At 58.3% G+C, this 123,103-nt stretch overlaps 2 protein-coding genes across 3 annotated transcripts; one reads left to right on the top strand and one right to left on the bottom strand.

Moving 5' to 3' along the window:
* The first annotated feature begins 10,120 nt into the window (after positions 1-10,120).
* On the top strand, positions 10,121-82,006 carry AP2A2 (adaptor related protein complex 2 subunit alpha 2). Of its 2 annotated transcripts, none has more exons than XM_036281128.1 (22): positions 10,121-10,330; positions 40,750-40,818; positions 51,737-51,879; positions 53,073-53,266; positions 55,284-55,413; positions 60,371-60,472; positions 61,545-61,653; positions 63,744-63,891; positions 64,941-65,109; positions 66,477-66,614; positions 69,724-69,906; positions 70,374-70,471; positions 70,763-70,994; positions 71,064-71,231; positions 73,679-73,839; positions 76,900-76,982; positions 78,608-78,697; positions 79,390-79,513; positions 80,642-80,758; positions 80,845-80,914; positions 80,999-81,133; positions 81,657-82,006. In XM_036281128.1, exons 1-22 carry the CDS (start codon positions 10,264-10,266, stop codon positions 81,732-81,734), a joined length of 2,808 nt encoding a protein of 935 aa, XP_036137021.1. In that variant the 5' UTR covers positions 10,121-10,263; the 3' UTR covers positions 81,735-82,006. The 2 variants fall into 2 exon arrangements, with proteins under 2 accessions (XP_036137021.1, XP_036137020.1); XM_036281127.1 differs by having other exon boundaries at positions 10,230-10,330; positions 63,741-63,891.
* A 2,304-nt stretch (positions 82,007-84,310) lies between these two features.
* MUC6 (mucin 6, oligomeric mucus/gel-forming) lies at positions 84,311-111,312 on the bottom strand. The gene is made up of 36 exons (XM_036281045.1): positions 111,255-111,312; positions 108,401-108,463; positions 107,892-108,135; positions 107,685-107,811; positions 107,350-107,440; positions 107,163-107,272; positions 106,849-107,056; positions 106,605-106,727; positions 106,103-106,223; positions 105,783-105,921; positions 105,559-105,663; positions 105,377-105,449; positions 105,162-105,299; positions 104,741-104,902; positions 104,570-104,664; positions 104,347-104,479; positions 103,997-104,246; positions 103,865-103,917; positions 103,669-103,778; positions 103,108-103,259; positions 102,835-102,976; positions 102,625-102,732; positions 102,031-102,216; positions 101,719-101,958; positions 100,839-100,995; positions 100,547-100,690; positions 100,360-100,422; positions 99,307-99,402; positions 99,048-99,168; positions 98,611-98,832; positions 94,379-96,315; positions 86,983-87,222; positions 86,851-86,868; positions 85,300-85,335; positions 84,773-84,875; positions 84,311-84,488 (listed from the first exon to the last, which is right to left on the bottom strand). The coding sequence occupies exons 1-36, from the start codon at positions 111,310-111,312 to the stop codon at positions 84,311-84,313; spliced, it is 6,546 nt and encodes a 2,181-aa protein (XP_036136938.1).
* Positions 111,313-123,103: the final 11,791 nt, after the last annotated feature.

Genomic DNA, 123,103 nt, shown 5'->3' with positions numbered 1-123,103 from the left:
TGGCACATGGGGTCAGGGTTCCCAGCGTCTCGCGGGTCCCTCGTGGGCATCGCGGCGTGTCCGGGAGGCGGTCCCTTCGCCCTTCCGGCGCACGCGCTCCCTGGAAGCCCGTGCTCCTTGGGCGACGCCAGCGCTGCCGCCGCCTGTGACCGCCAGGGGGCGCCTGAGGCTGCAGAGCCTCAGCCTGGCGTGGGCGCGGGGCCGAGGGGACCGCGCAGGACCGACCTCACCGGCTTCCACGTTTTTCCCCAGGCTTCCCTCCTACCCCTTTGGTGACCTCCCCCAAGCCTAGCCCACCTCCGTCCTCCCCCACATCTCCCGGAGTGAGTGCATCTCAGCCCTCGGCTTCGGTCCCCTTCGTGGGCTAGTGGTGCCCACACGCTGTCTGGAGCAGAGACACGAAAAGCCCGTGTACCCGAGACCCAGGCTGCATCCGTGCTCGCCTCCAGGAACAGAGGCACCATCTTGCAGATGCAAACAGAACCTCTCCATCCCAGCCCCCAGCAAGAGGAGTCGTGGCCGCTGGGATGGTCTGAATGCATGCGTGGCCAGCAGTTTTAACCACTTCATGCGAGCGGGCAGATACCCCACCCATCCCTGGCCATTCCCAGCAGCTTCCTGCAGAAAACCGCACAGCTGGACCCCACCCTGGCCCTGCCCCACCAGCCCCAGGACCTCTGCTCTGCAGTTTCCCCATTTCTGCTGCTTGGGAGGCTTCTCCTTGAACTGAACTTTGTTCTCTCCCTCCCTCCTCATGTTTTCTTCTTCCTCTTCCCCATATTTCCTGCCAGTCTTCCCAGAGTGGTTGGGGCTGGTGTGTGTGCTGATGCATGTCATGTACCAACTGTCAGATGTCACTGGGCAGCTCTGTGTTCCTGGCACCCAGCTCCGCCCTGAGGCCTGACCATTGGGGTATTGACCCCAAGTCAGGCAGAGCTCTGGAGAGGGGCCTCAATAAGCTGTCAGATGCCCTGCCAGTTTTGCAGTCCTAGGAATGCCAAAGAGACCCTAGCAAAGTCACACACAGGTTTCTCATTGAGAAAGGCATTTAGTCACCTTAGGGTCCCATTGACTTCAGGGGTCTTTGGAGCTGAAGACCACTCAGGGTTCACTCTGGATCAGCACTGCAGACCCCAGCGCAGTGGGAAGGAGGGGCAGGGGGCCCGGTACCGGCTCCCTCGGCAGAGCCCCCGCTGGGCAGAATTCTGGGGGTCTTGACAAAGTTGTCAGCCTCCCAGGTGCCATGGCTGCCTCCAAGGGGCCCCCGCTTGAAAGATGACTTCTTCAAGTGGGTACACATCTTTCAACCACAGGAAGATTTAGGATGAGGCATAGAAAGGTCGAAGAAAACTAGAATCAAAGTGTTAGCATTGACCTGTTAAGTGGAACCTGAACACACTGTCATTTTATGTTTCTGGAACATTTAAGACAACTTGGAGTCACACTTAAACATGTAATCTACTGCCCTGGCGGGTTTGGCTCAGGGGTTGGAGTGTCAGCTCTAGGACCAAGGAGTCGTGGATTAGATTCTGGTCAAAGGCCCATATTCGGTTGCAGTTCATTCCCCGGCCCTGGTCGGGGTCGTTTGGGAGGCAACCAATCAATGTGTTTCTCTCACATGGATGTTTCTCTCTTTCTCTCTTCCTCCCTCCCACTCTATCTGAAGATAATTGGAAAAATATTCTCAGGTGAGGATTAAAAAAAGTAATCTACTGCGTGTGTGAGTTCCTCAAGCTCAGAAGGAAGTAAAAGATACCTAATTTATAAATTCAGTTTGAAATGTCGAAAATGCTTAATTTACTGAGTTTATAGATGGGACCAAATATTATGCAGAGGCCCCTTAAAAATTACTTTAAAGTCTGCTAGGTTTTTTTTTTTTTAAATCCTCACGCGAGGACATTTTTTCATTTTTTGTTCAGACAGAGTGGGAGGGAGAGAGAGGAAGAGAGAAACATCGACGTGAAAGGGACACATTGAGTGGCTGCCTCCCGCATGAACCAAGCAGGGCCGGGGACAAACTGCAACCAAGGTATGTGCCCTCAGCGAGAACCGAACCTGGGTCTCTCTGGGCCACAGGCCGATGCTCTAACCGCTGAGCCAAACTGGCCAGGGCTCTGCTTGGCTTTTATTATTATTATTTTTCTTTATTGATTTTAGAGGGAGAGAGAGATAGAAACATCGATGAGAGAGAACATCGACTGGCCGCCTCCTGCATGCCCCCCAATGGGCATTGGGCCTACAACCTGGGCATATGCCCTGACCAGGAATTGAACTAGTGCATGGGTCAATGCTCAACCACTGAGCCATACCTGCTGAGCTCTGCTAGGCTTTTAAAGGGAATGTCAGGGTTTGTAAAATTGAATTTAACAGGTTAAAAAATTAGGTTTTGAGTGTATAGCAGCAATAAGTCCTCGTTATTTAAATTTAACTTAAATCTGAGTATAAGGCCCCTGTTCAGGCCCTCTTGCTTGTGTGGGGTGCCCAGGCAGAGGTCCAGGCTCTGAGCTGTGAGCCCCAGTGTCGCCCCCCCCCCACACGGCTCTCCTTGTCCCTGCTTGTCTGCAGAGGGCACTAGAGGACAGACCAGGGCAGGGACAGGTCCCATGGAGCTATGGGGCTTGCAGAGACCAGCCCACCTGCTGCCAACTGAGCCCTCTGTGGTCTGAGGATACTGGCAGGGCTGGAGGGCCTCGCCCCAGGTGCACCTGGCCAGCCAAGGGTCCCCAGACTGAGGTTGCCTCTCCAAGACGGCCCCTGTGGTGTCCTTGAATTACTGTGGGGAGCCCATTATGCGGCTGACCCTGCAAGAGCAGTGGGGCTTCTATGGGCTGAACTTGGGGTTCCCTCCAGCTAGCTAGTGCTCCTGGCCTGGGGCGATGGTGGGGTCCCTGGCCTCGAAGGCCAGCCTGGGCCCTTCCTCATTTGCTGAGTTAGCATGAAGCAAGGCCCTTCCCGGCAGGGGAAACCATGACTTGTCCTGTTTTAACAGGGAGGCCTTGGCTGGGGGTTGCCCAAGGGCAGGGCCCAGGCCACTATCACTGATCATGTTCTATCACTGCTGGGCCCTGAAACATTCCCGTTTTGAGGCCGGAAGCCCAGGAAGAGAAACGCACAATCAGGATTTCCTGCTGCCGCTGAGCGCCCCCCGCCCGTGGATGGAGACGTCCTCCCTGGGTGCTGGGATAAGCAAAATCCAGAGCAAGGAGAGAGACACGTTCACACGCAGCGGAAGCTTCTGGATAGAGCTCCAGAGCCAGCACAGCGGACTTTCTGTCTGTGTGCCATGTGTGGTCCCCACCAGCCCATCTGGCCTTGGCTTCGTGTGCTATGGGTGGATGTCCGGTGGGCCGCCGGCAGGTGCTGAGTGCCAAGATGGACATCTGTGACAGGCAGCTGGCCATGCACAAGGCTGTGTGCTTCTTGGTATCAGTCCTGGGTCTTACACTTCTCATCATCCCACAACCAACCTTAAAACACCCTGTCTCAAGGGGGCGAGGTGGTATGTGTGTCCATGGGGTCAGACGGGCAGCAGTTCTCGGTGGTTGTTGTGGGGCGAAAGGTTGTCCGGGTCCTGAACCGCCAGCACCTGTGAAGGCCACCTTACGTGGCAACAGAGTCTCTGCAGATGTCATTAGGGACCCAGGGATGAGGTCACCTTGCATTTAGGGTGACTGAATCCAGTGACTGGAATCTTTTTTTTTTTTAATATATATTTTTATTGATTTTTTTTAGGGAGAGAGGGAAACATTGATATGAGAGAGAAACATCGATCAGCTGCCTCCTGCATACCCCGCAGTAGGGATCGAGTCCTCAATCCAAGCATGTGCTCTGACCGGGAATCCAACAGGGACCTGTCAGTCCATGGGAGGATGCTCAATCCACTGAGCCACACGGCCGGGCGTGACTGGACTCTTCGTAAGAGAAAAGAGATGGAGAGCTTCGGCAAGCAGACATGGGGCAGGGGTGCGGGCACGAGCTGGGGGGGGCAGAACTGGGGTCACGCAACCACCAGAAGCTAGAAGACAGGCGAGGAGCAGTTTCCCTCAGAGCCTCCAGGGAAATCAGCCTGGCAGCACCTTGACCTTGGACTGCTGGCCTCCAGAAGGGGGAGAGAGCCAATTTCTGTCATCGTTAGGACACCGGTTTGCAGTCATTGTTACGGCGGCCCCAGGAAGGTACGACAGTGGTGCCGAAGGGCCAGCAGGGGTATCCTCAGGCGTGTTTTCTCTCCGAAAGCGGTTTTTCTCAGGCGCGTGCTCTGTCCTGGCCAGGTGGCTCGGATGGTAGGAGTGTTGTCCTGAACGCCAGAAGGTGGCAGGCTGGATCCCCGGTCCGAGTGCATGCAGGAGGCAACCAATCTATGTTTCTCTCGCATCGATGTTTCCCTCTCTCTAAAAAATCAGTAAAAACATATCTCCGGGTGAGGATTAAAAAAAAAAAAAAAAAAAAAAAAGGTGCCTGCCTTGTGTATCTCAGTGGATAGAGCATCAGCCCATACACCAAAGGGTCACAGGTTTGATTCCTGATCAAGGACACGTACCTGGGCTGCAGGTTCAATCCCTGGCCCCAGTCGGGGCACAAGGAGGCAACCAGTCAATGTGTCTCTCTCACATGGATGTTTCTCTCTCTCTCTCTCTCTCCCCCTCCTTTCCTCCCTTCCACTCTCTCTAAAAGTCAGCAGGAAAGATATCGTCGGATGAGGATTAACAACAAAAGGCATTCGGTCCATCAGCTCACCCGGGCGGGCCTCGAGAGGGAGGGGCTGCGGAGGGTGGATATTGGCCGGTGATGGAAGCCCTTGCCAGAAGACACCCCAAACCACCAGGCCCATTTGGTGATGGCCTGCTGGCTGGCTGCCAGCATGGCTGGTCTGGCCTCTAAGGTCAAAGGGTATATCTTTCTTTTTTTTTTTTTTATCCTCACCCGAGGATATTTTTCCATTTTTTGTACAGATAGAGTGGGAGGGAGAGAGAGGAAGGGAAAGAGAGAGAGAAACATCGACGTGAAGGGACACATCGAGTGGCTGCCACCCGCATGACCAACCAGGGCCAGGGACAAACTGCAACCGAAGTACGTGCCCTTAGCGGGAACCGAACCCGGGTCTCTCCGGACCGCAGGCCGACGCTCTAACCGCTGAGCCAAACTGGCCAGGGCCAAAGGGTATATTTTTCAACAGGCGCTCAGGGAGCCCGGAGGTCCTGGTTCCTGCTCCGGGGTGACCAGGACGCCTGACCTGGCGTGTCCTGGGCGTTGGTAGAGCTCATAGCTGCTCTGCACCTCTCCCCCGGTTGTGGTCACCAGCTGCACTGTCCTGTGGCGGTTTGCTGATGACTGCAGTGCTTGCTAACCCCTTGACCCTCCCGGCGTGGATGGATGTGAAGTGGTCCTTCCACAGGGCAGGATGGGGGCATCCCGAAGGGCCCCAGACCCCCAGAGTCCCAGGAACTTCCATGACACAGCACCCCCGGGTATGGCGAGAGGTACCAACTAGGACCCAGGCGGACAGAGTGAAGCAGAGTTGCCAACCACCATGGCAGAAACAAGGGCGGCTTGAGGGCTGGCGAGTGGAGGGTGTGGGGTTCGCCCTCATGGTTGCAAGTGAAACCCTGTCCCAAGTACGTGGGATGGAAAGGGGCAGGCACTCAAACGCATGTCCCCAACTGCGCTCACAGCATCGATTAGGGGTTGGACTGTATCCCCTAAAAGCTCATGTGTTGAAGTCCTTACCCCCAGCACCTCAGAATGGGACCTTATTTGGAAATAGGTTGGTTGCAGATTGGATTAAGATGCGTTCGTGCTGGGGCAGGGCGGGCCCTTAATCTACTGTGACTCGTGTGCGTAGAAAAAGGGGAAATTGGGTCAGAGAGATGAGCACAGAGGGAAGCCGCCTGTCTCCGAGCCCAGGAGAGGCCCAGACAGACCCTCACTCACAGCTCAGAGGGGCCAGCCCTGCGGACACCTTGATCGCACCCTTCCTGTCTCCGGCAGACAGTACATCTCTGAGTTCCTCGCTCTGCATTATATCCAGGAACGTCTGGCATCTCAATCCTGTTTTAACCTGGGCCACCCCGACTCCAGCCTGCAGGCAGCCAGCTTGGCTGCCAAGCTGGCTCAGCTGCCCCAGGCGGCTGGCTGTCCAGGGCCTGCTCACTGGGAACGGGCTCCACACATGTTCTGCAGGACACAAACCCCACTTCCTGCAGTCCCAGGGGCTCAGCCTTCCCAGTCTGGGTGCGACTTTGTGTTGGGACCTGACTCCCAGGTGTCAAAGGACGGGGCTGGCCGGGGGGCTTTGAGGGCAACTGAGTTTTCTCTGACAAACTAACTCCTTCACTGGATGTCAATGCAGGGTCTTCAGGTGCGGGGACAACGTCATCCAGTGGGAGGAGGCTGGTGAGGGGCTCTGGGAAGTAGATGTTGGGGTCTTCCGCTGGGGATCCTCAAGTTGCCCCATTTACGGCATTGCAGTTCCCTGGGCCCCACACGTGCCCCACCAGTGCACCAGCTTTCCTGTGGGGAGGCCACAGGTTCGACTTCTGTGGCTGTTTTGCAACAATCCGAATGCAGCTGTGTGCGGCTTTGGGCTCCGTTCTGTGGCTGCGAGATGACATCTGCAGTCCCGGGCAGCTCTTGCAGCTGTCACGTGGGCAGTTAGGGACCTGAGCTCCTCACTCTCCTTCTCCAGGTCCAGCCCTGCTTAAAGCACCCACCAGCCCCCCCAGAATTCTTGAATTCCTCCTGCTGCATGTGGTTCACTGGCCTTGCCCAAGCATGTCATTTCTGGTGACCACGGGTAGCCACCAGGTGCCAAGTACTGCCACCTCCCTGTCCCTGAAAAGGCATGGGTGCTAGGGCCTCTAGCCATGCCTGGACCAGGCGAACCCCTCTTTCTTTCTTTTTTTCCTTCTTTCCCTTCCCTTCCTGTCTTTCTCTCTTTCTTTCTTTCTCTTTCTTTCTTTCTTTCTTTCTTTCTTTCTTTCTTTCTTCCTTCCTTTCTTTCTTTCTCTCTCTCTCCTTCCTTCCTTCCTTCCTTCCTTCCTTCCTTCCTTCCTTCCTTCCTTCCTTCCTTCTTCTTTCTCTTTCTTTCTGTGTGGTAACATGGTCTTCGATAGAAACCAGGTCTGGGTACACCGTGGGTGCAGCTGCCAGCGTGAGAAGCTCTTGGGGTACAGCTGGAAGAGTTTGCCATCCCGCGTGGGCTCGAAGCCGCACTTCTCCAGGTGCTCGGGGCCGAGGGTGCCGTCCCCGAAGTCCTTCTGGACGGCAAACACCACCACCTCCCTGAAGAGCGGATGTGAGCAGCGGGCGCGATAGTTCACGTAGGGCTTGAGCCTGAAGCCAACCAGCTCAGGCACCACCAGCTCGGGCACCATCTCCTTGATCTGCACGAACTTCCCGTCGTGGGCGTGGGAGCCAGCACCTTCGTGCCATGGCTCTTGTAGAAGGGGCACGAGCCTCGCTTGCGCGTCCACTTGCTCATCCAGTGGGCGCCGCGCACCACGCAGTGGCCCGCTGTGCTCAGGAGCCCCATGCTGCCGCGGCGCCGGGTGTGGGCCCCGGCCCTCCCCATCCCCAGATTTCTGGGAGGGTCACTGTCTGAAACCCATTTCAGAGGTTATGGAAAGGAAGCTGGATCACTCATAGACCGCAGAGGGGCTCTGAGCAGGCTCAGGTCCTGGTAGGAGCCAGACATGTCCAGCTAACGCCGCAGGATGCCCCCGCACCCTTTGGCCATGCTGCAGGCTCGGGGCTCCCCAGCCTTCATTTCCTCCTTCTCCATGCAAGTGTTGGGCATGCATCTGTGGGGCCCTCGCTTTGCAGTGGGAAGAGATTTTGGCTCCACCCCTGCCCTTGGGAACGGAGCTGTAACTAAAAGTGGCTAACATGTAACATGTCCAATTCACACAGTTAAGAAATGGAACTTTCTGAGGTTGCTGGAGTCCCAGATATGGCGGCCGTCTGCTGCCCTCAGGGAAGGGCTCACCAAAGGAACATCAGCCTCTCGCCAGCCAGAGCGTCTGTCCAGGAAAAAGCCACTGCTCCAGCCCTCATCCTGAGGCCAAACAGCTCAGTGTTTCCCTGTATGTCTCTGGCACCGCGCAAGCTGCCTCCCCTCCGAGCTTAGAGGCAGCTAGTTCAAGTCACTGATTTGAAACCACCTTTGATGATCTGCGTGCATGCCTGGCCCCCGCAGGAAAGAGCATGCGGACGGATATCCCAGGAGCCGACGCTGTGATGATCCTGCCACACGTGAAGAGAAACCTCAGTGGGACACAGTGATCTTACAACCTACTCTTTAAATAGCGCATAAATACAGCCGCTTACGTGATTTCACTGTTTAATCACTGAGGGCTGCATTTCATCACTTCTCTAACACATTTAAATCCATCCTCTGTCCACGTCACAGGAGACCTTCTCTCTGGATCTGTGTGTTCAAGATGGTAGCCACTCGCCACAGGCGGTTATATAAGTTAAAATGACAATAAACTAATTTAGTTGTTTAAAAAAAAAAAAAGAAATGGGCCCTGGCCGGTTTGGCTCAGCGGTTAGAGCGTCGGCCTGCGGTCCAGAGAGACCCGGGTTCGGTTCCCGCTAAGGGCACATACCTCGGTTGCAGTTTGTCCCCGGCCCTGGTTGGTCATGCGGGTGGCAGCCACTCGACGTGTCCCTTTCACGTCGATGTTTCTCTCTTTCTCTCTCTTCCTCTCTCCCTCCCACTCTACCTGAACAAAAAATGGAAAAAATGTCCTCGGGTGAGGATAAAAAAAAAAAAAAAAAATTAAAAAAAAAGAAATGGAACTTTCCAAGCACTGCACCAAAGGTGGCCTGTTCTTGCTGAGCAGTGACCAGCCGTGGTCTGGGAGGGCCTCTTGGACCACCCGTAGCTGGATGGTGATAAGCAATCTTGATGCATCAGCACCAGGCAGGAGGTGTGGGGCTTTCTTATGGCCTGGCCTACCTGGGGGTCTCCTCAGGCCCTGAGACATCCCCCTCCCCTTCTCAGGAGGCTTGGGAAGCCTACAGTCTCCACTGATAGGAGGCGGAAGCCTGCCCAGCCCCAAGCCCCAAGCCCCAAGCCCCAAGCCCCAAGCCCCTCCTCGGAAAAGCCCTCCACCTCAGGCGGGGCTGGCACTCCATCCCTGGCTGCTGGGGTGGGGGTGGGGGTAGGGCTCTGCTTGTTGAGTCCCTGGCCTGGCCATGGTGTTAATTTCCTACTGTGGTGATGCAGAACCTGGGAGTGTCCCCTCCCCCAGGAAGCCTTCGCTGGCCCAGCTCTTTGGGAGGTCCTGGAAGGTGGTGAAATTGCTGTCATAGAAGGATTTGAGTCTCCACAGGTTCGGGTGTTCTCCAGGGGTTCTGGAGGCCCGCCCAGAGCCTGGGTGGAGTGCCTGGTCTGTGGGAGGGGCCTGCCCCTTCCTCCTCCTGGCCAGGGTCCACCCAGGCCTAACCTCTCACCGAGAACTGAGGAAGTGAGCCAGGGTGGGACAGAGGTCTCCCCGGTGGGTTTGGGTCACTTCCAGGTGCAGGGCCCAGATAAGTTCTGAGAAGAGCGAGCTTCCTCTTCAAAGCCATCCGGCTTCTCAAAGGAGGGCTCGGCAGGGCCACCGGCTCTCCAAACAGACTCCCGGGTGTCCATGCCCGCCAAGGCCCCTGCATGCAGGGTGTGGGGCTGTCCTGCACCTCCCTGGGGCGAAGAGGCCATTGGTGGCCTCAGTGGCCAAGGGCCCTGACTGGGCATTGAGGGATCGGACTGTAGGCTGTGCCCTGCGTCCACCAGGTGCTGCCATGGGGTGGGGGTGAGCAATCCTTCCACCTTAGGTGGGGGCTGGCTCTGGCCGTCGAGGGCGACGTGCATCGGGACCTGAGCCCCGCATGCACAGCGGCGCAGGAGCTGGGCTGGGCAGGGCGGCGGGCAGCGTCCGGCGCGGGGAGCCGGGAACCCGGCCCGGTGGCTCCCAGCGCGGCCCCTCCCGAGGCGTCGGCCTGCAGGGGGCGCCCCCGCGCCTAGCACCACACGCCCGCCCTCCACGTGCTCGCCCCCGCGCGCGCGAGCGTGCGCGTCCCCGAGAGCGTGCGTGCGTGCGCGCGCGCGGCGGCGGCGCCCGAAAGCTGCGCTGGGAGCCTGAGGTGGCTGGGCTGAGGCGGCTCCTCGGGCGGCGGCGCTCCCGCTCCGCTCCCCGCGCCCCGCGCCCCGCGCCGCGCTCCGCCCGCTCCCCGCTCCCCCGCAGGCCTGTCAGCGCCGGCCGCTCCCGGGGCCCGAAGATGCCGGCCGTGTCCAAGGGGGACGGGATGCGGGGCCTGGCGGTCTTCATCTCCGACATCCGCAACTGTGAGTGGCCGCGGCGGACCCGGCCTGCGGGGGGCGGGGGTCCCGGGGGGCGGACCGAGAGGGCGGGGGTCCCGGGGCGCGGGGGGCGGACCGAGAGGGCGGGAGTCCCGGGGTGCGGGGGGCGGACCGAGAGGGCGGGAGTCCTGGGGTGCGGGGGTGCCGACCGAGAGGGCGGGGGGTCGGGGAGTGCAGGTTAGAGGTCCGGGGTGCAGACAGAGCGGGCGGGGGTTGGGGGGCGCAGGTCAGGGGTCCGGGGTTGCGGACTTAGAGGGCGGAGGGTGGGGTGCGCAGGTCAGAGGTTCGGGGGTGCAGACAGAGAGGGCGGTGGTCGGGGGGCGCAGGTCAGAGGTCCAGGGATGCGGACCGAGAGCGTGGGGGTGCGGGGGTCCTGGGGTGCAGACTTAGAGGGAGGGGAGTCTGCGGGCGCAGGTCAGGGTTCGGGGGTGCGGACTTAGAGGGCGGCGGGTCGGGGGCGCAGGTCAGAGGTTTGGGGGTGCAGACAGAGAGGGCGGTGGTCGGGGGGCGCAGGTCAGAGGTCCAGGGATGCGGACCGAGAGCGTGGGGGTGCGGGGGTCCTGGGGTGCAGACTTAGAGGGAGGGGAGTCTGCGGGCGCAGGTCAGGGTTCGGGGGTGCGGACTTAGAGGGCGGGGGGTCGGGGGCGCAGGTCAGAGGTTTGGGGGTGCCGACCTAGAGGGCGGGGGTCGGGGGGCAGCGGGGGTCGCGGGCGCAGGTCCGGGATTTGGGGCGGGGGTCCGGGGATGCCGGGACTGGGGTGCGGTGGGGAGCCAGGTGAGGACCCGGCAGTGGGGCAGGGTGTGGGGCTGTGGCACCGCCGGGGTTCCTGCGAGGGCGCCCTCCCAGCATGAGGTCATAAGCGGTCTCCTCTTTCTAGTAACGGAGCACGGAGCACGTAACCCGGCCTTTTCCGAAATCGTGTGGTTTTCTCTGCGGGAGTGGGAGCAGCTCTGTGACCCCGGTCTGTGCCGGTCACCCCTGATGACAATGGCTCACTTTCCAGGGGGTCCTGGCAGCAGTGCGGGGCCGTGTGGGGGGTGAGATGGCTTTGGGGCACCGCTCTGCCTGCTGCCTCCAGTCAGGGACATCAGGGACCTGTGTGTCCCCTCCGAGTGGAAGACCCACACCCAAAGAGGGTGCAGGCCAGGAGGCTGGTGGGTGCAGTCTGTGCCCCCACTTTGCTGCTGGTGTGCAGAACGTCCCTTTCACTTAACTGAAGAAAACAAACACCAAGCCAGCTTCTGTCTGGCGGGTTTATCACCCAGCATGCTGTCCACTGTGACTTTGTATTGCCGGGGGCCGGGGGCTGAGACTGGGGAAGGCAAAGACCCCCGTCCTCCCTCATTCTGCCACAAGTTGCTGTGGAAACCGCCCCAGTGCTTCTGCAAGGAGGGCATCCTTCTCCTATTCCTCCTCCTCTGCCGTAGACGGTGATTTCCACGGCAGTGATAGTCATGACCCTAACGCGTCTGGCCAAGCTAAGTGTGTGTGCGCACTTCCTTCAGGGGACCCCTCCGGGCAAGGCTTGGCAGCCTTAAATTAGCCGAGATGGCTGTCCTTCATTTTGGGAGGAAATTGCATTGGGCCCTGCGTGGAGATGGAAACCCAACTGCTCCCTCAACTGACCACCCACAGACCGGCGCCCTGTGCGAGGCCTGCGTTTGACTAGAGGTGCCTGCACCTGGTGAGGACAGTGCCGTGCTTCTTGGCTGACTTGTACCAGACCTGCTCCGCGGCCGCACCGCGGACGGTTGGGCCGATGGTTTGCTGTGTGGAGCTGTCCTGTGGCTGCTACGTCCCGGCCTCTACACTGGGTGCCTCGGTGTGCCAACCAGAACTGCTTCCAGACAGGGCCTGCGGGGCAGCGTTGCCCTGGTGTAGACCAGGGAGGAAGACAGTCTCTCCCCTGGTGGAGCTTATCTAAGAAGGGGTGCCTAGTCCCTCGTGGGGGGCCAGGGCCAGGTCTCTTCCCAAGAAGCACCTGTCAGTTGGCGCTGTCCGGGCACCCTCCCATCACTGACAGCGCTGTGCCTCTCCTTCAGAGCAGCGCCCTTCAGCTGGCGGTGCTGGGCCCCGTCCACTCAGCTGCACAGGTGCGCCCACGTCCATCTTGCTCAGGACCCCTCCCCTGCTCGCACAGCGTGTGGCTGCAGATATGTGCCGAGTAGATGGACGGACGGGTGAGCCCGAGATCTCACTGAGGAGATGACTCTCGGGCAGATTCTGTCCAAGGGGCAGGTGGGAGGCCAAGATGTGCACGGACTGCAGGGGATCAGTGTCTAGGTGAGTGTGGGCAGGTGGCTGGAGGTGGGATTGGAAAGCGAGCCCCTATCAGAGCTGGTCTGAGAGTGGCCGGAGCTTGGCCCCTGTGTGGCAGGGAGAGGGTCCCTGCCTCCCTGCTCCCTTGCCGGTCTCTGTGTGTGTGCTTACTGTGTCCCTGTGCGGGGATAGTGTGGCTTGGCTTTGGAGAGAGGGCACCGACCTGGTAGCAAGGGGCTGGGCTTCGACTGCCTCTCACCAGCTCCGTGACTGCAGCCACCGGCCACTGAGCCTCAGTTTCCTCAGCTGACGGGGGTGGATGCTGAACTGAAGCATCACTCAGGTCTGTTTCAGCTCTAAGATTGCAGCTCCCTTCTGTCTTTCTGAACTGGTTTCTGAAACTCCCCTGTGAGACCCTTTGGAGCAGCCCTGACCTGTGCACTTCGTGCTAGTAGTCTGCTTCTGACCGGCTGCCGGGCACATTGCCTCTCTTAGCGTGCATGGGCAGCAGGGACTGGGCCGCAGCTCTGGTGGCACAGGCAGCGAACTAGCTCAGCGCCTCAGCATTACTGAGATCCTTTCTGACCGACTTCAACCCAGGAGCCACGGAACCCATCCAGCTCATGTGGGTTCAGTGTGTGGGAGCTAGTGAACTGTTTCTCTCTTTGATTGACATTAACAAACACTGCTTCTTTTATTTAGTCTCGGTTTTCAAATATGTTTTTTTTTATTGATTTTTTTTTCTTTTTTAGAGGGAGGAAGGGAGAGAGAGATTGAAACATTAATGTGAGAGAGAAACATCCATTGGCTGTCCCCTGTACGCCCCCTACTGGGGATCGAGCTCGAACCCAGGCATGTGCCCTGACAGGAAATGGAACTGGGACCTCTCAGTCCATGGGACGATGCTTAATCCACTGAGCCACACCAGCCAGACAAGTCCCAATTTTTAAATAAATCTTTTTTTTTTTTAAATCTTCACCCAAGGATATTTTTATTTTATTTTATTTTATTTTTATGCTCACCCAAGGACATTTTTTCCATTTTTTGTTCAGATAGAGTGGGAAGGAGAGAGAGGAAGAGAGAGAGAAACATCAATGTGAAAGGGACACATCGAGTGGCTGCCTCCTGCAGGGCCCAACCAGGGCCAGGGACAAACTGCAACCAAGGTACGCGCCCTTAGCGGGAACTGAACCCAGGTCTCTCTGGACCGCAGACTGACGCTCTAACCGCTGAACCAAACCGGCCAGGGCAACCCAAGGATATTTTTCCATATAATTTTGTTTTAGATAGAGTAGAAGGGAAGGAGAGGAGAAGGAGAGAAAAATGTCAATGTGAGAGAGACACATCGATTGGCTGCCTCCCCCATGACCCAGCCGGGGCCAGGGATTGAACCTACAACCCCAGTATGTGCCCTTGACCAGAATCGAACCAGAGACCCCACTGCCTGTGGGCCAACACTCTAACCACTGAGCCAAACTGGCCAGGGCAATCATTTTTTATTTTAAAACAAATATAGATTCATAGGATGTTGCAAAGAAGTGGATAGGAAGGTCCCTTCATTCTGCCTCACCTAACAGCACTGTTTCGACGCCAGGAAACGGACATTGGTGCAGCCACCAGGCATAGTCTCCCACATCACTAGTATTGCTGCACTGATGTGTGTATGTAGGTCCATGCTTTTATCACGTGTAGCTTCGTGTAATCCTCGCTCCGTCAAGATATAGAGCTGTTGCTGGCCTGTGTGAAAAGGGAAAAAAATAAATAAAAAGACAGAACCGTTTCCTTGTTACAAAGCCTCTTTGCTGCCCCTTGTAGCCAGACCTGCCCCGACCACTCCTCTGTTCTCCATCCTGTCTCAGGGGTGCTGTGGGAGGGGCTTGTGTGGGATGTGTCCTGTCGAGATGGGCTTTTCTCATGTGGCACGGCACCCTTGAGGTCACCCAGGCTGTCGCATTGACTGACATTCTAGTCAGGCAGTCTCAACGTGGAAGAACTGCTGATTGGGAAAGTACTAGTTATTTTGCTACTTATTCAGTTACTTTGCAACTTTTGTTTGCTTTTACACATGTGATATATTGGTGAAGGAGAATCATATACATTTGACCATGAACAATGTAGGAGGTTGGGACAACGACCCCATGCAGTTAAAAATCTGCGTGCATAGCTTTAAGAAACAATGTTTTTGTTGTTGTTGTTGTTGTTAAGAGAGAGAGGAAAGGAGAGGGAGAGAGAGAGAGAAACATCCCTCAGTTGCATTCATATGCACCCTGACCAGGGATCTAACCTGAAACCTGGGCATGTGCCCTGACCCGGAATTGAACCTGTGACTTTTTGATGCATGGGACGATGCTCCAACCAACTGAGCCACACCAGCCAGGGCTCTGCACAAAATTTTTGATTCTCCAGAAACTTAACTACAGCCATCCCTTAGTATCTGATGGGGATTGGTTCCAGGACCCCGTGGATACCAGAATCCTCAGGTGTTCAAGTCCTTCATGTAAAACCCTGTCGATCAGTGTCCTCCACATCCATGGATTCCCAGTGGTGGATGGAGCCCAGGGATACGCGGGCCGACTGTCTACGTATTAGAAAGAGTCTGTGAAGAAGTGGACCAGCGCAGCTCAAACCGTGTTGTCGAGGGGCAATGCCGTAACTTAACAAACGCTTGTCTTTACACATCGCCACTGACGTGTTGACAACGGAACAGCGTCAGAAACAGCACTGCTGGGAGTGTCAGACTCAGGGTCGCCTGCGAAACGGAACCATCGGGACCGCTGTGAAGGAGGGTGATGGGTGTTGATTCTTGTGAGACAAGTCAAGGCGCCATTTGTCCCTCCGAGCTGGGGTGGTGGGGCTGGGCTGCACAGATGACCCGTGCTTGGAGGCATTTTACTTAATGCCCCAGGCACTCACGCAGATGAAGGGGAACAAGTGGAGAGATCTGATTAGCCATTTGGCAAAAACCTGAATTTCCCCGTTCTTGGAGAAAGCACGCGGTTTTGCTGTAGCGCCCTGATGAATGGGGGGAAGAATCCTCAGTGGTGCTCACGGAACGTGCCCCTTTCCTGTTTGTGCTCTGTTGGAATTTGGCAACACTTTGCATTATGTTTTCACATGACTAAAGTTTAAAAAATGTTATTTGTTCATAAAATCCATTTCTCATGAGTCAGAAATTGGACATGGAGAAACCGGACATAAAAATTTAAATTCAGCTTAAGCTTCGGCGTAAAAATCAAACCTGGCACCCGACCTTCCCGTGTAGTACTGCAGGTCGGAATCAGAGTTCTCAGTCTGCTTTGTAACTTAAAGTCTAAAAAGCATGTAAGGTTCATTTTAGTCTTGACTCTACAGTTTAAAAACGCTGACCTTTTGAAAAAGAATGCTCTCCTGGCATATTTTCTTTTGCACGCTCATGCATAATCTGTATTTCTTAGAAACTGACTAAGGAAGTCTGTGACAGAGCGCGAGGCGGGACCGGCCGCCAGGCTGAGGAGGAAGCGGACGGGCTTGGCCCAGGTTGAATTTTTCTTCCAAGGCTGGTGGCTGTGGCTTCTAGGAGCTATCCACGTCTCCTTCCCATGTCCCTCCGGCTCCTCTGAAGGGAGATTGCTCTTTTGTGACAAGTTGACATGTCCTAGTGATAAGTGTGTTTTCATACTGCAGACCTAGAATTGCTTTTCTTTCCTCTTAAAATGACTTTCACTGTTTTTTTTTTTTTGGCAGCCACATGTGTCAAGATTTCGTGGCTGCAGGGCTATTGGGAAGGTTGTCTTTGTGGGATCAAGTGGCATTTCCTTGGCTTTTAAAATATTAAATAGAGTCAGACCTGGGGGAAACTCAAGGGGTCTGCACCAACACGAGTGGAGAGGGTGGCTCTGGTGTGAGCTCCCGGGTGGGATGGGCTCTGAGCTCCTCGGATTTCACCTGCTCCTTCCTGCAGGTTCTTGGGATGAGGCCGTCCTCCCATAGCTCAAATTTCAAAACTTAGAAGGCTCCAAAAACTAAACGTCTTTTTTTGTGAGTCTCTGGTGAACTCATTTGGCAAAAATGCTGGCTCTGCGTGGCCCTGAAGCTCTGTGTGGCCTCCCAGCCACGCGGGTGTTCACGACGGTGCTCCCAGGACGTGCTCCCAGGACGCAGCCGTGGGACCAACAAGTAATGGCCATGCACTGTGCTCCCTCTCAAAGTCCGAGCGTGTCTGAGTTCTGAGACAAATTGGTCCTTAGGTTTTGGATCCAGAATGCATCTGGGCCTGTTATGTGACCTGCTGTGAGGGGTTCAGAGAAATGGCCCCCTGAGGAGCTCAGACACATGCATTCAGAGTCCACACAAGGGAACACGACGACATCAGGTGAACGGGGTAGGCTCTTGCAGGGGGGGGGTCCTCTAACGTGGAGGTGAGCAGGTCCTAGAGGAGGGCAGAGGGAGTGAGAGAGGTGGTTCCATGTCACACTTTGCAGGGCTCCCTGTTTGCCTGTGGCCCTGCCACGCCTTCCTTTTCTGTGGAAGTGTGTCTGCCCCTCCAGTGTGAACGCAGGCACACAGGTGCGGGCCCTCAGTTCCTGACTCTCCTGGTCCGCACCGTCGGCTTGGTGGGAGAGCGCTGAGGCTCGACCCTGAGAGCCCAGGTGTGGGAACTCTGTTATGGAGGGTGGAGCGTGGGGTAAGCTAGTTCCCCCTCCCAGCTTGGCAAGTAAGTGGGGTGTTGCTAGCAGGCAAACAGAGGTCACCTGGTGACTGCGGCCCGGGGACAGAACTGCATGCACCTGCTGACCCTGGCGCTCGCTCTCCCCCAGATCGTCCTGGCTTTGGTGTGAGAGCTGACCTGGTTGAAATGTCCTAAGAAGCAATGTGTGCCATTGAATTGAGAAGGATTTCCAGCAGAGGTTCAGGCTGGCACTCCCAAGGAGGTGGTGCTGAGGCTGAGATAGGACTAGCTGCCCTGCTCCGGCCGAGGCGCAGAGGATGAAGAGCATAAGAGCAGGAAGCAGCTTGTTCTTCACCCCGAGACTGTTCCGGGAAGAGAACCCAGAGTGTGGGGACAGTGCCGGGAGGGAGGGCAGTCCCAGCCTTGCCCAGTGTGCTGCCGTGGCCACAGAACTCTGGTCCCTGCTTTCACCACTTCCTGCCAACTCCTCACACGCTTTCCTTTAGCACTGTGGGCAGAGGGGCGAGGTGGGCACTGCCACCCAACAATGAGTGTGTGGGCAGTGGGGTCAGAATGCTTCTGGGGTGGGTCCAGTTTGTCTTTGTGGGGTTGGGTGCTGCAGATTTAAGAAGGGCAGGGAGGCCCTGGCTGGGTAGCTCAGTTGGTGAGAGTATTGTCTCCCTATGCCAAGGTAGTAGGTTCGATCCCTGGTCAGGGGACATATAAGAATCAACCAACTTCCCGGCCGGTGTGGTTCAGTGGTTGAGCATGTACCCATGCACCAGGAGGTCACCAGTTCGGTTCCTGGTCAGGGCACATGCCCGGGTTGTGGGCCAAATCCCCAGTTGAGAGTGTGCAGGAGGCAGACAATCTATGTTCTTTCTCATCAGTGTTTGTATCTCTCTTTCTCAAATCAATAAAGAAAAAATTAAAAAAAAAATCAACCAATGAATGCATCAATAAGTGGAACAACAAATTGGTGTTTCTCGTTCTCTCTCCCCGTTTCTCTCACTAAAAACAACAACAACAACAACAAAAAATAGGGCAGGGATGTGCCCACACCTGCCCTGGGCCCCAGAAGGAGGGGATCACCTGTGTGGCAAGGCTGAGACCCTCTTCCTGGTGCCGTTCTGGTGCATGGAGCTCCCTCAGCCTCCCAGCGCCTTAGTGGCTGGGGCTGTGCTGGATGTGGTCCCTTAGGGCCAGCGCTTCCCCAGGGGTCCAGGCAGGGCCTGATTCTGTTCCTTTTCTTCTCACCTTGCTCACTGGTGCCTGCGGAGCCCGGGGTTTAAACCCAGGGAGAGTTGTGGCACTGCCCATTCTTGGGGTTGCGATGCTGACCTTTCTTCCCACCTGCTCCAGGCATGGTGGTTGCTACGGGTTGCTGAAACTAGAAATAAGCATCCAAGTTGGTCGCCTGGTTTTTGGTTTGCATTGCAAGGTGTTTTTCTTACCTTTAAAATCCCGTGGTGGCAGCACAAGGGTGTCATGAGGACGGTTACTCAATGTGACCTGCCTGAAGCACTGTGCACACCTGAGGCCGCGCCCTGCTGGGATTTATGTTTTGCAGTTTCTTTTTTCTTTTTTTTTTTTTTGTAATCCTCACTCAAGGATATCCTTTTTCCATTTATCTTCAGATAGAGTGGAAGGGAAGGGGGGAGGGGGGGGAGAGAGAGAAACCTTGATATTGAAAGAGACACATCGACTGGTTGCCTTCCTCACGACCCCAACCGGGGCCAGGGACAAACTGCAACTGAGGGCAAGAGGTATGTGCCCTTGACCGGAATTGAACCTGCGACTCCTTCGTCCGCGGGGCAGCACTCTAACCACTGGGAAAAACTGGCCAGGGCTGTTTTGCACCTTCTGTGGTCACTTTCCCTCATGTGATGTGGTTGAGAGAGCAGTTATGTGTTCCTGTCACAGCTTACAAAGCATTACACACCACACTAAGTTGATGTGAACTTGTTGACTGTCTTTTAAGACAGCCCGGCCGGTGTGTCAGCGGTTGAGCATCAGCCCATGCACCAAGAGGTTGCCATTTCAATTCCCGGTCAGGGCACATGACCAGATTGATGGCCCAGTCCCCAGTGGGGGACAGGCAGGAGGCGGCCAGTTGATGATCTCTCTCATCGATGTTTCTCTCTCTCCCCCTCTTCCTTCCTTTCTCTGAAATCAATCAAGAAAAAGAAAATCCAAGAAAAAAATGGCCGATAAAAACTATAGCAAAAATATGAGTATTTTGGAAGCCTTTTAGAATGCATTTATTGCTATTGTAAAACACAGCTCTGTAGCTTATTTGTCATGTGCCGTGCGGCCAGGTCAGAACCTGACCGGAACCTCCTGTGCCCGTGAGCACATCCTCCGGGGCTGAGTGCGGCCAGCGCGGGAGGAGCGTGGCGGCCTCCCCGTCTCACTGCTCCTCCTGCCCACGAGCTGCTCAGACTCTGCAGGCCTGGAACCGCCACTAGGAGCTGCCCATTGAGTTGATAGAGTTGTCCTTGGCTCGAGCATCACCTCCAGCCTCCCCAGGCGCCGAGATCGTGGAGGAGCCGGTGCATCCCTCGCCTGGGGGCGTGGTCCCTGTGTGGATGCTGGTGGCAGAGGGCGGAGATGTGTGCTCTCCCAGGCCACATGTGTGAGTGAAGTCTGCTCCTTGCATGTGGTCCAGAGGACATGGTGGTTCACATCACATTCTCAATGTTGTGCTGTAGCTTTGATACAACCCCAGGAGAGAACAGTGTTTTGGAGGCGTGGGTGTATCTCAAAATTTATTTTTGTTTTTCTGACACGTGTTCAGTTACATCTGACATTTTCTGACATAGTTGTTCAATTTGTTCACTTGAGAAGTCTGTCGAGTGCCTGCTGTGGGCCAGGATTACTGCCGGCTCTGGAGTGTCAAGGTCCCTGTGCCTTTAGAACTAAGTTCATGTGGTAATATACACGTAAGAGAGAAGCACACATGTCTCTGTGTCTCCCTGCCCTCGCCCGTCTGTTGTGCAGATCAAGTAGGGAAGAGCATGGGAGGGCTCTCAGCTTCGCAGCAGGGGTCAGGGAGGCAGCCTGCAGAAGGGAAGCTTTGGAAAGCTTTAAGGTGTGGCAGTGACCCTGGAGAAGGTTCAGCAGGTAGAGATGCCAGCCCTCGGGGAGAGCTGCTGGCAGGTGCCGGTCAGAGCGAGCGGGGCTGCAGGCAGGGGGCTCCTTGGAGACTCTCAGCATAGGGATGGTCATTCTGGCTTCTGTATTGACGGTGAACCGCAGGGGTGAGGCTTGAAGCAGGGAGTGGATTTGGGTGCCTATTGTTTTGAGCACTGGAAGATGCTGCTGCCCAGACCACAGGAAGACAAGTCCACCTCCATGTTCTGTTCCAGGATGTTCAAGGTGCTGCCCTGGGTCTCGGGCGAAGGTCTGTCCAGATGGGCCTGCTGCTGTGCTCGCATCGTCTGTTCGTCTGCATGTGCGGTGGCTCTTCCTCTGGCTGCTTTTAACGTCTTTACAGTTTTTAAAAAATATTTTAAAATTGATTTTTAGAGAGAGGAAGGAAGGGAGAGGGAGAGAGACATCGATGTGAGAGGGAGACATCGATTGGCTGCCTCCTGCACACCCCCTATTGGGGATTGAGCCGCACCTGGGCATGTGCCCTAACCTGTAATCGAACCTGCAACCTATTGGTGCACACAACACCCAGCCACTGAGCCACACCGGCCAGGGCCAGCGTCTTTCCTTCTAACTGGCATTCGTTTTATCTATGACTTTCCTCGGGACTTTCTTCAGGTTTCTTGTGCTTGGGGTTTGGCCTTCTGAGCTCAGTGGGTTCACAGCTTTCATCAAATTTGAAAAATTTGGCCATTATCCCTTTACATACTTTTTCAGATATTTTTCTGTCCCTTCCCACAACTGGGGCTCCGAGCACGGGCCGTGCGGGGCCCATGCCCACGGCTGCCTGCTCTCCGTGCGCTTCATCTCGGATGGTTGTGGCTGTGTCTGCCGTGCCCTGTCTCCTGCTGGCCTCTGCACGTTTCTCACCTCGGACCTTGCACTTCCCGTCCCGTGACCCTCTTCTGTGTCTGTGTCTGAACAGGCCGTCACCTCCTCCACCTCGTGGGCACACGGAGCAGGGCCACAGTGCCTGCTGCTGTCCTTCCCTCCTGGGGCTGCCGTCCCTGCCACTTCTGGGCCTGTATCTGTGGCTTGAGTTTCTCCCTGCTCATTATGGGTTGTATTTTCCTATTTCTTCACATGCCTGGTAGCATTTTACGGGACGTTGGACACACTGATTTCACCTTGTTGGTCCTGAATAGTTTTGTATTTCTTTCAGTATTCTAGAGCGTTGTTCTTGGATGAAGCAGTCTGACCCTTGTGAGGAGGGACCAGACCAGCCTTGAGTTGGGGGCTCATTTTACCCCATTCTTGAGGGGTAGCACTTCTTGGAACTCTGCTCCATGCCCTGTGGTTTGAGGCTTCCCCTTGGGCTTGCTGGCCCCTGGCCCCTGGTTTTCTCTCTGCTCCTTTCCGGTGGAGCCCTCCTGCTGGTGCGCTTGGGCAGGTCAGTAGCCACAGACGCCGGGGGCCCATCCGCAGCTTCCTGGCACTCTGCTCCCTGCAGCAGGCGCCACTCCCCACTCTGCCCGTACACTCTAGACCTTTGGGCTGTTGGGGTTCCCCTCCCCAGCTCGAAAGGCTCACCTTGTTTGTCTTCTGTCTGTCAGTGACACTGTCTTCCATAGTTAGTTGTCCAGGATCGGAAAACCACTGTTTTGTCTCGTTGGTCCAGGTCTGTGGTGGCTGAAGGTGGGAGGGTAAACCATGCGGTTAAATAGCCAAGCCTGGCTTTCAGAGGGGAGTCTGGGCTGGAGGGGAGGACCCGGGCCTTGTTTGTGGCTGGCGTTGACACCAGGAGACAGGAAGTCATCACCAGGCCGCTCACCTCCACAGCTGTCCTGCGTGAGGGCAGGTGTGCTCCCGGACCGGCCCCTCATGGTCACATCTAATCTGCATGGCGGTACTTGACATTAGTACTGAGTCTCCTCTTTATGGATGGGGAAACTGAGGTGCAGGAGCCCAAGGCCACATGACTGCCTAGCAAGTGGTAGAGCCCATGGAGACCCAAGTCTCTCCAAACCCCAGTGCTGGGCCAGCTTTGCCAGGGAGGGGGGTCCAGCAGATGGGCCAGGGGAGAGGACTGAGCAGGCGAACCTGGCGAGGTGGGTTAAGGGAGAGTGATTGGGAAATGTGAGTCTCAGTTCTGAGGAAAGAAAGGAGCCAGTGGTCCCTGAGGGCGCAGGTGTGGCTCTCTGTGGTGCGAACCAGCAAGCCAGCACTCACTCCGCCTTGTGCAGGGGGAAGCACACAGCCTGGCTCAGGGGGCCTGCCTGCGGTTTCACCAGGTGTCTGCAGAGCCAGAGCCCTCTGGACACGGGGGTGCAGCTGCTTCTGCTCAGTCCCTGCTCCCTGAGAAGAGCAGCCTCAGTGCCCAGGGCGAGCCTGCCCACACTCCTTGTGTTTTCTGGGAGGCTCCTCCAGCGAATCCTCTTCGAGATTTGGACTTCTAACTTCATTGGCCACATCTCCTGCCTCTGCTCAGAGAGTTATCTGCGGTTAAGGATACATCTGATTAGACCTGGCCTACCAGGGACCCAGGATAACACCCCTGTTTTAATCTCATCTGCAGGATTTTTGCCACGGCAGGTCACTCACAGGATCCTCCTCCTAAGGTGTGGGCGTACTAAAAATGTTTTTTTTTTTTTAAATCCTCACCCAAGGATATTTTCTCAAATATCTTCAGATAGAGTGTGTGGGGCGGGAGAGAAACATGATATGAGAGGGACACATTGACCAGCTGCCTCCCGCACGACCCTACCAGGGCCGGGGATGAACCGCAACCAAGGTATGTGCCCTTGGCTGGAATCAAACCCGCAAGTCTTTGGTCCTCGGCCTGGCACTAACCGCTGAGCCAAACTGGCCAGGGCCTAAGAATGTTTTAAAGTTAATTCATTTGTTCAATAAATTTACTGAGTGCTCATTTTACACAGTGAACAAAACAGACAAGAATAACAGTGTGTCTCACATTCTGGTGAGGTAACTGAAATAAGTGTAACAGAGTGCCTTACAGACTGTCCTGAGGAAAACAGAGCAGGGAGAGGGGTTGCAATCAGATAGTGTGGCTGGGCTCAGGTGTGCCGTGTCCGCGTGTGGCTGGTGGGCGGGGAGGCCTGTGCGGCTGGACTAGGAGCTGGGTGGAGGGAGAGGCAGCTGGCGGGGAGCTTGCAGGCCTGTGTGAAACTGACTCCCCTCCCAGTGGCTGTGGAGCCAGCCGGGGGTGAGCAGGAGAGACTCACCTTTGGGCAGGGTTCCTCTGACGGCTGTGAGGAGGGAGCAGGAGACCAGTTGGAGGCTCTGAACCAGGTGAGAATGGGGAGGACTCCTGGGAAGTGGACGTTGAGCAGTTCGCAGGCTGATGGGAGAGGAAGGGCCAGGGAGGAAGGGGAGGGTGTGAAGGGAGGCAGAGGGGCAGGTGGAGCTGGTGGAGGGAGCAGGCTCCCCAGCTGCCCGTGCGGGGTGGCGAGGTGCTGGAGGTGGAGAAGCGAGCAGTGAGAAGAGCTGGTGGGCCTCCCTGGGCTTTGGGCGGGAGGCTAGCCCAGCGGCTGCTGCGAGGTCTCACAGGACCCTTGCTGGCCAGGCTCAGGTGCCTGTGCCATGAGTTGGGTTCAGCAGGGAGGGTTCGCTGAGCAAGTGCACAGATGGAGGGTCAGGGCTTGGTTTGCGTGATGGGACTGCAGCTGGCTGAGAGGGTGAGGGCAGGGAGGGGGGAGACATGGTAGGTCGTAGGTCCTGGGGGTGGGGGTGTTCAGAGTTGGCTTACCTGGTGGAGCAAGCTGAGAGGGTGGGGCTGGTGGGACACCTGCACTGGAGCGTGGGCAGGGTGACTGTTGGCGGGGTGGCAGTGGTGGGGACCAGATCACCTGAGGAGCCGAGGCCAGGGCCATGGTTGGCGGTGGGGGGTGGTCATGTGCTGGTGGAATATTTATCATGAAGGGTGACGATCCTAGTCGGGCAGGGGGAAGGGTCTGTATTGAGTCACTGGGTGGGTCTTCCCAATTGCATTCATTTTTGTCATTTTATTGTTCTAGTCTTGTCCTTGGTTAAATGTTTTAGAGTCAAGAATGTGGTTTAAATAGTTGATTATAAAACACGCGACCCCCTCTTCATCCCATTCCTAAACCTGAGTCAGTCATTTTCATTTTACAGCCATTTCTTCCCATGTTTGCTTTAACAAACGTGATTACTTATTAATTCTAAATTACATGTTTATACAGTTTATAGGTGTTTTTCCCCTTAGTCATTCATTACTTATTGGCTTCTCACTGTGGACGTTGAAGATGTAACTCACCTAAACTCTCCTTCTCCCATTCGCTAGTATGTTGCAGTGTTTGATCTCCTTAATGTATCGCATTTAATTCATGTCTGAAAATAACCTCAGTGGAGCAGAATGGTTCAACTTTTCATTCCTCTGGCGTTAGCTGCTGCCTTTGGGTCGCTGCTGTTTAACACAGCGGCTGCTCTTCAGCTGTGGCTGTGCCTGTGAGAGCCTCTGCCAGGGGACAGCGCAGTGCCGCCCAGTGCCCGCCCCGTTGGGTGCCCTTCCTGGAGTGGGCAGGTCTGGGGGTGCACATCTGAGGGGCTGCCACTACCCGAGGGTCTGTGTTCTGGGCCTGGGCTTGTCTGCTCTCAGTGTGGGGGTGCATGTCTTTCGTGTAGCTGAGAAAGACTGTAGGGGGTGAACTTTTTTTGAGATTTTCATTTCTGAAAAAGAATGTATTTGTCACCTTCATACTTAATCGACAATTTGGGTAGAAGCCTGGGCTGGAACGACCCTCTCTCAGCTTGGAAGGTGTGTTGTTTCTAGTGGTCTGAAATGTGGTGTCACTGTCCAGGTGTGGCAGCGGCGGCCTCACTCCCGTGGGGACTCCTGCCCTTCGGGTTTGGGAAATAGTCTTGTTTTCTTGATCATTTCCTGTCACCTTCTCTTCTTCAGTAATCTGATAGTAGCTGAAATTCGGACCCCTTGCCTTACATTTCCTTTTTATCTTTCCTTTTCCATTTCTTTGTCCTTGGGGTGTTCTTTTCCCGAGGTTTTCAACTGGGTCCTCCAGCCCCCTTTTTTAAAAAAAAAAAAATTAATTAATTTACTTTTGTTACAGATGTTTCTTCTCCCCCCGCCCCCCACTGATTTCCCCCTCTCTCCCTCCCAACCCCAGCTTTGTTGTCCATGTCCATTGTTCATGCATACAGGCATATAAGTTCTGTGGTTTATCTCCCCCCCCACCACCACCTGTTCTGGGGATTGTCAGTCTGTACCCCACTTCCACGTCTCTGGGACAGCCTCATTCCTCAGACTGTTATGTTCATTATATTCCACAAATAAGTGAGATCATATGATACTTGTCTTTCTCTGGCTTGTTTCACTTAGGATGATACTTTCTAGGTCCCTCCATGTCGTCTCAAAGGATAAGAGATCTTTCTTTCTTACAGCTGCATAGTACTCTATTGTGTGTATGTACCACGGCTTTTTTATCCATTCGTCAACTGATGGACACTTGGGCTGTTTCCAGATCTTAGCTGTTGTAAATAGTGCTGCTATGAACATGGGGGGGTACATATATTCTTTCTGATCGGTGTTCTAGGGTATATTCCTAGAAGTGGGATCAGTGGGTCAAATGGCAGTTCAATTTTTAATTTCTTTCTTTTTTTTTTATCCTCCCCGAGGACATTTTTTCCATTTTTTTGTTCAGGTAGAGTGGGAGGGAGAAAGAGAGAGAGAGAGAGAGAGAAACATCGATGTGAAACATCGAGTGGCTGCCACCTGCACGACCAACCAGGGCCGGGGACAAACTGCAACCGAGGTATGCGCCCTTAGCGGGAACCGAACCCGGGTCTCTCGGGACCGCAGGCCGATGCTCTAACTGCTGAGCCAAACCGGCCAGGGCCAATTTTTAATTTCTTGAGGTAACACCATATTGTTTTCCATAGTGTCCAGCCCTTCTTTTGAATTGCTGCTCTCACATAATTTGAGGACTTTCTTATTATCTGAGTGCGGCTTCTTTGGTGGCATTGGGCCCTTGAAGCTGTTTTCTCTTGTTTATATGTAAGAATATTCGCTGTTTAGGAGTTTCCTTCTCTGCATAGCCTCTGGGCTCAAGTTTTTTTTTTCTGCAGGTTTGCTGTGGTCTCTGGCTCATGCTGTGGTCCTTTCTGGACACCTGGTGGTTGGTGTCTGTCCACTAACGTGCACCAGCATTGGCCAGCATGGGCCATGCTTCAGTGGGGGTCTCTTTCGTCGGGGTTCGACATATCAGCCATCTTTCTAGCCTTTCTCAGAATAGTTCTCCAGTCTCTGGATTGGTGGGAAGATGGTGTTGTGCACCTGCTGCTATTCTGGCGAGGGTGTCCTCCCACCCCCGTGAGGCCGGCAGGCAGTGTCCCCCACCCAGCCCTCCAGTGTCGCCAGGCCCACTTCGGTGTTCCCGCCAGGGTGGATCAGTGCCTGGCTGCAGGGTCTGGTGCTGGGCCTGCTGCTCCTTATGTGGACTCCAGTCCGTGCTCCTGGTGTTGGCCTCCTCGGGCACCTGGCACCTTCAGGCCCTGAGCCTTTCCCTTCTCTGTCTGAGCAGGCTTGCTCTGGACAGACCCCTCCCCCTCCCCCAGGCGAATGGCTCCCGGGTGCTCTTAGGCTGAGTCTGTCACCACAAGGCCATCTCCAGTGTGTAGCATGTGGATGCAATCGTCTCCTTTTAATTTTTTCTTTTTATCCTCACCCGAGGACTTCTTTACATTTATCTTCAGATCGGGAGGGAGAGAGGGAGGAAGAGGAGAGAGAAACATCGATGTGAGAGAGACACATCGACTGGTTGCCACCTGCACAACCCCAACCAGGTCTGGGGACAAACTGCAACCGAGGTACGTGCCCTTAGCGGGAACCGAACCCGGGACTCTCCGGTTCGCGGGCCGACGCTCTGACCGCTGAGCCAAACGGGCCAGGGCCAGTCGCCTCTTTCCAATTTTATATATTACACACACACCCGCATGATAGTTATGGCCGTTGTTTATACTTTGGGTTAATCACTGCTTAAGAGGCGGCCTTGGGAAAGAATAATTTAACTTTTAGTACTTTCACTTTTTAATATTTTTTTTAAAGATTTATTTTATTTTATTTTTTTTATCCTCACCCGAGGACATTTTTGCATTTATCTTCAGATAGAGCGGGAAGGAGAGAGGGAGGAAGAGGGAGAGAAACATCGATGTGAGAGAGGCACACCGAGTGGCTGCCACCCACTCAACCCCATGGGGCTGGAGACAGACTGCAGCCGAGGTATGTGCCCTTAGTGGGAACTGAACCCGGAACTCTCTGGTCCGTGGGCTGATGCTCTAACTGCTGAGCCAAACCGGCCAGGGCTTACTTTTTAATTTTTAAAGGAAGTAATCACACCTCTCATTATTAAATCTGATTTGAACAGTTCTCGCTGCAGACCTGTTCTTCCTGTGTTTCTAAGTGTGACTGGAAGAGAACCCGGACCTCTGTGGCCTCGTCCTGGTCCTCACCTGAAGCCAGCAAGTAGGGAGGGCCTTGTGTCCGCTCTGCTGTGCGGAGGTCCGTTTCTATGGGGCTCGTCCGCAGTGCTCCGAAACCCAGAAGTCAGTCAAGGGAGGGCGGCGACTGACCGGCTTCGTCTCGCAGATGCCGTCTGTGCTGCCGGCCATTCTGGGCGGTAGCGGGATGTAGGAGATGGGGAACTCTCTCTGTGGTCAGCCAGTGTCACTTCACCACAGTTAATCGGTAATGGTCAGCCCGGAGGAGTTCGGATGTCTAAATTTCCAGGGAGTTACTTTCAACCTGAACTCTGCCCTGGGTCCTACAGCTGCCTGGGGCCCGCCTTCTGAGGGGAAGACTTGGGGTGTGAAAAGCTGGCTCGGCTCAGGACGTGGGGGGCACAGCAGAAACAGAGTCAGGTTGCTGGGCGCTCGGGCCTGGCAGCGAGTCTGTGTCTCAGAGTGTCAGGTCTGAAGCTGCTGAGGAAAACGGAGGGCAAAGCAGGTCTGGTTCTGTGGAGAGGTTGCTCCACTTCTCTGTGGGGACAGGTTGGGGGGAGGGGTTGGTGCAGTTCAGATGAGAGATGTCGTGGCAAGGAGATGGTGGGAATAGAACGTTCACTCGGAGGAAGGAGGAAGGAGGAAGGAGGAAGGAGGAAGGATGGGGAGGAAGCCCAGGAGGCGCTGTGCTGGAGGAAAGGCAGCCCCTGCCTGGTGGAGAGTGCGGTGCTTGTGGCTGTCAGCTGTGTCCTAGCTCAGCTGCTTCAGAGCCCTGGGATGTCTGTAGGCTGCGAATGTACTAGCTGTGTGCTGCCTTACTGAGCACAGACTGTGCTGGGCACTCACCCCTCACCAGGCGTCCGTGGAGCACCTGCTGCATGCCAGGCACTGTCCTGGGTCCTGGGCCACAGCAGTGAGTGAGCAGAACCCTGCTCACATGCAGCGTGTGTGCGTCTGGTGGATGGAGACACGAGATGCAGTCTTGTCATTTGCTAGAAGGTAACAGGTGCAGTAGAGCAGGTCAAGGGGGAGGTGATGGGGAGTAGGGGCTGGGGGCTCTCAGCTTCAGGCAGGGTGACCAGGACTGGGCTTGTGGTGAAGGTGCCAGCTGCTCTGACTGCAGGCCCTGGGCCACGTAGCAGTGAGGCAGAGGGCACTTTGGACAGGGAGCAGCAGTCCAAAGGCCCTCATGGGGAAGATAACCAGGACACAGGGTCCGCAGGCGGCCCAGGGGGTGGCAGAAGGAGCCAGGAGGAATTTCCGGCAGGGGAGGTTAGGTCAGCGGGGGAAGGGAGACAGGTGGGTGGGCCTTGTGTGGAGCTTTATAAACATTGGCTTTTTCCTTGCATACTAAACACTGAGGACCTTGAGATGTGGTCCCTGTCCTCGGAGCAGCTCGGCCCTTGGACTGCAGAGTGGTAGGGGGTGTGCGAGGAGTGTACGTGGTGGTCAGCTCAGGAGTTGGGGGCCCTGGTAAAGCAGGGGACCCTCAGGTCAGGCCTGGCTCAGCTGGCAGGTGTTGGGGATGATCTGGGAAAGGTGGTGGGGGTGGCGGGAGAAGGAGGTAAGGCAGAATCAGACCAGGGTCTCCCCTCTGTGGGTGTGGACCGTGGACACATTTCGAACAGGACGGCGGCACTGTCAGTTTGTCTGGAGGCAGAGGGTGGATTTCAGACTAGGCGCAGGCGGGAAAGCCAGTCGGGGAAAGGTCGGTGGCTCTGTCAAGACGGGGTGGACTTTGGAGGTTCAGAAACCGGAACTGAAGGAGGCACTGAGTTCTCTCTGTTCACAGTGGCTCTGACTCCGCAGTGGAAGTGCCCTCCAGGCCGCATGGCGGTGCCTTCGCCCTCCGTGAGAGCAGTGAAGACTCCGGTGCAGGTGGTCCACTCTGTCGAGCTCTGGAAATACCCGAGGTCGGCACAGCCTCAGGAGGACTTAGTTAGGAAAACTGCTGAACCGTCCGCTTGACCTGCTCTCACTCTCCTCCCGCTGGCTCAGAGCGAGCTGGCGGGAGCGCCCTGCCTCAGGTGCTGCGGGGGTAGTTGCTGGCATTGTTTGCTGCCACAGGGGGGCGCACCAGCCTGGCTGGACTCTGAAAAGGCAGGTGTGAGGAGGGACATGCCATCCCAGGGCTCTGAGACGTTCTGGTAGGCTCTGTGGCCTGGACACTGTACACGTGCGGGACGGGTGTGTCTGGGCAGGACTTGAGAGGGCCTCTGCCCGTCACCGCTGGCTCGTCTTGATCCCTGCTCAGGTGAGCAGTGAGGTTTGAGTGGCGCACATGTGCCCAGCGTGCACGGTCCCTGGGGACGTCTGGACACTCACTAGCTCAGGGAGGTTAAGGGAGTCCCTTCACCAAGCTAACCGAGTGTACTAGAGGGTTAGACTTCACAGACACGGTCAGGAAGGTCGCCAGACGAACAGGATGGGGCATTCCAACGTCCAGAGCTGCCTCGTTGCGTTGCCTGAAATGCCCAGTTTTCCATACGGCGTGAGATGTGCAGAGTACAGGAGCATGTGGCCTATGTACAGGGAAAACGTAGAGGAAAGTGTCTTGGAAAGGGTCCAGATGTTGAACTTACTAGATAAGGAATTGGTTATTATAAATATGTTCCAAGAACAAAAGAAACCATGTCTAAAGAATTAGCCCTAGCACTGGCTGGTTTGGCTCAGCGGTTAGAGTGTCGGCCTGTGGTCCAGAGAGACCTGGGTTCGGTTCTTGCTAAGGGCACGTACCTCGGTTGCAGTTTGTCCCCGGCCCTGGTTGGGTCGTGTGGGTGGCAACCACTCGATGTGTCCCTTTCACGTCGATGTTTCTCTCTCTCTCTTCCTCTCTCTCCCTCCCACTCTATGTGAGCAAAAAAATGGAAAAATTTTTTATCCTCGGGTGAGGATAAAAAAATTAAAAAAAAAAAAGAATTAGTCCTGGCTGGTTTTGCTCAGTGGTTAGAGCATTGGCCCATGGACTGAAGGGTCATGGGTTCGATTCCTGGTCAGGGGCATGTACCTGGGTTGCAGGTTCAATCCCTGGCCCTGGGTTGGAGTCGTGTAGGAGGCAAACAGTCGTGCATATCAAGCTCTCTTTCCCTCCCTCCCTCCCTTCACTCTATGTAAAAGTCAATCAAAGGAAAAATATCCTCAGGTGAGGATTAACAAACAAACAAACAAACAAAAAAATCAATTAAACATATCCTTGGGTGAGGATTAAAAAAAAAAGTTACACTTAAAGAAAAAAGAACTGGCCCTGGCCGGTTTGGCTCAGCGGTTGGAGAGTGGCCTGCGGACCAGACAGTCCCTGGTTTGGTTCCTACTAGGGGCATGTACCCAAAACAACAACAACAACAACAACAAAAACTGAAGGGAAACATGAGACTGATTGCTCACCACATAGAGAATATCAATACTTGAACCAGACATTGTTAAAAAAATAACCAAAACCCAGAAAGAAATTCTGGAGTTGAAAAGAAAATAATTAAAATGACAAGTTCTCCAGGGGCCTCAACAGTAGATTTGGCTGGAAAAAAAGAAAGAAGCAGTGCACCTGAGAATAGGGCTGTTAAGATGACTAAGTCCAGGTGTGTGTGAAGGGACACCTGGATCCAGTCTAAGAAGCAGGAGGTGAAGTAAGAAAGATGAACAGCGCCCCAAGACCGTGGGACGCCGTCGGGCACACCGAGGCACCCACAAGCCTCGCGAGGAAGATGCAGAGAGAGCGTGTGAGGGCAGACTCCCCACGTTTAGTTTTCCTCTCGACTTCCACCTTACAGCATTTGCCTTCCTCCAGCGACACGGACCTAGAGCTACAGCCTTTCCCACGTGTTCGCTTCATTTGAAAAGAGGCTTTTAAAATGTGCACACTTGCAAACAACTTTTCTTCATGGAAATCATGCACATTAGAAAATTGAAGTCAGAAATCTAGTTCACCCAAAACGTGCACCACTCTTACAACCTGGCACACGTGAATCTGCACATGCGATTTGCTCACATGTTCACACGTGTACATGTGACTTAGTCCCCTCCTGTCACCATTGTGGGAGTCTGGCAGGTCCCCGAGAGTGTGAAGGGCAGGGAGCTGGCCCGCAGGCAGGTGATCCCGCTGGAGCCTTCCCTGTGCCGTGCAGCGCTGCTGGTGGGGCCTGGAGTCTGCGGCCACGCCAGACCCGCGAGGTGTCTCCACTCTACCGTGGCGTTGGTGTGGGCCCGGCTCGATGCTGAAGGAACAAGGCTTTAGGTGGCAGATGACATACGTGCCCCAAAGCCCTGGGGTGGCTGTGCCACCGCCAGTGCTCAGAAGGCACCTGATTGTGGTCTCATGCCTGATTCGTCAAGCCTTCTGCAGTGGCTGTGTCTCCAGGTCTTTGCCAGGCCCTGAGAGACCCCTAGGGCCTCCGCGGGTTTGCAGTTTGTATCTCTGACGTCTTCTCCAGGCCCCGACAGGCTCCTAGGGACTCCGTGGGTTTGCAGTTCGTTTCGGTTTTGGACAGCCAGTGTTTTCCTAGTACTTTCATCAGATGCAGCCCCCACCACTCCCACTTGATGTGTTGCAGGTGCTGGGAATCGGCTGGGCCCCTGTCCCAGCCACAGGGGTAGCGCGGTGAGTCCTCTTTGCATGGGGACAGCAGAAGCCCAGCGCTGTGCTGGGGCGATCAGTCAGTCTGCAGGGCGGGATGTGCAGCCAGACCGCTACTCTGCCCTTTGATCCTGGCACTGTAGCAGTGCCAGGCGGTCCGGCTTGCCCAGCCGCTCCAAGATACCCTCGACTCTGTCCCACGTGCCCTGCAGCCAGCGGCTCCAGTGGGGGTGGGGTTCCTCATGCAATCTGGGCCACCCATGGTCCTGTGGGGCCCACTCAAGAGCCAGCGCCATGATTCCCGTCAGCACTGCGTGCAGGTGGTCCCCATGACAAACATTAATGGACACATCCGGGGGACCTCCATATAGGGTACACTCATGGAGATGAGTGTCTGACACATCACAGCCAGTCTGTCAAAGGGTGAAGATAATTATCTTGAAAGCAAGAGGAAAGTGACCCATGGTCTTTAAGAGAGCCTTTAGATGGGGTGACTTCTTGAGCCATGAGCCCCTGGGCTGGCATAGACCGAGTGCTGGGGGAGAGGCTGTCCACCCAGAGGTCTGCAGCCAGCCCGGCTGATGGGGCTCAGTGGCTGAGCCTTGACCCTGCACCAAAAGGTCACTGGTTCTAGTCCCAGTCAGGGCGCATGCCCAGGACGTGGGCCCAGTCCCCGGTGGGGGGCATGCAGGAGGCGGCCAGTTGATGTCCTCTCTCATCGGTATTTCTATCTCTCTCCCTCTCCCTTTCCCTCTCTCTAAGAAACAAAAAATATATATGTGTATGTGTGTGTATATATATAAAAGAATTCTGTAGCCAGTAAAACTATCCTTCAAAAACAGAGAAACTAGAGCATTGCTAAATAAACAGGAATGAGGGAATCTGTTGCTAGCAGACCTGCCCTGCAGTAAATGCAAAGGGATGCTTCGGGCGAAAAGGCAAGGACAGAAGATGGCGGGACGCGTGGGGTGAAGCGGCGGGTAGACAGCCCTGTCGGCGAATGTGACAGCATAAGTACATGTTTGTAACTTCTTCCCCATCTGATTTAAAAGACAGCTGCTTACAACTAATTTAAATTAATTTTAATAGAGTTCAAACAAAACTATAATGACGGGCTTATAACATATAAAGAGGTAATTTGTGTGATAATAGCACAAAGGAGGGGGGAGGGAACAGAGCTATGTTGGAGCAAAATTTATCCTATTAAAATTAAGTTTGTATTAACCCAAACTAGATTGGTTTAAGGTAAGGTGTTAATTATACTCCCCAGGTAACTATTAAGAAAGTCAGTAGCGCTGGCTGGTGTGGCTCAGTGGTTAGAGCATCGGTCTGTGCACCAAAGGGTCACGGGTCTGATTCCTGGTCAAGGGCATGTACCTGGGTTGCAGGTTTGTTCCTTGGCCCTGGTTGGGATCGACGTATCTCTCTCACATCGATGTTTCTCTCTTTCTCTCTTTCATTCTCACCCCCCCATCACTCTTTCTAAAAATCAATGAAAAATATCCTCTGGTGAGGATTAACAAAAAAATAAAAAATAAAAAGGAAGTAACTAAAAAATGTAGTAAAAGAAACATGGAAATTAATAGATGTACTAAAAATACCTGTTTAATACGAAAGAAGACAGTGATGGAAGAGTACAGGAACAAAGACAGGACACAGAAAGTACAGCAAAACTGCACATGTAAACTCTACTTTTAAGTCATTGTCTTAAATGTAAGTGGATTAAACACTTGAATTAAAAGGCAGAGATTGGTAGAATGAATTTAAAGAAACATGATACAACTATATACCATGTTCAAGAGACTAAAGGTTAACAGATAGAAATCCAAGATGCAGGTGAGAGGAAGAAAATGGTGTGCCTGTGAATAGTAGCCAGAATGGCTGTGTTAATATCAGACAAAATAGACTTGAAGACAGAGATCACTTTTAGGGACACAGAAGAACATGTTATAATGATGAAGGGTCGGTCCCTCGAGGACACATGTCAATCATAAGCACATCTGCACCTGGTAACAGGGCCCCAGTGTGCGTGAAGACGGGGAAGTGGACAGTTCGCAATAACAGCTGGAGACGCGAATACCCTGTTTTCAGAAATAGGCACAACACTAGACTGAAGATCAGAGTGAACGGAAGACTCGAGCCCTGGAACCAGCCAGGCCTCACACGCCACAGACTGCCCTGCCCAAGGGGAGAAGCGCTCCTCTCCTTTGCACAGGGAGCGTTCTTTGGGTAGAGCCTGCGTCGGGCCACAGGAGAGTCCCACCTCTCGCAGGACTGGACGCACACCACCTGTCTTCTGCAGCCACAGTGCAAGGAGTTAGAGGCCAGCAACCGGGAAATTCACAAACTTGTGGGAATTAAATACTCTCCTGTATAACCAGTAGGTCAAAGAAAAAAACACAAAGGAGATTAAACACTTTGAGAGAATGAAAACAAAGCACACTGAAGTGTGGGGGATGCACTAAAAGCAGTGCCGGGACTTCGAGCTCTGAGCACGGCCTCCAGGAAGATCTCAGACCCTCCCCTGACGGCACCGGACCAGGAAGAGAGGAGCGAACAAAGCCAGAGCCGGAAGAAAAGGGTAGAGGTTAGTTCAAAGGCTGGCTCTGTGAAAAGACCCACAAAGCTGAGAAGCTGCTAGACTGACCAAGGAAAAAAAGAGAAGACTTGCCCTGGCCAGTTTGTTTCAGTGGTTAGAGCGTCAGCCCGAGGACCAAAGAGTCACGGGTTCGAGTCTGGTCAAGGGCACATACCTTGGTTGCAGTTCAGTCCCCGGCCCTGTGTCTCCCTCTCCCTATCTGAAGATAAATGGGGAAAAAGAAAAAGAGAGAGAAGACTCAGATTACTAATATCAGGAATGAGTGAAGGGGCCTTACTACTGAATTTGCAGAAATAAAAAGGATTATAGTGGAGTACCATGAATAGTAATTGTATGCCAAAAACTAGTAACTTAGATAAGATGAAGAAATTCCTAGAAAGACATAACTGAACTGCCTCAAGAAGAAAAAATCTGAATAGGCTTATGACAAGCGAAGAGTTTGGATTAGCAATTGACAACCTTTCCACAAGGACAACCCTGGCCCAGATGGCTTCACTTGTGATCGCTAACAAACACCTCAGTAGTCAGCACTATCTTTACAAGTTCTTTGAAAAACAGAGGAGGAGAACACTTTGCAGCTTATCCTGTGAGGGTGGTCTCACCCTGACACCGCAGCCAGTGGAGACGGGACGGAAGGCGACAGCCCACTCCATTGTGGACGTGGACGCCAAGCCCAGTCTCTGTGAGGCACCGGGTGGTGCTGTCCTGGCCCTAGGACATGTGTGGTTGATGGGATAGAACTGAGAGTGTGGAGGTAAACCTTTCCATTCGGCCAGAGCGCCAAGGCAGTTCGGTGGGGAAAAGAACAGTCTTCTAAACAAGTGGTGCCTGGTCGACTGCGTGACCCATGTGCAAAAGGATGAACTGGACCCTGCCACACACCCGGCACATAGCTAACCTGGGATGTCGTACCCCACGTGCAGAAGCTGACGCTGTGGAACAAGAAAACGGGAAGTGGCTTCTCAGATACCGCGACGTACAAGTGGTAAGAAGGTAAACTGGAGCTCATCGGCATTGAAGACTTGTGCTGCACATGCTGTCGAGAAAGTGAGAAGTTCTCGGGTCGGTTGGCTCAGTGGTTGAGCGTCAACCCAGGCACCAAGAGGTCGCTGTTTCGATTCCCGGTCAGGGCACATGCCCAGGTTGTGGGCCCGATCCCCAGTGGGGGGCATGCAGGAGGCGGCCAGTCGATGTCCTCTCTCATCGATGTTTCCATCTCTCTCTCTCCCTTCCTCTCTCTCTAAAATCAATAAAGAAAAAAAAAACCCAATGGAAAAATATCCTTGGGTGAGGATGAACAAAAATAAAAATAAGAAAGCAAGTGAAAAGACAACCCAAGAATGAGAGAAAATATTTGAAAATCATGTCTGGTAAAGGGCTGTATCCAGAATATTAAATCAAAGATGGACAAAGTGTTTGAATTTGTTTCTCGAAAATAGATACACAAATATTCAACAGCACATTAAAACTATCAGGCAGCCCTGGCAGGTTTGGCTCAGTGGTTAGAGTGTTGGTCTGCGGACCAAAGAGTCACGGGTTCGATTCTGGTCAGGGCACGTACCTCGGCTGTGGTTTGGTTCCTGGCTCTGGTCAGGTCGTGCGGGAGGCATCCTGTTGATGTGTCTCTTTCACGTTGATGTTTCTCTCTCCCTCTCTTCCTCTCACTCTATCTGAAGATAAATGGAAAAATATCCTTGGTTGAGGATTAAAACAAAACAAAAAAGAAACTATCAGGCAATGCACATCCAAACCACAGTGAGACGCCACGGCACACCCACTGGGTTGGCTGTAATGGAGTGACGGCAGGAACGGTGGTGCAGTCGTGGGGAAGCTGGGACGCTCACTCTTTCCTGGTGGTGATACAGAATGTCGCTGCCCTTTGAGGGAACAGCTTGTCACTCCTCAAAACGTTCACGTGGAGTGACCATGTGGGCCAGTGATTCCGCTCCTGGGTGTCCACCCATGAGAAACAGAAGTGTGTTCACATGAACGTGCATAGCAACGTTATTCGTGAGAGCCAAAGGCAAGCTGACGGTGTGATGCGTCCATGTGGTGTGCCGCCATTCAGCAGTAAAGGGACGACGGACTGACTCTTGCGGCCATGAAAACATAGCGGAGTGAAAGGAGCCCATCAGAAAAGACCACATGAAGATTCTGTTTTTTAAAACAAAATTTTTCTTTATTAATTTTAGAGGAAGGGAGAGGGAGAGAGAGATAGAAACATTGATGAGTGAGTACATTGATTGGCTGCCTCCTGCACACCTTCCCACTGGGAATTTGGCCCACAACCCGGGCATGTGCCCTGACTGGGAATCGAACCAGTGACCTCTGGGTGCAAGGGTGACGCTTAACCACTGAACCACACCGGGCGGGCTGAAGAGTCCGTTTCTGTGAGGTGTTTAGAAAAGGTCACCGTGAGAGAGGGAGCAGATGGGCTGCTGAGTGACTGCTGATGGCGGTGGGGCTTCTTTCTGGGGTGATGGACATTTTAGGGAACTGGGTGGTGGTAGTGGACGTGTGGCTCCAAAGATGCTAAAGCCAGTGTATTAGGTCCTTCAGACGAGGGAATTGTGCGGGGTGCGGATTATAGCCCAACACAGCTGATGAAAGCGCCCTGGTGGGCCTCGGGCAGTGAGCGAGGCTTCACCCTCTGAGGCCTGACCACTCCCACCTCTGAGGCTACTCTTTCCAGTCAGGGGCCTGCTGAGGGCGGTGCTTCTAGCGCTGTCACGAGGAGGAAGGTGAGCGTGTCCCTTGCGATGTGCAGCCCCTCCCTGTGGCCACACTGCTTTGGGTGTGCATTCTGCCCCGTTCCTCACTACAGCCCACTGATGGAGAAGCTGAGGCACAGAGAGGTTAGGCTGACGGCCCAGGGCCCATGCAGCTCGTGAGACCTGGGCAGCCAGTTGTGTCCTGGCTGGATTTCAGAGTTTGCTCTGTTGACCGCTGTGCTGACCACCTCCACACCTTCAGTATAATTGTAGCAGTGGTATCTTCCTTCAGGAATAGGCTTTTTGGTCAGTTTTGGTCTTTGGACTTAGTGAACTTACTTTATACACAGAGTAAAAGTCTTTATTTAGACCCAATTTTACTGTACATTTCAGACTTCCTACCTTCACATGTGGGTGCTTGGGTGTTTAGTAATAAGCTGTGACCGGCTCCTGTGACTGTCTTCCCAGGGCACAAGGCCGCTGGGGGTTAGCTCAGCTCGCAAAAGAGGAGAAACCGTGGACCCCAGGGGTGCCCAGAGAGTGACGGGAGGTCCTTCTGGATGCCAGGAGCTCTGAGCAAAGCCTGTGCCCGGCTGCTCCTCGCTGCTTCCTGGGCAGAGGTCCGGGCTGTCCAGGCTACTCATCAGCCAGCAGAGCTCCTGAGTCCACTGTGGGACGTCTGTTACCAGCTCAGTGTCTTCAGCGGCTGACAGACCCACTGCGTCTGAGACAGAGGCTGCACGGGGTGGGACAGAAGTCCGACTGCAGGTGTGCTGAGGCTCGTCGCTGCAGCCAGACTTCTGCTGACACCTGACTGTTCAGACTGGTTTCTGAAGTCTGCAGGGCAGCCAGCCACTCCCTCCCCAAGGCAGTTCTTTATCTAAAAAGAGTTTTGCTAGATCTGCTCCTAGCAATGCGGGGTGGCCGAGTTGTGGGTGAGGCCCACCATCTGGGAGAAGCAGCTTGCGTGAGCAAGAACTCGTGTCTCCAGGGAGCCCTGCTGGCCCAGTGCACAGGCTGTCCTTGCCACGTGGGGGTGGTGGCATGGTGGCATGCAGTGGGAAGGCCTAAAGCTGTGACTCGATGTGTGGATCTGTGTGTGGGTCGCCAGTCACCACGTCACACTGCCTTCCTTTGAGACCTTCCTGTGGACAGGCACCTGTCTCCCAGTGTAGCACTTTGGTTCGAACGGAATGCCCCTGGGTGTCTGCAGGGTTTGACAGAAGCAAAACAGCCATCTAGTTGTGGGCTGGTGTTTGTGGCCTTGTACTCCTGAGCCTCTTGCTGGTACTGAGAAGAGGGCATGGAGGCGACAGCCCTACTGGTGTGTGTACCACAGAGAAGCACAGACCAGATTCCAGTGCACCTGTGAGAAGCACACACACACACGAGTGCACACACAAATAGACGTGCATGGGCATGCACACGGTATGCACACAGGCATGCACAGGCACACACACATAAAGGCACACACAGAGGCACACACACATAGGCACACAGAGGCACGCACACAGGCATACACACAGGTACACACAGGCACGCACGCAGAGCTACAGGCATGCACACAGGCACACGCACACAGGCACACACATGGACACACAGAGGCGCACACACACAGGTACACAGGCATACACACAGGCACGCACACACAGGCATGACCTCCTGTGCACAGTGTTCTGTCCATACCTCGTCCAGGCCTGTGAAACCTCATGCTGTCTTCCTGCTGGGATGGCAGAAGGCTCCCATACTGTCTCTGAGGGCCTTTTCTCCAGGTCCAAAAGCCTGCTTCAGCAGAGACACTACTTTTAAAGAAAAATTTAAGGAAAAGGTGGCCCTGACCTGTCCTCATTCCTCCAAGGAATTGGCAGGAGGGCAGTGCTGGGAGCGTGAGTGTGGCCAAGGAGGTTTGGGCACCCCAGTCCCCTCAGGCTGCACCCCTCCTTCCCCAGAGCTGACTGCTGTGCTTTCTTGGTAAAAGTCTGCAACCCCTCCCCACCCCCACTGGGCCGCAGCTCCCCCAGGGTGGGCAGTGGTTCTTACCTAAGTCCCTGCCCCTCAGACAGTGGCTGCTGAGTATACTTGCCCCGGGGCCCTGCCCTGACCTCCGCTCCTTCGGGGCCTTTCTAGGCAGGAGTGTTCTTGAAGTCCACAGATGTTAAGCCCCGTGTATTAGCAGGGCTAGTAGTAAAGACAGTGATGGTCCAGGAGGGGAGGGGCTGCCTGGCTGAGGGTGAGATCAGTCCTGGAAGGGGTGGCGATGAGGCCCAGCGGGTGGCAGGTGGGTGTCTGGAGGAGAGCGCTGGTGAACCCGGTGTCGGGTATCTGAGCACCCGAGCAGCTGTGCCCCAGGTGCTCAGAAACCTCTCCTCCCCTGGAAGTACAGCCACTGGACCAGGACGCACCTGGACAGGGTCGGCCACCGCCAACTGGACCCTGCTTTCAGAGAGCGGGGGGTTCACAGGCTGGTTCCCAAACACCTCACCTCCCTCGAGGTGAAGGGTGACGTGTATTTCCACAGGGCTTGTTAGGACATGGCCCCCTAGGGCTTTTTCCACACCAGTCAGGGTGGAGCAGAGCAGATGGGGTCTGAGCTGACACTGCGCCTCTGCTTTCCGTACGTGCAGTAGGCCCAGGACAGGGCCAGAGCTCTGCTGTCACTGTGCACGAGCACTCCCCCTCACGGAGCCACAGGGTGGAGTGGTCGGAGTCCGTGGGCGGTGGGCTTCGTCAGGAGAGAAATGAAATGATCCATGGCAGTCAGAGTCGACGTTAGGAGTAAGCTGTTAGCTGCAAACGTCCAGCAGGTACTTGAGTGCCTCTTGTTTCAAAACGGGGAAAAGGCGAATTGAAGATGGTGTCAGGGCTGGCCTGTGTGGACCGGAGGCCTGGCCCTGCCCCCTGCCGCCCTCCAGGCTCTGCTCCTCGGGCTTCTGAAAGCCGGGATTCTGCCTTCGATCTTCATGTTGGTCTCATCAGGGGACAGATGCGTGCGCAGGAATCAGCAAACGTGACGCGTGTGTGCTCTCTTTTAGGCAAAAGCAAAGAAGCAGAAATAAAGAGAATAAATAAGGAGCTGGCAAACATTCGATCAAAATTTAAAGGTGAGTAAATGTGTGTGACACGTTCTGTTGTAAATTTATGTAGGTGGGATTCAGTCTTTTAATCTTGCCTTTTTTTTTTTTTTACTTTAAACCAAAGATAGTACAGTTTACTGTCATGGCTGTTAGAATTTAAAAGTGTTTCAAGTCAAGCCGTTGGTTGTTCTCAAGCTGTGTGATGTTTGTGTAGAGTGATCAGATGGCGTGGCCCCTTCCCAGGACGCTGGCCCTTCCCCGAGCTGGGGGATACCCGTCTTGACCAGTGCCCTCCACACAGGCCGTGGCCCTGAGTGTGAGCCCGCAGATCCCGGTGTGGGCTCCATGCCTGAGGCCCCGGGCTGCTTGCTTGAAGCTTGTGAGGTGGTCTGAGCACATGCTGTGTCGGTGTTTCTGCCGTGTGGATGACATCCCCGGCCCACTCAGTTTGTGGGGAGACTAACCCCCACCTCAGTTTGAAGAATGGTGGAGTGTTGGTTTTCAGCTTTAGGACAGATTTGTGAGAGGCTGGTTAGCACTTTAAGCCTTAGTCTTTTTTTTTAATCCTTATCCGAGGACATTTTTGCATTTATCGTCAGATAGAGTGGGGGAGAGAGAGGAGGGAAGAGAGAGAGAAACATTGACGTGAGAGGGGCACATCGACTGGTTGCCACCCACATGACCCCAACTGGGGTCAGGGACAAACTGCAACTGAGGTACGTGCCCTTAGCGGAAACTGAACCCAGGACTCTCTGGTCTGCGGGCCGATGCTCTAACCGTGGAGCCAAACCGGCCAGGGCTAAGCCTTAGTTTTCAGTTAACTGTTATGGGTTTGAGGCCTGGTTTAAGTCTCTGCAGACCTTAGAGACTGGCTGAAGTCACCAGGAGTCGCGGGTGGGAGAGGGCTGAACCGTGGGACAGGAAGGCAGGGTCGCTTGCTGGTGTTCGTTCCCCTGTGTTGCCAGGTGATGGGAAAGCTAGTTGGGTTCAGGGAGTTACTGACTGGGGTGGCCCCGCTGACCCTGTCGTGATGCTCTCAGCCAGGCCCAAGGATGCTCTCAGGCCCGCAGAACTCCTGGAGTCGTGTGGAGTGGGCCTGGGCTTAGATGTGCATTTACGACGGAGATGTTTGTAACTTTCGTTGCTTTAAACATTTTTAATGTATCTCTTCTTATTAAGACCTTATTTTTCAAAGCAGCTTTATGCTTACAACAAAATTAAGAGGAAGGTACAGCGATTTCCCGTATCTGCCCTGCCTCCCCCACGCACAGACTCCTCATTGTGACGTCCCACCATACGCTGACTCCGTCACAGGAGTGAGCCTGCACGGACCATCGTCACCACATCATCAGTTTACCGAGTCCACAGTTTACATCAGGGTTCATCTCGCTGTTGTACGCTCTTTGGGTTTGGACAATCGTATAGTGAATGTGCCCACCAGCACAGTGCTACTGCCCTGAAAGCCCTGTGCCTGCCCTCCCCTCTCCACCCCTGGGCTCTTCCTGTCCCAGAGCTCTCCGTTTCCAGAGCATCACGCAGTTGGGGTCAGACCCTCCGGAGCCTGCTCACCCTGGCTGCCTCACTTGGTGACGTGCATTTACGTTTCCTCCGTGTCTTTTCATGACCCGATGGCTCATTTCTCTTTAGCACCGAGTAGCCCACGGTCTGGATGGGCCACAGTTTACTTATCTGTTCGCCTCCTGGGACATCTTGGTTGCTTCCAGGTCCTTGCAATTTTGAACTAAGCTGCTGTAAACACCCATGCGCAGGTTTTTTGTGGACGTACATTTTCTGCTCCTTTGGGTAAATACCAAGGAGCACAATTGCTGGATCGCACGGTGAGTGTGTTTGGTTTTGTAAGAATCCGCCAAACAGCCTTGCAGAGCTTCTGTCTGCACCATCTGCACCCCCGCCAGCAAGGGGAGCTGCCCGCTGCTCTCGTCCTCCCGGCAGTGGGGGTTGGCAGTGCTCTGGGGTCGGGCGTCCTCACAGGTGCGAGGTGTCCCGAGAGGTGTCCTGTTGCTTTAACGTGCACGTCCCCGATGACAGGCGCTGTGGAGCATCTTTGTGCTCACCTGCCATCTGTGTGTGTTCTCTGGTGAGGGGTCGATGGCTTTAGTGCTTCTTGAAGGGAGGGACTGTCACGTGGTGGTGAAGGTCCCTGCTCTGAGGCTTAGGAGCTGTCACCTTGTCAAGTCACTTAACCCTTCTGCGACTCTTTTCTGAGCTGTGAAACGGGTACTGCTGGTCCCTGGCGGGGCTGTCCGTGAAGCAGATCCTGAGGTGGGATCGGAGGACGCGGTTTAGCAGCGTCACAGCAGTGACAGGTGCAGAGAGGAGGCAGGTTGGATGGGGGCAGGGAGGCATCAGGGGCAGAGGTGGGTCTGCCCGAGTTGGCACTAGCCGACGGGCGCTTTGGAGTGCAGACTGCCCATTAGAGAGGTCTGGCGGTGGATGGGATATGGGGACAGCAGGGCCCTTGACCGTGCCATAGCTCCTCTGTGGCTGGAGAGCCTAGGAAGGCGGACCCTGACAGCGGACCCCATCCGCTAACCACTGGGCAGCCGCGGTTTTACAAAGGGAGGCCCTGTCTGCTGTATCGGCTGGCTGTGTGGCGACTCCTGGACAGAGAGCGAGTCCTTATACATGTTGCTCACGTTGCCATTATAAAAGTTCACGGCCCTTCAGATGGTGAGTCTTCTAGCCGTCCGTCCAAATGCTTTGGGACAGACGGAGACTGAGTTGTTTTCTCCACCTTCATGCCTGTCTAAGCTGTGCCCTTCTGTGTAGGGAGGAGGCTCCTCCTGTCAGTTAACCAGGGGCATGTGTGTCCTGCATAGCAGCAGGTACGAGAACACCCAGCCCTTGTCCACAGTGCGCTCTGGGGGCTCCCATTCCTCATGGTAGAGTAGATGGTGTAGGTCCGTGCCGTCCCCTAGAAATATTGTGCAGGTGACATGTAGCCACACACAATTCCAGATATTCTAGTGCTCACGTTAGAAAAGGAAAAGCAAGCAAAAGAAGTGAATTTTCACACATTTGATTTAATCCAATACACCTAGATGACCACTATAGTGTGCAACCAACAAAGAGAACGCTGAGTATTTCACACTGTTTGTGCTGAGTCTTGGCGCCTGGTGTGTGCTTTGTACTTGGAGCCCAGCTGCCCTGCAGCAGGAGCCATGGGGCTGAAGCCACCCCATTGGACCATGCGGAGTGAGACCAACCCTTTAACTGAAAACAGCTTGAAAAGAGCCCCAGTGAAAAAAGTCTCGACTGCATCATCGAGTAAGAGGAACAGAGCGTCCTGGGCCTCACCCAGGAGGAGGTCTGGGCTGCGCAGGGAGTGCTGCCCGCGGCCGTCTGTGCCTTGAGAGTGCTGCCCCTCTGGAGACACAGCCAGGAAGCAAAGCCCTGCTTCTGTTGACCTTGAGCTTCCAGGGTAGGTATCAGCCAGGTGACTTTGCCCTCCAGGGGCATTTGGCAGTCTGGAGACATTTTTGGTCGTCACATCTTGGGGTGGGAGGGTGCTACTGCCATCTAGTGGGTGGAGGCCAGGGAGATGGCTGAACACCTTCCAGTGCACAGGAACCCCTGATGTGAGCCCCCTGGCTAGCAGGGAAGTCAGAGCCCACCCAGAGTGGAGACCCCTCTGCTGCCATCTGAGTCCCCAAGGCAATGCCCCGGGGCAGCAGTGACTTGGATGAGAGCCAGCTCTCATGGCCAGCAGGGCTCCACACACCTGGAAGCTCTGCAGAACCTCAAATCTTTCTTTGTTTTTTGTTTTTCAGATACAGTGGGAGGGTAAAAGAGGAAGAGAGAGAGAGAGAGAGAGAGAAACATCGACGCGAAAGGGACACATCGAATGGCTGCCACCCACACAACCCAACCAGGGCCGGGGGCAAATTGCAACCAAGGTACATGCCCTAAGTGGGAACCGAACCCGGGTCTCTCTGGACCGCGGGCCGACGCTCTAACCGCTGAGCCAAACCGGCCAGGGCAGAACCTCAAATCTTAACTTGGGTGAAGGTAAGAGAAGCAGCCCTACGTGGGGAGATGCTTTACCAGGGCTGCAAAGCAGTCCTGCTGGGGGCTTTCCTATGTGGCACGGAGTATGGACCATCAAGCACATGCAGAATCCTGGTGCCATGGCCAAGCAGCAGAGACCTGGAGCCCCAGTCAGGGTGCCATAGAGAGCAGGGTCACTGCTATGAAGAAATAGTCAACAAATCTGAAAATCTCTGCAGTAAACGCGGAAAGTGTAAAAGGTGACAGCAGACTTTGTTTTTTGTGTTTTTTTAAAGAGATTTTATTTTCCTGAGGCATTCTGTAATTTTTTCAAATCCTCACCTGAGGACACATTTTTTTTTTTCAGTTTTTTTTTTAATTATTTTTTAAAATCTTTATTGTTGAATGTATTACAGATGTTACTCATTTTTCCCCCATTGATCCCCTCCTCCCTCCTCCCGCCCCCCTCCCGCCTTTTCCCACACTGTTGTCTGTGTCCATTGGTTATGCATATAAGTTCTTTGGTTCATTTCTTCCCAGCCCCCAAACCCCCCTTCTCTTTGAGGTTTGTCAGTCTAGCAACCAATTTGTTCTTCTTAATCCCTTCACCTTTTTCACCCATTCCTCCTACCGCCCTCCCATCTGGCAACCAACAAAATGTTCTCTGTATCTATGAGAATGTTTCTGCTCTGCCTGTTCATTTCGTTTGTAAATTCCATTGCCGATAGATATGTATTCATTGCCATTTTGTTTGTTCATATATTTTATCTTTTTCTTCAAAAAGACCCTTCAACATTTCATATAATACAGGTTTGGTGGTGATGAACTCCTTTAACTTTTTCTTGTCTGGGAAACTCTTTATATGGCCATCGATTCTAAATGACAGCTTTGCAGGATAGAGTAACCTTGGTTGTAGGTTCTTGCTTTTCATCACTCTGAATATTTCTTGCCATTCCCTTCTGGCCTGCAAAGTTTCTTTTGAGAAATCAGCTGACAGTCTTTTTTTTATCCTCGCCCAAGGACATTTTTCCATTTTTTGTACAGATAGAGTGGGAGGGAGAGAGAAGAAGAGAGAGAGAGGGAAACATCGATGTGAAAGGGACACATCGAGTGGCTGCCACCCGCACGACCAACCAGGGCCGGGGACAAACTGCAACCGAGGTACATGCCCTTAGCGGGAACCGAACCTGGGTCTCTCCGGACCACAGGCGGACACTCTAACCGCTGAGCCAAACCGGCCAGGGCTCAGCTGACAGTCTTATGGGAACTCGCTTCCTGGACTTGTATGTCTGTTTCCTTCACCAAGTTAGGGAAGTTTTCTGCCATTATTGTTTCAAATAGGTTTTTGATTTCTCATTCTCTCTCTTCTCCTTCTGGCACCCCCAAGATGCGAATGTTGGCCCGCTTGAAGTTGTCCCAGAGGCTCCTTACACTATCCTCATTTTTTTGGATTCTTTTTTCTTTCTGCTGTTCCGATTGGTGCTTTTTGCTTCCTTGTATTCCAAATCGATGGTTTGCTTCTTGGCTTTACCTACTCTACTACTGAATCTGTGTAAATTATTCTTTATTTCACTTAGTGCCTCCTTCATTTCCGACTGTGCATCCTTCATTTTTTTATTTTTTTTTATCCTCACCCGAGGATATTTTTCCATTTTTGTACAGATAGAGTGGAAGGGAGAGAGAGGAAGGGAGAGAGAGAGAGAGAGAAACATCGACGTGAAGGGACACATCGAGTGGCTGCCACCCGCACGACCAACCAGGGCCGCGGACAAACTGCAACCGAAGTACGTGCCCTTAGCGGGAACCGAACCCGGGTCTCTCTGGACCCCAGGCCGACGCTCTAACCGCTGAGCCAAACTGGCCAGGGCCATCCTTCATTTTTGACTGGTCCTTTTTAATGCTCTTGAGGCCCTCACTAAGTTCTTTGAGCATCCTTATAAGCAGTATTTTGAACTCAGCATCTGTTAGGTTGCTTATCTCCATTTTGCTTAGTTCTTTTCCTAGAGTTTTGTTTTGTTCTTTCATTTGGGACCTGTTTCTTTGTCTCCTCATTTTGGCTGCCTCCCTGTGTTTGTTTCTGTGTATTACTTAACGGGAGGTATGGGGCTAGCTGAGACCAGATGCTGCTAGTTTGAAAGAATTTAGGAAAACCTGAAGCAGGATTCAAGACAGGCTAATCCTATGGTTAAGCAACTGGCAACAGCTTGGGTGGGCCTGAAAGTTGGGTGGGGCGGGGCCTCAGAGAATCACCAGGGTGGGGCAACCAGTGTGAGCCAGGTTGCTGGAGTCCCAGATATGGCAGCTGTCTGCCGCCCCAGGGCAGGGCTCACCAAAGGAACAAAGGCCTCTGACAGCACTTTTGTCCTGGAGAAAGCCCCCTCTCCAGCCCTCGCTCCAATGCCAAACAGCTCAGTGCTTCCCTGTATGTCTCTGGCACCCCTTGAGCTGCCTCCCCTCCGAGCTTAGAGGGAACAAGTCCGATAAGTCTGTGCGTGGGCCTTTTAAGAGGAGCTGCCTGGGGCTCCAGCCCCCTCAGCCTCCCTGAGCCTCAGTTCCTGCTGGTTTTTCCAGCCAGAAGCTAAGGGGACTCTCTTCCTGGCACTGGAACCCTGAGCTGGATGCCTGGTATGGGACGGGGACCCCTCAGTCTTCAGGGAGGACCTTCCCAGCCGAGGTGTCCTCCTGATTTTTATCCACCACACATGAGTGTGGGACCAGCCTGTCCCCTCCGCCCTCCTACCAGTCTCGATGCAGTTGCTTCTTTAATTCCGTAGTTGTAGGACTTCCATTCAGCTTGATTTCAGGCGGTTCTAAATGATGGTTGTTCTGTAGTTTAGTTGTAACTTTGATGTGGTTGTGGGAGGACGCGATACCGCGTTTACCTACCTGCCATCTTGACCGGAAGTTCCCACCCGAGGACATATTTGCATTTATCTTGAAATAGAACGGGAGGGAGAGACGGAGGAAGGGAGAGAGAGAAATATCGATGTGAGAGAGACAAATCGAGTGGTTGCCATCCACACGACCCCAACTGGGGCTGGGGACAAACTGCAACCGATGTACGTGCCCTTAGCAGGAACCGAACCTGGGTCTCTTTGGACCACAGGCTGATGCTCTAACCACTGAGCAAAACTGGCCAGGGCACAGCAGACTTTGAAATAAGACCAAGTGGGACTTCTAGAGCTGAGACCTGCAGAGACCCCGTGAAGGACTCCATGGGTCACGGTGTGACGGCAGACACGGTGGGAGAGAGAGTCAGCGCCAGGACAGTTGGAAAACCTGTCTGGACCCCGCGTGTTTCCTTGCTTGTCCTCATCAGCCTGTGCTGTGATCTTACTTTGTCTGAGTGCTGCTCAGCCGGCGGTGTCTGCTTTTGTAAGGGTTTCCTTCGAGAAGCGACAGACCCTGGGGCACAGACAGGATGCCTCTGTGGCTGTGGCCAGGTGTCTCTCCTAGTCTTTGCTTCAATCTGCACGGTCAGCCAGGGACATGGCTGTCATTGTTGTCACCCCTATTTACAAGTCTCGGTTTGATGTTGCTGGGATTAGAAACGATTCTAGCCCAATACTGAAACGAACATTTTGAGGACTGTCTCAGACTGGGCCAGCCAGGAGAGAAACCTCACCGTGGGGTACAGGGACATTTATTGTAAAGAATGTGGTGCTCTAACAAGGTGACAGTAAAACACAGGACACGCTGTGGCCTCTGGGGCTGAAGGAGAGCCCAGGAGGACAGGCTGGAGGTCCCTCCTTGGAGCATGGGGTAGCTCAGCCTGCTGGAGAGCAGTGGAGGTAGCTGGTTTCGCCAGGCCTGGGCACAGGCCACGGGGTGGGGGGTGCAGGGGGTCAGGGAGGCATGCAGAGGGTGGGGACCCTCCTCTGGGCAGCCAAGTTGCTAGTGTGAGCAGGAGCCCATCTGGGCGCTGGGGTCATGTTGAGAGGACCGTGGGAAGGTTATGGCTAGGGTGGGGTTGAGGGGTAGTTGTGGGACCACAGAGCCCCTGTCCTCCCTCCAGCTGCAACGGGGCTCCTTCCTCAGCTGTCTCTCCAGCACCACCTACCGGACAGCGACGGAGAGACGCTCAGGGGCTTTGCCCTGGCCTGCGCATCCAGGGTGTGTTTGGAGCTGACCAGGAGTTCTGCCGTGTCCTGGTCATGAGTTTTGCAGCTGGAAGCAGACTTAGGCTCCTGTAGAATGTGGAGCCAGGCCCAGCAGTGCCCGTGGGGCCGCCAGGATGCTCCCCTCCTCGTGCACACTGGCCTGGGCCTGCTCGTGGTCCGGCAGGTGGTGGGAGCGTGAGCAGCGCACACACTTTCTTGTTTTAAACTTATTTATTTTTAATCCTCACCTGAGGATATTTTTCTACTTATTATCAGATAGAGTTGGAGGGAGGGAGAGAGAGAGAAGCATGGATGTGATAGAGCCACCTCGACTGGTTGTCAACCTCATGACCCCACCAGGGCCGGGACTAACAGCAACTGAGGTGCCTACCCTTGACCGGAATCAAAGCCCAGGCTCATGGTCCATGGGCCGACGCTCTAACTGCTGAGCCAAACTGACCAGGGCCACTTTCTTTTTAATTTTTATTTTATTTTTACCTGAGGACATTTTTGCATTTATCTTCAGATAGAGTGGGGGGAAGAGAGAGAGAGAAACATTGATGTGAGAGACACATCGACTGGCTGCCACCCACACAACCCCAACCAGGGCCGGGGACAAACTGCAACTGAGGTACGTGCCCTTGGTGCAGCGGGTCATGACCCCTTTGGGAGTCAAACGACCCTTTCACAGGGGTCGCCTAAGGACATCAGAAAACACCTATTTCTGCCCTGGCCAGTTTGGCTCAGCGGTTAGAGCGTCGGCCTGCGGTCCAGAGAGACCTGGGTTAGGTTCCCTCTATGGGCACGGATCTCGGTTGCAGTTTGTCCCCGGCCCTGGTTGGGTTGTGCAGGTGGCAGCTACTTGATGTGTCCCTTTCACGTCGATGTTTCTCTCTCTCTCTCCCTCCCACTCTGAACAAAAAATGGAAAAATGTCCTCGGGTGAGGATAAAAAAAAAAAAGAAAACACATATTTCCGATGGTCTTAGGAACCGAGACCCCGCTCCTCTATCCGACTCCAGGCAGTTCTGCCCACATGCAGATACGCCCACATACAACATGAGGAACTATTAAAGGGTTGCGGCATTAGGAAGATTGAGAACCACTGCCTTAGTGGGAACTGAACCCCGGTTTCTCTGGTCTGTGGGCCGACACTAACTGCTGACCCAAACCGGCCAGGGCTTTTAAAAATTTATTTATTTTTCATCCTCACCCAAGGATATTTTTCTGTCATCAGATAGAGTGGGAGGGAGTGAGAGAGGAAGAGAGAGAGAAACATCGATGTGAGAGAGACACATTGACTGGCTGCCTCCCACAGGACCTGATCAGGGCCCGGGGACGAACTGCAACTGAGGTACGTGCCTTTGACCAGAATCGAACCCACGACTCATTGGTCCGTGGGCTGACGCTCTGACCACTGAGCAAACCGCCTGGGGCGTGCACACACTTTCTCGATGGAGACGAGCATGCAGGCCGCAGAGCTTGTGTTCCCAGGCCTGTCACTGCAGCAGTGGGCAGAGCCCCTGGTGTCCGGGAACACACGAGCGGTACTGAGGCAGGGTGTGTTGATGTCTCTCAAAGTGCAGAGGTGGCCCTGCCCCTTGGTCCACAGCCCTTGGAGCGGCTGCTGCAGGAGGCCAGGTCTTGGAGGGCTCATGGCTCAGAACTTGCTGGGGAAGCTCTGGGCTCCCTGGGAACCCGGCACAGGAAGGGCAGCCTGCAGCCAGCGCTCAGCGGACCGATCCCACGCTCTGTGGCCCTGGCCTAACTCCAGCACACGTCGGGGCAGTGCGTGGAGCTGCTCTGCAGGCCGTGGTGCCAAACCTGCTGTGGCCTCCCGACCTGCCAGAGGGGCGGCGGGGCAGGGCGGGGTGGGGCGTGCTTGGGGGCCGCTGATGGAGAGGAAGGGCTTCCTGCTGTGGCAGCCGCATCACCCCGAGCCCCCGCCTTTCTGGTTGTCACCTCTGCAGTCGGCTCGCGGTTGGCTCCAAGGAATATTTTACACTTTTAGAGTGATGCTAGAGCTTCTGTTTTTTTTATTTTTTAAATCCGTGCCCAAGGATGTTTTCCCATTGATTTTTAGAGAGAGTGGAAGGAAGAGAGGGAGGAAGAGAGAGAGAGAGAGAGAGAGAGAGAGAGAGAGAGAGAGAGAGAGAAAATCGGTGTGAGAAAGACACATCAATTGGCTGGCTCCTGCATGACCCTGACCGGGCTGGGGATTGAACTTGCAACCCAGGTGTGCGTGCCCTTGACTGGAATCAAACCTGTGACTCTTAGGTCTGAGGGCCGAAACTCTAGCCACTGAGTCACTCTGGCCAGAGCGAGCTTCTGGCATTTATGATGGCAATGCACAGTGGCCCTTTAAAAGGGGCATTTTATGTTCTGCCAGCAACAGGTTTGACTGTGCCATGGTGTCCAGTGAGGGTCAGCGGCGTGACCGGAGGATGGAGTCCTGTTGGTCCTTCTGTGTGGTTTTTGGGGGGATTTGTTCTAAAGCTGGTGTGAGACAGAAGAGTATGTAGACTGTGTTTATCTGCCTAAATGACTGAAGTTATGTAGGAGATTAATGTGCTGGTTTAAGGCAGGGCCGGCTCCAGGAGCCCTGGGGGATTGTGACAGATCAGAGGGTGTCCCCAACCGTGCCGGCCCAGGGCTGCCCTGTCCCGGGAGTCCACAACTCCTGCTTCAGGTATTCTGGTTTCTGTTTTTAGGGATCAAACATTTGGTTTCTGGTGTGCACTGCCCAGAGGCCATTCCTGGCTAGCACAGGCCTACTGTGTCTGGCGGGGCTGCTGCCTGTCTTGTTCCTGCTGTTGAGCTCTCGGCTTTCCTTCCTAGGTGACAAGGCGCTCGATGGCTACAGTAAAAAGAAGTACGTCTGCAAGTTGCTCTTCATCTTCCTCCTGGGCCACGACATAGACTTTGGGCACATGGAGGCCGTGAACCTGCTGAGTTCGAACAGATACACGGAGAAGCAGATCGTGAGTGTAGCTGCGGGGTGGGGGCGGGGCAGGATAGCATTGAGGAGGGGGGTCCAGATGTTGACACCTCCTGACCAGCGCAGCTCTGCAGGTACCAGGAGTGCCGTGCAGGGTCTTCTGATGAGGTGGCACTGCTCCCACGTGGGCCAGGCCCCAGCTTCTGGCATCTTCCTGGATGGCCCTGTCTCTTCTCAGAGTAACATTGTTTCTGTATGTCTGCTCCAGTGCTACAAAGTAACATTCCTTCTATTTGTCCTAAAACTTAACTTACGGAAAGTATAAAATAACCTAGATGCTCCAGGAATTTTATTGTGTTGGTATTTACTCAATAAGAATTTACTGAGCATTTGCCATGGACCAAGCAGTGTACTGAGGGGACTGCTGGGGGTACGGTGACCAAAAGCAGCTGTGGGCCCAGTGGGGAGATGGCATCAGATAGCCCCACAAATAGAGGATTACAGCTCTGGCCAGTGCCCAGTGAAGGAGGGGTGCCGAAGCTGCTGGGACCCTGAGAGACAGGTTCCGGGGGAGGGCACCCTGAGCCGGGACTGAAGGCTGAGTAGTAAGTGGGAGGTGAGGGGGCGAGCAGGGAGCCCAGCAGGAGCACACGAGGCTGGGGGTGCAGAGCTGGGAGGGCGGCAGGGGGTCATGTTGCCTTCTTGCGGAGACCAGGCGCATCTTGAGAAATCCCTGCGCCCCCTGCCTGGGCAGTGGGAGGAATGTGGGGTGACATGGGCTGGAGGTTGGCCTGGGTGGAGAAAGGAAGCTGGGGCACAGAGACAGATTCAAAAGAGAGGGGGACAGCAGTCAGCTGGGACTCTGGAAATCACCCTTGTGTTTTTAGTTCCAGTCAAGGCAGGCCCCTCCCTTCTGTTCAGGACAGTGGTGAGTCTGGGCGCCTCATAGCTCACGATGGAGAAGAGAAGTGAGTGGGACTGGGGAGAGGGCCACGGGTCTGATTCCCATGGAGCATCTGGCTGCCTCACAGGTCCATCAGCAGGACGTCCTCGTGGCAGAGGCTGAGCTTCCATAGCGGAAGTGGCGTTCCCATGTAGCTGAGCCCTTCGCGGCGTGGCCCAGCGGCAGGTTGTGGTCATGCTGCAGCCTGGCACGTCTGTGTGGGTCCTCTGGGGGCCTCGGCCCACATGGACCTGGATGGGTATGAACTTCCTCCTCTTGTCTTCTCGATCCAGGGCTATCTCTTCATCTCTGTGCTGGTGAACTCTAACAGTGAGCTGATCCGCTTGATCAACAACGCCATCAAGAATGACCTGGCCAGCCGGAACCCCACCTTCATGGGCTTGGCCCTGCACTGCGTCGCCAATGTGGGCAGCAGGGAGATGGCCGAGGCCTTCGCCGGGGAGATCCCCAAAATCCTCGTAGCTGGGTATGTGTCTTGTAATTTGTCGAAATATGTCTCTCAAAGATCAACTATGTTACTACTTAGAGAATTTATAGAATGAATTAATGTCTGCATTTTACATAGTGGGAGATGAGATACAGTTTAGACAACAGGAGAAGTCCAGTCTGCCTCCCAGCCCCCTCCCAACCAGGCACAACCAAACCGGGAGGTGGTTTCAGCCTCACACAGGGCCATGGAGGAAGGGGGAGGGGCACAGTGCCTCTTCTTACCCTTTCCCAAAGCATCACTGGGAAAAGGCCGCACTTCAAGTCCCGAGAATTCTTTGTCAACCACCCGCCTCCTTGAATTTGGTGACACCGTGTGGGGCTGAGCAGGCAGCTCTGGCAGAGGTCAGAGTAGTGCTGGGCCCTCCTGGGCCCGGGTCGTGGGAGGCAGGGTGCCCCTCGTGGGCCAGGACACTCTGCTGAGCTGGGAAACGAACTGGAGCCATCCCCATGGCATGCGCCTGGCTGACGAGGGCCCAGTCCAGGGTGCTTCCTTGGGACTCTGGGACTGGGTCCTCCAGGACGGTGCTGGGCGACATGGAGAAGGCCCTCGGCTGGCCCTGCAGAGAGGTGAGCAGCAGAGCAGGCGGGTCTGGACCTGGTCCTCAGAGGCTGGTCTGCCCCAGGGACCTTAGGCTGTCACAGCAGAGGGTGCTCTGCTGCATCTGCTGGGGGCGGCCAGGGAGCTGCTCCCCATCGCACAGTGCACCCAGCTGGCCGCACGGCCCTGTGGCTGTGTCACGGGAGTGTCTGTCACTCCGGGCAGGAGGAGGAGTCAGCTGGGTGAGAGACCACAGACAGCCTCATGGCAGTAGAAGTCTGGAAAGCACACACTCCGAGAAGGCAAGACCCCAGGGAGCCAGCAGTCCCCGTCCCACTGGAAGTCTGTGCCGTACTTCCCTCCCCTCCTCGGATGCATTGCTGACAGTGGCTGCTGAGTGACGCCTTGGAGCAGTGTGGGAGCTGGGCAGGTGGTCCGTGCATCAGTCAGACTCAGGGTTGGGAGCATAGAAACAAACCCCACTCCAGGCAAGAGCCATGTTCCACGCTGCACTGGTGGTGTGGACAGCAGACCCCCTACGGCCTTGTCAGCCACCGCCCAGACAGAAGCTTGGCGAGTAGGCCTGGCTTGGCCGCTCTTGGCGGATGGCAGGGGCCAGAGAGAGGGCCAGGCATCCATTCCTGCTCCCCAGGCTGTTTGCGTCCAAAGGTAGTTTCTTTCTAAAGTAGTTTTTTTTTTGTAAAAGAATAGGGGGTAGTTTGGGGGTTTCTCATGTTGGTTTAGACTCATTTTGAATAAAAAAGCCAAAAGAGAGGTAAGCGGTAAAGACAGCCCTCGAACCCTCTTTCCTGCAGATAAGCCGAGCCCCAGAGCTTTGCAGGCAGACTAGTGTTCTGACAGCCTGCCCTGGGCACTCTGAGGGGGGCTGGGGTGGAACTGGGCTGGGGTGGGGGGAGGTTGTCAACAGCGCTGGGAATGATCTATGCCTTCAGCCAGCATCCGGCTGGGACAGAACCCTTCCTGGCGTGCACAGGGTTCCCGCCTGGCCTCCCGGGGCTTCCCAGACGGAAGCTGTGCCTCTCACAACCGGCCACTCAAGGGCGCAGGCTCCTAGAGCCGCTACATTGGGCCGTCTGGAGGGCATCTGGTGGTGGTTTTGGAGATGGTCCTTGGGTTGACCAAAAAAATGTGCTTCAACAATGAAAAACATGGCTGCACCTCCAAGGTCACCTTCAGCAGTTGGGGAAGCATTAGAGCTGACCCTCTTTGAGAGGGGAGGGTAGCAGGGAGAGGGCTCTTTGCTGCGGTTGTGTTTGATGTGTAGTCCTGGAGGCAGCTCTTTAGAGCAGACCCCTTGCACAGGTGGCATGTGCTTGGTCACCCAAGAGGCTGAAGCGCCCTCACTCTGCGAGTCCTTCAGCCTGCCCACTGCCCCCCCCCCCCCCGTTTGGGTGTGTTGTCAAGTGGTCAAGTGACTGCTGTGGCTGTCTTTCAGAGACACCATGGATAGCGCGAAGCAGAGCGCCGCCCTGTGTCTGCTGCGTCTGTACCGGACGTCCCCCCACCTCGTCCCTGCAGGCGACTGGGCGTCCCGAGTGGTGCACCTCCTCAACGACCAGCACTTGGTAAGCACTCTGGACAAGGTCCACCCTTCCCCCTGAGCAGCCTTCGTGGGAATAGCCACTGTGATGGAGCTCCTTATGGTTTCTCTCAGTGTCAGGGCCACGCACACAGCGCCGTCCATGGAGCCTGTGAGCGCCCCTTTCCTGGGTGATGAGTCGGACATGGTCTCTGGCTCAGCTGGAACTCGGCGTTGGGGGACCTCCTGCAGGCCGAGCTGCACAGACACCTGCCAGAGGTCAGCGTCTCCGGGAAACCCCTGTGCAGTGAGGGAACCCCAGTGTGTGCATGAGGACAGGCATGGGTGGATCTAGTCAGTGGCTGAGGCTGGACGTCCTCACTGGAGGGCGCAGGTCAGCTAGGAGCAGGTGCTGGACAGGGCCTTGTTTTGCCTGAGTCCTGTTGCACAAACGACAGAATCAAACTGCAAGACAAACAGGACGATGTTCCTGCTGAGCAGAGGGTGTGAGTGTATTAGCTGGTTACTACAATTTTTCTCAGAAGAGAAATCTGGACTTCTGGTCAAGATGGTGGCACAGGTAAAAGCGGTATTGCATCCTCCCACAACCACGTCAAAATTACAACTAAACTACAGAACGATCATCATTCAAAACCACCTGAAATTGAGCTGAATGGACGTCCTACAGCTACGGAATTAAAGAAGCAACTGCATCGAGACTGGTAGGAGGGGCGGAGGCAGACGGGCTGGTCCCACACCCACGTGTGGTGGATAAAAATCAGGACGACATCTTGGCTGGGAAGGTCCTCCCTGAAGACTGAGGGGTCCCCGTCCCATACCAGGCGCCCTGCTCAGGGTTCCACTGCCAGGAAGAGAATCCCCTTAGCCTCTTGCTGGAAAAACCAGCAGGAACTGAGGCTCAGGAAGGCTGAGGGGGCTGGAGCCCCAGGCAGCTCCTCTTAAAGGGCCCACGCACAGACTTATCGGACTTGTTCCCTCTAAGCTCGGAGGGAAGGCAGCTCGAGGGGTGCCAGAGACATACAGGGAAGCACTGAGCTGTTTGGCACTGGAGCGAGGGCTGGAGAGGGGGCTTTCTCCAGGACAAAAGTGCTGTCAGAGGCCTTTGTTCCTTTGGTGAGCCCTGCCCTGGGGCGGCAGACAGCTGCCATATCTGGGACTCCAGCAACCTGGCTCACACTGGTTGCCCCACCCTGGTGATTCTCTGAGGCCCCGCCCCACCCAACTTTCAGGCCCACCCAAGCTGTTGCCAGTTGCTTAACCATAGGATTAGCCTGTCTTGAATCCTGCTTCAGGTTTTCCTAAATTCTTTCAAACTAGCAGCATCTGGTCTCAGCTAGCCCCATACCTCCCGTTAAGTAATACACAGAAACAAACACAGGGAGGCAGCCAAAATGAGGAGACAAAGAAACAGGTCCCAAATGAAAGAACAAAACAAAACTCTAGGAAAAGAACTAAGCAAAATGGAGATAAGCAACCTAACAGATGCTGAGTTCAAAATACTGCTTATAAGGATGCTCAAAGAACTTAGTGAGGGCCTCAAGAGCATTAAAAAGGACCAGTCAAAAATGAAGGATGCACAGTCAGAAATAAAGGAGGCACCAAGTGAGATAAAGAATAATTTACACAGATTCAGTAGTAGAGTAGGTAAAGCCAAGAAGCAAACCATCGATTTGGAATACAAGGAAGCAAAAAGCACCCAATCGGAACAGCAGAAAGAAAAAAGAATCCAAAAACATGAGGATAGTGTAAGGAGCCTCTGGGACAACTTCAAGCGGGCCAACATTCGCATCTTGGGGGTGCCAGAAGGAGAAGAGAGAGAATGAGAAATCAAAAACCTATTTGAAACAATAATGGCAGAAAACTTCCCTAACTTGGTGAAGGAAACAGACATACAAGTCCAGGAAGCACAGAGAGTCCCAAACAAGATGAACCCCAAGAGGCCCACACCAAGACACATCATCATCATCAAAATGCAAAAGGTTCAAGACAGAGAGAATGTTAAAAGCAGCAAGAAAAAAGCAGTTAGTTACCTACAAGGGAGTTCCCATAAGACTGTCAGCTGATTTCTCAAAAGAAACTTTGCAGGCCAGAAGGGAATGGCAAGAAATATTCAGAGTGATGAAAAGCAAGAACCTACAACCAAGGTTACTCTATCCTGCAAAGCTGTCATTTAGAATCGATGGCCATATAAAGAGTTTCCCAGACAAGAAAAAGTTAAAGGAGTTCATCACCACCAAACCTGTAATATATGAAATGTTGAAGGGTCTTTTTGAAGAAAAAGATAAAATATATGAACAAACAAAATGGCAATGAATACATATCTATCGGCAATGGAATTTGCCAACGAAATGTACAGGCAGAACAGAAACATTCTCATAGATACAGAGAACATTTTGTTGGTTGCCAGATGGGAGGGGGGTAGGAGGAATGGGTGAAAAAGGTGAAGGGATTAAGAAGAACAAATTGGTTGCTAGACTGACAAACCTCAAAGAGAAGGGTGTTGGGGGGTGGGATGAAATAAACCAAAGAACTTATATGCATAACCAATGGACACAGACAACAGTGTGGGAAAAGGCGGGAGGGGGGAGGGAGTGGGGAGGAGGGGATCAATGGGGGAAAAATGAGGAACATCTGTAATACATTCAACAATAAAGGTAAAAGAAAAAAAGAGAAGAGAAATATGCCTTAAAAATCAAATTAAAAATGAATGATCAAGCCTGTAGGTGTGGCCCATGGACTGAGAGGTCCGGTTCAATTTCCAGGCACTTGCCTGGGTTGCAGGCTTGATCCTCAGTAGGGGGTGTGTAGGAGGCAGCCGATTGATGTTTCTTTCTCACTTCGATGTTTCTATCTCTCTCTCTCTCTCCCTTTCTCTCTCTCAAAAAAAATCAATAAAAACGTATTTTAAGAAAATGATCACTACATGGAGATTCAGAGATGACAGCTTGCGGTGGTGTAAAAGTTCGTGAGCTGTCCCTATGCCAGGTCCATGGTCACTGGGCAGGTGTGTCTGAGCACAGCTCTTCCTCAGAATGGAGCTGGGCATCTGCTGGCAGACTTGTCAGGTGAAGGGAAGGGCCCGGGCAGGAGGTCTGGGAATCCAGCTTTATGTGCCAGCCACACACAACGGGTCTCATTGGGTCACACCTGGTCACCTGTGGACTTGGGAAGCAGTGCTGGAGGCCCAGAAGCCTTCGGTCGCTCCTTAGGCGGACCCCATGAGGCAGTGGGACTTTTCCCAATCTTGCAGATGAGGCTCAGAGAGATTCACCAGTTTCATGTGGATCCGAGCTTGAACCAGGAGTTACGAAGGCTCAGAGCTGGGCTCTGGGGCCTCTGCTAGCCCATAACCCAGCTGTTGATGAAGGAGGCAGAGGGCAGGTGGGGCCTGGGGCAGGCACCACATCTTCCTCTGGACTCTATCTCTGTACAGACACTGTCGATGACGTCTGTGGGTTTCTGGGCCATCACTGCTGCCTCAGCAGGGGAGCTCCTGCAGCCACATGGCTGGCGGATGCCCAGGCCCTCTCGTGGACACCCCCGCCCGGCTGCAGGAGCCAGGGCCTGTGCAGCAGGAAGGGCACCCCCTGAGCCTGCGCCCGTCACAGCAAGTCACTACCATGGAGCAGGCAGGTTGGCACGTGTCGCAGGCTCCAGTCCCTACACTGCCCTCCCCACAGGGATGCTGCAGGGTCGCAGGGAGACCCAGGCCTGTGCCCAGTGGCCCAGAAGCCCAACCAGCTCTTGTTCATCTAGTTCTGTGGAACTTGCTGGTGAGCCAGGCCAGGCCTCAGACACGTGGGAGCCATGGTGAGCAGCTCTCTGCCCCGGTGGAACCTGCATGTTTCAAATGCTGTGGTTAGAGTGCAGTTTGGCCTGGGGAGTCTCTGGCTCTTACTTTGCCCACCAGGGTGGACAGTGAAGCCAGTGAGGGCTGTCTTCTGTGCGGCTCTCACTCCTCTGCAGAGCCAAGGGACCAGTGGGAGGGGGGGGGGGGCTGTGAGTTGAGGTGGGAGCGGGAAGTGCCTGACTCCACAGGAATGTCCTGAGCTCACTCTTCTGCGTCTTCACTGTGAAGGAGGGTCATTCACTTTGTCTTGTCTTTTCTGCATGTGGGAACCAACTTCTTTTTTAAAAAATTCTCACCTGAGGATATTTTTACATTAATCTTCAGATAGAGCGGGAGGGAGGGAGAGAGAGAGAGAAACATCGATGTGAGGGAGACACATTGACTGGTTGCCACCCACACAACCCCAATTGGGGCTGGGCATGAACTGCAACCGAGGTACGTGGGGACAACCAGAGGTGGGCTGGGACGCAGCAGAGGCTGCCTGTGCTGCCTGGAAGGTCCCAGCAGGGAGTGAGGGGCCGGCGGGGCCTGGTGGTGCTTTAGGGGCTGACCCAGTGGCAGAGACGAAGCCTGGGCCATTTTCAAAAAGGGGCAGAATGGGCTTTTTCAGTTGCTTTCTCACACCTCACTTTTGGGTCGTAAAGATTCAAGTGAGTCTACAGATAATGCCTTGTTGCACAGTCCACGTGGGCTGTCCGTGGGCCAGGCAGGCAGCTGGGCGGACCAGGGCGGCGGGGCTGGTGGGGACGGGGCGCGGAGCTGCCTGCGCCGTGGGCGGGGTAGGCGGGCCTTCGGGACTGTGCGGTTTGCATTCAGAGAAACTGCTTGCGGTGCCAGCTCCGTCTTCCAAGCACCCGGGGCCGGGCGGGTGGCCCGAGCGGCCTGCGGTGCCAGCTCCATCTTCCAAGCACCCAGGGCGGGGCGGGTGGCCCGAGTGGCCTCGGCTGCCAGCTTATTGCTCTTAGTTGAAAGTATTATTAAAAAAATGGGTTTACAAGGAGGGGTCAGCTTCAGGTATTTTGATGGAATCAAGATGCATATCGTGGGGAAAGGAGAAACATCTGTAACAAAAATAAATTAGTAAAAATTGAAAAAAAAAGAGATGCACATCGCATGTGCATTTTCCTTTCAGGGCGTGGTCACTGCCGCCACGAGCCTCATCACCACCTTGGCCCAGAAGAGCCCGGAGGAATTCAAGACCTCTGTCTCCCTGGCCGTCTCCAGACTGAGCAGGGTGAGTCTGTGGGTGGGCATTGGGATTCGGGGTCGGTTTCGATCTCAGTTCTTTCATGCAGTTGATAGATTAGCGTACCCTTTAGAAGGCAGGATATTTGGCACAGTGTGTGAATTCAAGAGCAAAAGCCTGGGTGGTGACCAGTGAACCTTCCTCTTGACCTTGAGCCAGCTGAGTCCTGTTGTGTGAGGAGGTGCCCCGAGCAGAGCACTCCAGCTCTGCTCACCCCTGGCAGGCGGGGCTTGCGGGTCCGGAGGGCTGCTCCGGGTCCTCCCTGTCCTCACCGCTGTGGCCTCAGCCCTTGCTCTCCCTCCCTTCGCTGCCTGAGCGCTTCGAACCTGTCAGCCCTGCGTGTTCGAGCGCCATGGAAACGGGCCGCACAGCACGCGTTCTTTTGTTTTGTGCTTTTCATTCATTTTTGATGCCAGGTAAGATTTTTGTGAATCCACAGCTGCCTTTCTTTGTGACTTAAAGTGCCACACCTGGGAGCTCTGTGGAGCGAGGCTACTCTGACCTCCGACACAGGAGATGGGGAAGCGCAGGGCTGTGGGGTAGTGGAAGTGTAATGTCTTGGGGCCAGTCGTGTGTTTGGAAGGTTGATGGAGTGTCTGCCCTGCTGGGGGCCGTGTTGGAACTGCAAGGGAAGGAAGCGGTTCACTTCTGGCCTTCCGGCCTTGGTGAGCTCATGGCAGGGATGTATGCTTGGGGGCCATGGGGGTCTGGGCTGGGGTCAGGACACCAGCTTCTCCCTTTTGTGTCTCACTCACTTTCTGGTCCACAAAGACTGAGTCCATAGGCTCTGTAGTATTCTGTGCCGAGAATCAGCAGCATCGTAGGTATGTGTCCTGCAGATGGGATCACAGCTGCCCCCAGTGATGACGGGCGGCTCCACGCGTGAACTTGGAGCAGCTGTGCCCTTGCCGCTAAAGTACAGAGGAGTGTCATAAACATTCTCAGCACGTGGACTGAAACCACGGCCTATGGAACCAGAACCAGCATGGCCTTGGGGTCTCTGCAGGGGGTCTCCTCCTGGGACACCTGTCCGAAGTGCCTCACCTGTGCTGTTTTCCAGATTGTCACGTCCGCATCGACAGACCTGCAGGACTACACTTACTACTTTGTCCCGGCTCCATGGCTGTCAGTCAAACTTCTGAGGCTGCTGCAGTGCTACCCACCCCCAGGTATGACTGGGAGCACAGACTGCTCGGACAGGATCACCTTGGCCTCTTGGGGTCAGGCCTTCTGTTTGTTCTCTTTATTTTTTAAAAAAATATTTTTATTTATTATTTTAGAGAGAGAGGAAGGGAGAGAGAGGTAGAAACATCAATGTGAGAGAGAAGCATCAATCGGCTGCCTCCTGCACGCTCCCTACTGGGGATCGAGCCTGCAGCCCCGGCATGTGCCCTTACCAGGAATCCAACCAGGACCTCTCAGTCCGTGGACGACGCCCAGTCACCTGAGCCACACCTGCTGGGCTGTTTATTCTCTTTAAATGTCCTTTCCTGATGCTGGTTCTTATCCTGTGGACCATCGTGACTTTCCCAGAGCAGCTAGTGGAGAACTCAGGATGTTGTTAGGATCTGGGATCTTCTCTGTTTCTGTATAGTATCAGAACTGTGCAGGTTTTTAAAACAGTCTTTTAAAGTAAAACTTGAAACCATTAGAAACTTTGTACCCTAAATTGTTAATCTGTGTAAGCTTAACACACACACCAAGGACATTTTTGTGTTCATGTTTCATTCTGAAATGTTGATTTGGTTGATGCCTTAGGTATCTAGAAACAGAATTTCTAGTACACCTTCTACAAAGATTGCTTTGTTGTAACCTTTACATTTGAACCTAACTTTTTTTTTAAATTAATTTATTTTTGTTACAGATGTTTCTCTTTTTTCCCCCATAGACTCCCTCCTCCCGATCCTGTCCCCCCCGCCCCCCAGCCTGGTTATCTATGTCCATTGGTTATGCATACATACTAACTTGTTTTTATACAGGCTGTTTGTTAATTTCAAATAACAGCTACACTAAGTATCCTTTTTTTTTTTATTCTCACTGGAGGACATTTTTCCAGTTTTTTTTGTTCAGATAGAGCGGGAGGGAGAGAGAGGAAGAGAGAGAGAGAGAAACATCGATGTGAAGGGACACATCGAGTGGCTGCCTCCCGCACGACCAACCAGGGCCGGGGACAAACTGCAACCAAGGTACGTGCCCTTAGCGGGAACCGAACCCGGGTCTCTCTGTACCGCAGGCCGACGCTCCAACTGCTGAGCCAAACCGGCCAGGGCCTAAGTATCTTTTATACTAAGTATGGACCACACAGCCTTGGTGTGGGAGGGGCCCAGCCTCCCCCCAGGTGCCCATCAGCCCAGTAGACCTTTCTGTGGAACTGGCCACTGCCTCCTTCTCCTTCCGAGATCTGGGGACATGGACTCAGACCCCCACCATCCCCACCTGCCCACGGATGTGAGCTTCATGACCCTTGTTGTCCTTTCCGACTTCAGGTTCTGACTTTCTCGGCTGTTTCTGATGTGCTGTAGTTTGGGAACTTCCCCCCACCCTCCCCCTCGTGCCTCTAGGTTGAGGTCTCTTGGGGCTTCTCGGGCCCTGCTCTGCGTCCACCTGCCCTGGGGGGATGGTTTCGGTGGGCGTGCTCCACAGGTGGCTTCTGATGCTCTGTGCTCTCTGCTTTCTTAGTCTTCTTGGCCCATTGTTTCTTCTGGCTTGAGTGGAAATTTAAAGTTTTCCTTCTCTTTGTTTTGTTTTTTTGTAACATTTTCTTTATTTCTGTAATAAGACAGAAAAAATATTTTCCCTAAAACTTAAAAAAAATTTATTGATTGATTTTAGAGAGAGAGGAAGAGGGAGAGAAACATTGATTTGTTGTTCCTCATATTTATGAAATTATTGGTTGATTCTTTTATGTGCCCTGCCCTGGGATCGAACCCGCAACCTTGGAGTATGTGGACAATGCTCTAACCAACTGAGCTATTCGGTCAAGCCCCCTAAAACTTTTATGTCATGTGTTGTTCATGTGTCTGAGATATCTTCTCTTACATAATGTGTCTCAGTAAAAGAGTTGTGTGTGTTACTTCATTAAAACTTATGTGTAGTTTACCTGGCTATTAAATCACCCCATTTTAAATGGCTGTATAATCTGAATAGCCTGTTTCTCCCCAGTTTGCGATGATGTGCTAGTCAGGACCTGAGGCGTGCAGCTGGGAGGGCAGGGTGGCTGTGGGGAGCTGGCCCGATGGTTTTCTGTCCCGCCCAGAAGACCCTGCTGTGCGAGGCCGCCTGACTGAGTGTCTGGAGACGATTCTGAACAAGGCCCAGGAGCCACCCAAGTCCAAGAAAGTGCAGCACTCCAACGCCAGGAACGCCGTGCTCTTCGAGGCCATCAGCCTCATCATCCACCACGACAGGTGAGTGGGCCTCCTCTTGCCACGGCCCTCTCCAGAGCTGGGGAACGCGGTCCTCTCGGACACAGGCGCACTCTTCCTCGCTGACCTGAGGCCTCGGGCTGCCTAGTGTCCATCTACCCTGTGGGCTCCAGGGCATGGCTGCGCCCTCTTCCCCAGCAGTGCAGCCCTCCTCTCCATCCACGGACCTTCGGAATTGCCACGTCTCCCGAGAGGGCCTCTGCTGTTTCTCTGGAGCACCCCACTGCTGATGGGAAGGGCGGGGCGCCATTCTAGGTGTCTCGTTAGCTTTCATGCGGCGCAGGTCATCTGGGCAGTGTGGAGATGACCGTGGTGCCCGCACAGCCCAGACAGGGCACTGGCCCCCTGGGGCAGCGGGCTCTGCTGCCTCGCTGCCTCTGCGTGGCTCCTGTGGTCGCGCGCGCTGCCTGCACGTGGCCTTGCGCCTGGAGCCCTTCCGGCTCCTGTGAGAGCAGCAGGTGGCCCAGTGGGCTCTGAGGCAGCGCGGGGCGCGCCATGGGCCGTCTTCCACCGCACTGCCCTCCGCGTGCTCTCCTGTGAGTCGCACTGCAGACGGGTATCTGCAGTGAGAGGAAGCCTTTGTCTCCATCAAATGTGTTTAAAGAGCCACAGCCTCTGAGGGCAAAGTGAGGAGTGAGCAGAGGTCTGCCTGTCTCGGGGCGGCTGCGTCTGTGTGGTCAGGCTCTTGTGCAGGTTTCCCCAGGCCGGTGGCCTTGGCTGAGCTCACACTCCTGGCCACAGCCCGCCAGAGCCCCGAGGTGACTGCCACACGCTTGGGGTGGGGTGCAGGAGGTGCCCCTGTTGTCAGCAGCTCTTTGGAGTTGGTGGAATTGTGCAGATGTGCTCAGAGAAGCTCTCTGTGGGCACCACCAGAGGGATGTAAAACTGACTTTGGGGTTTGCGGTCAAGGCTGCTGTGTCTTGGGAGGCCCCGTGGTCTCCCTGCACAGTGTGGCTCTGTGAACTGACACAGCGTCGCTGCCTGCCACACTGACGTGCGCGGCCCCACTCCCCCACCTCCCCACCTTGCAGTGAGCCGAACCTACTCGTTCGCGCCTGCAACCAGCTGGGCCAGTTCCTGCAGCACCGGGAGACCAACCTGCGCTATCTGGCCCTGGAGAGCATGTGCACGCTGGCCAGCTCCGAGTTCTCCCACGAGGCCGTGAAGACGCACATCGAGACCGTCATCAACGCTCTGAAGGCAAGTGCTCTCGTCCCCTGGGGGCGCTGGGGTGCTCCTGTCACACACATCACTCATCACTGGGGTGGGCGCAGGGGCTGTGGAGAGCGTGCCGCCAGGCCATGCTGCTCCGGGCCTGGGCTCCCCCTGCACAGCGGACGGTGGCCCGGCTCTGCCCTCTGCCTGAGAGACTGTCGTGACGGGCAGTGTCAGACACAGCTCAACATGCGCCAGAGCCGATAGAGACAGCTCTTTTCAGTAGAAAGATAAAATATTTTGTCTTTGTCTCTAAGAAAAGTCATTCTTTACAAAAGAAAACTGACATTTTCAAGGAATTGGAATCCTAGATGTGGAAGAGCCGAGCCGAGCTGCCTGTCCTGTCGGCAGACACGGCAGTGTCCATGTCTTCTCGGGTGCAGCCCTCAGAGAGCTGGGGCCAGGGCTGGGCTCACTGTCCTGTCCTGTCCTGTCGGCAGACGCGGCAGTGCCCATGTCCTCTCGGGTGCAGCCCTCAGAGAGCTGGGACCAGGGCTGGGCTCACTGTCCTGTCCTGTCCTGTCGGCAGACGCGGCAGTGCCCATGTCCTCTCGGGTGCAGCCCTCAGAGAGCTGGGACCAGGGCTGGGCTCACTGCTCTGTCCTGTCGGCAGACACGGCAGTGTCCATGTCCTCTCGGGTGCAGCCCTCAGAGAGCTGGGACCAGGGCTGGGCTCACTGCTCTGTCCTGTCGGCAGACGCGGCAGTGTCCATGTCCTCTCGGGTGCAGCCCTCAGAGAGCTGGGACAAGGGCTGGGCCCACTGTCCTGTCCTGTCCTGTCGGCAGACACGGCAGTGTCCATGTCCTCTCGGGTGCAGCCCTCAGAGAGCTGGGACCAGGGCTGGGCCCACTGTTCTGCATCAGGCTTGGAGCGCGAGCCCCAACTCCATTGCTTCGAGTGTGCGTGCATTTAATAGACATCATTGGTGCCCGATTGGAATGGGACACACACAGGGTTGGAGTGACCTCGTGTTACCCTGGGCCCTCCAGGCCTGGTCAAGTGCGTGCTCAGCCTCTGCTGGGCTCACAGAACGCCCTGGCTTTGCACGTCATGTGGCCTGCACAGGTCCTCAGGCCATTCTGGGCTGAGAAACTGATGTGCAGGCCCGGGTGGGGTCCCTCAAGCTCCCGGCAACACGGAAGGTTCCGGTCTGTGACCACACTGCCGATGTCCCCTAGGAGATGGAGCTTGGTCCTAGGCAGGGCAGGGGCGAGGGGGCAGTGAGTTGGCAGTGAGGGCTCTGCTGACAGTCTGTGCTCAGATGGTGAGTGAGTGTCGGGTCGCAGTGCAGGCCCCTCCACCCAGCCCAGGTTTTGTCCTGGGCTCCTCACTCTGTGCCTTGTTCCCCCAGACGGAGCGGGATGTGAGTGTGCGGCAGCGGGCTGTGGACCTCCTCTATGCCATGTGTGACCGTAGCAATGCCCAGCAGATTGTGGCCGAGATGCTGAGCTACTTGGAGACGGCCGACTACTCCATTCGAGAAGAGATTGTGAGTTCTGACAGCTTTTCTTCGTCCCTGGCCAGAGACCCTTGTGAATCTTAGCTTGTTTCTCTCAGAAGTTCTGCTCAGGTCCACAGACTTTGCTGCGAATCTCCTGGATGCTTCAGCTCTTCAATCAGCATTTCTGGTGGAGCCTTTCAGTCTCTGAACAGCCCGTGGTTGGCTTTTCTGGCCCCGTCCACGATTCCCGTGCACACTTGTGCGCTCCGTCTGGGGAGGCTGCAGCGGCCTGGGGCTGAGGGCACCTGAATCCAGACTCCCACGGGCAAACTCTAGCTTCAGTTACAGTTTTGGAGTTAATACTTCTTTGCTAGGCCCTGGCTGGTTTGGCTCAGCGGTTAGCGTGTCGGCCTGAGGACCAGAGTCGTGGATTCAATTCTGGCCAAGGGCACGTACCTCGGTTGTGGTTTGTCCCCAGCCCTGGTTGGGGTCATGTGTGGGAGGCAACCAGTCAGTGTCCCTCTCACATTGATGTTTCTCTCTCTTCCTTTCTTTCCCTCTCACTCTATCTGAAGATAAATAGAAAAATGTCCTCAGGTGAGGATTTAAAACAAATGCTTCTTTGCTGGCACATTTTCCCGTTTCCCGGGGCAGCTCTCGGAAAGGGAGAGCCTGCGCCCGTTTGTGATGCTGCAGTCTTAGTGTCCAGTGATGTTCGGTCGTTTGCAAAGAGGTGCACACTGCTACAGACTTTGAGCTCAGCCACGCCTCCCGACTGTGAGGACTGGCGTCATGAGGAGTGGGGCGCGGGGTCCTGCTCGCCCGGGCCAGCAGAGAGGGGACCTGTGCTGTGTGCAGTCCACGCAGGGCTGGCACCGGTCTCCCCAGGCCTCTCAGCCTCAGCCTCAGCCTGTGTGGAGAGGAGCCGGCGAGGCGAGCGGCCCTGGGGCCTCCCCATCCTGGGAAAGGTGTTTCTTGTTGTCTTTCTGGGGCAAAGTGCAGCTGAGGCCTCCTTGGGGAATCTGTGGAGCGAGTGCTCAGTGTCCGAGCTGGCTGTGAGCGACCTGCTGCTGGGTGGGTGTGCTGGGCAAGGTCAGACTCTCCGCTTGCTGGGGTCACGGAGTGCATGCTGTGACCCCCTGGCCCGGCAGCACTGTGGCCGTGCTTCAGCAAGGAGGAGCTCAGCTGCCTTGGAGCAGAAGGTCGAGTCAAGCTTCTCAGATGTCGACGCTTGAGTTGAGCTGTCTGCCAGCTAGAGAAGAGGGCTTGGAGGCACAAGGATGAGGGTGTGGGGGAGACCGAGGTGTACGGTGGGCTGGGCTGGGTCAGCTGGCTCCGGGCAGGAGGCCCCAAGAACAGGAATGCGGGCAGAGGGGCGCTATGTGTGGGCTGGGCTGGAGGTGTGGTCTGGACATCTGTGGGTGGGCCTGGCTCTGGACAGGGTCGCTGCTCTGGGCGCTGCGAGCAGAGGCCGAGGGCGTGTTCTGACGGGCGATGGTTTCCTGAGGTCCCGAGGGTGAGTCAGCTCCGTGTTGGCTCTTATGCCTTTTATTTATTTATTTTTATTTTTGAAATGTTTTCATTTATTTTTTTCAGAGAGAGAGGAAGGGAGAGAAAGATAGAAACATCAATGTGAGAGAAACATCCATTGGTTGCCTCCCGCACGCCCCCTACTGGGGGTCAAGCCTATAACCCGGACCTGTGCCCTGACTGGGCATAGAACCAGGACCTCACAGCTCAGGGGACGGCGCTCAGTCCCCTGGACCTCACTGCTGGGCAGGACGATGCCTGTAAATGGGAGGGACAGTCCTGTTTTATTTATTTATTTATTTTATTTATTTTTATCCTCACTGGAGGACATTTTTCCATTTTTTGTTCAGGTAGAGTTGGGGGGAGAGAGAGGAACAGAGAGAGAGAGAAACATCGATGTGAAAGGGACACATCGAGTGGCTGCCACCCGCACAACCGACCAGGGCCGGGGACAAACTGCAACCGAGGTACATGCCCTTAGCGGGAACCGAACCCGGGTCTCTCAGGACCGCAGGCCGACGCTCTAACCGCTGAGCCACACCGGCCAGGGCAGTCCTCTGTTTTAATCATGTAGGTGTGAAGCAGACTCTCATTCCCCGGGGAAGTGCTCTGTCTGTCCGTCCATCTGGCTGGCTGTGTCTAGCAGTTGTCTTGGCTGCTGGGCATCCGCCCGGGGTGCACTCATGTCCTACCCACAGGCGCCTTTCTGTCCATGGGGAGGACACGCTGTAGGCAGGATGGCAGATGTGCTCATCATGTGCTGAGGATGGACGGAGACGGGCCCTAGATCCTGGGGGCCTCGGGAGACATCCTGCCGTGGGGGGCTGGGAGCTTCTGCAGGATGTGGTGGTGAGCTCACAGGAGAGGATGAAGGCATGGAGGCCACTGGGGGCCGTGGGCAGTGGGACGCAGGGCTCCAGCTCACGCGGTGGGGCTGAGGGTGGTGACGGAATGTGTGTTCTGGAATGTGCTCTGGGTCATGTGGAGCCGCATGGAGGCCGAGGGCTTGGCAGAGCAGGTGGACGTGCTCCGGGCTCCAGCTTGGGTCTGGGTACAGTGGGAGGGTGGAGGAGGCTTGGTGGCGTGGGGGTGGTAGTGCCCACATGAGGGCCGGCGGCTCACCAAGATACGGTCTGTCTGGGGCAGCTGGTGCTGTTCAGGTGGGTGGCTTTGCACGAGGAGAGGGGACTCGGGACAGGGTCTGGCTGTGGCCAGCCCGGTGCAGTTGCCCTGCAGCGGTGATGCGGCCGCAGAGCCTCTGAGGTGCGTGGGGTAGGTGAGCGGCTGAGCCGTCCGTGCAGAGTGGAGGACCCCCCGAGAACGCCTGCTCCACGTGCGGGTGCAGGAGGTGCGGCGCAGGGTTGGCCTGGCTGTGGTCAGTTGGTCCTCGTGTGCTCCAGCAGCTGCGCCCCACGTCTCCTGTGTTCTGGACGTGTCCTGTCGTGTCTGCTGCTGGAGGGTGGTGTGGCTTCCCTCAGTCAAACCTGCGAGTCTTAAACCATCTGGGCTCCTTTGAGACCTGGTGGGAGCGTCCCACTGCTGAGCTTGGCCTGGTGATCCCGAAGCCCCGTGGGGTGCCCGCTGTCGAGGGGCTGTGGGCACCTCCCCTGAGCAGCTGCCCCTGCAGGTGCTGAAGGTCGCCATCTTGGCGGAGAAGTATGCCGTGGACTACACGTGGTACGTGGACACCATCCTGAACCTGATCCGGATTGCCGGCGACTACGTGAGCGAAGAGGTGTGGTACCGCGTCATTCAGATTGTCATCAACCGGGACGACGTGCAGGGCTACGCCGCCAAGACGGTGTTCGAGGTACCCCGCTGGCCCCGGGGAGGTGCGGTCCTGGGGTGCGGCGACTTCCCTTCCGTCCTTCCTGTCTCTGGAGGGTCCAGCTCTTGTCCTGCTAACCCCTCTACTGGACTCTCAGCTCTTCCTCACCCCAATCTGTGCATCACCAACCATGGGTGGGACACTCGGCTCTGGGGAGGCCAGCTGAGCTCAGAGCCCAGGGCTGGCACCTCGGGCTTGCCTCCCTGTGCGTGACAGCCTGCGGGGGTCCCTGGAAGGATGCTGAGGGGCACTGTCCCTTGCCTGGGCCTGAACTTCAGCTGTGGGGAGCTTGGCTCTCATCATGGGTGGGATTGGCCGCGTCTCTGCCTCTAGGGTCCCTCTGCTGCTGCTTCTCTGCTGCTGGGGCAGGAGGGCAGGAGGGCCTCCCGCTCGGGCACATCTCCACACCTGCCTGCTTCCTTGACCATCCTCTGCTCGCTGTCCCACAGGCGCTGCAGGCCCCCGCATGCCACGAGAACCTGGTCAAGGTGGGCGGCTACATCCTGGGCGAGTTCGGGAACCTGATAGCTGGGGACCCAAGATCCAGGTGAGATGCCCCTGGGGACTCAGGGAGCATCTGGTTCTGATGTGGGGCTGTGCCTGCCGGTTCTCACGCTGGTGGTCTGACGTGGCCGGGGGGCAGCCCAGAGCACGACCCCTGCGCTCCGGCTTGCCGGCTCTGTGCCCCGCGAGCTGCACAGACAGCAGGGTCCTGGTTGAAAGTGCGAGTGTGGGCCTGGGAGCCCTGCCCAGGAAGCGGTCCCCGAACGGAGCGGCTCTGTCCCTGCTTGGTGCCCTCGGCTCAGGCTCCCGCCCGTCTGCTCTCCCTCCCTCATAGCCCGCTGGTGCAGTTCAACTTGCTGCACTCCAAGTTCCACCTGTGCAGCGTCCCCACCCGGGCCCTGCTGCTGTCCACCTACATCAAGTTTGTGAACCTGTTCCCGGAGGTGAAGCCCACCATCCAGGACGTGCTGCGCAGCGACAGCCAGCTGAAGAATGCCGACGCGGAGCTGCAGCAGCGGGCCGTGGAGTACCTGCGGCTGAGCACGGTCGCCAGCACCGACATCCTGGTACGTGGGCCTCGGCGCGCCCCCCCAACCCCCAGCCCGCAGCCGTGCTGATCTGCCCCTCCCTCACAGGCCACAGTCTTGGAGGAGATGCCCCCGTTCCCGGAGCGGGAGTCGTCTATCCTAGCCAAGCTCAAGAAGAAGAAGGGCCCGGGCACCGTGACGGGCCTGGAGGAGGGCAAACGAGAACGGGGCGCCGATGTCAACGGGGGCCCAGAGCCAGCCCCAGCCAGTGCCACGGTGGGTCCCTCCCTGACGCCAGCGCCCTGTCCGAGCGCCTGTGCTGCCCAGTCCTAGATTCAGGGCCAGCAGAGCATTTGTCTGGGGAGAAGTTTCTGTTGAATAGAAAAGTGTGTGCCGAGAGCCTGGTGGTGGCCCCAAGCCTGAGGCCTTCTCGGTCCTGCACCTGGGACCCCAGACATGCCCGACTGGCTTCTAGACCGAGTGGCGCTGTCTGGGCGCCCGCTCTGCTGCCAGCCCTCCCCATCTTGACCCCATCTTAGGAAACGTCATCACGCGCCTCTTGGGCGGGATTGCTGCTCAAGCAGTCCTGTCCGGCTGCTCTTTACCGGTCGAGGTGGACCCAGCTTGCCGTTCTTGGGGTTCCCAGTGTGGCTTGGCTGGAGTTCCCTGTGGCGCAGCACGCAGTGGGAGCGCTCACATGTGCCCGGGGCTGCGTCCCTCATGCTGGCCGGTGGGGATGTCTTGCTAGAGCTGTGCTGTCCCCAGCTGGCTGGGAGCTCCCGGGGAGCAGGCACAGCAGCCTGGCCCCATGGCCGACCCTTCGGCAGCGACTGCTTTCCCAGGCCCTTAGGCTTTCTGCTTGTTCCGATGGAAGGAAGCCGGGAGAGCTGTGTCTCCTCTGCAGACTCTGGTCCCGTGGAGGGAATAACGCACTCACCCGTGCCAGGTGGCTGTGGTGAGGACACACATCGGAGGTGACATGTGCTGCGCACAGCGTGCTCACGCCCGAGTCCTGGTGCTCCTGGGCATGTGGGCCTGCTCACAGTCCTGCCCCGCAGACCTCACTGTGAGCCCTCACCGGGGCCTGCTGCCTTCTCTGCAGAGGCACCCCTGTGGGCCGGCCCCTGCGTATCTCCTGCTGAGACCTGCTCTGTGGCCCAGGAAGTTTGAGTTTCAGGGTGAATTGCTTCTGGAGTGAACGATAAATGTGTGCTTTGTGTTCCAGTGCTCACCCCAATGAAGGGGTGTTCTTTGCAGGCCTGTGCCTTTGACCTTGTCCCGTGGGCATAGAGTGAGCTTGAGCCTGAAGGCAGCGCAGGGCTGTCTCTCTCAGGCTGCTGGCGCTGCTTGTGAAGAGGCCAAGAAGGCCGTCCTGCCGCCAGAGATGCGGTAGACTGGATTCTGGAGTGATGTGGTTTCTGCAGGTTGTTCCCATGCGTGTTTGTTCATGAGCTGGTGTTTGCTTGTGCTCCGTCAGGCCAGCCTGGTGAGACACAGCAGCCCTGCCCCGCACAGCAGCCCTGTGTCTGGAGGGAGACTCACCGTGGGGGGTGTGCAGGGGTGGAGCGCAGGCCTCCTTCCCAACGGGAAACACATCACGGTGTGGCCCCAGATCGTCATTGACCGACTTCACCTCGTGGAGGGCCCAGTGGGACACCCTGGTCGGGCAAGGCGGTGTTCCAGGACAGAGCGACTCACGTCCTTGGCTCTTACCTGAGATGTAGTCCCAGTGATCATCAGAACCCCACATGTGGCCAGTGGGCCCAGAGGTGCAGGGTCCCGGGTCGAGCTTCAGCAGTGGGGCTGGTACTGCTCACAGGAGTGAGCATCAGGAGAGCCTTGTGTGTCCCGTGGCATCAGCGTGGGTGAGCTCAGAGCCGCTTTGTTCTGTCTGCACCAAGTTCAACGCAGTTATTACTGTTATTTTTTAAATCTTTCATTGATTTTTTTAAAATTCTTTTTTAGAGGAGGAGGAAGGGAGAGAGAGAAACATCGATGAGAGAGAACATGGATTGGCCGCCTCCTGCATGCCCCCCACTGGGGATCAGGCCCACAACCCGGGCACGTGCCCTGACTGGGAATCGAACTGGGACCTCTCAGTCCATGGACGATGCTCAGTCCACTGAGCCACACAAGCCGGGCTTAATATTATTTTGAAAAATGGTTGGTCTGGCCCGGTGGTGTGGCTCAGGGGTTGAGCATCAGCCCTGTACCAAGAGCTCGCTGGTTCGATTCCCGGTCAGGGCACGTGCCCAGGTTGTGGGCCAAACACCAGTGGGGGGCGTGCGGGAGGCGGCAGTCGATGTTCTCTCTCATCCATGTTCCCATCTCTCTCTCCCTCTCCCTTCCTCTCTCTCTAAAATCAATAAAGAAAAAAAAATTCTTTTTAAAAAGTTCTTTGTAGACTTTCAATGTGCTTTTCTCCGTGAGACAGCGAGCAGAGCGGCTGCTCCGAGGGCGCCTTGCGCTCTCCGCCTCTCCAGCTGACAGCCTGTTCGTCTCTTCCACGGCACTCTCCTCAGAAGTGTTTCCACGCAGATAACATCTGTGCGAAGAGGTGGTGTCTCCGCCCTGTGCGACGTGCCGCCTCGGGCGTGCTGACCCTCAGGCCCGACTGTGGGCGGTTGTGTCCCGGAGACGCTGTGGCCTCACCCCGACCGGCACACAGCCCAGTGGCCATGGGAGAGACGTGGGCCCTGACCCTCTTCTTCCCTGTTTTCCAGTCCACGCCTTCTCCATCGGCAGACCTCCTGTGTCTGGGGGCCGCGCCCCCTGCACCTACAGGCCCCCCACCCTCCGCCGGCGGGCTGCTTGTGGACGTGTTCTCGGACTCGCCCTCTGCGGTCGCACCTCTTGCTCCCGGCTCTGAGGACAACTTTGCCAGGTAGTTGATCTCCTGCTTCCTGAAGATGGATCCTGTCTGCCCCTGACCCCTGACCCCTGACCCGGGCCCCTGGTCAGCTGGGTGGAGTGGACAGGGGTCCTTTCCTCCCAGGTCCTCACAGGCAGGGGCGAGGGCCTGCAGTGCTGGGCGGGTGGCTCTGGGCTCCTCGTCCTCGTCGTCGTCCTCGTCCTCGTTGTCTTGCCTGAAGGGACCCGGCAGGAAGAGCGGGGTCAGGCGGAGAGGCCGCGGCTGCCCGTGTGCGATGTTCCTGGGCGCTCAGCTCCGCTCTGCCGGGCGCCGGCCTCCCTGCAGCTCCATCCTCACTCCCTGCTGACTTGGCCCTTCTCTGTGTCTGCCTCCTGGGCCCCAGCCATGTCTTAAGTGACGTTTTTCAGCTGCATCATCGTTGCTTCATGCGATAAAGTCTGCGGCCGCAGCTTCCTCCTCCTCTTGCTTCCAGCTCCGTCCTCGGCATGTACTGTGCCTGCTCGAGGGGTCCGTGCACTGGCCCTGCACCACGCCGCACCCCTGCCCTTCCTGCCTGGTGTCCCCCTTGTGTTTGGTGTGTGGGTTTGCACCTCTCCCCTGCTTGTGCTCTGCCCCCATGGAGAGCAGTGCCAGGCTGTGCCCTGCAGAGGAGTCTTCAGGACTGACTCCTCGTCCTCGGTGTGCCGGGCGAGAGCAGAGCTCATGTGGCCTGGGTTTGTCCCGTCTCCGTCCCCTGCACGCAGCTCTGCTTCGTGCTGCTGCTTGGCGGTGGCTGCGGGAGGGCGGGTGTGGGGCCAAGAAGCTCTGAGACCCAGGGCGCAGGGCCCCTCGTGCTAGAGCAGCGTGTGTCCTGGGGACGATGCTGGGTCCTAAGCTGGGTGTTGGTCTGGGCAGTGTCCAGGCAGGACTTCATCCAGCATTCCTGCCTTTCGATTCTGCAGGCCCTTGGGAGCTCTGCGTCGCTGGGCTCAGGCCAGGTGGCTGCTGAAGCTTCCTGGGCCACTCGGGTGCCCTACTGGAGGGCGGGAGGCGGGGCCATGTCCAGGTGCTCCAGCGGCCGTGTGGGACTTGGGCTGTCTGGGCCTTTCTGTGGCTGCACAGACTAATGGGGTAGCTGGTGTGAGTTTGGTGTGGGGTGGGTGCTGAGTGCTTGGGGCATACACCGCCACACCCCTCACTGGTCCTGGTGTGGGGACATTTGCACCCCCAGGCCTTTCACAGTGGTCTGCATTAGCCCAGAATTCCACAAGGTCATCTTCAGGTTGCGCTGACCCTTGAAAAGAACCAGACATGGCCCTGGCCGGTTTTCTCAGTGGTTAGAGCATCGGCCCACAGAACAATGAGTTGCGGGTTCGATTCTGGTCAAGGTCACTTGCCTCGGCTGTGGTTCGTCCCCAGCCCTGGTCAGGCTCGTGCAGGAGGCAACCAGTGGATGTGTCTCTCACGTCGATGTTTCTCTCTTTCCCCTCACACGCTGAAGATAAATGGAAAACTATCCTCGGGTGAGGATTGAAAAAAAAGAACCGGACATTGACGATTAGGCTACTTCTGTCACTTAGTCACTCAGTGGACACCCTTCCTGTCTCCTTGAGAAAACATCATTTTCTGGTGGCTTAGTCCCCACCGGCTGCTGCGTGTGCTGCTGGCCATGCGTCTGCATGGGTGGGGCGGGAGCCTGGGTGAGCGGAGCAGTGGCCCCGGGCTGTGGCCTGGGGACGCCACAGCCTCAGTCGCCTCTCTGTGCTGTGGGAGTCCCGGGAGCGCCTGGGTCCCAGTGGCTGGGTCTGGGCCTTGACCACACGTGTCCTCGGGTGTGTCTTGAAGAAGGCAGTGTGCCCTGAGTGGGCTGCGTGTACCTTGGAGCTTTACGTGTGTCTCGAGCTGGTAGAGAGGCCTGGACGAGGCATCGAGCAGGGGCCGCATAGTGAGTGGACACAGGGTGAAGCCAGGCCCGCCTGCCTCCTGTGTCCACTGCTGCTGCTCCCTGTGCTGCCTTCTTTGCGGCCTGGCCTGGCCTGGCGTCCACTGGGCCTGCGAGGCTGCGAGCGGTGCTGCCTCGGGGCCTGCGGGCGAGGGGAGGCCAGCACACCCTGCGCCTGGGGACTGCGAGGCGGGCAGGCCGCGGCCACGGCGAGCACGGGCACGGCCCAGTCCCACGGCGCTGCCTGTGGCCCCGCTGCCTCCTGACCCACACTTTCCCCTTCACCTGCCACTCCCGGGCGGGGAGGACGGTGGCTCCTGCTGCCTTCGTGCTGATGTTGCAGGACTGCCCAGCTTCCTCTTCCCCGTTCTTCAGGTCCCAGTTCACCACGATTGTGATTTATGTGGGAGGAGGCCCTTAAGCTCCTCTGAGATAAGTACAAGTGAAAACTAACACACACGTATTTTATTTTCCTCCAATTCTGTGTAGTGAGCGGAACCCTGGGCCCTGTGCAGTGCAAAGGAACCTGCGTGGAGGAGGGGGAAGGGAGAAGGGGCGGGGCGGGGGACAGGTGGGCAACGTTGTGGAGTGGGGTGCTGCCCAAGTGTTCTCACAGAATGCCGTGGGAATGCTGCTGCTCATCCCTGGGGTGAGGTCGGTGCCGCTGTCCGACGGGAGAGGCTGGGGTCCAGCCTGAAGTGTGTGCGTGTGTCTGGATGCTGGTGCCGGCAGCTGGGAATTGCTGACCAGCAGGGAGGCAGGCAGAGGGCTGTCCTCTGAGCGGTCCCCACTGGGTCCCTGCTGTCTGCTCCCTCTCTGCCTCTGGTGGGCCTCCTCACGTGTTCCCGGTGGGCGCTCCTCACGTGTTCCCGGTGGGCGCTCCTCACGTGTTCCCGGTGGGCGCTCCTCACGTGTTCCCGGGGGGCGCTCCTCACGTGTTCCCGGGGGGCGCTCCTCACGTGTTCCCGGGGGGCGCTCCTCACGTGTTCCCGGGGGGCGCTCCTCGGTGTTCCCGGGATATTTTCCCACTTCCCCTCCCTCGTGTTCCTCAGTGGTCTTCCTGGCTCAGTGCTCATCAAAGTCTTTAAGGGCAGATCTCGTATTTCCAGGGGTGGCTGGGAGTGACTCACATGCTGTCTTCTCTCCCCCAGGTTTGTCTGTAAAAATAACGGTGTGCTGTTTGAAAACCAGCTGCTTCAAATTGGACTTAAGTCTGAATTTCGGCAGAATTTAGGTATGTATTTTAATTACTTAATGAAAATTCTTTTAGAAATTGTGGGGAGCCCTGGCTGGTTTGGCTCAGCAGTTAGAACACTGGCTTGTGGACCAGAGAATCGTGGGTTCAATTCTGGTCAAAGGCACGTACCTCGCTTGAGGTTTGGTCCCGGGCTCTGGTCGGGGTTGTGTGGGAGGCAACCAGTCAATGTATCTGTTTGACTCTCCCTCCCTCCCTCTCTGATGATAAATGGAAAAATATCCTTGGGTGCGGATTAAAAAAAAAAAAAAGAAATAAATGATGGGGAGGAAATATTTCCAAGTCACACATCTGATAAGGGTTCAGGCTCCAGGATACAAAGAGCACTTCAGCGCAGCGACGGGAGTCCCGCAGCCAGTTAGACAGCGGACAGAGGGCTTGTCCTGCGCTAAGGAGGACCCACAGGTGGCCAAAGCGCGTGAAAAGATGCTCCGCGCGTGGTCGTCAGAGGAATGCAGACCAAACCCCAGGAGAGCCTGTCGAAGCGGCTCTGGTCACAGAAGCAAAAGAAGCGTTGGCAAGACATGGAGGGACCGGGCCGTGAGCTGCGCCGGGAGCACGGACCTGTGGCTGCCGGGCAGGGTGGAGGTCCTCCAGAGTCGAACAGGATCGCCCTGCTGGGTGGGTCAGTGGGTTGGAGTGTCTTCTCATGCACCAAAAAAAAGTTGGGGTTCAGTTCCTGGTCAGGGCTCATACCTACCGCCATTGGGGCATGTATGGGAGGCAACAGATTGATGTTTCTCTCTCTCCCCCTTCCTCTTTCTGAAATCAATAAACATATTCTCAGGTGAGGATTTAAAAGAAGAAACAAAGGAAGAAAAAAATTAAGCAGAATTAATGTAACCAAGCAATTCCACTTCTGGGCACGTCCCCCCCGATTTGAAAGCAGGGTCTTGAAAAGCTGTTTGTGCCCATGTGCCCAGCGGCAGTCCTCACAGCAGCTAAAACACGGGAGCAGCCTGAGTGTCCGTGGATGGAGGACGGACACACAGAATGTGGTCCGTCCACATGGGGTATCAGTCTCAGAGGGAGGGCCTCCTGATGCCTGCCACGACGTGGGTGGACCTGGAGGGCACTGCCGAGGGAATGAGCAGACAGGGCTGGCACTGCGCGATCCCACCCATATGGGGTCCCTAGAGGAGTCAGCCCAGAGACGGGAGGAGTGGTGGGCCGGGTGGGGGAGGGGCAGGCCGTGTTTGATGGGAAGATGGAAGCGGTGCTCCTGAGCTGCGCACCCCGTGGCTACGGCGCAAACAGGTCAGCGCTGAGAGGAGAACAGCATCTGCTCTCCCGGCGCCTCGGTGTTGTGAGGACTTAGTCACTGTCCCCACTGAAAATGGACTGTGACGGTTTAGTCCTCCTTTGATTAAGGTGTGACACCGGGCCTAGGGGCTACGTGGCTTAGGGTGGCTGATTCTGCGTTTGGGAGGAGTGGTGCTGTGCCCTGTCCCTCCGGGTGTCGGAGGTCCCTTTCTGTGCTGGACGCGGAGGGAGCGAGATGCGCAGATCTGCACGTGCCCTGTCCTGACGCAGACGGCCGAGGCGCTCTGTCCCTGCCCGCCCTCGGGCTGCGTGGCCCGCATGAGACCAGCGTTTCCTTCCAGGTCGCATGTTCATATTCTATGGGAATAAGACCTCCACACAGTTCCTGAACTTCACTCCAACGCTGATCTGCTCAGACGACCTTCAGGCCAATATCCTTGGTTCTGTGCCCCGTGCCCCTCACAGCAGCCCTTTGGGGTTCAGAGCAGGGCTTCGAGGAGGTTTAAAATCCTAGCAAAGGGTGCTGGGTGCAGGCGCCTCAGGCGCTGTTTGCACCAGCAGGCAGGCGTCTGCCCCTGCGCATTGCCTCCTCGGAGTCCCGCCCGCTCGCTTCGCTGTCCTGTGACATGGTCCGTCCCTCAGAGCGCGGGTCCTCCGAGGGCCTCCCAAAGCAGCAGCTGCCCAGAGCAGGTGCGAGCTCCTGTGGGTGAGCTGGTGTCCGCTGCGGTGACCACGCAGATGGAGGCTCACGCTGACGAGGGTCCGCCTGCGAGGGGAGTGCTCCGGCCAGTGCCCTGCGTCCTTGTTTGCTCCCTCCCCGGCCGGGCAGAGCAGGGCGGCCTGCCCTGAAGCCTCCTCACCCAGGCCGTGTCCACTCTCATCCTGAGACGAGTATGCTTCGGACGTAGCCTGTTGAAGCTGTGTTTCAGAATAGTCATGAAAAATACGTAGGATCAACTGTATCAAAGTTTTCGTCCAATTCTACACAGTAGTCTGAGCACCACTCTCTTGAGGCCCTTGTGGAACATCTCTTATCTCTGGGCTCCCTGGGTCTGGGGGACCACAGGGCTGGCTTGGCTCAGACCCACTTCCCGTGTTGGAATGGCCTCCTTGACACGCACACATCTGAGCCTGCAGACCAAGCCTGTGGACCCGACGGTGGACGGGGGCGCACAGGTGCAGCAGGTGGTCAACATCGAGTGTGTGTCGGACTTCACCGAGGCACCCGTCCTCAACATTCAGTTCAGGTGAGTGCAGGCGGTACGCCTGCTGGCTGGTGGGTGTGCTTGGCCCCGGCTCCGGCCTGGGGCTCGAGGGCTGGGCCTGCATACAGCTGTGTCCTAGGTGCTGCCGTTGGCCTCGCCGCAGCACCAGCTACAGAGGATGGGGTGGGGGGAGCCCAGATTCTGTGAGGCCGGTGTGGTTCCTGCTGGCATGTCATCTCCCCAAGGCCCAGTGCTTTCGAGCTGAGAAACCAAGGGGCCTGCCCTGTGGGGCTGGGGCAGCAGGTCCCGGGTGCTGCTTGGCCCGCTGCTCCGGCTCCAGACCTCGTCTGCTGCGTGTGTTTTTGCAGTTGTACTCGGGGCAGACACACTGTTTTGATTGTTTAAAAATTTTTTTTCTTTTATTGGTTTTAGAGAGGAAGGGAGAGGGAGAGAGAAATAGAAACATTGATGAGAGAGAACAGCGATTGGTCGCCTCCTGCACGCCCCCCACTGGGGATTGGGCCCACAACCTGGGCATGTGTCCTGACCGGGAATCGAACCGGCGACCTCTGGTTTTTAAAAAACGATTATTTTGGTGGTGCTGCTGCTTTATTATTATTTTTCAACAACTAAAGTAGAGTGTACATGGTTGACTAGTCAGTTCCCTGTTGGGTGTTTGTAAGGTTACATTTTTAGAAACGCATGTTTTCAAACATTAGTACATAGAGAACTGGAATCGTGTACTGTGTAGAATTCAGGGAAATATGCACATTTTCGTTGCATTCTGTAGATAAACTCTTCATGAACAAAAGAAAAGAAGCCTGACATAATTAAACCAACTAGGAGTTGTAGGACAGGGACTATGGGGAAAGTGAGGAGATGGTAGCTGTCCTGAGATTGGGGTGTCCTGCCCGAGGCTGGTCCTGGGGGTGTGATCGCCCTCAGTGCTCTGCCGGAGGAGTGTGCCACCCGCAGGTGGCGGGGTGGGCACGTGGCGTGGGCCCTCCTCAGCGGTGGTGCTGACACAGACTGAGCCGCCTGTGGGCAGACCGCCCCTCTGGCAGGTGCTGCGTCGATGAGGCAGGAGCCCCCACCTTTGGTCTCACCCCTTGCCTGAGCCCTGGAGACGTGCCTGCAGCCTGCGATCTTCAGCACATCCCTGTCCTGCAGGTACGGGGGCACCTTCCAGAATGTGTCTGTCAAGTTGCCCATCACCCTCAACAAGTTTTTCCAGCCCACGGAAATGGCTTCTCAGGACTTCTTTCAGCGCTGGAAGCAGCTGAGCAGGTGAGCCGGGTGCTGTGGCTGCGGTGTGGGGAGGCTGGGCCGTGGTTCCAGCTCGGCGGAGCCTGATGCCGGCCTTTGTGTCTCAGTCCCCAGCAGGAAGTGCAGAGCATTTTCAAGGCAAAGCATCCAATGGACACAGAAATCACCAAAGCCAAGGTGACGGGCTTGTGCATGGTGTCCCGAGTCCCCCTGTGGCCCTGTCACCACCAGTGTCCCAACACTCCCTCTTCCTTTGCACAGATCATCGGGTTTGGTTCCGCACTCCTGGAAGAGGTCGATCCTAATCCTGCCAATTTTGTGGGAGCTGGTATCATCCACACCAGAACCACCCAGATCGGGTGCTTGCTGCGTTTGGAGCCGAATCTCCAGGCGCAGGTCAGGAGGAGGTGCTGCCTGCACTGAGCTGTTGTGTGTGATTGCCCCCAGGGAGACAGTCCGCGTGGGGCCCTGAGTCCTGGCAGACGTGTGCACTGGTAGCCACCCGCCCTGCACATACAGCCTTCCCCCCGCCCCAGAAAGCTCCCTGGTGCCCTCGCGGCCAGCTCCGGCCTGCCCTCTGGCAGCTGCGGGCACTCCTCTGCCCAGTGGGCTGACCCAACCCTCCTGCTGATGGACTCGTGGCTGCCCTGGTGGGCATTCTGGGCAGAGCTGCTGTGTGTGCTCCTGGACGGGCCTCGGTGCCGACGTCTGTTCCCCTCATCCGGGGGGACACGTGCAGTGTGGGAGCGCGGGCTCCGGGTGGATGTGTCCTCCACCTGCAGCAGCTCCACGTGCCCCGTCAGACCCGTCCAGCCTTGGCAGCCTTCGGTGCTCGCGTCTGTGTAGAGCAGGGGGTCGGGGAGGGGCTGGGGGGCGCGAGGCCGCTGCCCGGGGGCTGACCTGCTGTTGTCTGTTTCAGATGTACCGGCTCACACTGCGGACGAGTAAGGAGACCGTCTCCCAGAGACTGTGCGCGTTGCTGTCAGAGCAGTTCTAGTCCTGGGGACAGGTCAGGCTCTGGGCCTGCGTCTCCTCGCCTCTGCCATTGTCTGCACACCGTGCCACACACAAGCACCTGTGCGTGCCCAGCGCAGGCCCTCCAGCCTCCTCCCTCGTCCCTCGGTGGACGGAGCGCAAGCACGTGTGAGGAGAGGCTGCGCCTGGGCTGCAGCTGGCCTGCCAGGTCAGGAGGGGTGTGATCCTGGGATCCGTCTTCACAGAAATCAAGACAGTTCTGTGGTGAAACCTACAAATTAAAGGGAAATTAGAAGTTTGGATGAAAGTTTCTGGACTTTCTCAGATGTCACCGCCGTGCGCTGCTCGGAGACAAGCGGCGGCGCTTCTCGTGGGCCCGTCTTCAACGAGGCCGTGGGGGCCACCAGGGCAGGGGTGCGTGCCGGGTCCCCGTGGCCTGGCCCGTCCTCCGGACCCGGCCTGAGCATGGAGCGCACAGGCTGCAGCGCGGAGCACCGCTCTGGGGACGGGTTCCGGGCGGCAGGACCGTCTGTGTTCCGTGTCCCACACGCCGTGTGTCCTGGTGGTCCCGCTGCTTCCTCCTGGCTGTGTCCCAGGGTGTTTGTGGTGCCACCTGATGGTGCAGCGTGGTGCCTGGCACCCTAGAGGATGTGGGCCAGCCGCACCGCCTTTGGGTCCCGCCGTAGAGGCTGGGGCAAGTTTCCACCTGTGCTTGGAGGGCTAGATGTGACCGGCAGAGAAGATCTGGCAGGCGAGCCAGCCTCTCCCTGTTGGTGGCCGTAGCTGCCGGTGCAGTTGTCCCTGGGTCCCCGTTGCAGCCGCGCTGCAGACTGGCTGCATGGATGCAGGAGGCTCAGCGAGCGGAGCCGGCCAGGGCGGACGGGAGCTCCTCCGCATGCCGCGCTCATTGTTCGGCTCTCGTGCTTATCACCCCACCTTGGCCACCAGGCTGCATGCCTGCACCCCGAGGTGGCCGGCCAGGGCACAGCCGAACCAGGGCCTCTGTCCTGCTGCGGGCTGGTGTGCAGAGGACCCAGGAGCCCGGGCTCCGTGGGTTCTGCTGGTTTCCCAGCAGGCGCTGGGCACCCCAGACATGTGCCTCAGCCCCATGGGGGTCTGTGCTGCGGTGCAGGTCCTGGGCTGGGGCAGATGCAGGAGACGCCATCTGGGTACTGGGGTACCCCACACTGGGGACGCACGGTGTTTGTGTAACCCCCATGGTGCATGCTCTGGACCCGCAGTGACCTGAACAGCCAGCACCTGTGTGCCCCTCAGGGTCCCCAGGGTCCTCGGCTGGACCCAAGTGGCCCTCAGCACTGGCTGTTCAGTGTGTGACCCTCCCTGCAGTGCTTTCGTTCAAGCTGCTGGGCAGCGCGTGGTGCTGGGCACTGTGTGTGGGCGCTGGCGTGGCCAGGGTCCCTGTTGTCCATCGGTGCCCTCCCTAGAGCTGTGTCCATGTACAAGTGTCTCTCTGGGGGCGAGCCGTCCTAAAGTATGTTTCTTCCCAAGGGAAAGTGAGTGCCAGGACAGTGACCAGAATATATGGGTCGTCCCTGGGGTGAAAGCACCCTGCCTGCGGCTCGAGGCCCATCGTGCAGGCCTTGCTGGCCATCCACCGGATGACACCAGCAGGGCCCTGCTCTGGGTGGGGCTGTCCTCCAGAGCATAGCTGCCCGGCCACGGGGAGAAGCTTAGGGGCGTTGGAGGTGGTGTGCCTTCTGCTCCACTAGTTGGTTCAGGGTGTGTGGTTGCGCCTGTGGAACCCTCCTGCCGGACCTCCACCTGGCCTCGGCTCTCCCCCTGCAGTGTGTGTGGGTGGTCTGCCTCCAGAGGCCATGGGTCTGAGGGACGTGGGACCAGGGGCTCCTTCGTGGGGAATGAGCCCACCGAGCTCACAGGACGGGGTTACCCAACCACAGACTGGGAGCAGGGTCCCACAGGATAGAGGGCCTCTCAGGGGAGTCCTGAGTGAGGAAGCAACCCTGGAGGTGGCCTGGGCAGGGCGAGGGCTGATGGGGAGGGGTCCTGGCCTGATCCTGGCCCAGCGATGTGGGGTAGGCATGCTGTGGTTCGCGGATGATGTGGGCTGGGAGGACACGCGGGGCTGGGCCGGGGGAGGACACAGAGCTGTGGGCAGCCTCAGTGCCTTGGCCAGTGCAGTTTATTTGTGACGCGTTCACAGGCTCCCTGAGCACAGTGCTGGGACACCCTCCCCAGGGCGGGCTGGGTCCGTGGGCAGGCGTCCATGCTGGTGGTGCCTGTGTCCACCTTCCTCTTGCCCTCGCTCCCCAAATGCTGAGCTTCCCTCCCCAGACACCCTCTGGAGCAGCCTTCCTCAGGCCGGTCCCAGGTCTAGCTGGGCGGGCTGGGAGGCTGTGTGGATGATTGGGGATGTGGCCTGAGAGTCGTGGGGGCAGGAGGCCCGCAGTTCACTGCAGGCTGTTGGGTTGGGCTGGGGTCTGCGGGACCTGTCCTGCAGATGCCTGGGTGAGCCGCGCCCAGGGCTCTTCCAGGCCATGCCTAGAAAGGGGCCGCTGGGCACAGCGAGTGGGGGGCTGGGAGGTGGTGCTTCGTCCTCTCACGGGGTGTGTGCCGGGCCTAGTCTTTGCAGTGCCAGGGTCCGCAGGCGCAGCGTCTGAACACGTGCAGGGTGAGCACCAGCTGCTGGCCCGGTGCCGCAGGGTCTGGGCAGGGCAGTGTCAGCTGCTTCTCCTGGGAGCTGACGGGGTGGCAGCAGCTGCACTGTGTGTCCACTTGATTGGTGTACGTGTTGAAGCTGTCAAGAATTTGCCACAGAGTGCTCGAGTCAGGGCCGTGGCCTCGGGGGGGGGGGTGGCATTCCTCTCCAGTCACCCCAGAGAAGGGCACACCCAGGCGTGGCCCTCAGGGCGTGGCTTCTGGCTGACCTCCCCAGCTGTCGGGGTCAGCTGCAGGCAGAGCTGAGGCTGGGCTGGAGCGCACAGCTGGACCTGCCAGACCCCCAGGTGGAGTCTTGGGCGAGGCAGGCTCCGAGCTCGGAGCCCGACGACGGATGGAGGCTGCCCGGGCCCAGCAGCTCACCTGGTGGTGGAGGCGCAGACGCCCACGCAGCGGGTCACTGTCACGTTGGCCGTGCACCCCTGGTAAGTGACCTCTTCCTGAAACTCCCTCACACTGCAGACCTCTGAAAGCCCAGAGGCAGGCAGTGAGCGCCAGCCCCAGGGGGCACTGACAGGCAGGTGCAGGTGCAGCCTCGGGCTCTGCACTGACCCTCCCACGGGTAGGACTGGTGTCCCTGCGGGGCTCTGAGCCTCGCTTCCTCAAGCCCTTCTGCGTGGGGTGGGGAGTAATGCCGGCCCCGTGGAGCCAGGAGGGGCCAGGACACCAATGCTCTACCACTCAGATGGGACTGGATCCTGGGGGGCTGTCAGCACTTTTCCTGGGCCCCCACCCAGGTCATCTCCCTTTGTCTGAGCCCCACTGATCTCAGACCTCACGGGGACAAAGCCTGCTGGTCTCCCCTGAGGTCAAGGGCTTTCTCAGGACAAGACACAGCCCCACACTGGTCCCCAGCTTCCCCCGCCACCTCCCTCCCAGCTCATACCCACCTGTGAGCATAGGTATGTCTGTGCCGGGCTCAGAACCTGTGGAGGGATGAGAACAGGATGTCAGTGTCCCCAGACGGGGACTCCCTGCAGGGGCTGTGGGCCCGGTGCAGACCTGTGAGCTCTGGCCTGCCTCCCACCCCGTGTACAGACGGTGCTGGCAGGCCGCTCGGGCTCCCTGGCACCAGGCAGAGCAGCACGGCCATCAGGGACGGCCAGGGTGGGGCTCGAGCGAAGTAGCCAAGAGGGTCCTGAGCGAAGCTGGCGGTCTGCCCTGCTCTGTCCGCTCCGCCCGTGTGCAGGGCCTCCCTGAGGCTCCAGCCCTGCCTGCCCTTGCTCTGCTGGAGGTGGGCATCAGAAGGCAGGTGGGGACCGGACTCTGGGTGTCCCCATGGTCCCCACTGCCCCCAGCGGCCCTCCCCTCCTGATCTCTCTCTGGCTCACTCCCCGTTTCCTGGGGTCCCCGCCCAGTGGACAGCCTGCACCCAGTCCTTTTCCCACAGGAGAAACGTGTCACTGTGAACAGCCTGCCTGGGGCTTGTGAGGGGAGCCTGGCCCAGGCAGCAGATGCCATGGAGCAAACACCCAAAAGGGAGGCGACTGGCATCCTGGAGGACAGGGTGTGCCCAGGTCTGCGTGCAGGAGGGCAGACTGGCAGCTGAAGGCAGCTGCAGGGCTGAGGCTCGGGCTGGACAGACCAGCGGGGTACAGGGGCCCTGCTGCTAGTCCCAGCTGGGTCCAAGTGGTCACCTGGGGTGCGGCATGGCCTGCCCTGTGCGGTGTAGGGGAAGCTGGCAATAGCTGCACCTCGGATCCCTGCCAGCCCTCACCTCCTCTGAGGACCACAGGGAGCAGCAGTGGGAGGCTGCCGAGGACAGGGAGCCCCTCAAAGGGAGGCCAGGACTGTGGGAGGGGCTGAAGGGAGGGATGGGGCCTGAGCAAGCCAGGTCCAGGACTAGAGGTGGGAAAGGGGACCAGTGGGGGAGGCCAGGTGCTCATTTCAGTCAAACGGGGGGGGGTTTGCTGGGGAGGAGCCTGGGGAGGGGGAGGGAAGAGCTGGCACCCACCAAAGAGGGTTGAGAACAGACCCCAGGGGTGGGGGAACATGTGGCACTAGACAGGCCAGAAAGAGGGGAGGCATGGAGAAGTGTGGCGGGAGAAGTGTGAACCACACTCTGAGGGCACAGCTGGGGCACCACAGCTGAGACCCACAGCTATAGGCTCAGAGCAAACAGGCCAGAGCAGAGGGATTCCCCAACCACATCGGTGCTCAGCACCCTGCGCTGTCCTACAGCCCAAGCAAAAGCGAAGGCTTCAGGGGGAGAGAAGCAGACATGCCCACCACGGGAATAGTGTTATGACAGGTGTGACATGAGTACAGAGTTGGAGACGGAGTCCCTGAGCCAATAGAGGAACCCCAGTGGTCCTTGGGCAGTGTGCGGAGATAGGAGAAGGTGGGGACTCCCTGGGACACCCCGAGTGCTGTGGACCAGAGCGGAGAGGCTGGGAGGAAGCAGGGCCCAGGGTCAGAAGGTGGGAGAGGACAGCACTTACTGGAGGAGCTGGGCGTGCCTGTGAGGGGAGAGGAGACAGAGGATCCGCCGGTGGGGGGGGAGGAGCTTCTGTGTGCAGTGACGGAGCTGGTCAGGAACACAGTGGTCAGCAGTCCAGTGGGACGAGGATGACTGGTGGTGAGGTTCGTGCCTGGAGAACTGGGGATTGTGGTCACCCCGACAGTGGATGACATGAGGCTGGGCAAAGGAACTTTTGAGGTGAGAGAAGTGGACTGAGAGGTGGTAAACATGGTACCCGTAGGAGCAGAGTGAGAAGTAAACATAGTATGTGGCCAGCTGGGTGTCACTGTGGCAGTGTGTGTCCCAGGGGTCCCCGTGGCTCTACTGGTGGTCCTGTGGGAGATGGTGGTACCTGGAGCAGATGTGGAACCAGAGTGGGCAGGTGCAGAAGGGATGGATACAAGGGAGGTAGAGGTTTTGGCGGTGCTGACAGAGTGAGGGCCCAGGGTGGTCCCAGTGGTGGTCATGGTTCCTGGTGGGGTCGTGGGTGAGGACACAGTGCCTGTGACGTGTGTGGTTGGAGGAGAGCTGCCAGTTGGCCTGGCCGTGGAGGCGTGAGGAGGGTGGGACCCTGGTTGGGTTGGCGTGATGACTCGGTGAGTAGTGGGAGTGACCGAGGAGGTGGCCGTATTGGGAACATGAGTGGAATGAGTGGTGTTGGATGGAGATGCAGTGGGGTAGAGGCTGGTGGTCTTGAAGGAGGTTCCTGTGGGTGGACCTGTACTGTGGGAGGCGGTTGACACGGAACCGGTGGGTGCAGAGTAAGTGGTGAAGGGAGTGTGTGGTTTGTTGGGTGTGGGTGTGGCAGTGTGTGAGCCTGGGGTCCCCGGGGCTCTACTGGTGGTCCTGTGGGAGATGGTGGTGCCTGGAGCAGATGTGGTCCCAGAGTGGGCAGGTGCAGAAGAATGGATCCAAGGGAGGTAGAGGTTTTGGCGGTGCTGACAGAGTGAGGGCCCAGGGTGGTCCCAGAGGTGGTCATGGTTCCTGGTGGGGTCGTGGGTGAGGACACAGTGCCTGTGACGTATGTCATTGGAGGAGAGCTGCCAGTTGGCCGGGCCGTGGAGGCGTGAGGAGGGTGGGACCCTGGTTGGGTTGGCGTGATGACTCGTTGAGTAGTGGGAGTGACCGAGGAGGTGGCCGTATTGGGAACATGAGTGGAATGAGTGGTGTTGGATGGAGATGCAGTGGGGTAGAGGCTGGTGGTCTTGAAGGAGGTTCCTGTGGGTGGACCTGTACTGTGGGAGGCGGTTGACACGGAACCGGTGGGTGCAGAGTAAGTGGTGAAGGGAGTGTGTGGTTTGTTGGGTGTGGGTGTGGCGGTGTGTGAGCCTGGGGTCCCCGGGGCTCTACTGGTGGTCCTGTGGGAGATGGTGGTGCCTGGAGCAGATGTGGTCCCAGAGTGGGCAGGTGCAGAAGGGATGGATACAAGGGAGGTAGAGGTTTTGGCGGTGCTGACAGAGTGAGGGCCCAGGGTGGTCCCAGTGGTGGTCATGGTTCCTGGTGGGGTCGAGGGTGAGGACACAGTGCCTGTGACGTATGTCGTTGGAGGAGAGCTGCCAGTCGGCCTGGCCGTGGAGGCGTGAGGAGGGTGGGACCCTGGTTGGGTTGGCGTGATGACTCGTTGAGTAGTGGGAGTGACCGAGGAGGTGGCCGTATTGGGAACATGAGTGGAATGAGTGGTGTTGGATGGAGATGCAGTGGGGTAGAGGCTGGTGGTCTTGAAGGAGGTTCCTGTGGGTGGACCTGTACTGTGGGAGGCGGTTGACACGGAACCGGTGGGTGCAGAGTAAGTGGTGAAGGGAGTGTGTGGTTTGTTGGGTGTGGGTGTGGCGGTGTGTGAGCCTGGGGTCCCCGGGGCTCTACTGGTGGTCCTGTGGGAGATGGTGGTGCCTGGAGCAGATGTGGTCCCAGAGTGGGCAGGTGCAGAAGAATGCGATCCGAGGGAGGTAGAGGTTTTGGCGGTGCTGACAGAGTGAGGGCCCAGGGTGGTCCCAGTGGTGGTCATGGTTCCTGGTGGGGTCGTGGGTGAGGACACAGTGCCTGTGACGTGTGTCGTTGGAGGAGAGCTGCCAGTTGGCCGGGCCGTGGAGGCGTGAGGAGGGTGGGACCCTGGTTGGGTTGGCGTGATGACTCGTTGAGTAGTGGGAGTGACCGAGGAGGTGGCCGTATTGGGAACATGAGTGGAATGAGTGGTCTTGGATGGAGATGCAGTGGGGTAGAGGCTGGTGGTCTTGAAGGAGGTTCCTGTGGGTGGACCTGTACTGTGGGAGGCGGTTGACACGGAACCGGTGGGTGCAGAGTAAGTGGTGAAGGGAGTGTGTGGTTTGTTGGGTGTGGGTGTGGCGGTGTGTGAGCCTGGGGTCCCCGGGGCTCTACTTGTGGTCCTGTGGGAGATGGTGGTGCCTGGAGCAGATGTGGTCCCAGAGTGGGCAGGTGCAGAAGGATGGGATCCAAGGGAGGTAGAGGTTTTGGCGGTGCTGACAGAGTGAGGGCCCAGGGTGGTCCCAGTGGTGGTCATGGTTCCTGGTGGGGTCGAGGGTGAGGACACAGTGCCTATGACGTGTGTCGTTGGAGGAGAGCTGCCAGTTGGCCTGACCGTGGAGGCGTGAGGAGGGGTGGGACCCTGGTTGGGTTGGCGTGATGACTCGTTGAGTAGTGGGAGTGACCGAGGAGGTGGCCGTATTGGGAACATGAGTGGAATGAGTGGTGTTGGATGGAGATGCAGTGGGGTAGAGGCTGGTGGTCTTGAAGGAGGTTCCTGTGGGTGGACCTGTACTGTGGGAGGCGGTTGACACGGAACCGGTGGGTGCAGAGTAAGTGGTGAAGGGAGTGTGTGGTTTGTTAGGTGTGGGTGTGGCGGTGTGTGAGCCTGGGGTCCCCGGGGCTCTACTGGTGGTCCTGTGGGAGATGGTGGTGCCTGGAGCAGATGTGGTCCCAGAGTGGGCAGGTGCAGAAGAATGCGATCCGAGGGAGGTAGAGGTTTTGGCGGTGCTGACAGAGTGAGGGCCCAGGGTGGTCCCAGTGGTGGTCATGGTTCCTGGTGGGGTCGAGGGTGAGGACACAGTGCCTGTGACGTATGTCGTTGGAGGAGAGCTGCCAGTTGGCCTGGCCGTGGAGGCGTGAGGAGGGTGGGACCCTGGTTGGGTTGGCGTGATGACTCGTTGAGTAGTGGGAGTGACCGAGGAGGTGGCCGTATTGGGAACATGAGTGGAATGAGTGGTGTTGGATGGAGATGCAGTGGGGTAGAGGCTGGTGGTCTTGAAGGAGGTTCCTGTGGGTGGACCAGTACTGTGGGAGGCGGTTGACACGGAACCGGTGGGTGCAGAGTAAGTGGTGAAGGGAGTGTGTGGTTTGTTGGGTGTGGGTGTGGCGGTGTGTGAGCCTGGGGTCCCCGGGGCTCTACTGGTGGTCCTGTGGGAGATGGTGGTGCCTGGAGCAGATGTGGTCCCAGAGTGGGCAGGTGCAGAAGGGATGGATACAAGGGAGGTAGAGGTTTTGGCGGTGCTGACAGAGTGAGGGCCCAGGGTGGTCCCAGTGGTGGTCATGGTTCCTGGTGGGGTCGAGGGTGAGGACACAGTGCCTGTGACGTGTGTCGTTGGAGGAGAGCTGCCAGTTGGCCTGGACCGTGGAGGCGTGAGGAGGGTGGGACCCTGGTTGGGTTGGCGTGATGACTCGTTGAGTAGTGGGAGTGACCGAGGAGGTGGCCGTATTGGGAACATGAGTGGAATGAGTGGTGTTGGATGGAGATGCAGTGGGGTAGAGGCTGGTGGTCTTGAAGGAGGTTCCTGTGGGTGGACCTGTACTGTGGGAGGCGGTTGACACGGAACCGGTGGGTGCAGAGTAAGTGGTGAAGGGAGTGTGTGGTTTGTTGGGTGTGGGTGTGGCGGTGTGTGAGCCTGGGGTCCCCGGGGCTCTACTGGTGGTCCTGTGGGAGATGGTGGTGCCTGGAGCAGATGTGGTCCCAGAGTGGGCAGGTGCAGAAGAATGGGATCCGAGGGAGGTAGAGGTTTTGGCGGTGCTGACAGAGTGAGGGCCCAGGGTGGTCCCAGTGGTGGTCATGGTTCCTGGTGGGGTCGAGGGTGAGGACACAGTGCCTGTGACGTGTGTCGTTGGAGGAGAGCTGCCAGTTGGCCTGACCGTGGAGGCGTGAGGAGGGTGGGACCCTGGTTGGGTTGGCGTGATGACTCGTTGAGTAGTGGGAGTGACCGAGGAGGTGGCCGTATTGGGAACATGAGTGGAATGAGTGGTCTTGGATGGAGATGCAGTGGGGTAGAGGCTGGTGGTCTTGAAGGAGGTTCCTGTGGGTGGACCTGTACTGTGGGAGGCGGTTGACACGGAACCGGTGGGTGCAGAGTAAGTGGTGAAGGGAGTGTGTGGTTTGTTGGGTGTGGGTGTGGCGGTGTGTGAGCCTGGGGTCCCCGGGGCTCTACTGGTGGTCCTGTGGGAGATGGTGGTGCCTGGAGCAGATGTGGTCCCAGAGTGGGCAGGTGCAGAAGAATGGGATCCGAGGGAGGTAGAGGTTTTGGCGGTGCTGACAGAGTGAGGGCCCAGGGTGGTCCCAGTGGTGGTCATGGTTCCTGGTGGGGTCGAGGGTGAGGACACAGTGCCTGTGACAGTGTGTCGTTGGAGGAGAGCTGCCAGTTGGCCTGGCCGTGGAGGCGTGAGGAGGGTGGGACCCTGGTTGGGTTGGCGTGATGACTCGGTGAGTAGTGGGAGTGACCGAGGAGGTGGCCGTATTGGGAACATGAGTGGAATGAGTGGTCTTGGATGGAGATGCAGTGGGGTAGAGGCTGGTGGTCTTGAAGGAGGTTCCTGTGGGTGGACCAGTACTGTGGGAGGCGGTTGACACGGAACCGGTGGGTGCAGAGTAAGTGGTGAAGGGAGTGTGTGGTTTGTTGGGTGTGGGTGTGGCGGTGTGTGAGCCTGGGGTCCCCGGGGCTCTACTGGTGGTCCTGTGGGAGATGGTGGTGCCTGGAGCAGATGTGGTCCCAGAGTGGGCAGGTGCAGAAGGGATGGATACAAGGGAGGTAGAGGTTTTGGCGGTGCTGACAGAGTGAGGGCCCAGGGTGGTCCCAGTGGTGGTCATGGTTCCTGGTGGGGTCGAGGGTGAGGACACAGTGCCTGTGACGTGTGTCGTTGGAGGAGAGCTGCCAGTTGGCCTGACCGTGGAGGCGTGAGGAGGGTGGGACTCTGGTTGGGTTGGCGTGATGACTCGTTGAGTAGTGGGAGTGACCGAGGAGGTGGCCGTATTGGGAACATGAGTGGAATGAGTGGTGTTGGATGGAGATGCAGTGGGGTAGAGGCTGGTGGTCTTGAAGGAGGTTCCTGTGGGTGGACCTGTACTGTGGGAGGCGGTTGACACGGAACCGGTGGGTGCAGAGTAAGTGGTGAAGGGAGTGTGTGGTTTGTTGGGTGTGGGTGTGGCGGTGTGTGAGCCTGGGGTCCCCGGGGCTCTACTGGTGGTCCTGTGGGAGATGGTGGTGCCTGGAGCAGATGTGGTCCCAGAGTGGGCAGGTGCAGAAGAATGGATCCGAGGGAGGTAGAGGTTTTGGCGGTGCTGACAGCGTGCGGGCCCAGGGTGGTCCCAGTGGTGGTCATGGTTCCTGGTGGGGTCGTGGGTGAGGACACAGTGCCTGTGACGTGTGTCGTTGGAGGAGAGCTGCCAGTTGGCCTGACCGTGGAGGCGTGAGGAGGGTGGGACTCTGGTTGGGTTGGTGTGATGACTCGTTGAGTAGTGGGAGTGACCGAGGAGGTGGCCGTATTGGGAACATGAGTGGAATGAGTGGTGTTGGATGGAGATGCAGTGGGGTAGAGGCTGGTGGTCTTGAAGGAGGTTCCTGTGGGTGGACCTGTACTGTGGGAGGCGGTTGACACGGAACCGGTGGGTGCAGAGTAAGTGGTGAAGGGAGTGTGTGGTTTGTTGGGTGTGGGTGTGGCGGTGTGTGAGCCTGGGGTCCCCGGGGCTCTACTGGTGGTCCTGTGGGAGATGGTGGTGCCTGGAGCAGATGTGGTCCCAGAGTGGGCAGGTGCAGAAGGGATGGATACAAGGGAGGTAGAGGTTTTGGCGGTGCTGACAGAGTGAGGGCCCAGGGTGGTCCCAGTGGTGGTCATGGTTCCTGGTGGGGTCGTGGGTGAGGACACAGTGCCTGTGACGTGTGTCGTTTGAGGAGAGCTGCCAGTTGGCCTGACCGTGGAGGCGTGAGGAGGGTGGGACTCTGGTTGGGTTGGCGTGATGACTCGTTGAGTAGTGGGAGTGACCGAGGAGGTGGCCGTATTGGGAACATGAGTGGAATGAGCGGTCTTGGATGGAGATGCAGTGGGGTAGAGGCTGGTGGTCTTGAAGGAGGTTCCTGTGGGTGGACCTGTACTGTGGGAGGCGGTTGACACGGAACCGGTGGGTGCAGAGTAAGTGGTGAAGGGAGTGTGTGGTTTGTTGGGTGTGGGTGTGGCGGTGTGTGAGCCTGGGGTCCCCGGGGCTCTACTGGTGGTCCTGTGGGAGATGGTGGTGCCTGGAGCAGATGTGGTCCCAGAGTGGGCAGGTGCAGAAGAATGGGATCCGAGGGAGGTAGAGGTTTTGGCGGTGCTGACAGAGTGAGGGCCCAGGGTGGTCCCAGTGGTGGTCATGGTTCCTGGTGGGGTCGTGGGTGAGGACACAGTGCCTGTGACGTGTGTCGTTGGAGGAGAGCTGCCAGTTGGCCTGACCGTGGAGGCGTGAGGAGGGTGGGACTCTGGTTGGGTTGGCGTGATGACTCGTTGAGTAGTGGGAGTGACCGAGGAGGTGGCCGTATTGGGAACATGAGTGGAATGAGTGGTCTTGGATGGAGATGCAGTGGGGTAGAGGCTGGTGGTCTTGAAGGAGGTTCCTGTGGGTGGACCAGTACTGTGGGAGGCGGTTGACACGGAACCGGTGGGTGCAGAGTAAGTGGTGAAGGGAGTGTGTGGTTTGTTGGGTGTGGGTGTGGCGGTGTGTGAGCCTGGGGTCCCCGGGGCTCTACTGGTGGTCCTGTGGGAGATGGTGGTGCGTGGAGCAGATGTGGTCCCAGAGTGGGCAGGTGCAGAAGGGATGGATACAAGGGAGGTAGAGGTTTTGGCGGTGCTGACAGAGTGAGGGCCCAGGGTGGTCCCAGTGGTGGTCATGGTTCCTGGTGGGGTCGTGGGTGAGGACACAGTGCCTGTGACGTGTGTCGTTGGAGGAGAGCTGCCAGTTGGCCTGGCCGTGGAGGCGTGAGGAGGGTGGGACCCTGGTTGGGTTGGCGTGATGACTCGTTGAGTAGTGGGAGTGACCGAGGAGGTGGCCGTATTGGGAACATGAGTGGAATGAGTGGTGTTGGATGGAGCTGCAGTGGGGTAGAGGCTGGTGGTCTTGAAGGAGGTTCCTGTGGGTGGACCTGTACTGTGGGAGGCGGTTGACACGGAACCGGTGGGTGCAGAGTAAGTGGTGAAGGGAGTGTGTGGTTTGTTGGGTGTGGGTGTGGCGGTGTGTGAGCCTGGGGTCCCCGGGGCTCTACTGGTGGTCCTGTGGGAGATGGTGGTGCCTGGAGCAGATGTGGTCCCAGAGTGGGCAGGTGCAGAAGGATGGGATACGAGGGAGGTAGAGGTTTTGGCGGTGCTGACAGAGTGAGGGCCCAGGGTGGTCCCAGTGGTGGTCATGGTTCCTGGTGGGGTCGAGGGTGAGGACACAGTGCCTGTGACGTGTGTCGTTGGAGGAGAGCTGCCAGTTGGCCTGACCGTGGAGGCGTGAGGAGGGTGGGACTCTGGTTGGGTTGGCGTGATGACTCGTTGAGTAGTGGGAGTGACCGAGGAGGTGGCCGTATTGGGAACATGAGTGGAATGAGTGGTGTTGGATGGAGATGCAGTGGGGTAGAGGCTGGTGGTCTTGAAGGAGGTTCCTGTGGGTGGACCTGTACTGTGGGAGGCGGTTGACACGGAACCGGTGGGTGCAGAGTAAGTGGTGAAGGGAGTGTGTGGTTTGTTGGGTGTGGGTGTGGCGGTGTGTGAGCCTGGGGTCCCCGGGGCTCTACTGGTGGTCCTGTGGGAGATGGTGGTGCCTGGAGCAGATGTGGTCCCAGAGTGGGCAGGTGCAGAAGAATGGGATCCGAGGGAGGTAGAGGTTTTGGCGGTGCTGACAGAGTGAGGGCCCAGGGTGGTCCCAGTGGTGGTCATGGTTCCTGGTGGGGTCGTGGGTGAGGACACAGTGCCTGTGACATGTGTCGTTGGAGGAGAGCTGCCAGTTGGCCTGGCCGTGGAGGCGTGAGGAGGGTGGGACCCTGGTTGGGTTGGCGTGATGACTCGGTGAGTAGTGGGAGTGACCGAGGAGGTGGCCGTATTGGGAACATGAGTGGAATGAGTGGTCTTGGATGGAGATGCAGTGGGGTAGAGGCTGGTGGTCTTGAAGGAGGTTCCTGTGGGTGGACCAGTACTGTGGGAGGCGGTTGACACGGAACCGGTGGGTGCAGAGTAAGTGGTGAAGGGAGTGTGTGGTTTGTTGGGTGTGGGTGTGGCGGTGTGTGAGCCTGGGGTCCCCGGGGCTCTACTGGTGGTCCTGTGGGAGATGGTGGTGCCTGGAGCAGATGTGGTCCCAGAGTGGGCAGGTGCAGAAGGGATGGATACAAGGGAGGTAGAGGTTTTGGCGGTGCTGACAGAGTGAGGGCCCAGGGTGGTCCCAGTGGTGGTCATGGTTCCTGGTGGGGTCGTGGGTGAGGACACAGTGCCTGAGACATGTGTCGTTGGAGGAGAGCTGCCAGTTGGCCTGGCCGTGGAGGCGTGAGGAGGGTGGGACCCTGGTTGGGTTGGCGTGATGACTCGTTGAGTAGTGGGAGTGACCGAGGAGGTGGCCGTATTGGGAACATGAGTGGAATGAGTGGTGTTGGATGGAGATGCAGTGGGGTAGAGGCTGGTGGTCTTGAAGGAGGTTCCTGTGGGTGGACCTGTACTGTGGGAGGCGGTTGACACGGAACCGGTGGGTGCAGAGTAAGTGGTGAAGGGAGTGTGTGGTTTGTTGGGTGTGGGTGTGGCGGTGTGTGAGCCTGGGGTCCCCGGGGCTCTACTGGTGGTCCTGTGGGAGATGGTGGTGCCTGGAGCAGATGTGGTCCCAGAGTGGGCAGGTGCAGAAGAATGGGATCCGAGGGAGGTAGAGGTTTTGGCGGTGCTGACAGAGTGAGGGCCCAGGGTGGTCCCAGTGGTGGTCATGGTTCCTGGTGGGGTCGAGGGTGAGGACACAGTGCCTGTGACGTGTGTCGTTGGAGGAGAGCTGCCAGTTGGCCTGACCGTGGAGGCGTGAGGAGGGTGGGACTCTGGTTGGGTTGGCGTGATGACTCGTTGAGTAGTGGGAGTGACCGAGGAGGTGGCCGTATTGGGAACATGAGTGGAATGAGTGGTGTTGGATGGAGATGCAGTGGGGTAGAGGCTGGTGGTCTTGAAGGAGGTTCCTGTGGGTGGACCTGTACTGTGGGAGGCGGTTGACACGGAACCGGTGGGTGCAGAGTAAGTGGTGAAGGGAGTGTGTGGTTTGTTGGGTGTGGGTGTGGCGGTGTGTGAGCCTGGGGTCCCCGGGGCTCTACTGGTGGTCCTGTGGGAGATGGTGGTGCCTGGAGCAGATGTGGTCCCAGAGTGGGCAGGTGCAGAAGAATGGATCCGAGGGAGGTAGAGGTTTTGGCGGTGCTGACAGAGTGAGGGCCCAGGGTGGTCCCAGTGGTGGTCATGGTTCCTGGTGGGGTCGTGGGTGAGGACACAGTGCCTGTGACATGTGTCGTTGGAGGAGAGCTGCCAGTTGGCCTGGCCGTGGAGGCGTGAGGAGGGTGGGATCCTGGTTGGGTTGGCGTGATGACTCGGTGAGTAGTGGGAGTGACCGAGGAGGTGGCCGTATTGGGAACATGAGTGGAATGAGTGGTGTTGGATGGAGATGCAGTGGGGTAGAGGCTGGTGGTCTTGAAGGAGGTTCCTGTGGGTGGACCTGTACTGTGGGAGGCGGTTGACACGGAACCGGTGGGTGCAGAGTAAGTGGTGAAGGGAGTGTGTGGTTTGTTGGGTGTGGGTGTGGCGGTGTGTGAGCCTGGGGTCCCCGGGGCTCTACTGGTGGTCCTGTGGGAGATGGTGGTGCCTGGAGCAGATGTGGTCCCAGAGTGGGCAGGTACAGAAGAATGGGATCCGAGGGAGGTAGAGGTTTTGGCGGTGCTGACAGAGTGAGGGCCCAGGGTGGTCCCAGTGGTGGTCATGGTTCCTGGTGGGGTCGAGGGTGAGGACACAGTGCCTGTGACGTGTGTCGTTGGAGGAGAGCTGCCAGTTGGCCTGACCGTGGAGGCGTGAGGAGGGTGGGACTCTGGTTGGGTTGGCGTGATGACTCGTTGAGTAGTGGGAGTGACCGAGGAGGTGGCCGTATTGGGAACATGAGTGGAATGAGTGGTGTTGGATGGAGATGCAGTGGGGTAGAGGCTGGTGGTCTTGAAGGAGGTTCCTGTGGGTGGACCTGTACTGTGGGAGGCGGTTGACACGGAACCGGTGGGTGCAGAGTAAGTGGTGAAGGGAGTGTGTGGTTTGTTGGGTGTGGGTGTGGCGGTGTGTGAGCCTGGGGTCCCCGGGGCTCTACTGGTGGTCCTGTGGGAGATGGTGGTGCCTGGAGCAGATGTGGTCCCAGAGTGGGCAGGTGCAGAAGAATGGGATCCGAGGGAGGTAGAGGTTTTGGCGGTGCTGACAGAGTGAGGGCCCAGGGTGGTCCCAGTGGTGGTCATGGTTCCTGGTGGGGTCGTGGGTGAGGACACAGTGCCTGAGACATGTGTCGTTGGAGGAGAGCTGCCAGTTGGCCTGGCCGTGGAGGCGTGAGGAGGGTGGGATCCTGGTTGGGTTGGCGTGATGACTCGGTGAGTAGTGGGAGTGACCGAGGAGGTGGCCGTATTGGGAACATGAGTGGAATGAGTGGTGTTGGATGGAGATGCAGTGGGGTAGAGGCTGGTGGTCTTGAAGGAGGTTCCTGTGGGTGGACCTGTACTGTGGGAGGCGGTTGACACGGAACCGGTGGGTGCAGAGTAAGTGGTGAAGGGAGTGTGTGGTTTGTTGGGTGTGGGTGTGGTTGGCCTGGTCTCTGGGCTTGTGTGCTGTGTGTTGTGTGCTGTGGTTCTGTCTGGGCCCATTATTGTTGTTCCTTCAGTTGCCTGGTGGGATGATCCAGCTGTGGAAGCAACGCGTTATTTTCAGTGTTAATCCTCCGCCACCAGTGTGCATCCCGTATTGTCCCCCACCTTCTCGTTGTTTCCCCGCTGCACCTCGTGTGGTTCCTCCGTGCCTCTGGATTGCCTAATTTTCAGTGGTTAAGTTTTTTCTCCCCTGCCGCCCTGCATGGCACCGACCCCACCGCACCCTCCGCCTGTCTTGAGGGGCTTCTGGTCCCCCTTCAGCATCCCTCTCGTGGGTTCCTTCAGGGATTTGGGCTCGTGGCCCTGATTTCCTCCTGGTCCCCACATTTTCGAGACAGTGCTGCTTTGGCTGTGTTGTCCCCAAGGGCCTGGCTCACCTGTTGTGGGGGTGGGGGAGGTGGGCGGGCCTGTGGGTGCTGTGATGGGAAGAGCAGAGACATGTGGTTAGCTGGGCTCCGGTGACGGCTCCGCAGACTGTGCCCCTCTGAGCTGGAGGCGTCTCTGCCTCGGGGGTCGAGACCCAGCTCGTCTGCAGCTCTGTGCTGCTCAGGCTGGGCGTGGAGCTCTGTGCTCTGTCCCTGTGTGGGGACACCTGGGTGGGGCCTCCTTACTTTGGGGAGTGCCTGTGGAGGTTCTTGGTGGTGGTGTCGACCATGCCGCTGTGGTGTGCACTGTGGACCGAGCTGTGGTTTGCGTGGCTGTGCTGACGGATGCTGTGGGCTGCGTTGTGGCCTGTGTTACGGTAGGTCCCGTGGCCGTTGACCTGGGAGTGGCTGTGGGGCCTGGCCCTGATGCGGCTTGCGTGGTGACGGCGATGGTCGTTCGAGGTGACTCTGCAGGGAATAGGCTCAAACATCCCCTCCAGACCACCTGCCCTTTCCCCCTGCCCTGCCCCCATAGCCTGCCGGGTGCACTGGACGCTCTTGAGGGGGCGTGTGTCTTCCCCTAGCTGACATGCGTCCTGTCCCTCAGCTGGCTTGATTTGGGGGCCTCCGTGGCTTTTCCACGGGCTCATTGGGCCACTGCTTGTGCCTTCACCCACCCTTACGGGCAGAACCCATGGCATGTTCCCTCATGGTCCTTGGGCAGCCGGCAGGGGGTGCTGCTGTCTGGGGTGAGTGGGGTGGGCTGTCCTGTGCTCCCTGTGCCCCGGAAGTCCCACATGCCTTCTAGCGACAGCATCAAACAACAGGGAGTGGCCACATCCGGTGCTGAGCTTATCCTTCACACACACCTCTGTGCCTCCCCTGCTCCATCCCTGGAGCGTCTGGGGACTTGGTGGCTCCTGCAGTGCAGTGTGGCCTTACCTCCGGAGGAGATGGTCGGTTCTGCCTGTGTGGAGGAGGGGGCTGAGGCCGTGGGCGTGGCCGTGGGCGTGGCCGTGGGTGTGGCTGTGGGCGTGGCTGTGGGTGTAAAGCCGATGGTGGGGGTGGCAGGTGTGGAATGGGAGCTTGGTGAGGTTGCAGTGGAGCTGAGGCGGCCAGTGGTTCTGGGGGTGGTCGTGGTGGGCCTGGGTTCTGTGGAGGGTGAGCCTGAGTGAGGCACAGGGCTGTTCCTGTGGGCACAGCTTTGGGAGGGGCCCCTCTCTTGCCTACTGAGCCCCCCCCCCCATGGGCTGGACAGGAGGCACAGGGGCAGGTGGGCCTGTGCTTTCAGGGCAGCACTGGGTCCCTTCGGCCTTGCTGTGACGGGGGGGTGCAGGGGGTGCTGGTCAGCCAGGAGCTAAGGTTCACACGTCCCTCCACTCTGCTTCCCTGGTCAGCACGGTGTGGGCAGTGCAGGACAGCCCAGCCCCACACGCCAGCCACAGGCTGTAGGGACGGACACAGACTGGGCTGATGGGTGACCAGGGAGGAGCTGGGGGGCGGGCCGGCTTCACTTTGGCACCTAGTGGGTGCACAATCACCTGTGGTGTGCGGAGGCGGCGTGGTGGGCAGCAGCACTGCAAGAGGAGGGTGGTCAGTGATGTCCCTGCGTGTTGCCCGCCTGCCCCGCCCTCAGGGTGTCCCCAGGGCCTGACGCAGAGGTGGGTCCTGTCCCCCATCCGCCTACCCCCATCTCTCCCCTCCCAGCACCACCGCAACCATGGTGATGGCTTGGCAGCCGGGACGCTGTCCAGCGCCCACCTTATGGCAGCTCTCAGGCCAGCTGTCACTGAATTCTCAGGGGGCCCCTGCTCTGCACCCACATACCCAGCGATCTAATGGAGCCTGGGCCTGGTGTGCCCTGCAGTTGGGGGCTGGGTGTGGGTCAGTCAGGGTTTGGGGAGGGGAGGCCTGATTATTTTCCCTTCGTGTCTGATGTCTAGGAGCATGTGAGGGGGTCTCAGTGCGGCAGGGGGGGGGGGGGGCTGAGTTTACCGCAGGGCGTGCATGTCCCCTTGTCATAGTCGAAGTACTCGTCCCGGGAGCAGTTGTAGCAGCCTGTGCGGTGCAGAGAACACCAGGCCTCAGTGCCCACCGAGAGCCCTTCCACCCTTGCCCTTCTGTCCACAGCGCCCCCTGGCCTCTCCCGGCACTGCAGAGGCCTCTCCTCCGCGCAGGGTACCTTCAGTGTTGGTGTCCGGGAAGCTGTGTAGCTGCTGGGGGCAGAGGCACGGCTGGTAGTGCCACGTGCAGTTGGCCTCCTGGGTGTACTGGAACTGGCCTCCGCCCACTCGCGCGTGGGAGTTGTAGAAGTCGCAGTAGATAGCTGGGAGGACAGGAGCCTGTCAGGCGGCCCCGAGCTCACCGCCGCAGCTCCTGGGCGCAGACCTAGACGCTCAGGGTCCCAGCCTGCTGCCCGCCCGGAGAGGTGCCACCGCCATGGCCGCCCGCTGCTGAGTGGGGCAGGTACTCACGGCAGAAGTCGGGGGCCCTCCAGTCCACACACACGCCCTTGTCCAGGCAGGCCTTGGCGTAGGCAGCCACAGCGTCACACAGGCACTCACAGTCCCCCCCGGTGTCGCACCCACAGGTGTCACGCACGCAGGCCTCGTAGTAGGGCAGGCGGTACACCTACGGGAGTGGTCGGTCCTCAGTGTCCGCCGCTCACCTTCCTGGCGTGCCGAGCCCACCCCCGCAGCGCGCAGCCCCCCCATCCCCACAGCGCACAGCCCGTCCCCCCACGCCCTGCAGCGCGCAGTCCCCCACAGCGCACAGCCCGTCCCCCATCCCCCCCCCCCCCGCAGCGTGCAGACCCCCGCCCCCTCGGCCCCCGCAGCGCGCAGCCCCCCATCCCCACAGCGCACAGCCCGTCCCCCCACGCCCTGCAGCGCGCAGTCCCCCACAGCGCACAGCCTGTCCCTCATCCCCACAGCGCACAGCCTGTCCCCCCACCCGCAGCGTGCAGCCCGTCCCCCCACGCCCTGCAGCGCGCAGTCCCCCACAGCGCACAGCCCGTCCCCCCATCCCCACAGCGCACAGCCCGTCCCTCATCCCCACAGCGCACAGCCCGTCCCCCCACGCCCTGCAGCGCGGTCCCCAACAGCGCACAGCCCGTACCCCCACCCGCAGCGTGCAGCCCGTCCCCCCACGCCCTGCAGCGTGCAGTCCCCCACAGCGCACAGCCCGTCCCCCCATCCCCACAGCGCACAGCCCGTCCCCCCACGCCCTGCAGCGCACAGCCCGTCCCCCCACCCGCAGCGTGCAGCCCCCCCGCCCCTCGGCCCCCGAAGCGCGCAGCCCGGCCCCCCACGCCCCGCAGCGCGCAGTCCCCTCCCCCCGCAGCGCGCAGCCCACCTGGCTGTGGCAGGCGGCGAAGGTCTGGCTGTTGATGATGCTGCACTTGCGCTCGGCCCAGGCGCGGCGGAAGGCGTTGAGGCTGCAGGGGTCCACCGAGTAGCTGGCGTCGCCGCACAGCGGGCTCTCCTTCCAGGAGTTCACGAAGTCCAGCTCGCTGGACGCCACGTACTTGCTGCGCGTCTCAAAGTCGTCCTTCATGTTCCCGTTGTAGTTGCCGCACAGGCCGCACAGGCCGTCCTGCGGGGGCAGGTGTCAGGCGGGCGGGCGGGCGGGCGCTGCCCCACCGCAGGCCAGGCGGGCGCGCGGTACCTGCGAGGCGCGCCAGATCGTGATGGAGACGGTCATGTGCTTGTTCCAGATGAGGGTCAGGTTGTAGCTGCTGCCGATGGTGATGTCCAGCATCAGGTTCAGGGAGCCCGCCTTGACCCGGAAGTGCACGCGGGGGTCTGCCCCGCTGACCGTGTAGTTCCTGTCCGCCAGCACGATGGACAGGCCCTGTGGGGCCGGGCGTCACCGGGTGCCTGCCTCCCGCCCGGGCTCCCCGAAGCAGGACCTCCGCTAAGGACACTGTGGGCCACTCTGGGCGGGGGCCTGCCCTCCGGCGCGGGGCACACAAGGCCGCAGAATCAGTGCCCGCGCTCGGCACAACCTCGCCAGTGGGCCTGACCGAGCCCAGCGGGCTGAGTTTACGTTGGTAACTGTGTGGGCCTCGAACCGTGCTGTCCGTGTCCACCTGGCCCTGGCCCTGCTCTAGAGCCATTGGCGGGAGGGTCCAGAGCATCGCGGACACTGTCCGAGGGCCAGGTCAGGCTTCTGGGAGAAGAGCCCCCCCCCACCCCGTGGCTGTCCACCTCCCCGGGCACAGAGAGGCCAGGATGTGGGGACCCCCAGGCAGCCGCTCACCCCCAGGGAGAGCCTGACGGCCCGGGAGCAGGTCACGCCTGATTTTCCACACACAACGTTCTCCGTCAGGATCTTGAAGGTGGGCTGGGAGGTGGTGCCACAGCCGTCCTGTGGGGAGGGGGTGCTGAGGAGGAGCTCGCCAGGAGCCCCCTTCGTCCCCCAGGACCTCCCCGTGGCCCCGCCCCCTGGGCCTCCCTGGCCCCCCCTCACCGTGGCCAGGATATATTCGCAGTTGCCCTCAAACACGAAGCGCTGCCCGTCGAAGGTGACCACGTGGCCCTCCCCGTAGAGCGTGCAGGTGGACGCGCAGTGGGCGCTCTGGCGGCACAACCACTTCCCCCTCGAGCAGGTGCTGGGGGAGGAGCAGGGAGCTCTGGGGCTCTGAGGGACCAGCTGCACACACCCCCGCGGGACGCCGACCCTGCCCGCCGGAGGCCCCGAGGACAGCCCTGGCCCCGAGTGCCCCGGGTGGGGCTGACGTACCAGCTCTTACAGCTGGTGTGCAGCTTGGCGCCCTGGGGGTAGGAGGCCCCCCCAAACTCGCACGGGCACTCCTCGGGGGGCACGCACTGCCCACTGGCGTTCTCGTAGAGCCCCTCGGCACAGACGCAGCCGGGCTCGCACTTGGTGGGCACCTGCAGGGAGGGGGGCCAGACGCCCCGGGGGTGCAGCCAGTGATGGTTCCTTCTAAGACCCTGACTGCAGTCGGCCCGCTCTGGGCCTTCTCTGAGGGCAGATTCCCACCTCTGAGCCTCCCCGCTGGGCTGTTGTACCCCTCCTCCCCCTCCCTAAGTTGGGGGGCCCCAGCCCACAGCCCTCAGGGAACCCCACAGCTAGCTGCCCAGCCTCCCAGCCCCACTGGCCATGCTTCTTATGGGAGGACAATGTGGGGGGACAGAGCTCGACGTCTCCTTCCTCGCGATTCTAGACATCCTTTGAGGCCCAGAGAGGCTGTGGGCGTCTGTGGCCGGAATGTCCAGCACAGGTCACCCTGGGGGACGACCCCCTGGGAAGCACCCTGTCCCTTGCTCGCCCCAGCCTTACGCAGGGGGTGCCGGTGGCCAGCATCTGGCACGTGGGGGCACAGGCCGCCCCGAACTTGTTCCCAGAGGACTGGCTGCAGGACTGGAATGTCTTGGGGGCCACGCAGGACGCTGCAGGGGAGAGGGCTGGGTGAGGCAGGTCCGCGGGGCCAGGGCGCCTCGCAGTCCAGGGCGTCTGCCTCCGCTGCGCTACGTACCCAGGAGCATCTGCGGCTGGTCAGGGCAGCTCAGCCGCCCGTTCCTGCAGTAGCTGCAAGAGAGGCCGTGTGAGTGGGCGGCCCTGGCCCCGGGCTGCGGGGGCAGGGCCGTCTACCCAGAACCCCACTCACCAGAGGGCGCCGTTGACCACGGCGGACTGGCCGGCCAGGATGAGCTTGTGGCTGTCCAGGAGGCAGGGGCACTGGGCCTTATGCACACACTCCATCCTGTGGTTCAGGTAGGTGCCCTCGGGGCAGTTGCAGCCTTCCGTGGGGATGGCACCAGGGCGGCACTCGGCGGCACGGTCGGACAGTGAGAGGCATGTGCGGCCACAGGCCCGGCTGTCGTAGCTGAACGTCTGGTTGCCCGCACAGGGGATGGCTGCGGGGACCTGGGCGTCAGGCCCTGGACCCCCCCATGACCCCACCCTCCCCGAGGTCCCGGCGGCCCGCTGTCCCCGCCGTGCCCAGTTTGCACGCACTGCAGTTGTCAACGCTGCTTCTCCAGCCCCGGAGCAGGAGGCCCCTGGAGGCACAGGCGTAGGCGTAGGCCCCCAGGGCGGCACAGATGTGCGGGAAGGTCTCCTCGTAGTTGCAGGCCTGGTACACGCACCTCTGCAGGCAGACCGGGTGTTGGCGCCCACCCTCCCGCGCCCCTCCCGCCGCCCCTCCCGCAGCCCTCTGGCCCCTGCGGGCTCCACCCACCTTGTAGAAGGGCTTGGGGTTCACCAGGGTGTGACACTTCTCGAACACCGTGCCCTGGTTCACCAGCACCGAGCAGTGGGTCTCCGCGCACAGCTCTGTGGGGACAGGCCGTGGTCGCCCGCAGGCCCGGCGTGGGCCTCCCCCCGCCCCCTCCCGGGGCTGGGCACTCACTGTTGAGCTGGCTCATGGAGCAGGGGTCAGTCTCCCGCTCCAGGGCGGCCGGGCAGTTCCCTGCCCGCCAGGAGTCCACAAAGAGGGAGGCAGTGCCCTCGGCGATGCCCATGCTGGTCGTGAAGTCGTCTGTCGTGTCCCCGTTGAAGTTGCCGCAGAGCCCTGAGCCGGCCGGGCCGTGAGGGGGGCTGCCCCGCATCCCTGCCCCGCCCTGCATCCCCCAACTGTGCCCTGGGCAAGAGGCCATCCCTGGCTGCACCCCTGGGAGGGCCGGTCGCTGGGGCCACTGGCCTGGGGAAGCGGGCGCTGGACCTGCTGGGTCCGTGTGGGGCTCTGCTGGGTCCCTCTGCTTCCCGTGAGGTCAAGCCAGGTGGGGACGTGGCAGCCGGGCGGACCCTGGGCAGGTGGGGGAGGGACTCACCTCTGGTCTGGCCTCGGAACTGGGGCCCCATCGTGATGTAGGCCTGGAACACGGGCTGCAGCTGGATCAGGACCTCCAGCCCGAAGGTGGTGGCCATCTGCAGGTGGGTGGACGTCTGCCTGAAGACCGTGATGTTGCCTGCAGGGACAGTGCTCAGTGGGTGGCCCGCTCTGGGACCCGGCCCACTGGGCGCCCGGGTGGGGGCGCGGACACACCGGTCTTGTATGGCAGCCACTTGATGTCTCCGTGGTTGGTGATGACCTCGTCCTGGGAAATCACGATTTTGTCCTGGAGGAAGAGTGGGCTGAGTCACTGCAGGCCAGGGGTGTGGGGAGGCGCTCCCTCTGGGGGCCAGGCGGGGAGCAGCGGGTGCAGCGGCTGCAGGCGGCAGCCTTACCTGGCTGGACATGTAGGTGAGCGCCACCAGGGAGGTCTCCGAGTGTGAGTACCCAGACTTGTCGTATGTGGCCATGAGGGAGCCCCCGTCAGGGAGCTGAGGGCTCTGTGGGGAGGGCAGTAAGCAGAGAGCCGGGGCGTGTGTTGACCCCTCCTGGTGGGACCCCTTGTGGTCCCCCACGCAGTGGCGACCCCGCTGGTGCTCCCCGGGCGGTCCCTGCCCACCTGCAGCAGGATGTAGGTGCATGTGCCGTGGAAGCGATAATGTCTGGCGTCGAACGTGGTCACAAAGGAGCCGCCTTCCAGGGCGCAGGGCTGGGGGCAGGGCCGCTCCTGGCATTGCCAGCGCCCCATGGAGCACTGGCTGTGGGTGGGGAGGGCGACCCCGAGTGGTCGGCGGTGCTGCCGGGCCAGGTGGCTCCCTGGGATGTTCTGGGCCAGCAGAGCCGGCTGTCTCCCGGGCTGAGGCTGCCCTCTGCCCCCTTGACCCCATGACCCCCACAGCCCCTCCAGTCCGGTGCCCTCCCAGGCTGCCCTGCACTCACCAGGTGCGGCAGGCGTCTGCAGTGACCTCCCCGGGGGCGTAGGTCACGCCCCCGATCTTGCAGGGACACTGGTCCACGGGCACGCAGGTGAGGTTTCTGGAAGTGTCGTCAAGAACCATACCTGCAGGAACGGGCTTCCTGGGGCTGTGCGGAGGGAACCCCTTCCTGCCCCTCTGGGCCGCCCTTCCCTCCTGTCCCCGGAGGTCTCTGTCCCCTCCACACCTCCCTGGCTCCTCCGCGACCCCCACCTCCAGCCCTGTCCGCACTGCCCTCTGGCCAGCGTGCCCAGGCCCAGGCCTGCCCCTGCTGAGTGGCAGCCCTGTCTCTGGTGGGCTCGGCCCCTCGGACCCCCATGGACTCCACCTCACTGTCCCAAGGATTTGCACACGCGGCCGTGAGCACACTTTGGGGGCGGCAGGTCGGTTCTGTCCAATATGCCAGGCAGGGCAGTGTGCTGGGTGGGGGGCTTCTCTGGAGGGGTCCCCGGGGGACGGTGCCTTACCTTCAGGGCAGAAGCAGCCAAAGGTGCAAAACTGGGCGCAGCTGTGCTGTGGGTGGGAGCAGGTCTTGACGCAGGCCTCACCACACTCCTGGTACACCTGGTTGGCCGGGCACTGGCCCAGGGCTGCAGGGACACGAGCTCCCGGTGAGCGGGCCGGGCACCCAGGGTCCCTCCCGCCCGAGCCCTCCCGGGGTCTCCCTCAGTGCCACGCAGGAGGTGGTAATGGGGCTGTGTGTGCACTCACGGCAGAGGCTGGGGCCCCGCCAGCGGCGGACTGGCTGGCCGCTGAGGCTGCAGTAGCGCGAGTACTCGGACAGCGTGGCGCAGGCGCAGCTCCGCTGGCCGGGCTGGGCGCACGCGGCCAGGTCGGCCTGGCAGCTCCATAGGAACGGCTCCGTGGGCACGCGGCACTGGGGGGCCACCAGGGCCAGCAGCTGGGTGCAGATCTGGGCCTGGGCAGAGGCCGCTGGGTCACGGGCAAAGGCCTCGGCCCTTGCGGTGCTTCCACTCAGAAGGCCGTGGCCCGCCCCACCCTGGCTAGAGGCCCCCCTCACGTACATGCTCCGCCTTCAGGACCGGGGGGCTGGGGATGGCCTCGTGGGTGCAGATCTCGTTGGGGTCGTCCAGCTTCTGGAGGGCAGCGTACTTGTGGGGCTCCAGGAGCGTGCCTGGGGGTGCAGGGCAGGGTCAGCACGGGGAAGGGGTCACTGGCCGCAGAAGGGGGGCCGAGCCTGCCCCCACTTACCATCCTCGCTCAGGAACTCATTGTTCCTCTTGCCGTCGAAGTTCCCGCAGAGCCCGCACATCCTTCCCATGTGCCTGTCCTCCACCAGGACCTGTGGGGGGTGTCAGTGCCATGGAGGGGGAGGGGCAGGGGCGGGGCTCTGGTCCCAGGACCCCGCCCAGAGGCAGAGGCCCCTCCCGCCTGCTCCAGGAGCCCAGGTGCCCTCCCCCTCCCCAGTTCCTCTTTCTCAAGTGGCCCAGACCCATCCGAGCTCCAGCCAGAGTCAGTGCCCAGTTGAAAGAGCTGGAGGGCCGGTTGGGACCCCCACCTCGGGGCAGCTCCCCCGGTGTCCTCACCATGAGGTGGGCACCTGGGCCCCACACGACCACCAGCTCCAGCTCCAGCTGCTTGGCCACCAGCTGCACACTCTGGCCGAAGGGGGTGATCTGCAGCCCGTGGCTGGTGTAGGGCAGGCTGACGACTCTGTGGGGAGCACGGTCAGCGGCCGCCCCTCGGCCCCCTGGCCACTCCCTGGGTCCCCGACCCCCGGCCACGCCGCCTACCCCACGTCTTTGATGGAGATGACCCCCTGGTGCGCAGTGACCACGGAGGCCCCCAGCTCCACGATGACCCGGGTGATGTTGCCGTCGGGCTCGCGCCGTAGCTGGACGCTGAAGACGGGCGAGGACGTGTCCTTACAGATGGCCGCAAAGACATAGTTGCAGGTCCCCTCAAAGTCGTATGTGTGGCCGTCGAAGGTGGAGAAGTGGCCGGCCCCCCATGTGGAGCACCAGCCCCTGCCCAGAGCTGTGGAGGGAGACGGCGGAATGGGGCAGCCTGGCCCCGCAAGCTGGGCCCCACGGGGCCGGAGTTCACAGCCCCCCAAGCTCCAGGCCCTCCTGGGTGGGGGTCTGTGTGTCAGCAGCCCTGGGGCTGTAGGACAGGAAGTGTAGCTCAGACCCCGCCCCGCAGGACCCCCACCCCACCCCCGCAGCAGCTGGCGGAGGCTCCTGAGGACGCTCCTGTGGAAAGCCCAGACCACGGCCACCCCGGGCAGGGCCATGGCCCTCACCTGTCTGTGGGGAGTCCTTCAGCCTCTGGGGGCCTGGGCGGGCAAAGGAGGTGTCATTGAGACCTGTGAGGACAGAGCCCCTGTCAGTGCTGGGACCACAGCCTGCTCCGGGGTGCTCAGAGCTCAGCTGTGCGGGGCCCAGGGCGGGGCGGGAGCACAGCGCTGGCACCAGCCTGAGCCCAGCCCGGGGTGCCCTTCAGGCCTCCACGTTCTTCCCGTTCACACCCCCTTTTGTCCCTTCAGTCTTCAGTCACTGGTTCTGCATCTGCTGTGGGCCGGTCGCCCGCTGGTGCAGGAGACAGTGGGGACGAGGTCCCTGCTCCTGAGAGCCCCGAGGAAGGGGAGGCACCCCCCGCTTGTGTGCACGTGTGCATGCACACATACATGCATACATGCGTGCACACAGCACACACATACATGTGCACACACGCACGCACGCACACATGCGTGTACACACACACAGACTGTGAGCTGCCCAGGTTGTGCTGGGGAGGTTCCAAGGGGAATTTGTGTGGCCGAGGACCAGGCCTCAGGGCACGCGGGTCCCCGACACTGGACACCAGCCCCCTCTGGTGACCTCTGCCTGCCAGGCTGCCCCTTGCCCAGGCCTGGATGCACCAGGGTCCGCGGTCAACAGAGCCCGCGTGCAGGACGAGCAGCCGTGGGTGAGCGGGCTGTCAGTCCACAGGGCTCTGGGCAGCTCCCGTGCCGGGCAGCAGGGTGCTGGGCTCCTGCGTGGACCTCCTTGGGGGAGCTGGGGGGGGGGCTAAGGGCCGGGGGCTCTGTGGTGTGGGACCCCTCTCTCTGGCTGCACCCTGTGTTCCCACTCGGCCCAGCTGGTCTCCCTCTGGGGTCTGCAGATGCTCAGGGAGCCTGCCCGAAGCTGAGATCCCACTGTGGGATTCTCCCTCAGGGCCCTAAAAGTGCCTGAGTTCCTGCCCCCCCCCGACAGTCCTGGGACTGTGGTGACCGCCCAGGTACGTGGGTCACAGGGACGGCAGGGGCAGGAAGCTGGAGGGGGCCTCGCCTGTGGCCCCACTCTCCCCTCCTCCCTGTGGCCCCCATGCCCCTGCCCCCCTCGGAGGTCCTTCCTGCCGCTCCTGTGGGCCCGGCTGAGATCCGAGATCCGAGATCCGAGTGCTGCTGGCCCCTGCTCCCCTCTCCAGGCCCTCCTGGGGCCTCGATTCTCCTTGGTTCCTGCCCTGTTCACCCCGGGGGCAGCTCCCGGCAGTTCCTGCCTGCTCCCCCGTCACGATGCGGGTCCCTGTCAGCAGGGTCCTGCCCTGCAGCCGGGGTACCCAGCTGGGGTGGGCACACAGGCCGAGTGATCCACCTTCCCGATGGGAGGAAGACACTGGGTGTGGTCCTCCTCCTGCCTCCTCATGTTGCTGAGGCTGAGCTGCTGCTCTGCTCGTGACTGCCCGGAGGTTCGCTCCCCAGCTCCCGGCCACCTGGTGCCAGCCCACGGAGCCTGTCGGGTCTCCTGTCCGCACTCTGCTGGGTCCCCACCCCAGCCAGAGGCCTCCGGCTCTGCCTTGTCAGTGACCCCCGCCCCCTGGGCAGTGGGGGCTCCTTTGAAGATGCTCAGGAGGCAGGCTGTGCTTTCTAGCAGGTCAGAGCTGGCACTGACCCCTGGCTGGGACCCGCCGAGCCGCAGGCGGGCTGGTCGCCAGCCACCGGGCACTCACTGTCCTCCACGCTCCGCAGCCCTGCTGCCCCCGCCTGTTCTGGCTCAGCCCTGGCGGGCGGGCGCCTCCTTCCCGGCCCCACAACCTCAGACCCCCGAGACCCCCGTCAGACCTCATGCCTCGGGCCCAGGAGGGGCAGGGCCTGTCTCTCTTCCTCCCAGGGGGACACAGAGGCACCCAGAGAGCTTTTACTGAGGTTCAGACAGACCCCTCCCCAACCCTCTGCTGCACACGCAACCTGGGCCCCTCGCCCCCCAGAGCTGCAGCCCTGGCCAGACTCCCAGGCCCACACCTCACCCCGCTGGCTCCAGGGCATCCTCCCCCAGTTTGTGGGCCTAGATCTGGGGGCCCCTAGGGCCAGGGAGGGGCGGGGGGGGGTTGGCCTCAGCGGGGCTGGGGTCCTGAGTGCTCAGAGCTGCCTTGGTGGGAAAGGCGGTGCCTGCAGGGCTGGGGAGGGGCTTTGGGGAGGGGCGGGGCGGGGCGGGCCCAGGGGAGACCCACTGGGCGGGTGTCTGCAGCCGCTGCCTGCCCTGGGCCCGCTCCCTGGCTCCCCAGGAGGCTGTGGGGATGGTAGGAGGGGGAAGAGAACCCCTGCCCCAAGGGCTGATGGGTGAGGCTGGGTGGGCTGGTGGCAGCCACATGCGGGGGAGATGTTGCCCCCACTTTTACAGATGGGGAAACCAGGGCTCAGAGCCCAAGGAGGGGTCACCGCTCACAGCCAGGAGGCATGGAGGGGGCCTCCACCTGGGTTCTCTGGCCCCAAGGCCCACAAGGCCCTACATCACTGTAGCCGTACCTGGGGCCCCCTGGCCACCTCTCAGGACCCCTGCCCAGTGGGAGAGGGGGCGCCTGGCTTAGGGCTGAGCCCCAGCACTGCGTGCCCAGCACAGGCTCTGACGCCCCGGCTCTTGGGGAGGGCACCGCCTTCCCCTGGGGAGCCCGCCTGCCTGGGCCTGTCAGTCATCCCCGGCACTCGACCCCTGCACCCCAACCCTCACTGGCTGGGGTGACCCGGGTCTTGGCCAGTGCAGGAGGGGCTTCCCGTCGTGGGCATCATGTGCTCGTGACCAGTCCGCCTCCAGCCAAGTCGGAGAGGTGAGAGGCCAGGAGACTTCCAGGGGCTCTGAGGGCATCGGTCGCTCGCGGGCCTGCAGGCCCCCACTCACCAGCGCTGAGCAGGGCTCCCCCGCAGGCCAGGAGCAGCAGCAGCTGAGGCCCCAGCATGGTGAGTGGGAAGAGAGGTCCCTGCAGGACCCGGCCCTCCCGCGGCTGCACACCAGGTAGACCGGCTGCACCTGTGCCAGCGAGGAGCCGGCCTCGGGCGCCTTATATAGGGGCCGCGCCCGCCGCACCCCACGCTCCGGCCCTGTAATCGCCCCTGCCGGCCGGCCGGGCGCAGCGGTGGCCAAACAGGATCTCAGGCGCTGGTTTATCAGGACGTGGACGGGGAAAGGTTCCCGCTCGGGCCGCGGCCGGTTATCGCCCGCTCCCCGCAGGCTGGCAGGCTTCCCTGTTTGCTCCGGGCTGAGATTGCGGCCGTCCTGGGGATGGTTCCGGGGGCCAGTTCCGGGGGTCAACAGTGACGTCCGCCACAGCCTGGGAGCCAAGTGGGGCCTGGTGTAGGGTGTAGGGGGTTCCGGGCACCTCTCCGCCCCTGCAGGGAGCCCGAGTGCGAGCACAGTTCCTGGGGTGAGTTCCACTCACACTCGGACCCCAGGACCCCCAAACACACCAGCATCTGGGCCCCACCCCCACCCTAGGAAGAAAGACCACCCAGTGGAACGACCTCTGCAGAGGTGAAGTCAGTGCTGAGCTGGGGTCCTAGGTCGAGGCCACACGGCCGGGCGGCCAGCCTGAGGTCAGACAGGACAACTGCTCGGAGACCTGAGGAGCTTTCGAGGCCGACACCACATGCTGGGGTGCAGGGCTGTTCCTGGGGACCCCTTCTCGGCCTGCCTCCTCAGACTTCAGGTCATGCTGTACCACAGGAGCCCCCCATTACATTTTCTGGCCCCGCACAGCTCCGAGCGGTTCGACTCAGACAGGAGCAGAGGCAGGTGGCCTCAGGGGCTGCCCATCTGGGGGTGTCTCTGGGGGTTGTACCAGCCGTAGGTCACAGCCCCCGGGGAGCATGGCGTGGCTCCTGGGGGCAGTACCCCAGGCAGCAGGGTGGCGGGGCCAGTGGGCCCTTGTCCATGGGCAGGACACCCCAGGATCACGTGGGGTCAGGGTGAGGGTCAGGGCACTGGATACTCTGGTCCCTCTTGCAGCAGGGGGCAGGGTGGGTCACGCTCTCCAGGACAGCCGTGGCCCGAGTGGGACCCTGTTGGAACTCGGGGCCTGGCTCAGGAGGCTCCCTCTTCCTCAAGGGGTTCTGGCCCCACGGAGACATGGGGTGCAGGGGTCCTAGCTCCTTCCACTGAGGACCCAGGTCTAGGCCGCCGGCCAGCCCCACGCGGGGCAGGGTCCTGGGTTCCAGACACTGGGCCCCGCGGCCTGGCTGTGGCCGCCGCTCCCACCTGGAGGCCCAGCTCCGCAGGGCAGAGGTTGCCGTTTCCCTGAACTCAACTCGAGTTTCACAGTTGCTCCAGCAGAGCCCGCCCTCAGCGAGCTGCTAGCCGAGGCCATTGGTCCCTGGATGCTGTCCTGGCCCTTTCGCCTTCAGCTCAAGGGGCCCCAGAATGCGTGGGCCCAGAGTGCACCCCATCCAGCAGCTGAGAGGTCAGAGCAGTCACAGGACTAGGTCCAGGTCCCGGGGTCCCTCCTCGGTTCACTGCAGCGAGGGGCGGTGCCCAGAGGGGCTCTGGCCTGGGGTCCCTCTCACCATCTGTCCAGGCTTCGCCGAGGGGCCCCCTGGGGCCTCTGTCTCCCTAGGAGAGCTCGCACAGTTCCAGGTCCCCACAGGCTCCAACTGGGGTCCCACAGGGACACGGGTGGGCTGTCTCTCAGGCCTCCGTTTGGTTTGGGTGCAGAGGGTGAGGGCGCCCAGACGTGGGGCTGTGGGGGGACATGTCAGGTCCCAGGACGGAAGCTGCAGGAAATCTCTCAGGTGCTGGGCCTGTGCGCTGAGGGCCCTCCGGGGTGACCTCCCTCCACACAAAGCTGCCGGGCTGGGTGCCAACCGAGGCGGAGGGTGAGGCTGTCCGCTGGGTGCCCTGAGGGGCTGGCAGTGGAACTGAGCCCAGGGCCCCCAGTAGCTTCCCGGGACCTGCAGCCCACCCACAGGCTCGCCCAGCAGGCGCCCAACCGCAGGGCCCCGGCACGGCTGCCCTCGGGGGCCCCCACGCCCCCGGTGTTCCTCGGCTCCTCCCTCCCGGCTGACGGCCCTCGTCCCTTCTCTACTCAGCACTCACGTCGTGGCCGTGGGCCCCAGCAGTGCTTCACCCCATGGGGTCTGTCTGCCTGTCCTCCCGCGTCCTGGCACCTGGAGGGCGCAGCAGGGGACGGACGAAGGACGGAGCTGGAGGGAGTGAGCTGTGGTTAAGGGACACTCCTGGGTCACTGACCTGCAAGGCCTGGGGTGGGGGCAGGGGCTTGTGGCAGGCAGGGGTCCCTGTTTTGGGCTCTCAGTGTCACCCCAGCAGCCTGAGGGACACAAGTGTGACCTTGGTGGGGTTTGGATATCAGCTGGACTGAAAAGCTCAAGCATGTGTGCTGTGTGCTCGTGTGTGTATGTGTTCTGTGTGCTCGTGTGTGTGTGCTGTGTGCGTGCATGTGTGTGTATGTGTTCTGTGTGTGCTGTGTGCTCGTGTGTGTGTGCCGTGTGCTCGTGCTGTGTGTGTATGTGTTCTGTGTGCTCGTGTGTGTGTGCTGTGTGTGCATGTGTGTGCATGTGTTCTGTGTGTGCTGTGTGCTCGTGTGTGTGTGCTGTGTGCGTGCATGTGTGTGTATGTGTTCTCTGTGTGCTGTGTGCTCGTGCGTGTGTACTGGTGTGTATGTGTGTGCTGTGTGTGCTGGTGTGCTGTGTGTGCGCTGGTGTTGTGTGTGTGCTGGTGTGTGTGTGTGCTGTGTGCATGTGTGTGTGCTGTGTGTGTGCTGTGTGTGTGCTGGTGTGTGTGCTGGTGTGCTGGTGTGTGTGTGCTGGTGTGCTAGTGTGCGTGTGTGTGTGTGCTGTGTGCTGGTGTGTGTGTGTGCTGTGTGCATGTGTGTGTGCTGTGTGTGTGCTGTGTGTGTGCTGGTGTGTGTGCTGTGTGCTGGTGTGTGTGCTGTGTGCATGTGTGTACGTGTGTGCATGCATGTGCACATCTGTGTGCATTGAGATGGGATTTGAGTTTCCTGGAAAAACTGAGCTGTGTGTTCCAGGATTCGTAACCAGGGCTGCTGGGCCTCCTGGGCTGCAGGTGGTAGACGGCTTGGCGGGGTGGGGGCTCCGGGCTGCAGGGGGCAGGGGAGAGGCATCTTGGGAAGTTATGGAAAATGGCGTGTTTGTGGCTGACCCAGGGGTGCTCCAAGGCGCTGAGCAAACAGTGGGGTGATAAGAGTTGTGTGGCCATTGTTCTCAGCGATAAGAGCGAATCCCGTTGGCTGGCCCGAGGAAGCAGCGCCCGCTGCGGACAAGGGGCAATTGTGTGCCCGCAGGCCTGGCGCAGACCCTGCCCTACCCTCCCTCGCGTGGCCGGCCCTGAGCAGCACCGGTCACCCCGGGGCCAGGAGCCCCGCGGGCCCCGAGGCCTGGCCTGCCTGGAGTGGCCCCATCCTCAGAGCTGTGTCCAGGGGAGGGCCCCCACCTTACTTCCTACTTTCTGGCTGAATGGGGAGGATGGGCACTGTCCCCTGACCTTCACGGGCACTTAGGGCCCCATGAAGCTGCGGAATCGGCCAGCAGGTGTTTCGGAGGCCACGGAGCAGGCTGGGCGCCTCAGACCTGGGCTTGCCGCACTGGCTTACGCGGTGCCCACCCCTGGACCCCCTGTCAGGGTGACGCTCCCAGGGGGAGGGAGGGCAGGTGGGCTTCACGGCTCCGGCTGTGGCCACACTGACCACTGGTCGGGGCCACACTGGTCCCATCAGAGGGCTGGAAGCCATGGCTTTCAGCTGAGTTGTGTTAAGAGCTCCACACAGGCGCGGAATCGGTCTCTGTGCAGCTGTACCCTGGCTTCCTGCCGTCGCCGCCGGTGGGGCAGGGGGGGGAGGGTCGTGGGGCCAGGCTGCAGACCAGAGCTGTGATGATGGGCCGGGGGGGCGGGGGGGGGGCGGGCTGCAGACCAGAGCTGTGATGATGGGCCGGGGGGACGTGGGCCGGGCTGCAGACCAGAGCTGTGATGATGGGCTGGGGGGGCGTGGGGTGGGCTGCAGACCAGAGCTGTGATGATGGGCCGGGGGGCGTGGGGGGGGGCTGCAGACCAGAGCTGTGATGATGGGCCAGGGGGCGTGGGGGGGCTGCAGACCAGAGCTGTGATGATGGGCCGGAGGGCGTGGGGGGGGCTGCAGACCAGAGCTGTGATGATGGGCGGGGGGCCGCTGGGGGGCGGGCGGGCGCTTCCTCGGAACCTGCAGGGACTCCCTCCCTCCTGCAAAGCTGGGACCTGCCAGGCTGACCCTTTGCCCGGCCTGGGGGCTGGCCCTTGGGCGCCTGCTACTTGGGGACATGGTGAGGACCAGATTTGCCTTCTTGTTTTAAAAACTATTTTTACTAGTTTATTTTTGTTACAGATGTTTCTCCTTTGCCCCCTATTGACACCCCCCTCCCCATCCCCACCCGCCCCCAGCTTTGCTGTCTGTTATGCATATAAGTTTTGTGGTTTATCTCTGCCCCCCCCAACCTTCTTCTGAGGTCTCTCAGTCTGAACCCTACTTCTGTGTCTCTGGGTCTATTTTGTTCATCAGGTTTTTTTGTTCATTATATTCCACAGATAAGTGAGATCATGTGATATTTGTCTTTCTCCGGCAAGATTTGCCTTCTGAGCAGGGACCTGCGGCCCTTCCCCCGCGATCCCGCCTCCCTGGAGACCCTCACCCGAGGTTCCCCCTCCCAGAGCCCATCCCGAGCTCTGGGGTCACGGTGGGGGCAGGGGCCCCGGGAGGGCACTGCGAGGGGCAGGCTGCTAACCCCGCCGACCCCCCCCCCACTGCATCCGTCCCCCAGCGCCTGACCCCCGCCATTTGCACTTTCACCCTCTGCCCCTGGGCTGGGTTTGGGGTGGACATTGCTCCCACCTCAGCCCTGCCCTTGCTCCGGCTCCAGCCCCCACAGGGCGGCCATCTGGTGAACTGGACGCTGTCTGTGACCGCAGGAGGGGCCCCGGTGGCTGCTGGCTCCGTCCCGGGGCAAGTGAGGGCACTTGTAGCCGGAAACCGCGTCCCAAGTGTCTGGAGCAGGCGGTGTGTCCCTGGCCGCGCTCTAGGACGGGCCTGTAGGCCTTTCGTCCATTTGAGGGGCCGGGCCCTGTGCCGGGACCCAATGGGAGCTCCTTAGGCTGCAGAAGCCAGTGTCGGGGGGGCAGCTGGACCCCGCTGGTGGGTGGGAGGCCAAGGGGCAGCCTGAGCCCTGGGGGCTGGGAGAGCCACCCTGGGGGGCTGGGAGAGCCGCCCAGGCCGCCTCTGCAGGATGGGGCCTGGTCAACCCGCCCTGCCCGTCGGGGAGGACTCAGCGCGGGGGGTGTGTGTGGAACTGCCCAGGAGGGGGCCTGGCTGGAGGCTTCGGGCCGCGTCCAGGGGGCCTCCACCTGGCCCATGCTCGGCACAGTCCCCCAGCGTGGCCACCAAGCTTGACCCACTGACTGCACCCCCATCAGGGCACCTCTGACCCCACTGTGGCTGGAGTTGGCACCACCTAACCAGCACGTCCAAATACCGCCTCCTCCTGACACCCCCCCAACCCTGCAGTGGGGTGCCGGGCTGCCCCATGATGCTCACTGGCTCCAGGTACGAGTGTCTCATGGCCCCCGAGGTCCAGCCTGTCCCCCAGCCCTGAGTGGGGGTCCTGTAGGCTCCCCTCCAAGGGTCCTGGGGACCTGTGTCACATTCAGCCCTGAGCCCGAATATCCACGGCCCCCACAGCGCAGCCCTGACCAGCCCCCATCCTGCTGCGAGGACCCTCCGCTGGCCCCCACTGGGTCCACCTATCACCAGTGGACGCTGAGTGGAAAGCAAACAGATAAGGGATCAGGTGGGATGTGGGCCGCGGCGGCAGCTGGGCGTGTCTCGGGCCTGCAGGTGATCTGGGCTGTCTGCCGCCCGGGCACAGAGCTGCGGGTTTGTGAGTGTCCGTTCCTGCTGGTGGTCTGTGGGGGCCTGGGGCGAGTGGAGGACACTGGTCCCATCTGTGACCCGCAGCCAGGTGGGGGTGCTGGTGACATAGGGCTGCGGTGCACCTGGTCCTCCGGAGTCTGACGTGGGTGAAAGAGCATGTGGGGGGCCCTGGGGGACGCTCGCTGGGGGTGCCTAGCTCGGATGCTACGACAAAGCACCCTGGATGGGTGGCTTCGCCTTTCCCAGGCCTGGAGTCTGTGCTCAGGGGCCGGCAGGTTGGGTTGGCGAGGCCTCTTCCTGGTTGTGGGTGCACCTCCTTGCTGTGTCCTCGCACGGGGACAGAGGGACAGGAAGGAGCCCGGGGTCTTCTCTGATAAGGGCGCTAATCCCATCACGGGCCCCACCCTCACGGCCTTGGGGTGAGGGCTTCCACACACGAATTTGTGTATATACATGCGGTTTATGATGGGGTGACATGTCGTGGGGGACACTCAGGTTCCTGCAGGGCCCCAGAGGCACAAGTCAAGTGGTCTCTGGGAACATGCAGCTCAGGGCTGGGAGGGCTGCTTGGAGGAGGTGGGCTCCTGGAGGGGCAGCCAGACTCGAGGCCCGGAGTTGGGCCAGGGTGGGGAGAGGTCCCACCATGCCTGGAAGTGTCTAAATATCTCTGGGGACCCTGGGGAGGGAGCAGAGGCCAGGCCGAGAGCAAACGGGAAGAAATGGGTAAACAGGACAGAAGGGGGGCAGGGCAGAGGGGTGGGGGGGCAGGGCCAGGTCTGAGGGTCCCAGAGGATGCTGGCGCCGACCCCCTGGCCCGTCCGTGGCCGAGGTTCCGGGCTCCTCAACTCACAGGGCCAGTTCCTTGTGGCTGATCAATGCCCAGCACATCCTGCAGGGACCCGGCGGGTTTCCGGGGTGCTTGTCCCAGATGCCGGCCTGGGAGCCTTGGGGCCCAGATCTCGCAGGTCTGGAGCACCAGGGCCTGCAGGAGCCCGAGAGGCCGCAGGTGACGGGAGGGTCCTGCTGGTCTGAGAGCTGCGCTTTCCGCTGGGGTTTGAGACGTTGCGTTTAACCTGATTGTTGGAGCCGGTGTGCGAGCCCCGAGCCCCGTCTTGCTGCTGCGTCTCTGTTCTTCCCTTCCCTCTCCCGCCTTCTTTTGGCTCGAGTGGTGTTTCCCGATTCAGTTCCCCTCCTTGCAGCCTGGTTGCTGTGACTCACCCCCTCACTGTCTCGTGGTCGCTTTAGGGGTTTGTCTGTTCAGATTGAGGACCTTCCAGGGCTTCTGCGTCGCCCTCCCCCGAGCTCAGGGCTGCTTGTGCCTCCATTTTCCCTGCACGTGTCTTACACTCCGCACTGTTGTTCCTGTTACATATGTCCTTATTGTTTATTAGAGGCAGAGGCAGGGAGAGGAGAGAGAACACCGATGAGAGATACGCCCATCGGCCGCCTCCTGCACGCCCCCCACTGGGGATCGAGCCTGCAACCCAGGCATGTGCCCTGACTGCGAATCGAACTGACCTCTCAGTCCATGGGGCCACGCTCAGTCCACTGAGCCACACCGGCCGGGCTCAGTGAGTATTTGTGTTTAGTCAATTATCTTTTTGAGAGATTTAAATAAGAAGCCAAATAATCGCCCTGGCCGGTTTGGCTCAGTGGTTAGAGCGTTGGCCTGTGGTCCAGAGAGACCCGGGTTCGGTTCCCGCTGGGGGCGCGGACCTCAGTGGCGGTGTGTTTCCGGCCCTGGTTGGTCGTGCGGGTGGCAGCCACTCGATGTGTCCCTTTCACATCGATGTTTCTCTCTCTCTCTCCCTCCTGCTCTATCTGAACAAAAAATGGAAAAATGTCCCCAGGTGAGGATAAAAAAAAAAATGCTTGCATATTTACCCGTGTAATTCCCATTCCACAGGCGTTCATGTCTGAGTGTGTACGGCGTTACCACTACTGTCCTTTCCTTTTGGCCCGGAGCGCCCCCATTACCGCACGGCGGCGGTGTGTCGGAACATTCTCGCTTTGCCTGTACTTCTGGGAGATATTCTTTTTTTTTTTGTCCCCAGTATTTTTTAAATCTTTATTGTTGAATGTATTACAGATGTTCCTCATTTCCCCCCATTGACCCCCTCCCTCCCACTCCTGCCCCCCCTCCCGCCTTTTCCCACACTGTTGTCTGTGTCCATTGGTTATGCATATAAGTTCTTTGGTTTATTTCTTCCCACCTCCCAACCCCTTCTCTTTGAGGTTTGTCAGTCTAGCATCCACTTTGTTCTTAATTCCTTCACCTTTTTCACCCATTCCCCAACCCCCATCCCATCTGGCAACCAACAAAATGTTCTTTGTATCTATGAGAACGTTTCTGTTCTGCCTGTTCATTTTGTTTGTAGATTCCATTGCCGATAGATATGTATTCATTGCCATTTTGTTTGTTCATATATTTTATCTTTTTCTTCAAAAAGACCCTTCATCATTTCATATAATACAGGTTTGGTGGTGATGAACTACTTTAGCTTGTTCTTGTCTGGGAAACTCTTTATATGGCCATCGATTCTAAATGACAGCTTTGTAGGACAGAGTAACCTTGGTTGTAGGTTCTTGCTTTTCATCACTCTGAATATTTCTTGCCACTCCCTTCTGGCCTGCAAAGTTTCTTTTGAGACATCAGCTGACAGCCTAATGGGAACTCCCTTGTAGGTAACTAACTGCTTTGCTCTTGCTGCTTTTAAGATTCTCTCTTTGTCTTGAACCTTTTGCATTTTGATGATGATGATGTGTCTTGGTGTGGGCCTCTTGGGGTTCATCTTGTTTGGGACTCTCTGTGCTTCCTGGACTTGTATGTCTGTTTCCTTCACCAAGTTAGGGAAGTTTTCTGCCATTATTGTTTCAAATAGGTTTTCGATTTCTCGTTCTCTCTCTTCTCCTTCTGGCACCCCCAAGATGCGAATGTTGGCCCGCTTGAAGTTGTCCCAGAGGCTCCTTACACTATCCTCATTTTTTTGGATTCTTTTTTCTTTCTGCTGTTCTGATTGGGTGCTTTTTGCTTCCTTGTATTCCAAATCGATGGTTTGCTTCTTGGCTTTACCTACTCTACTACTGAATCTGTGTAAATTATTCTTTATCTCACTTGGTGCCTCCTTCATTTCCGACTGTGCATCCTTCATTTCTGACTGGTCCTTTTTAATGCTCTTGAGGCCCTCACTAAGTTCACTGAGCATCCTTATAAGCAGTATTTTGAACTCAGCATCTGTTAGGTTGCTTATCTCCATTTTGCTTAGTTCTTTTCCTAGAGTTTTGTTTTGTTCTTTCATTTGGGACCTGTTTCTTTGTCTCCTCATTTTGGCTGCCTCCCTGTGTTTGTTTCTGTGTATTACTTAACGGGAGGTATGGGGCTCGCTGAGACCAGATGCTGCTAGTTTGAAAGAATTTAGGAAAACCTGAAGCAGGATCCAAGACTGGCCAACCCTATGGTGAAGCAACTGGCAACAGCTTGGGTGGGCCTGAAAGTTGGGTGGGCGGGGCCTCAGGGAATCACCAGGGTGGGGCAACCAGTGTGAGCCAGGTTGCTGGAGTCCCAGAGATGGACTGTCTGCCACCCCAGGGCAGGGCTCACCAAAGGAACAAAGGCCTCTGACAGCACGTCTGTCCTGGAGAAAGCCCCCTCTCCAGCCCTCGCTCCAGTGCCAAACAGCTCAGTGCTTCCCTGTATGTCTCTGGCGCCCCTCGAACTGCCTCCCCTCCAAGTTTAGAGGGAGTGAGTCCGATAAGTCCCTGCACGGGTCCTTTAAGGAGCTGCCTAGGGCTCCAGCCACCTGAGCCTCCCTGAGCCTCAGTTCCCGCTGGTTTTTTCAGCCAGAAGTGATGGGGATTCTCTTCCTGGCACTGGAACCCTGAGTGGGGCACCTGGTGTGGGATGGGGACCCCTCAGTCCTCAGGGAGGACCTTCCCAGCCGAGGTGTCCTGATTTTTATCTGCCACACGTGGGTGTGGGACCAGCCTGTCCATCTTCACCCTCCTACCAGTCTTGATGTAGCTGCATCTTTAATTCCGTAACTGTAGGACTTCCATTCAGCACAATTTCAGGTGGTTCTGAGTGATGGTTGTTCTGTAGTTTAGTTGTAACTTTGATGTAGTTGTGGGAGGATGGATACCACATTTACCTACCTGCCATCTTGATCAGAAGTCCCCCCGTTTTTTTTAAATCCTCACTCGAGGACACTTTTGCATTTATCTTCAGCTAGAGCGGGAGGGAGAGAGGGAGGAAGAGAGAGAGAGAAACATTGATCTGAGAGAGACACATCGACTGGCTGCCACCCACACAACCCCAACCAGGGTCGGGGACAAACTGCAACTGAGGCACGTGGCCTTAGCGGGAACCGAACCCGGTACTCTCCAGTCCGCGGACCGACACTCTAACTGCCGAGCCAAACCGGCAGGGCTGGAAGATACTCTTGTAGGATGACACTTGGTTTTGCTTTTCCCCTTACAGAGCATGACGTTTTCCGACTTCTGTGACGTGCTCCCCTCGGGCTTTCTGTAGGATTTTCTTCTCGTCCCTGGGTTTGAGCAATTTGGTGATTTGTCCTGGGTGTCGTTTTATTCTTGTTTCTTGTACTTGGGGCTGTTGAGCATCTCACCTCTGTGGGTTTCTGGTTTTTTTGTTTTGTTTTATTCTTGTGTCTTGTACTTGGGGCTGTTGAACATCTCACCTCTGTGGGTTTCTGTTTTTTTTTTTAATCCTCACTCGAGGATATTTTTCCATTTTTTTGTTCAGATAGAGCGGGTGGGAGAGAGAGGAAGAGAGGGAAAGAGAGAAACATCGACGTGAAAGGGACACATCGAGTGGCTGCCACCCACATGACCAACCAGGGCCGGGGACAAACTGCAACCGAGGTACGTGCCTTCAATGGGAACCGAACCCGGGTCTCTCCGGACCTCAGGCCGATGCTCTAACCGCTGAGCCAAACCAGCCAGGGCAGTTTCTGGTTTTTATTCCATTTGAACAAATTGTTCCTGTTTGTTTCCATCTGTCTCGCTCCCTGGGGACCCAGGACACACATCAGGGCTGTGGGTTGCCTGGTCACCCCTGAGCTGTGCATGTTTTGAGTGCTTCTGTCTCTCTGCGTTTCGTTTGCATGGTTCCTACGGCGATGTCTTCAGGGTCACTGTCTCGTCTTCTGCAGGCCCTCACATGCTGTTGGTACCCTCCAGGGCGTAAAAAATCTCACGGGTGTCGTTTCATCTCTAGAATTGTGATTCGGGCTTTTCAAAAGTAGCTTCCATGTTGCTACTTCACATGTTCCGTCTTTCCTGTAGCATTTCGACCACATGGAACGCAGCTGCGACTGTTCCCATAGGCCCGTGTCTGCGGACATCTGCGGACTCTGACACCCGGCCTGTTCCCTGCTGCTGACGGCCGACTGATTTCTCTTTGGATCACAGGTGGAATTGTCTTTCTTCTTTGCTGTCTATTATTTTTTTTTAAAATTTTTCTTTTCTTTTAAAAATTGATCTTAGAGAAAAGGGTAGAGAGAGAGAGAGAAAGAGAGAGAGAACACTGATTGGTTGCTTCTGAATGTGCCCCGACTGGGATCAAACCCACAACCCGGGTATGTGCCTGACCAGGGATTGAACCCGCACCCTCTCGGTGTACAGGATGACACTCCAACCCTGGGCCCCCCGGCCAGGGCCTGCCTGGTGCTGTTTTGTCTTGTGGGGGCTGGGTATTTCAGTCCTGTACATTTTGGGCTTTGTTCCGGGACACAGGTAAGGTCCTCGGAACCAGCAGGCCCTTCTCAGTTTCACTGTGTGAGCTGCCAGGTGGGCTGGAGCGACT

This window comes from Molossus molossus, unplaced genomic scaffold (genome assembly GCF_014108415.1).
Source record: "Molossus molossus isolate mMolMol1 unplaced genomic scaffold, mMolMol1.p scaffold_m16_p_31, whole genome shotgun sequence".
NCBI classification, from domain to species: domain Eukaryota; kingdom Metazoa; phylum Chordata; class Mammalia; order Chiroptera; family Molossidae; genus Molossus; species Molossus molossus.
The sequence above is the reverse complement of the archived record's forward strand: the minus strand, read 5'-3'. Positions and strand labels throughout refer to the sequence as shown.

Excerpts from the sequence above, each read along its gene's own strand:
- AP2A2 (XM_036281127.1), top strand. The coding sequence starts at position 10,264 with ATGCCGGCCGTGTCCAAGGGGGACGGGATGCGGGGCCTGGCGGTCTTC. Across the intron at positions 10,331-40,749 it reads CATCTCCGACATCCGCAACT|GCAAAAGCAAAGAAGCAGAA; the intron begins GTGAGTGGCCGC and ends GCTCTCTTTTAG. Across the intron at positions 79,514-80,641 it reads GTCCTCAACATTCAGTTCAG|GTACGGGGGCACCTTCCAGA; the intron begins GTGAGTGCAGGC and ends CCTGTCCTGCAG.
- MUC6 (XM_036281045.1), bottom strand. The coding sequence starts at position 111,312 with ATGCTGGGGCCTCAGCTGCTGCTGCTCCTGGCCTGCGGGGGAGCCCTG. Across the intron at positions 107,057-107,162 it reads CGGTCCTGAAGGCGGAGCAT|GCCCAGATCTGCACCCAGCT; the intron begins GTACGTGAGGGG and ends GCCTCTGCCCAG. Across the intron at positions 106,224-106,604 it reads TGGCTGCTTCTGCCCTGAAG|GTATGGTTCTTGACGACACT; the intron begins GTAAGGCACCGT and ends CCGTTCCTGCAG.